This window comes from Monodon monoceros, unplaced genomic scaffold (assembly GCF_005190385.1).
Source record: "Monodon monoceros isolate NGI ecotype Baffin Bay Population unplaced genomic scaffold, NGI_Narwhal_1 Super_Scaffold_21, whole genome shotgun sequence".
Taxonomy (NCBI): domain Eukaryota; kingdom Metazoa; phylum Chordata; class Mammalia; order Artiodactyla; family Monodontidae; genus Monodon; species Monodon monoceros.
Genome location: NW_021703778.1, coordinates 123981577 through 124085926, shown reverse-complemented (window position 1 = coordinate 124085926; position 104350 = coordinate 123981577). Strand labels below are relative to the sequence as shown.

Below are 104350 nucleotides of genomic sequence, written 5' to 3'. Positions count from 1 at the left end.
TCGTGTGATGAGCTTACTTTCAGCCCTGACATAAGAAACTACAACATATACATATATATATATACAATTAAGAATTTTCTAAAATGTATGCCAGCAAACTACGGCCCTGCAGGCCAAATCTTTCTGCTGCCTGCTTTTGTAGCACCCACAAGCTAAGAACAGTTCAACATTTTTGAATGGTTGAAAAAAATTCAAAGAAGAATGATATTACTCATGAAAATGATAGAAATCCAAATTTCAGCATCTGTACGTAAAGTTTTATTGCCACACAACCACCTCATTCGTTTAAGTGTTGTCTATGGCAGCTGATGTGAGCCACAGAGTCGAGTAGACAGAGCAGAGTAGCTGCAACAAAGACCAGAAAGCTCCCACTGCCAAAAATATTTACTGTCTGGCCCCTTCCAGAAAAAGCTGGTTAACCCTTGCTCTAAAATGATGTACTGAAGTAAAACTAGGGCCAGGAGGGAAGAAAATAATTATACCAGCGTCTAAAAATGCACTTGTCCAGAGTTACCCTTTGAAGAGAACGTGGCTGCCCACCACTCAGAACAAGTTCATTTATTCATTTATTCGGTGTATATTTATTAAGTGCGTGATTGTTGTAGATAGTTGGTATTGAGGCCCTGTTAAACACAAACGCTGAAGGAATCAAGTATGATTGATTCCTTAGAGCCTTGTAGTAGTAGATACCAAAGAAATACTAAATATGTAGATAATAAATATCTGTTGACTGAATGATTAAACAAAATGAATTTTAAGATGAATAAGACGTTGTTCTACCACAGGGACTTCAAAGTCCAGTTAGAGGGAAAGAGATGTAAAGAAATGCATGCAGTGTGGGATGAAAAGTGGCATAGTAGAAACGTGAACAAAATACAGCAGAAAAGCGGAAAGGAAATACACGATCTATTGGGAAGGGGGTGGCGCCCAAAGGGAGACACAAGTTTTTCATACAAGTTGTATAAATAGTTCCCTATGAGTGTAGAATGTTTGCAGGGAGCAGCCAAGGATAAAGCTGGAATAGTCCATCTTGCAGCCTTGTCAGGCTAAAGAGTCTGAACTTTAACTGTAAGGCCAAAGGGTCTTAAGCAGGGGAGTAAATAATGTAACTTGATTATTAGAACTTTTACTTTGGATTGGCGGTGGGGGCGTGGAGGCGATCAGGACTGAAGGCATAAAGGCAGATGGCCCATGGGACAGCTCTGGTGTAAAGTGGGTGTTCATAAATGGTAGTAGCAGTAGTAATAACCCCTCTTGAGCACTGGCCTTGACCTCCATTTCCAGGGGTGAGGTGGGGTCCGTCTCCAGATGGCACCCTGTGTCCCTAGCAATGACACGTTAGCTCTGGGGGAGCTGAGACCAGCTCTCATTGTTGTTATTAACGTATGGTACCTGGTGGTCCTTTGTCCCAGAAACTCCCTTTCCACCTGCAGTGGAATGCCAAAGCCCTCTCCAAGACTTCTGTGAATTCTTAAGGCTATAATCTCATAGTCACCTCTGGCTTTAAACTCCTACTGCTATTGGAATAATTCCATTTACAGGTTTATGGATCTTCTCCCCATGGAGCATGTTATTTCACATCACCCCAGACATGAAAAACATAGAAGCACATTGTATTTTCTTTCAAAACCCACTCTTTTGTGTGTGTGTGTGTGGTACGCGGGCCTCTCACTGTTGTGGCCTCTCCCGTTGTGGAGCACAGGCTCTGGACGCGCAGGCTCAGCGGCCATGGCTCACGGGCCCAGCCACTCCGCAGCATGTGGGATCCTCCTGGACCGGGGCACGAACCCGTGTCCCCTGTATTGGCAGGCAGACTCTCAACCACTGCGCCACCAGGGAAGCCCCAAAACCCACTCTTAAAGGTCATTTGTATTTCTACTAAATTTCACTGAAGTAAAAGGTAAAAGTAAAAAGATGACAGAGAAGGGGTTTATATCACAGAAAGAAAATAGTTTCAAACAGAACATGATTACCCTCATTCCTAAAACCTCATCAGCCATGCCACCATTTTGGCCTTGTCAGAGACAAACCAGGTCGGACACTAGTTAAAGAGGCAAGGATAGATTTTGTTCAGTAACAAACTATTGTCATGGGGAAGAGGATGCACTGTGAACTGAACTGAACTTTGTGGAAATTGAAGGCAGGAGACTTTTTAAAGCTTTCAGTGTACTGAGGGAAGGCACTGAGGGGCACTGAAGAGGGTTGATCCCTGTGGCTAGGCCATCTGGGCTTGTTAATTGGAGCATATCCAGAGGAGAAACAAACTTCTTCTATCTTTATGACTAGAGGCAGTGATGCAAGTTAAGGCAAGGCACCCACTAAAATTAGGCCTTTATCTTCCCACAGGGCTGGGGAGCAAAAGTAAGAATTATCTCCCTATATGTTTGCATTTCAAAGAGCTCTCAGATGCTTGGAGAAACAGTTTTGTTTGGTAAATTTACACCTCAAAGGCAGAGAAAGGATGTATAATTGCAAGCTTTCTAAAGTAACTGCCGGGCTTCCCTGGTGGCGCGGCGGTTGAGAGTCCGCCTGCCGATGCAGGGGACACGGGTTCGTGCCCAGGTCCGGGAAAATCCCACATGCCGCGGAGCGGCTGGGCCCGTGAGCCATGGCCGCTGAGCCTGCGCGTCCGGAGCCTTTGCTCCGCGACGGGAGAGGCCACAGCAGTGAGAAGCCCGCGTACCACAAAAACAAAATAAAGTAACTGCTATAAGGGGGCGTGGGAGGGAGGGTTCAGGGGCCTATCTGCCTATCACCAGGTTTGGGGCCGGAACAAACAGTAAATTCTCTTGGCAGCCTTGAACTTTTTCAGGCAGGCAGGCACTCTAAGGGGCACTGGAGTCATTCTAGGGGTGTGGCCTTGAGCTGTTAGAAACTATGCTGGTGCTTATTCAAGTCTCTTAGTATGGCAGGGGCGCGGGGTCTGGACGAAATCATTTGTGCCAAGAGTCTGCAGATTTTACAAGTTAAGGTTGAGGCTTAGTTGAGAATAGGGCTCAGAGGAGCTTGACTAGAGTTTGGTCAAGAAGAGAGTCTTGATCACCTTTCCGCTGGCCTTCTCTCCTTAGGCCCTAGCCTCAGGACATTCTGCTGACGCCTCTCTACATTCTCCCCTCCAAGACTGTCCCCCAGGAGTAGCATTCCTTTTAACATATGCAAAAATAAGCTCAAAATGCATTAAAGACTTAAACATAAGACCTGAAGCCCTAAAACTCCTAGAAGAAAACAGGGGGAAAGCTCATTGACATTGGTCTTGGCAGTGATTTTTTTTGGAGATGACACCAAAAGCATAGGCCACAGAAGCAAAAATAAGCACATGGGACTACCTCAAACTAAAAAGCTTCTGCACAGCAAAGGAAACAATCAACAAAATGAAAAGGCAACCTACAGAATGGTAGAAAATACTTCCCAATAATATATCCAGTGAAGGTTAATATCTTAAATATATAAAGAATTCATAAAACTCAGTAGAGAAACAAAAAGATTAAAAAATGAGCAAAGGACCTGAACATTTTCCCTAAAAAGACATACAAGTGGCCAACAGGTACATGATGTATATACCAACACGTACATCACTAATCATCAGGGAAATGCAAATCAAAACCACAATGAGATATTGTGTCACACCTAGTAGGATGGCTGTTGTCAAAAAGTCAAATATAATAAGTGCTGGCAAGGATGTGGAGAAAAGGGAACCCTGTACACTGTTGGTGGGAATGTAAACTGGTGCAGCCACTATGGAAAACAATATAGATGTTCTTTAAAAAATTAAAAATCGAACTACCATATAATCTAGCAATCCCACTTCTGGGTATATATCCAGAGGAAAAAAATCACTCTCTCCAAGAGATATCTGTACTCCCATGTTCATTGCAGCATTATTCACAATAGTTAATACATGGAAACAAACTGTCAGTGGATGGATGGATAAACAAAATGTGGTATACATATACAATGGAATATTATTCAGCCTTAAAAAAGAAGGAATTCCTGACACTTGTGTCAACATGAATGAACCTGGAGGACATTATGCTAATTGAAATAAGCCAGATACAGAAAAGCACATGTTGCATGATCTCACTTATTTAATTTATTTATTTATTGGACATGCTGCATGGCATGTAGGATCTTAGTTCCCCGACCAGGGATTGAACCCACACCCTCTGCAGTGGAAGTGTGGAGGCTTAACTGCTGGACCACCAGGGAAGTCCCTGCATGATCTGACTTAAATGTGGGGTCTAAAAATGTCCAATTCATAGAAACAGAGAGTAGAATGGTGGTTATCAGTGGCTGAGGGTTGGGAGAAATGTGGAGATGTTGGTCAAGGATACAAACTTTCAGTAATAGAATGAATAAATACTAGAGATGCAATGTATTACAAGTGACTATAGCTAATAATAATGTATTGTATACTTGAAATTTTCTAAGAGAATAGATCTGAAGTGTTTTCACCACACACACACAAAATGGTAACTATGTGAGGTGATGAATATGCTAATTAGCTTGATTGTGGTAATCATTTCACAATGTAAACATATATCAAAACATCACATGTGCACCTTAAATACCTACAATTTTTATTTGACTATCGTTCTTCATAATGTTGAAAAAAAGAGAAACCAGACGAGGGACTTCCCTGGTGGCACAGTGGTTAAGACTCCACACTCCCAATGCAGGGTGCCCGGGTTTGATCCCTGGTCAGGGAACTAGATCCCATATGCATGCCACAACTAAGAGTTCACATGCTACAACTAAGGAGTCCCCCTGCCACAACTAAGGAGCCCTCCCGCCAAAACTAAGACCCAGCACAACCAAATAAATAAATATTAAAAGAAACCAGACACAAAAGAATACCTGCTATATAATTTCATTTATATGAAATTCAAGATATACAAAATTAATTTATGGTGATAGAAAGCAGAAGAGTAGTTGTTTGGGGTAGGGAGAGAGGATTTATGTAATTGAGTACAAGGAAATATTCTGGGTGATGGAAATTTTCTATATCATGATTAGGGTGGTAATTACATAGGTTTATATATTTATTGAAACTCATATGTATTCTTTATGTATGTGCAATGTAAATTATGCCTCAATAAAAAAATACATATATTTAAAGTTACCACTGTATCATTTGCTTGTTACTAGTAACACTGGCACTGTATTTTTGAAATGACCTACTTGTCCTCCTGGACCTTAAAGTATGTTTGGGGCTATAGACCAGCAAACAGACAACTACCATGCTCTGCAGTAAGTGTAATGATAGCAAAAGTCCAGGGCACCTTGGGGCTTCATAAGAGGGCCCCTAACTCAGATCTGGGAGAGTCAGGGAAGGTTCCCAAGAGAAAGTAAAGTCTAAGCTAAGAAGTGAAGGATGAATGGAAGTTGTTTAGGCAAATGGAGGGGAAGAGGAAGGAGAGTGTTCCTGGCAGATGGAACAAGAGAGGAAGAAAGAGATGGCTTGTTCACTTTATCCTAATATGAGATTTGGAAACGTTTTAAGTAGGGAGGTGACATAATAAGAATTATGTTTTAGAAAGCTTATTCCGATGGCAAGGTTGGAGACAAAGAGACCCGTTGGCAGGTCAGTCCCTGCTGCTAGAGAGGCTGATAACCTAGTAAGGCCCCTAGCCATAGAGATAGAAATGGTCAGGTCATGGGCCTCCCTGGTGGCGCAGTGGTTGAGAGTCCGCCTGCCGATGCAGGGGACACGGGTTCGTGCCCCGGTCCGGGAAGATCCCACATGCCGCGGAGCGGCTGGGCGCGTGAGCCATGGCCGCTGAGCCTGCGCGTCCGGAGCCTGTGCTAAATAAAAAAAAGAAAAAAAGAAATGGTCAGGTCTGAGAGATACTTAAAAGGTAGAACCAAAGGGACTTGGCTGATTGGTTTATGGAGAATGAAGGAGAGAGAGGTGTCAGGGATGCTGCCTAGTTTACTAGCATAGTCACTGGGTGGAAGGGGTAGAGTCCTTCACCAGGGTAGTGAACTTGGGAGGAGGAGCAGATTTTGGAGGGATGATGGTAAGTTCATTTGGGCACATATTGAGTTGAATTTGAAGCTTGAAAAAATATGGATTTTGGAGTCATCAGCATTTAGTTTTCATTGAAGTATTAGGACTTTATGGCCAGGTGAAGGAGTCATAGGGAAAAGAAATTGAAAATTTATGGGAGAAAAAGGAATCATTGTCAGATTGTGAGAGGAAGCTGGGAAATTGGGATAGATTCTTTTATCTTCAATTTCTTAACATGAAAAATATCAAACATAAAGAAAAGTTGAAAAAGTAGTTCAAGGAATACCTGTGTACTCTCCACTTAAGTTTCATAATTGTTACTATTTCCATAATAGCTTTATATTTGTTTATATGTATGTGTCTACATTTTTCGTTTTGCTGAATTATTTGAAAGTTACACTTCAGCATTCATTTCCTAAAAATAGGGGCATTCATATATATAACCACAATATCATTATCACACTTAAATAATAATTAAGTTGTTACTTAATATAATTTAATATCCAATCCATATTCAAGATTCCCAAATTTCATTGGGAATAAATAAAAAACATGGGGCTGGGCTTCCCTGGTGGCGCTGTGGTTGAGAGTCCGCCTGCCGATGCAGGGAACACGGGTTCGTGCCCCGGTCCAGGAGGATCCCACATGCCGCGGAGCGGCTGGGCCAGTGAGCCATGGCCGCTGAGCCTGCGCGTCGACGGGAGAGGCCACAGCAGTGAGAGGCCCGCGTACTGCAAAAAAAAACCAAAAAACAAACAAACAAAAAAAAACCATGGGGCTTCCCTGGTGGCGCAGTGATTGAGAGTCTGCCTGCCTATGCAGGGACACGGGTTCGTGCCCCGGTCCGGGAAGATCCCACGTGCCCCGGAGCGGCTGGGCCCATGAGCCATGGCCGCTAAGCCTGCGCGTCCGGAGCCTGTGCTCCGCAACGGGAGAGGCCACAACAGTGAAAGGCCCGCGTACCGCAAAAGAACCCCAACATTTATCACCTCACACAGTTTTTGTAGGTTGGGAATTTAGGAACAGCCTGGCTGGGTGATTCAGTCTCATCTCTCTGAGGTTGCAGTCAAGATACTGGAGAGAGTTGTAGTCATGTGAAGACTTCACTAGGGCTGGAAGATCTGCTTCTGAAATTGTTCACAGTTGCTGGCATGCGGATGGCAAGTTGGTGCTGGATGTTGCAGGAGGCCTTGATTTCTTACCACATGGACCTTTCCAAGAGCTGCTTGAGGGCAGCTGGTTTCCTCCAAGAGAATCTTGGGTGATTTTGCTGTTTAAAATGGACTCCAAGCAGAGTGATGAAGTGCTTTTTAGTGTTCCAAGGCATAAGAAGGCTGTCATTTGCCTTAGGAAGAAAACACATGTGTTAGATAAGCTTCCTTCAGGCATGAATTATAGCGCTGCTGACTCTGAGTTCAATGTTAATGAATCAACAATGTATATTAAAGATGTCTTTAAACAGAAACACACATAAAGCAAGGTTATGTATTGATAAGTTGTTGAAAATGCTGTGACCAGAGGCTCAGAGGAGCCTTACCCCTTACCCTAGGAGCAATGATTATTTGCTAATTCAGTGTTGGTGGTGACTGTCTAGAACGTAATCACCTTGAATAATGAGAATCAACTGTTTATTTATCCATATTTATTTCCTCTCCTTTCTTACATAAAAGTTCAAATTTTCATTGCAGGTTTTTGTCATTGGAATATATTTTGGGAGCAGGTGACAATCACTGTCTCTGCCCCCCCACCCCCCCGCAGGAACATGTGCCGGCTGCCATACCTGCACACCCCCTATCAAGGGGATAATGGCCAGCACACACTTAGGAAAGAGGTGGAAAGCATCCAAACTAAAAGCAGCCCTAGGGCCAAAAATATTAAACCAATACAAGCTATACAAGGATGCTCCTGCATATAAATAGCCTTCCAAGACTACAGAAGATAATTGTTTCTCCTAAATTCACAGAGTAAGAGAAATATAAGTAAAATGAAGAAGCAGAGGAACCACTCCCAGTTAAAAGATCCAGAGAATTCCTCTAAAGGGACAAACAATGAAACAGTCCTCTTCAGTCTAATAGACACCGAATTCAAAAAGGAAGTAAAGAAAATACTGAAGGAATTAAGAAAGCTTATCAACAGAAATGCAGATTACTGTAAAAGGGAACTAGAAACTATAAGGAGGAGGCAAGAAAAATTAGGAAATTCATTTGCTGAGATAAAACCTGAACTAAAGACAATGAATAGCAGAATGAATAATGCAGAAGAACGAATAAGTGATCTGGAAGACAGAATAATGGAAATCACCCAATCAGAACAGCAGACAGAAAGCCAAATGAAAAAAAAAATTGAAAGCAATATAAGACACCTATGGGATAATATAAAGTGTGCCAATCTACACATAATAGGGATCCCCGGAGAAGAAAGAGAAAAGGGGATTGAAAATGTAATTGGAATGTATTTCACTGAAAATATACAGAGAGCTGTGTTCAAAAATCACTTTTGGGGGCTTCCCTGGTGGTGCAGTGGTTAAGAATCCACCTGCCAATGCAGGGGACACGGGTTCAAGCCCTGGTCCGGGAAGATCCCACATGCCGTGGAGCAACTAAGCCCGTGCGCCACAACTACTGAGCCTGCACTCTAGAGCCCGCGAGTCACAGCTACTGAAGCCCGCGTGCCTAGAGCCTGTGCTCCGCAAAAAGAGAAGCCACCGCAATGAGAAGCCCGCGCACCGCAACAAAGAGTAGCCCCCGCTCGTCGCAACTAGAGAAAACCAGCGCACAGCAACAAAGACCCAATGCTGCCAAAAATGAATAAATAAAATAAATTAAGAAAAAAAGAAGGGGACAGATTCCCCCCCTTTAATAAAAAAAAAAATCACTTTTCTCTGTGATGTTACGTTACCAATTCAATATACAGGTATATTGGTTTTGGTCTGCTTTCAGTTTTGTTTACTTTTTTCTTTGCTGTTTTTGAATATGAAAAACATATACATTGATTGACAAAAGTCTCACTACAAAGAAAGGTCTCACTTCCATCTTTATCCCTTCCAGCCGTAAAGGTTAATCATTTTTTGGTGTGTCCAGTGTTACCTTTAAGAGGTTTTTTAAAATACAAATTCAAGTAAATAAATATGTATATATATTCTTATGTTCCCTCCTTTACCATATTTTGCTTTTTGTTGTTGTTGTTATCCGGATACCCTGGAGGTCACCGTGTATCAGTTCTTAGAAACCATCCTCACGTTTTATGAGACGGAGCGTTCACTTATAAGCACTCCACGGTTTTATTTAACTCACTGAAGCAACCGTTTTGAAGCTGGCACATTAACAGCTCACTTGCTGCAATCAGACCGAGTTCAAATCCTGGCTCCCTCACTTACTTACAGAACGTTTCATCTTGAGTGAGCCATCTACCATCTTTGCATCTTACTCTCCTAATCTGTAAAATGAGGATGTTGAAAAAACAGCACACAACTCATTAGGCTTTAGGAGCAATACGTCAATTAATACGTTAAAACGCTTATGATAGTACATGGTGCATAGGAAGCCCGCAACTTAAATAAAAAGCGGGGTGGGGGAGAATGATGGTGATGTGTAGCAGCTTCGAGTGAATGTCGGGGAAAACCCTGTGGGGACACAAGGCATAAGGGCCCCGGGGTCCGGGAGGAGCCCGACCGGAGTCACGGAAGGTGGAGGGTAGCGATGGGAGTACTAAGTGGCTCAACGAAGCATTTGAGATAGGGAAGCACATTCCCAACCCGACACCAAGGAAAGACGCCCTCGCTCTTCAGTCTCCGAGCAACAGAGCAGTGCAGGGTCGTCTTCTTCTGCAGCCTAGTGGGTGCGGAACTCCAACTCCCCAAGTGTGCGACACCGAAGTCTCCGCGCACTGAGGGAGGAGGAGCAGTGGCAGAGAGAACCGGCGCGTCTGGGGCGGGACCAGGACAGGGACGGGGCGGGGCCGCAGCCGTGGCGCCAAAAAGCGAACATGGCGCCGGAGCGGCTGCGGAGTAGGGCGCTCTCTGCCTTCAAGCTGCGCGGCTTGCTGCTCCGGGGGTGAGTCGGCTGGGCACCGAGCGGGACAGGAGGGGAGGGCCGGGCCGCCGGCCCTTGAAAGAGTTCTAAGAAGCAAGGGGGACCTGGCGATGCCTTCTTAAGTTCCTCGACATTCGCGTGGAGTCGAAAAGTTTCTCCCGGAAGGGATGAGGGTCTCCTCCTGAACGTACCAGACAGCCGCAGAGGCGGCTGTCGGTGTCGCAGCAGCGGTGTATTAGCACTGTGTTTGGGCGCCCCTCAGCCAGCTTAGTCTCTGCCTCCGCTAATTGGGAATCCTAACAGCGCTGCTCACGTGGTTACGTAGACAGCGAACGAGAGGCCTGGGAAAGCCCATTGCATGTCGGTAGCTGTCAGATTATGTTGTACAACCTGTGGGCCTTGCTAGCCTTCCCAATTTTGGATCACGTATTATTCCCGAGAGAGAATTCCTGGAGAGTTAAGAAGTGGGTAATTTAAAGCATGTTCTTAAGTCTTCTGGGTTTTTTTGGTTTGTTTGTTTGTTTAGATTTCCTTTAGAAATTCTGTGCTTCTCTGGCCATATCCGTGTTTTCTGCGACTTGTAGAATGATCCTTTCCAAGATTTTTCTCATTAAATCTGCTTTTTTTATATATAAAGAATACAGTATTTACATATGTAAATACCTGCTGGACGGGATACACTTCTCTGTACCATGTTTTGATTGCTCTTGTGTGTGTAGAGGTTTTTTTGTTTGTTTTTGTAATAAGCTTCATGGGACTTTTACCTTACTTTTGGGTTAGTGGTGAACAAGTGCAAGAGTGGATAAGCTCTAGGAGACAGTAATAAATTTTGTTCAGTTGATTCCCCACATTTTGAAAATACGACCAATTGATCAGTTAATTTTTCTTTATTTTTACTTAGAATTTGACCTAATATTGAGCTGTCATTCATTAATTCAGTCAGAAATACACTGAAATCTGTTAGCTGCAAAGTACTGCTGGGGCAAGGGAGTAGGAGAGGGTAAGACAATGCGGAGGTTGGGGGACAGATAATGTATTAATATTTATTGCTGCATAACGAATTACCCCCAAACTTAGAAGTTTAAAACAGCAGGCACTTATATTCTCACATTTTCTGTGGGTCAGGAATTCAGGTAGGCTTAGCTGGGTCCTTAGCTTCAGGGTGTCTCGCAAGGCTGCAGTCCGGATGGGGTCATCTCAGAGTCGGTTGGGCAGGATTTGCTTCCAAGTTCATTCAGTGATTGGCAGGATTCAGTTCATCCAAGATTGTTGGACTGAGGGCTTCAGTCCTTGCTGGCTGTTGGGCCTGCCCAGCATGGCAGCTTACTTCATCAAAGCTAGCAAGAGAGTCTGCTAGTAAATGGAAGTCACAGTCTTTTGTAACCTAAGCAAGAAGGTGACATCTTGCCGCTTCAAAATTTTTATTTTTAAAACTACAATATAGTAAAATATTCCATCGCTTTTGCTATATTCTATTGTTAGAAGCAAGTCACTAGGTCCAATGCACACTCAAGGGGAGGCGATTGCACAAGGATGTGAATACCAGGAGGTGTGGATTATTAGGGGTCATCTTAGAAGTCTGTCTACCATGGATATTAAATAATTCACAATTATTTAATTTCAATTATGAAAAGGATCTGAGGAAGGAAGTGCTATGATAGCGTATAACCAGGTGTATAAACAGTTCTAGAGGCAAAGAAGGCTTCCTTAAAGAATGGTTAAAAAAAAAAAGAATGGTTTGAGTTGAATGTTAAAGGATGAGCAGGACTTGACTAGGGGAAGAGTGTGGGGGAAATGACCATATAAAGACCCTGAGACAGGAGAGCACCAGGAAAGCCAGAGACACTGGGTGAGACTAGTGAGATTTGGCGGGAGCCAGATCCTGTATGACTTTGGTCTATGTTAAGAGCTCTCCCAAGATTCACCTAATATGTGTGTGATTTTAGGGACTCAATCAGCAAGTATTTGTGGACCACCTTCAGTGTGCTTAGCACTCTGCCAAAGGATGACACAGTTCCCCTTCTCAAGGAGCATCATCTATAATAAATTGGAGGGATGTGACACCCACACATGAAACAATAAGCAACCCAAGATATAGAAGAGTTAGTGCGATGACTATAGCAATAATATTGATGCAAAGTGTAAAGCTGTGGTCTAAAAATAAAGAATGGCATGGAATTAGCAAATTGTTTAAGTAGACAGTGTTCATTCTGAGTATTATTGGTATTTAAATCAGGAATTCGTGTGATTTTTTAAAAATTTTTCAGCTTTATTGATTTTTGAGGGGTGAGAGGGATTCATGTGATTTTAGTGAGTGTTATTACTTCTATGACTATATTCGAATGTCAAAGTTTTTTCTAGCCTAATTTTTTTCTTATTTTACAGTTGAAAACTGATGAAGTTACTGGAACTTAAGCAAATGCATTATCAAATTAATAAACATGTATTTAAGTGTCTGTTATGTTCACAACATTGAAGCAGACTGAGTTTATTAATGTCAGGTAGTAAATAGTACAAGGCTAATGTGATACAGCAGATCTAAGGTATCTATAAGTGAGATTTTTAAAAACAATTTCAGAAGGAAAGGGAGATTGCAGCAGGTAGAGCTGGTCTAGGAAGGCTTCCTAGAAGAAGGATGTGATTTGGGGCTTTAAGAACAATTATGTTGGCAGGGGATAGGAGGAAGAATTTGTTCAGAAAGCACAGGAAAGGAGAGTACTGCTTGCAGGGAGGAGTGAGTGGATCTTAATTTCAATGCTAGATTGATGAGTGTTTGCTAGATTTTGGCATAAAACTTTTAGCCTTAATTACCAATCTCTCTTATCAGTGAAGCTATTAAGTACCTCACAGAAGCTCTTCAGTCTATCAATGAAGTAGAGCTTGAAGATGCACTGGAAAAGATCATTGATGCAGTTGAAAAGCAACCCTGTAAGTAACATTTTCTGACAGCTCTTAAATTGTTCATATAGTTCTACATCCTCAGTTAGATTTATAGATTTAATTTGACGTTGAGGATTCAGTATTGAATGTCCCGGTGGTATGAGACATACCCTTGGTAGCAGTTCTTGCCAAGGAGTAACCTCTAGTTCTGTTGGAACCTTGGGGCATTCCCAGAGACTCTTACAGTTCTTCCCCTTTATGAATTCCCCTCTGATTCCTTTATGGTCACTTTTTTCTCTCTGCCTATTACTTTGTCTTACTTAAGTTAGGTACTCTTAAATATTTGAGGGGAAAAAAAAAAAGTAAGCAAGAATAACTTTCCCTTCCTGCTTCAGCCTTTCTTAAGGGATCTTTTTGTTAAATACTTAGCCTTTTACCATAAGCATGGGCCTACAAAAGAGAAGTGCTCTTCTAGAAAAAAATGTCCAGTTTCTAGAGCACTGAAGGAGAGAAGTGGGTGTGGCTTGCTCTGATACGTTGTTTCTAAAGGCAGACTTTTAAATATACCTTTGCTTTAAAAATTTCCTTACAGTCAGAAATTTAGAAAATGATTACATTTAGAAAATCAGTATACATTAATTTAAGATGGTACGTGGTATTTTGCCTGAGAACATACCACAGTGGTTAAGGGCACCCAGTCTGGAATCAGGCTCGGGTTTGTACTGCTCTCTACTCCTTCCAGTTATGTTGGTGATCTGGTTATTTGACCTCTTGGAGCTGCACTTTCCCCATCTGTAAGACATGGCTCATGAACAGCAGTCTTATAGGACATCTATCTAATAATGCTTGTGAACCACTGAGCATGGTGCCACACGTTTACTAAGGGCTTAATGAGTGGTGGCTGTTATTGTTATTACTGTTACTATCATACCTACTGAAACATAGCAGTTGTGATGCAAAGTTATACTAATGTAACCATATTAAACCTAGGAGCTTACAGAAGCATTTGTATACCTGAATGTATATTATTTAACAATATTTAGAAAAGTAAGGCATTTGACTGTGTATTAAGGTATTGTAAGTGTATTTGAGTGTGGAAGATTAAGGTATTTGAAATACGGCTTTTGTTCTAACACTTTTTTCCTCCTAAAATCTATGTAATGAGCATCTTGGGGTTAGTGTTTGCAGATTATTTTCAGGAAAAAAGCTGTGTGTGGAAAGAACTAATTTTTATGCCTGTTTTTAAAATTTAACTTTGAACTTCTCTTTCCAGTGTCATCAAACATGATCGAACGGTCCGTAGTGGAAGCAGCAGTCCAGGAATGCAGTCAGTCAGTAGATGAAACTGTGTATGTGGAAAAATTCACCTTTTCCCCATGTTGGAAGTGTTGCTGAGTGGTTATTTTAAATTATTTTCTTGGGGAAATACTCAGTGGTCACCTTTCTACAGTGGTTATTTCTTAGTTGTTTTTTTTTTTTAAGTGATAGCTTACATTATAAACCTCAATATTAAATGACTCATCTTTACTATTTTTATCCTAGAATTTGAGATTTCGGTGTTGCTTGTACCATGACAAACTTTTGCCACTTACCCAACTGATTTGATTTAATATTCTATATGCTGCAGGTGGATTGAACTGATTATTCAGAGGTATAATTTACTTTTTTTCTTAGGAAAGTGCTGAGTCCTGAAAGTTCAGTGACTTAACTTAGGTCACATGGTGAATGGCAAAGGAGGGTAGAACCTCAGCTTTAGGACTTTTTACCCTGTCTCATGCTGTTAGAGCTTAGGAATTTATGTTGCAGTAATTTTCCTGGGTTTTATCTCCCTGAGATAAACCTCTTTCCTTTCCTCCTTTGAATATGATACTTCTTTCCAAATTCACAGGGTTTAACTGAAAGGAAAACATCTGGGAAAATGGATAGAGATAGTCTTAACTTTGACAGTTTTTTCCTATTTGGGGCAATGGAGATAATTGAAAGGAGTCATTACTCATTTTGGCTAGTAGTTTTAATCTTTTTCCAGTCAGAACTTATTAGAGCTGCTAAAAAATAGACAAATTGAGGTATTTAAATTTTATCCTTGCCAACTCATTGTTTAAGATACTGGAGTACTTGCTCCTAAAGCCATCAATAGAAATTCAAAATGATTATATCAAAATGTAAGGATTATATAATCCTAAAATAGGCATTAAAGTTACCTGTTGTTTCTGTCAAGCTATTCATATGCTACAGTCAGCCAATATAGAGGTTGAGTAGGGACTGAATGGTAATTGATCTTTGCAACTCCAGTTGTCAGAAAGGCATTATATCATAGCACAAGGGAGAGGCTCTCATTTTTATAGATGAATAAGTAGCATGGTAAGTTAAATAACTTTCCAAGATTGACCCATTAGAAAACCATGGAGCTGTGTCTAGAAGCAGGCTTACTTCAAGTTCACTGGTTCTCTGCTACTCTGTACTAGGTGCTACCAACAGACTAGCATGACATTTTTTTGTCTGTTTTCATTTTGGGAAATAGATATAATTTTAGGGAAGATTCTTTAGGTTGTAATATTTATGCAGTAGTGCTATGAATTTTTTTTAACCTCATTCAAACATGATTATGATATTAAAAGTATCTGAAGGTAAATTATTTTACGAATTATCCTTCTCTAACACTATAGGTGTCAAGGATATGGGCAGAATTTGGGGGGTTCTTCTTCTGTTTTACATCTTTTCCTGGGTCACTTTTGCATGATATTTTGGATTAAAAAATTGTTTAATACCTTTTAATAATTAATATTAAAAGGTATTAAACCTTTTAATGAATAATACCTTTTAATAATATTGTAGCTTATAAAAATAGTACATATTAGGAGAGATTTCTTTAAGATGTGACTATTTTATATGTAAATGTTCTTTTTCAACAGATAACATTCTTAATTAGAAGTTGATTAAATTTTTTGTTAGCTTGAGAGTAGTGGCAGTGCTTTCTCATCTCTGAGAGGAAAATGCACAGGCTAAAAACTTTACCCCCATATTATTTTTGACACTACAAGAAATTGTGTACATGATCTGTGAAAAGTATGTATAGATGATATAAGGTTATAATGCAAGTTTTCATGTTCACTTGGAATACTTATGTTTTAGTAAATCAGGTCTGTTTTTGTGGGTTGTTTTTCAGAGAACATATTTTCAATATCATAGGAGCATTTGATATCCCACGCCTTGTGTACAATTCAGAAAGAAAAAAATTTCTTCCGTAAGTGTGCCACCTATTGATGTTAAGCTAATTTCAAATGCACATTTTTTTTGGAAGGTATATAGTCTCCTGTTTCATTTTGATCTACCTTTGTGTATTATCATAGTCATAAATAGGCATTCCTTTTTTCCTAGTTTATTAATGACCAACCACCCTGCACCAAATTTATTTGGAACAGCAAGAGATAAAGCAGAGCTGTTTCGTGAACGATACACAATTTTGCACCAGGTAAGTCGGAGGGGGAAAAAGAGACTGTTTCAGCTTAGGTAAGACTCAGGGATAATTAAAGGATAGACTTTTGTACTTTGACAATCATGATGATGATAAAAATAGTAGCTAACATTTTTTAAATGCTTTTGATAGGCCAGGCATTGTTTATCACTTTACAGACATTACCTCATTCGATCATCATAACATCAATGTATGTATAAATGCCGTTATTCCCATTTTACAGATGGGGAAAACTGAGACCTGGAGAAGTTTAGTCACTAGCCCAGAGGTTACATCTAGTAAGTAGGGACAGGATTTGTATCCAGTCAGTCTGACTCTGGAGCCCAACCTTTGCCTCCTGTACTATACTACTTTCAAGCAACTTCTAGTCTATGAAGTTAAAGGCATCTGCATAAATAAAATAAGAAGTAGAATTTTATACATGCTATGGAAGAAATGTAATACAAAGAGAATGCTTTCTATAGAAAAATCAGAGACGGCTTCAAGGAAATGTTGGCATTTGACATGGGCCTTGATTGCTCTGATCTTGTGGAAATGGGGAGAAGGTGGTGAACAGTGTGAACAAAGACAGAGCAAGAGGAAAAAGTGGACTCCATGCAGGAAATGATGAGCAATCAGCCTTCTTTGTGTGGAGAGGAAGGCTTGTGAAGAGGAGTAGCATAGGATAAGTTTGGAAAGTCAAGTGGCAACTAAGTCATGGGATTGCCTTGGATGCCACTCTTCGGAGTTGGACTCTGTTCTCTTGGTACAAGGAGCCTTAAAATACCAGAGCAACTCACTTACAGCAGTTCCCTGAGGACTTTCTCTCTCAGCTGATTTTGGGATGAATTAGAGTATGAGAGAAGACTTACAGGAGTCTGTGGTATTAGTCCTAGAATAAATGATAGCCTGAATGAAGGAAGGTAAGGGGAGCAGAAAGAGGGGACAGTCCTGGCAGTGGAAGCCATAGCTCATGGTGACTGATTGGACATGAAAGAGAAGGGAGAGAGTGAAGACTGAAAGATGATTAGGGTTTTGAGCGTGAGAGAGTGGACGGGTAGAATAATGGTAATTAGGTAATATATAAACAAATAGGAAAAAGAGAATGGGGAAGATGATGGCAGGTTCTGTTTCAAACATTTGAATTAAGGTTGCCAGTAGGATATCAGGTGAGATGTACATCTGGAGCTAAAGAAAGAGATCTGGGTAGAGAGAGATTTAGGAGGCATCTGCCTAGAGTAATAGATGGGACTGCAGGGATGAGCCCCTGAGAGATGATGGAAAAGGGAATGATAGAGTTTGGGGGCTAGGCCAGGGTGGTGTTATATAGCAGAAGCACAGGGAGGTTTCAATGAGGAGAGGGTGGTCAGCAGGAGTAAGCACTGAACAAAGGTTGAGGAGAATGAGCACTGAGGTTGTCTTTTCTCTTCTGCCTCCATCGGCTACATAATGTTGCCAGGTTAATCTTCCAGATTAACGCTGATCACGCTATGATTTTGCTCACAAGTCTTTCAAGGAAGTTTACCACCTACTGGATTAAATACAGATCTTCTGGGACTTCCCTGGTGGGCCAGTGGCTAAGACTCCACGCTCCCAATGCAGGGGGTCTGGGTTTGATCCCTGGTCAGGGAACTAGATCCCACATGCTGCAACTAAGAGTTCGCATGCCACAACTAAAAGATCACACATGCCACAACTAAAGATCCTGCATGCCACAACTAAGACCCAGAGCAGCCAAATAAATAAATATTTTTTAAAAATACAAATCTTCCTGTCACACTTTTTTGGCCTAATCTGTACTTTTCCCTCTGAAAAGTAGAGGAGCCAAAACTGAAACATGGAAATATTGTGTCTGTTTCTTCCACTTCTTCTGTGACTTTGCTTATACTATTCACTCTCTTGATGCTCTTCCCTCTTATCTCTGCTCTTGAAACCCTCCTAATTCTGGAAGGGCCTTCTCAGATTCCTCCTCTTTTCTGAAGCCCTTCCTGATCTGCAGTTGGATGCAGTCTCTTCCTGCTTTCTAAATTTTTTTAATTAATTAATTAAATTATTTATTTATTTATTTTGGTTGCATCGGGTCTTAGTTGCGGCACACGGGATCTTCATTGCGGCATGTGGACTTCTTAGTTGCGGCATGCATGTGGGATCTAGTTCCCCAACCAGTGATCGAACCCGGGCCCCCCCTGCATTGGGAGCGTGGAGATTTACCCACTGGACCACCAGGGAAGTCCTCTTCCTGCTTTCAACCCACTGACCACTCAGTGGGTCTCCTGCCACACTTACTAGGGTTGGCCCTGCCTTGCATTTGGGGTGTGTGTCCCTGTTGTCAGACTGCACACTCCTTGTTTATTTCCTCTGCCACCTTTGGCGTAGTGCTTTTCACAGAGAAGATGCTCAGTAAATACCACTTTCTTTTTAAAAATTATGTGTTAAAGCCTATGATATTATTTGGGGGTATCACTAAACCCTCCCGAGCCTCATTAAAAGGGTTGAATTTTAGTCCATGCATATTTTTATTGCAATTATCTTCCTGAAAGCAAATCTGATTTTATCATCCTACTTCAAAATTGTTGTTTTCTATTGTCTATAAGACAGACTTCTTGGTTTGGCATACAAAGTCTGTATTGTTGGGACTCTTTTATTAGAGTTTACAAAAACTCAAACTGGCTAAAACAGAAAAAGGAACTTCTTGGCTTGTGGAGAAGTCTGGAGGTCCAGCTGTGTCAAGCATGGCTGGATCAAGGTGCTCGCACAATGTCATGAGGCATCTACCTCTTTCCATTTCCCAGCAATTTTAAAAAATTGATCTTACTTTCAAACAAGTTCTCCCATGAGGTGACTGAGATGGCCACTCACTAGTAGCCTTGGAAACTCTTAGAGAGTTCTTCTTTTCCAATAGTTCTAGCAGCTGTCTCCTATTGGCCAGGCTTCAGGCACTTGCTCAACCCTGAAACAATCATTGGCCAAGGGGGTGGAGTACTTTGATTTGCTAGGCCTTGGTGGTCTGTCTGGAGGGGGAAGGGCACCAACCCTACCTAAACTATGTGGACCACAGTGGGGGAGGGACATTTTCCCAAATAGAGGCTCCAACCCATCTCTTGCATTGTCACACGTGCTGCCTTGTGCACTACATGATCCACCTGTACTAAGCTTCACATCACTTCCTGAATACTCCTTTACTCTTTTTTTTTTTTAAATTATTTATTTATGGCTATGTTGGGTCTTGGTTTCTGTGCAAGGGCTTTCCCTAGTTGTGGCAAGCGGGGGCCACTCATCGCGGTGCGCGGGCCTCTCCCTATCGTGGCCTCTCTTGTTGCAGAGCACAGGCTCCAGACGCGCAGGCTCAGTAATTGTGGCTCACGGTCCCAGTTGCTCCGTGGCATGTGGGATCTTCCCAGACCAGGGTTCGAACCCGTGTCCCCTGCATTGGCAGGCAGATTCTCAACCACTGCGCCACCAGGGAAGCCCCTCCTTTACTCTTAATAACTCTTTCTTGCGACACATCCTTTCCTCTGCCTGAAATGTCTTGTCTCAGCCTCCTTTTGTTTCTTACTAGCAAAGTCTTTTTTATCATTTAGGATCTCGGTTTAAATGGCCCCTTCTGCTCAGGGTCCTTTGTTGTATTGTGACCTGTTGACACTTCTTTCTCACTGACCCCTGTGCTCTGAGGTTGACACCTTGGTTTGTTGTCTTCATATCCTCAGCCCAGAGTGCACTACTGCCAGGTACATGATAGACCTTTTTTAAAAAAAAGTCTTAAAATGATTTTTTAAACAAATTACATTTCTAGATATTTGAATATTAAACTATGTAGATTTTCAAATTTGTTGAGAATAAATAATAGTAACGTTAGTTTAAGGACAGTGCTTTGTCAGGGCACTATTTTAATGAATCTTAGTTTTAAATGTTTGCCTCAGTAATTCATGTGAATCTTTCTTTTTTCTAGAGGACCCACAGACATGAATTATTTACTCCTCCAGTGATAGGTTCTCACCCTGATGAAAGCGGAAGCAAATTCCAGGTTAGAACGTTATCCTAGTTATTTAGGGGGTGTATGTATACAAGTTTAATATTTATTGCTTAATTCTAATTTATTGAATTTTAAATGAAAATTAACCACTGATAACAGTTTAACTAGCTAACTGACCTGTGCATGCCCACTGTTGGTAAAGTCCATGTCCTGTGTGCTGGGTCTCTGGCCACCATGACAGAACCCTCCTCGTCCTGGTCCATTTGCTGGATGATACATTGGCTTTCTGACCAACCCTCAACACTACCCTTCCTGCCCTCACTCATACTCTGAAATCCTGCTCCTTGCCCAGCCCAGCCCTCTAGTGACCCCCATACACTTGTTCAGCTCAGACATGTTATATCAGTTGGAGTGAAAATTTTACTGAAGGCATTAAGGAAACCACATTTATAGAATGCATGAGAGAGCACAGACAGGCCACAGGGTTGTCTGGGGAGAGGAAGAATGTTTTCTGCTGTGTGTGCTCTTTCCACTGTAATACTTCAGAAAGTGGTTACCAAACAGCACCATCACTTTTGTTCCAGCAACACACCTGGTCACCGTCAGTCCATCTGTGGCTTTTTTCCCCCTCCAGCACACAGAGCCCTGCTGGGGGATAGTCCTTAGCCCCTTCTGGCTAGGACCCACCGTTTCTGTGGTGTTCCAAATAGCTTCTGAAGAGGCCGCGCCTCTGCTAAGGTTCATTCAGTCCTCCACCATGTTAGATCAGAATTCATGGTGATGAGCTGTCTGATAGATGCTAAAATGATAATACTAGATAATGCTTGAATTAATGTTTGATGGCAGCACCATAAGGAGAAAACATTCATAGAGTTTGATAGTTTCTGCTTTTAACTTTTGTTGGAGAAAAAAATTGTATTAAGTTTTGGAAATTGACATTATTTATATTTCTCTACAAATGACTGTCGATGTGTTTTCTTGAATATATTAGGTTTCCTATGGCAACTCAGATACCCACAACCCAGAGCATTATTTCACCTCTCCTCTTTGCCAAAGTAACTTTAGGGCTTAGCTAAATAATTTATTGTTCTTGTTATCTTGCCAAGCTGTTTAATTCTGTATCCCTGCTGGTATATTATCTATTTAAACCACCATCTATAGTCCCTATATGGCATTCTTCCTTTGCAAACTGTAAATATGGTATCCTCATGAATACTTTGTTACAGCTTTTATTCCTGTGTTGCTTTAATTGATTGATTGCAAATTGCAATATTTTTCCCAGTCTGTAAGTTGTCTTTTTATTCTCTTAAGTCTTTTTGAAGTACATAAATTCTTAATTTTGTTAAAGTCCAACTTATCAATTTTTCTTTTATGGCTCATATTTTTGGTATTGTTTCTAAGAAATCTTTACCTAAGCCAGTTTTTAGAATACATGTCTTACATATCTTTTCTTCAGATTTATCCCTAAGTGTTTCATTTTTTAAAACTGTTTAAAATGAACATTGTATTCCTGTGTTGCTTGAGGTTCATGTTTTTAAAGAGGAACTTCAATATCATATGTTAACAGTGATTATTATGGGATGATGTGATCATGTCCTTTAAGTTGTTTGGTAAATTGTTGTATATATACTATAGATATCTCTACCCATTAAAAAGAATGAAGTGTATCTATATATAGTTAAATGGAACAATGTTTAAGATATATTAAACTTAAAAAGTTAAGTTGAAGAATAATACAAATAATATGATTTCATCTTTGCAATAAAACAAACTGTATGGCTATGTGTTTATAAATTATATATGTGTGTATTAACATATACTTAGGATTATATGTATAGAAAAGGGTCAGAAAGGATTTTTTAAAAATAATGCCCCGATTATTACTACCTTTAACTTTCTGATAAAAAATAAGGATCAGATTGAGAATGTAAATAATGACAGCCTTTCAAAATACTAAATAAAAATAGAATATAACTTTTTAAATAGCCCATTAATTTTCAGGTACTGAAGAGGTACTGACCAAATAAAATAAATAAAATTTATATTCTTTTTTTACATTTTAAAGATAAATATACTTATTATTATTCAAAATAATACGGTATGAAACTTCAGTCATTGGTTAGGGCCTGTGTTGATATGGTGTTTCTTTAGACACAATTCTTCTAAGCCATCATCAGTTAATATTTTAGCTTTTTGTAGGATAAAATTATATTTTCTAAATTTTATTTGATTTTCTACTGTAAAATAGTTGTAAAATACTAAAATGTGCACTCAAAATTTACTTACTTGTAAAAAGATTAGTTCCTTAAAAGAACATATTTTCAGTCCTTAAGAATTTATTTTGTTTTACTTTAGCTTAAGACAGTAGAAACCCTATTGGGCAGTACAACCAAGATTGGAGATGTGATTATTCTTGGAATGATAACCCAGTTAAAAGAGGTAAGTTGAACTTGATAAGCATCCAACTTTTATTTTCAGCCTTCAGATTAATGAAATGTCAGTTACATACAGGATTTTTACAGAGGGCATGGGAGCGTATTCTTCATTGAAAGTGGCTACCTCAGTCACCAAGTAACCTTTCCTTTTGCATTTGGCTTCCTGAGTAGACATCAGGAAGGAGTGTCTTATACAGGCCACCAGTTTGCATAGCCTGAAATTAGTCCCCCAGTGACCTCTGGTTGAACAGAGAGTACTGGGTTTCTAAACAAACAAAGCTGCAGACCATATCCTGCTCCCTGGGAGTTGTTGTTGGCTCTCTCAGGCCCCTCTTATGGCAGCCAGAGAGTATCCCTCCTGTCATCCCTTGGTTGGCAGTGGTCATTGTCTAGGTACCTATGAGGACTCCGAGTCTCAATTAATTGATTAGTTTGTGGTCACCAGACTAGTAAATGGAAAAGCCTAGACTAGGAGTTACTGATTTTTTAAAAATCCACTGTACTGTCTACTATATTCTGTTGTGAAAGTTGTCAGTATTTTAATTCTTTTGTCATAGTATTCATCTTTACATAAATGTGGACATACTTCTTTTAATTTTTTTTAGGGAAAATTTTTTCTGGAAGATCCTACAGGAACAGTACAACTGGATCTTAGTAAAGCTATATCCTTCACTTTTATTTTTTTAAATCTGTGTTACGTGAGTTGGGGAAATTGATCCATATATTATTCTCACATTTACCTATTTGGGTTCTTAGTGTAACTTCCATACGGTGGTGTAGGAATCTGGAGACATAATCCTAACCAGAGACAAAAAGCCTGTAATTCCCCCTTATTTGGAGAATCGAGACAAATCACTGAGGATGTTTATAACATGCTAAGAATGGTCTATACTGTCAGTATTAGATCTTAGAAGCAGATATGGGAATATTTAAACCTAAAGTTTTTTAAGCTATGATCTATTCAGAGTTTTAAATGTGAAGTGTTTGAATTTATTATTTGGAAGTCCTGTTGAGCCCAAAATGTATGTTGACTTTATCACCACCTCAAGCATAGAAGTAGAATTATTTTCCTCAATTATTGTGTACCAGTTCCATAGCGGTTTATACACAGAGTCATGCTTTGTCTTAGCAGAGGGTAAGTCAGTATACTTTTTTCCCTCTCCCCCTCATCATTCTACCGTAAAACCCTTTCTACATTGGTTAAAATATGTTAACATGATGTAACTTGGGACAACACTGATTATGAGAGCATACTTTTGACAACATTAAATAACTCTCAGACTCATGGGAGAGGGGTTTGTTTCTGGAGTGATGAAAATATTCTGAAATTAGTGGTGATGGTTGTACAACCTGTGAATATACTAAAAACCACTGAAGTATACACTCTTAAAGGGTTGTATGATATATGAATTATATCTCAATGAAGTTGAAAAAACAGATTGTACATAGAGTCATAAAATGAGACATTTTAAAATCTGTGTACCTTATCTGTCTGTACTCTAACATGTATTGTGAAATAAAAAAAGGGAAAAGTTTTATTTCTAAATCTGTTAGTATTTCATGAATTTTTTGTTTTATAGAACTGAGACTGTCTGGAATTCCCTGACGGTCCAGTGGTTAGGACTTCGCTCTTTCACTGCCATGGCCCCGGGTTCAGTCCTTGGTCAGGGAACTAAGATCCAGCAAGCCGCATGGTGTGGCCAAAAAAAAAAAGAGACAGTCTCTGAACCTGACGCTGTTTTGTAGCACAGTGGGACTGATAAATTCTGTTGTTAGTCGACAGGGGATGAGATGATGGCCTAGTGTTACTGCTTTGTGTTCCATAGTTTTGTCCTTTCAAACAAGAAGGAGAATTGGACAAATGAAAGTGATTTGTTACTTATCTTTTTTCAGGTTGGTTTGAAGATCAGGTGTTTCATGTCAATGCCTTTGGATTTCCACCCACTGAACCCTCTAGTACTACTAGGTATAAAAATGTTTGACTTTAACTCTATAGGAATTTTATAATACTGGCAGTAATGAATGTAAGATAGTATATCATATCTCAGTTATTACAAGTCCTCAGGCTTTGTGTCAGAAGGCGATGAGCAATGGAAAATGAGAGTTAAAGACTGGGCTTTATATGAAACTGAAAACTTCGGGTTGACTCCAGATTGGTTGCAATAGCATCTCTGTACTTTGGCTTTAATGGAAAGACTTCCAGTCTATCGGTCTTATTTATCTATAGGATTGATGAGAAGTTCAACTGAGATAAGATATAGGAAAACACTTAGAAGAATATAATTCCCATGTTAATAGAAAGTTTTTATTTTTGTATCTTACTGAGTGAAAGTTACAAGAGGCAGATTATATAGTTCTTTAATATATGCAAAATCATTATAATATTAGAGTGGTTCCAAAAGGGCCTTCTCTGAGAGGAGTGAGTTCCCTGTCACTCAAGGTATTTGAGCAGAGGCTGAATAATGGTGTAGAAGTTGAAGCTGGTGCCCTGTGGGTTGAATGTAGTCTATAGAAATTTCTTTTTTCCCCTTTGAGGTGTTAAAACACATTTTGAATTAGTTTGCAATATTTAAAAATTAGGAGATTTCTCATAATGGTCTAGATTTCTGAGTTCTCTTGAACAATCAGATCTAGCCATACTTTGTACCTGAATTCTCACCTGGAACATCTGTACTGCAGTGATTGCCCACTTTGGGCAGGGTATGTGTGTGCTCCCTCACTCACACCTAGTCAGCCTCAGCTGGCCACTGCTTTGATATTTAGTATTACCTTCCTGGAGCCTGTAAGCATCTGGGGGAATTATCTTGAGATTCCATGATGATGGTGATGATTTCAAGAAGAAGTATGAGGATTAAGATTTTAGGCCCAGTATGCCTGTATAAATCAGGTGCCAAGGCCACATTTGCTGGCTGGGAGCCACTGGCAGGCAGCTTTTGCTGTGCATCTTCTCTTCCTGTTGAAGTACATAATCTGGGGGAAAGTGCTGCTCACGCCACAGAGAATACAAGCCCTCGTCAAGCCAGCTCACTTTTGTTTTGTTTTGTTTTGTTTTGTTGTGGTACGCGGGCCTCTCACTGTGTGGCCTCTCCCGTTGCGGAGCACAGGCTCCGGATGCGCAGGCTCAGCGGCCATGGCTCACGGGCCCAGCCTCTCCGCGGCATGTGGGATCTTCCTGGACCGGGGCACGAACCCATGTCCCCTGCATCGGCAGGCGGACTCTCAACCACTGCGCCACCAGGGAAGCCCCAAATAATACATTTTCATGGTCCAATTTACATTGATGGGACAATTACCTCATTAGATAGACAGAAGCTAAATTTGTAGAATATCAGAAAAATATCTCCAACAGAATATAGGATAGAAGGTAATAATTGTGTTATAATTACCTAGGGCATACTATGGGAATATTAATTTTTTTGGAGGGCCTTCTAATACATCTGTGAAGACTTCTGCAAAACTAAAACAACTAGAGGATGAGAATAAAGATGCCATGTTTGTGTTTATATCTGATGTTTGGTTGGACCAAGTAGAAGTATTGGAAAAACTTCACACCATGTTTTCTGGTAGGTGTCATTTTTTCTATTCTTTTTTGAACTCTAATGATAATTCATGTCTTAAAACTAAATTCTTAAAAAAAAATGTATCTTTTCAAGTAGTCTAGTTTTTAAAAGACGTTGATTCAGTGGTGAAATATTTTAAATGAATTCATCTTAAAGACTTACATTTTTACATTTGAAAAATAACTGTGTGTGTGTGTGTCTGTCTGTGTATTCATGATAAATGAGAATTTGTCCTAAGAATAGTACAAGAGTGGAGGACAGCTTAGGCTTTGGAATTTGACAGAACTGGGTTTAAGCTGCAGCCTAATACCTTGGGCAGGTTACTTAATCTCTCTCTCAGTTTACAGGGATGTTGTGAGGATTAATCAAGCCATTGCAGGGCCTGGCACAAAATAAGTGCTCAATAAATGGGCACTATTATTACTATTTTTTATAATAATGTTATGAAGTTATTATTTTTAAAATAGTATGGTTTTATTATTTAAAAACTCATGGTTAAAAGATTTTAATATGATTTCTGCACTCCATATGTTCATTTCTTCTTTCATTTTTAGGTTATTCACCAGCACCTCCAACCTGCTTTATTCTGTGTGGCAATTTTTCATCTGTACCCTATGGAAAAAATCAGGTTCAAGCTTTGAAAGGTATTGAGGATCTGTTTAATAAGTGTTTCTACATTTGTATAAACTAAATAGATAAGAAATAATCTATAATATTTTAATTTCATTCAAAATATGTAGCGTTCTAGCTAATAAAATAAAATTTGATTTATGTATATCATATGCAAATTAAATTCAATATCCCTTTAAAATTTTAGATTCCCTAAAGACTTTGGCAGATATAATATGTGAATACCCAAATATTCACCAAAGGTAATGATTTCTATATTTTTTATTTAAAGTGTTATTTAAGAAACACAAAAAATGAATCCTAAGTTAAGAAATGGATGGAAGAAAAAGTTGAGAAAATTAGTACAGTTAAGAGATAAAATTAACCTTCTATCATGATAATGTATGTTACACTCTAGTAGAGATTTATAATGAAAAGTATTAAAAGGATGAGTGATAATTTCCACCATATTCCAAATTTCTTGGTGACATTACTCTAAGGGTCTAGAGCTACACTCTTCAATATGATAGTCACTGGCCACGTGCATCTCTTTAAATTTAAACTATTTAAGGGAATTCCCTGGCAGTCCAGTGGTTAGGACTCAGTGCTTTCACTGCAGGCGAGTGGGGGTGGGGTGTAGTGACCGGGTTCCATCCCTGGTCGGGGAACTAAAACAATCCCATAAGCTGCAGGGTGTGGCCAAAAATAAAAAAATAAAATAAATAAAAATAAAATTCAGTCACTCTGGCCACAGTTCAAGCACTCAATAATTGGACAGTACAGGTCTAGAACATTTCTATCATTGCAAAAAGATCTATTGGACAGTATTGGTCTGGAGCCTTTTAGTAGTTCATTTATTAAAATGCATGAAATTTAATTTTAAAAAATTTGTAATTTAATTAAAGGCAATAATTTGGTTTTGGACTATGGGATAGTGGTGCAATATTTTTAGAATGAATTATGTTGCATTTTGCTACAGTAGTCGATTTGTGTTTGTACCTGGTCCAGCGGATCCTGGATTTGGTTCCATCTTACCAAGGTAAGTTTTATTCAGATATTTGCAACAGTAAAGAAAATTCTGTAAAATTTAAAAATGTATACTATATCACATAAATTATTTTTATAGGCCACCATTTGCTGAAAGCATCACTAATGAATTCAGACAAAGAGTACCATTTTCAGTTTTTACTACTAATCCTTGCAGGTAAATATTAGTATTTTTGTGTTGCGGTTTTTTCCTTTCATTTAACAATTAACCTATTTCTTGGGAATTCCCTGGTGGTCCAGTGGCTAGGACTCTGCGCTTCCACAGCAGGGGGCGTGGGTGCGATCCCTGGTTGGGGAACTAAGATCTCGCATGCCATGGGTGGCGTGGCCAAAAACATACAAAAACAAAAAGTGGGAAAAAAATTAACCTGTTTCTTAAAATTTGTCTCTGAATTTTGATTGTTATGGGATAAAAATGAAAAAATTTCTTTCTATTTTAGGTTTCTCAAAACTTTAAAAATGTTTTAACTGTATTTAAATAATTCACTAACACTGAATTTAGAAGCTTAAATAATGGATGGAGATTTAAAAATAGATATTCCAATTACACATCCTTTAAGAAAAGTTACAATGGAAAACTGAAAGGATTACACATTTACTGTATGTGCTACTCACTGTGACCATAGGCTCTTACTGAGGGAATGCCCTCAGTCATTGTTTCTCCTCTCTTTTCTACCTACATTCACTCCTTCAGTGACCTTTCCAGTCCAAGGGCTTTAATTACCCTTTGTGTATTGACAACTCCCACATTGATATCTCCAGCTCAAACCTTGTAACAGATTCCACACTTACGTTTCTGGTTGCGTACTCATCATCTCCCCTTGGATGTCTAATAGACAACTTCAGATTGACCTTCTGATCTTCTTCCCTCGTCAGTCCCCAACGCTGTTCCGTAGCTTTCCTCATCGTAGTTCCTGACGCCTTTATCCTTCCAGTCGTTCAGACCAACCTTTGGGATTCTTCCTCACATGCAAGCTCTTAGGAAGTCCTTCAAAAATTTGAAGAAGGACTTCAAAATATATCCAGAATCTGGCCACCTCTCTATACCTCCCCCTCTACAACCCTCTACCATCTTCTTTAGCCTTGATCACTGTAATAGCCTCCTCATTGTTCTCTAGCTTCTACCCCTGCTCCTCTGTAGTCTGTCCTTAACAATGTCAGAGTGATCCTTTAAACCGTAAGGCATGTCACATCCACCCTACTGATTCAGAAAGATGGGCCCCTCATGTTATTCCGTAACAGCCCATATCCTTTGCAATGGTAGTCATGGCCTGCATGATCTGACCCCCAGTTTCCTCTGTGATTTCCTCTCCAACTTTCTTCTCCTCCTCATTTATTCCAGCCACTCCAGCTCCTTTTGTTCTTCAAATGTGCCAGGCATGTTTCATCTTAGGGCCTCTGCTCTGCCTGTTCCCTCTGCCTGCAGTGTTCTTCCTCTGCATGTCTGCTTGACTCTCTCGCCTCCTTTAAGTCTGTGCTCAGATCAAACTTCATTATGAGCCCTACCTGTTCCAATACTCCTATTTACTACTCCAGCCTTCTAGACTTTCCCTTCCCCTAAATGATTCCTGTTAGCCTTTTTCTTTTTGCCATACACTTAATCATCTTCCAACATACTGTGTAATTATTGTATCTGTTGTTTATTCTCATTCCTAGAATAGTGCCAGACACATATTAAGAGCTCAATAAATTACTGTCAAATGAATGGTTGAATAGATTCTGGTTGCACTTTTTCTGTGGTGAACAATGGGAAGTGGGAATGGCTTTGTACTATAAAACATCTTGCCTTTAAAGTTACCTCATATTTTGTTCTGAGGAAGTCACATTCAACTACTGTTTTTATTTCAGAATTCAGTATTGTACACAAGAAATTATTGTCTTTCGTGAAGACTTAGTGAATAAAATGTGCAGAAACTGTGTCCGTTTTCCCAGTAGCAATTTGGATATTCCTAATCATGTAAGTTGTGTCTTCTTTATTAAGGTATCTTAATTACACGTGGATTTATATAAATTTATATAAATTTTGGATTTATATAAATTTATATAAATTTTGTTAAGCCACTTAATCACTTGCCCTTTTGTTGTTTTTATTTATAGTTCAAAATAATTTCAGCACACTTTTGTCAGTAAGGTAATTTTTGTTCCTAAATCAGTGTTTCTCAATTTTCTTACTGACGTATCCCCTAATGGGCAGAAGAAAGCCCCGAAGTAGCAGGAAATTTCTTTGGAGGTTCCTGTTTTGCCTTTAGAACTCATAAATCTTACATTGTACTTCAATATATATATATGTTTAAATAAAATGTTTATGTTTATCATGTTTATTAAGTATTTCCTATGATTTGCGCACATCAGGAGGATGTGTAGTGTTTATCTTGTAGCTTCAAGATTCCCAGTTGTCAATCACTGGTTACATGTACCCTCATTTGGAAGTATGGAAGTAGATCATACAGAGCATTTTTAGTATGTATTTTATAACATTTAAAGTGTATGTAGGCTAAGTATATATTCTTGGCATTACTCAAGCTGTGGAATTATTTTTAGATGAACAGAATTAGTAAATTAGTTTATTATACAGCTAAAAATACAATTGCTCCAAAATGACTATTTGGGGGAGTAGCTTTTATGGTGTTGAATGAAAACTCATAAATTTCTCCTAAAATACAGGGTAGTTGATTTCATTTTATATCAGTTTTCCCAAGGTTTTGTAATTCAGTTTTCCCAACTGTTTCTCAAATTTTCTAAGTCACTTTGGTAATTACTATTTAATTTGAAATTCTTTGTTGCTCTTTTAGCTTTTGCAAATGCACTGAAGTTTGTTTTGTGTCATTCTTTTGTAGTTTGTAAAGACTATCTTATCCCAAGGACACCTGACTCCTCTCCCTCTTTATGTCTGCCCGGTGTATTGGGCGTATGACTATGCTCTGAGAGTGTACCCTGTGCCTGACCTACTTGTCATCGCAGACAAATACGATCCTTTTACTTTGACCAATACCGAATGCCTCTGCATAAACCCTGTAAGAACGTAGTTAACATTATGTAGTCATAATTTGTCAAGATTAGACTGTTACTTCTTTAAATTTAAAATATATGTTTAATCAATTACTGTTGGAGTTAAAATATACTATAAATGAAACACTGAATTAATTTGGTATAAACAGAAAGTTCTTAAACTTTCAAAAGAGTATGTGACTATAAAGTAACGTGACTTTTTTCTTAAAAAAGAAAAAAAATGCACCAAAGCTTATAAATCCAGATGAGTATTTTCCCCTTCAAAGTAACTTGCCTTGAGATTCCTTGGGATTCCTTTCTGGAAATCACTTTCAGAGCATGTATTCCGTTCCCTTTAAACATGTTAATGGTACTTGTCCTTTGAGGAGGATTTTTTGTTGCTGTTGTTATTGTTGTTCTTGGAAATTGTCCAAGTCCCAAAAATCTAAGACTGATAAATGTGGAAATTCCTACTGGGACACAGTTTAATATTTCATTTTTATGCAGAACCTTGAAATTGCTTCAGAATCTTCAAGTTGCTTCTGAATTTCTATAAAAGTATGATTGACTTTTTGAACTTGGGGACTAAATGCTGCATAATGTTGCTTTTTATGTCAAATATCTTCACTAGTGATTTTTTTTTTTGCGATACGCGGGCCTCTCACTGTTGTGGCCTCTCCCGTTGCGGAGCAAAGGCTCCGGACGTGCAGGCTCAGCGGCCACGGCTCATGGGCCCAGCCGCTCCGTGGTATGTGGGATCTTCCCGGACCGGGGCACGAACCTGTGTCCCCTGCATCGGCAGACGTACTCTCAACCACTGCGCCACCAGGGAAGCCCTTCACTAGTGATTTTTAATCTGTATATTTCCTTGATTCTTGTGAATTTTCAACTTTAGTACTTTTTTAGTTCATCTAGGTCATTTCTAGAAACATCATCCCTTACTGCTTTTCTCACACACACATTTATTTTGTCTGGTTTCTGCAACCACAGAACTATTGACATTTTGGACCAGATAATTCTTTGTTTTGGGGCACCATCCTGTGCATTGCAGGGTGTTTAGCAGCATCCCTGACCTCCATCCACTAGATGCCTGTAGCAGCCCCCAGTTGTAACTATCAGAAATGTCCTCAGATACTTGCCAAATGTCTCCTAGGAGACAAAAATTGTCCCTGGTTGGGAACTACTGCTCTAAGGATGAGCACAGTCAGCTGATTTGGTTTCATTGTTTGAAATTTGTGGCCCTAATTTTTGTAGAATCTTTATTCACATTTCAATATTCTTGTCACAATGAGGCTATTTCCTTATTTAAATTGAACTCTGGGCATTCTTGTAGTTAACTCTCTATTTGAAACCACTTTATTTCTGAATTTTTCCACTTTTTCATACTGTAAATGAGTAAACAACCAGTTCCTACACCATCATTATATCTTTGTAACCTTATTTATACCCTTTGGGCAAGCCCAAAACTTGGTTTTGACATTGCTTCATCCTTTCTTGATACTTATTCCCATTAATGAATGCCTGCAATGGGCCAGACATTGAGCTAGTTCCAGGGACACAAAGACTGAAAAGACAGAGTGTGCTCAGTAACTTTAGAGTTTAGTAATGGACAGACAATTGTATGTGTGGCTACTGCTCAGTTGTTTTGGGGGCACAATGGCAGGGCATCAAACCCAGATTTTTACTGGGGAGAGGGGCAGGAAAGACTTCTCGAACATTATGTTCGAGTGTCTTATATGCTTATTTAGCATCAGCCAGTACTGTTTATTTCTTATACTAAGTAGAACCCCTCCTAAGCATTTCTAGTCACATTTGTTAGCATAACTGTTCTAGTCAACTTGACTTTTTGCTTCAAGTGGAGATATTTTATAGTAATATTTTATATTAATTTATATTTTATAGTAATATTTTAAAGAGCATACAAAAATTTGTCTCATTACTTTATAGTCACATCTTGTAACTTTATTTTTAAGTTAGGAGCAAGGAGTTTGATTTTAAAAATAGGGATTCTTTGTTAAAAGTTGAGTATTCACTTATGGGCATTTTTCTCTCCAAAGGGCTCTTTTCCAAGAAGTGGATTTTCATTCAAAGTTTTTTATCCTTCCAGTAAGATAGTAGAAGATAGGTAAGTGTGCCCTCAGAAACAGCAAGAAACAGCTGTCTCTTGGTGTAATATTGCTAAAATTCAGATGTTCTGTAGGTGTGCTGAAGTTTTTAAAAGTCTACAGTAGCTCATTGGAAATGTTCTAGGCTGAACTTACTGTGTTCATGTGGGGAGACACAGAATTGTATGTACTTGATGGCACATTTGTATGAAATAGACCAAGAACTGTTTTCTGAGGGAAATCTCAGACTGGCTGTAGAGGTGGGCTAGCTCTTTTACAGGCAGCCTCCTGATGATGTTATTATTCCAAGAGGTAAGCCTTGCCGTCCACATGGTTGGTTCTCAAAACCTAGGTAATCTACCTTAAATTGGCAGCAAAGAATGTTAGGGGAGCTGGGTTGAGTGTGGTGATGGTGAGGGGTTGGAGTTGGGGGGAGGTCTTGGGGGAAAAAGAATAATCACCTGGTAGGTAGTGATTTTCAGAGGGTCTCCTGTAGACCACGTGCATCAGAATCCTCTGGGGTCCTTGTTAAAAATGTTAAGGGCTTCCCTGGTGGCACAGTGGTTGGGAGTCGGCCTGCCGATGCAGGGGACGCGGGTTCATGCCCCGGTCCGGGAAGATCCCACATGCCGTGGAGCGGCTGGGCCTGTGAGCCATGGCCGCTGAGCCTGCGCGTCCGGAGCCTGTGCTCCGCAACGGGAGAGGCCACAACAGTGAGAGGCCCGAGTACCACAAAAAAAAAAAAAAAAAAAAAAATGTTAAGTTCCAGGATCCCACCCCAAACTTATTAAATGTCTCTCTCCAGTTGTAGGGCCCAGAAATCTGCATTTTTAACAGTTTCCCTTAGATTCAGGCATCCTAACGTGTGATTTCTTGGTTAATTATATTTTGTTTCCCACCTCCAGTTAAGAACAGTAACCAAATACCTCCAGATTCTCAGAGAATATAATCTTGAACACCCAACCCAATTGTCTTTTTTTTACTTTTTGTAATTAACATCTTTATTTAAATAAAAACACAAGTACATGATAAAATTTTCAAATAATGCTTAAAAGTATAAAATTGAAAAGGAAAAAGTAGCTCCATTTCCTAACCCTGAAACCATGATTAACAGCTTCTTATATATATTTCTTGAAAAAAAATTTCTGCATTATTTTTGCTGCTCAGTATTCATGGAGGATTAAAGTCCGTTCACTTTGGGATATTCTAAATTTTATTCTTGGATTCACGCATTTGACGTGTATTTGAATCTTACTGTATTCCAGGCACTGCTTAGTTTTTGGAATATAACCAGACAGATACTCTTATAAAAGTCACTGAGGGGCTTCCCTGGTGGCACAGTGGTTGAGGGTCCGCCTGCCGATGCAGGGGACGCGGGTTCGTGCCCCGGTCCGGGAAGATCCCACATGCCACGGAGCGGCTGGGCCCGTGAGCCATGGCCGCTGAGCCTGCGCGTCCGGAGCCTGTGCTCTGCAACGGGAGAGGCCACAACAGTGAGAGGCCCACGTACCGCAAAAAAAAAAAAAAGTCACTGATATTCTAGCCTCTGTTCCATAAGCTGAACATGTGTTTGACTTCACCTAGCCCACAATGAATCTTTAAACAAATTTGCTTTTGACTTGGAATGCCTTTAGGTAAAGGCAACGCTCTTACCAGTCTCAACCACTCGCTGTTGTTGACAGTGATTTTGTGACCCCAGGATTAGGTCACCTCTGGAGCATATTTTGTCCACCTTTTTAAAATTTTTTTCTTGGCCACGTCATTCAGCTTGTAGAATCTTAGTTCCCCAACCAGGGATTGAACCCGGGCCCTCGGCAGTGAAAGCGCAGAGTCCTAACCACTGGACCACCAGGGAATTCCCTATTTTGTCCGTCTTTAGATTGACTTTTACTGAACTGAGATTTGGTATAAATTCACAGACATCTAAAACATTCTGCTATGAAAACCAATAGTGGGCACTTTCAACAGATCTCAGGACAAGAGAAATCTATGTCTGTCCCAAGCAACTGTTTATTTTCATCTTGGGGAGACTGTAAATCTACTAATAGACTCCCTTTGTGTTAGCTGCCAGGAAGCACAGCCAAACGTGCAGCCCACCTCTACAGCAGCAGAGGAATTACTAGCATAAATGTTGGCTGTGGCTCTGGCTTCCTCTTCTTTTCTGATCTGTATTTTTCTCTTACCTGAATTTCCTGATTTCCTTACTTTTATCTTTTTATTATATTTATCTTGACAAACCAGTTAATATTCTTTTTTTAATGAGCTGGGAGATAAGCAAATAAACCACAATAGGAAATTAACCGATTTATTATGACAGCACAAGACACTTGTTACATTTCTTGTAATGTTCCCTGATTGCCATGCAGAATTGTTAACCTAGGTACAGTGCTTCTAAGCACTGTATACAGACTTCTATGACAGTTCTAACGCACTGTTTTAGTCACTTATGTGCCTGTCCCTCTTAAAAGTTTCTAGAACAGTCCTTGACTTGCAGTTGACGTTCACTGTTGAGTTGAAATAGTTGGTCCCTTTATCATCTGTGGAGTCAGATGCTGAAAACCCTTGACATAATTTCCAAACTATAATTTAGTAGCGATAATTTGAGGAATTTTTTCATTGCTGGATCAAACAAGTTGATGTCTTTTTTTTGTTTTTTTCTTTTTTGAGAGAGAAAAAATTTTCATGATATAGTGAAATAATTTGGTTTTACTGCTACTTAGTTTCTCCTAAAAAGAATTTTTTTCTTAGAATATTTGTGAAATCATATTGTAGAGTTAACCACAGAAATGTAGCCAAAGTAGATAAGGTTTAACGCTGTTTCAACATGTGCTCTCAAATACAGTTGTTTTATTTAAAAACACAATGTTGGTGATGTAGGGGAGAAACACCCATTCTCACAGAGTTGGTCAGAATAAAAAATGGTAAAAACTTTTTCTTAAGACCTCAACTGCATATATCAGCAATTCCATTTCTAGGAATTTATCCTACAGGTATACTTGGGTTTATGCATAAAATTGGGTACAGCTGTTTTTATTGTAGTTTTTATAAAATTGCAAAACAAATAATTTAAATGTGTATCTATTTAAAAGTTATTCAGAACTTTTCTAATTTATATTAAATTTCAAAGCCATAGAGGAAGGGATTAGTTAAAAATTATAAATATGTGTTTATTACTAATTGAAAAAAGGGGTAGAATAGTGTTCATTGTATTCTACCACTTGTGTGTTTTTAAAGCATTTACCCACACACACATGCTTGTATATGATTAGACAATCTTTATAAGGATATACTGTTGCTTCTGGAGAGCAGAAATAGAGTGTGAGACAGACTTATTTTTCACTGTGTCCCCTTTTGAATTTGGAACAATATGCATGTATTGACCTATTTTTAAAATTAACTAAAACTAAATATTAAGAAATGTACAATAACTTAGGTTTCCCAAATGTTTAATTTTATGAATATTTTCTTTTTTCAGCAAACTCCAAGGGTTTTGAGATTCTTAAAGACCATCTGAAGAAACAGAATTCATCAATTTTCTGCTTAATTTTATGTAATTTTGATATTGTTACAATAAAATTATGGTAAACTTTAGGATGTTCTGCTTAAATTTCTATTTTATGAAATTTTGATATTAAAGTAAACACGATGGGGACTTCCCTGGTGGTCCAGTGGTGAAGACTCCGTGCTGCCAATGCAGGGGGCCCGGGTTCAATCCCTGGTCAGGGAACTAGATCCCGCACGCGGCAACTAAATGCACACCGCTGTGGAGATCCTGCACGCGGTAACGTAGATCCCACATGCTGCAACTAATACCCGGCACAGCCAAATAAATAAGTAAATATTTTTTAAATAAATAAAATAAACATGATAGTATACTTTATAGAGTTTTATAGGAAAAATATTCTCTGCATAATCTTTTAGGAAAAATATGAAAATGTGTAAAAATATATGATCCAAGTATACATTTGTGTTTAAAAATTTAAGTTTCATTATTTCTGTACGAGTTACACGCTAATGTTCATAAGTCTTAATAGTATATTCAAGAATTGCAAATTGTTTAAATTTCAAGTCACAGAATCTGTTCTAATGATAGTGAAAATCTTTGTTTCAGGATATTACTATGATATTCATTACATAATTACCTTTTGGCACTGAAAATTTAAAAACACACTGTCCCCATAGTTTTTACATTTAAAAGGAATAATATTCACTTTGAAGCAGACTTTTGCTATTTTGGGTATAACAACTCTACACCATGCCCTTATCTATTAGTTTATGGGGGGGGGACTATGGTGATGGCCCAGAAATGAATCTGAATGACAGGAAGTTGTTAAACGTACAAAGAGTATTTCAAATGTATGAATAATCTTAATATTACAGAAAGCCTGGAATAGAAGATATTTCTTTCAAAGCTTTTTGGGGAAGAGATACTGATAAAAAAATTAAAATGGCACCGAAAGAAAATTCCTCAAGAAATTTAATCTGAATGTTGTGATAAGTGAATTCTGGTTAAGGATGAAGCGGCAATTTGAGATGTGGTTTAAGGATGTAAAATTTCAGAGTATTAGAAGAGGTCTGATGTTAGAAGAGCAAGATTGAGCTTTAATTTCAAGAATAGCCTGGAAATTTTGACTAAAGGTGAAATCAAGGCATTAACTTCGAAAGCTACTAGATTACTTGGGAAAATTTACAATTTGGGCCTTGAAAGTGAAATAGAAACTGCAAGGTTGTTGGTCCAGTTACAAGAACCACAGAGCTAAATATGAAAGCTTTCTTTAGGAACACATTTAACGCCTAAAATGATAGGGTATGTTTACGGGTTAGCAAAGTGATGTAAGATGAAGCAGAGCAGTTAACTATGTACGAGCCGGTAAGTTGCCAGAATCAGGCAATAATTATTAGAATAAGACAGGAACTAGAATCAGGTGGAGGTGGACATTGTCTGGAAATGAAAAGGAAGCAGAGGTCTGAAAAATGGGCTAGCAGAGGAACAGCACTGCAAGGCTATCCAGGGCTAATACTCTGGGGAACAGAGAGGTGGTGTGCTCCCCGACCTGGTGTTTAATCAGCTGAAGCACGGCTGACCGCACCGCAGAAATCTGGGTATGAGGCACCGTCATGTGACATTATGCCTTAGGGGCCAGGTAGATCACACAAGACGGGAGTAGGTTGAGATTTCTCTGCTATGAGAAAAGCCAACACTTGGTCTCAGTGTGGGGAAACCACAGGAAGTGTCAGTGCATGTGATGAGGTAGGAGAGAAACTTGGATGGTGTCTCGACATTGAGGTAATGCCAACATTGTGTTAAATGTTGCTGAGTTTCAACAAAATGAGAACAGAAAAATGATCACTGGATTTAACAACTACCAATTAATAACTACCCCAATCAATAAATATTCTTCTATAATATCTATTTGAATGGCTGCATAGAATCCCATTGCATGGCTGTACCAAAATCTGCTCAACCAGTCCCACTGTTGAATTCTTAGCTTTTTCCCAAACTTTTAGAATCATGTTTCTTGAGCATGCTCTCAAAGTTGGAATTGCTGGATCAAAAAAGGTATGCATGTTCTAAAGGCTTTTTATACAGCTACCAAACTACTCTCTAGAAAGGTTTTATTAATATAATTCTACCACTCCAAGGAAATTGTTTTTAAAAAAAGCCTTTTCCATTTTGATAGGTGATATGTAGTATCTTATATTTGCATTTTTATTATTAACGAAGTCATGTTTCCTGATCATTGGCTATTTATGAATAGCCTGCCCATAATATCTCTTGCACCAAATGAGAGTTGTAAACAGGGCAAATTGGTGAAATATCTAGGAGACTGAAATGCTGGTTTAGCGAAGTGAATAAAGCATATAAAGTTGTTAGAATCACAGCTTGTGAATGTATTAGCTTTGTAACTTTCGTCAGGTAAGTTCTCAGGCCCTATCTTCTCATCTGTGAAATGGGGATTAGGTCTACCTTGAAGTGTTGTGAACAATGGATAACGTACATGATGCTGTTAATTATGACAATTATTCAGATGGTTATTTTGCAGAGGTAACTGCACCATGGCACAGGAATCTAAAAAATGCATAATGTTGGTTTGAAGAAACTAAGGCTATTTCTGATATTTCCGTCACCCCTATTCCTGCCCCTCCTCCCGGCTGTTGGTGGTGTCACTATGGCAACGAGCACACGCTGCCCGAGGCTCAATTCTCTGGCGGTTACAGACCTCCGCCGCCTCACTCTCCGCAGACCAGCGACTCTACGACGCGTTCCTCCCACTCGGTCTCAGATTCATCTCCCTTGGCTCCTGGGCAAGGAGCCGAGGGGCAGCATGGCCAAGGCGGCAGCCTCTTCGCCGCTGGAAGACTTGGACCTGAGCGGAGAGGAGGTCCAACAGCTCACCTCCGCCTTCCAGGACCCGGAGTTCCGGCGAATGTTCTCCGAGTACGCCGAGGAGCTTACGGACCCCGAGAACCGGCGGCGCTACGAGGAGGAAATCACGGCCCTGGAGCGTGAGCGCGGAGTGGAGGTGCGGTTCGTGCACCCGGAACCGGGCCACGTGTTGCGCACCAGCCTGGATGGGACCCGGCGCTGCTTCGTGAACGTGTGCAGCAACGCGCTGGTGTGCGCGCCCAGCAGCCGGCCCGGCTCCAGGGCCGCGGCATCCGGCAGCCAGTGGTCTCTGCCCTACAGCCTGGCGCCGGGCCGCGAGTACGCTGGAGGCCGCGGAAGCCGCTACACCGTCTACGACGTCGTCTTCCACCCAGACGCTCTTGCGCTAGCCCGACGCCATGAGCGCTTCCGCCAGATGCTGGACGCCACGGCCCTGGAGGCCGTGGAGAAGCAGTTCGGCGTGAAGTTGGACCGCAGGAATGCCAAGATCCTGAAGGTCAAGTACAAGGGGACCCCGGAGGCCGCCGTGCTACGCACGCCCCTGCCCGGGGGCTCCCCGGCCCGGCCCGAGGGGGAGCCGGAGAGCCCTCTCCCCGATTTCCCCTACCCGTATCGGTACCCGGAGGCCTCCGGGAGCGCTGCGATCCCCAGGCCCCAGGCGCCCTCCCATCCGGAGGCCGTCCTGCAGCCCGCCCCCACTGAGCCTAGCTACAGCGTGGTGCAGCGCCACCACGTGGACCTCCAGGATTACCGCTGCTCTCGGGACTCGGCCCCCAGTACTGTGCCCCAGGAGCTCGTGGTCACCATCGAGCTGCCGCTGCTGCGCTCGGCCGAGCAGGCGGCGCTGGAGGTGACGGGAAAGCTGCTGTGCCTCGACTCGAGGAAACCCGACTACCGGCTGCGGCTCTCGCTCCCGTACCCGGTGGATGACAGCTGCGGCAAGGCGCAATTCAACAAGGCCCGGCGGCAGCTGGTGGTCACGCTACCTGTGGCGCTGACCGCCACGCACCCGGAGCCCGCCGCGACCCCGGAAGAGGCCGCCGACCGGCCCGGAACTGACTGCGCGCCATGCGCTTCCGCTCACCAGGGGCAGGCGGGCCCGGCGGGGGTTGGTGGGGCGGACGGAGGGTCGGATCCCAACCGAAGTTGGACTGCAGACGCCGGGATCACCATCCCGGACGCCACCGGGGGGGAGCACGTCTCAGCACCCGAAGAGCGGGATTTCAGCGGGCAAGAGAGATCAACAGGCATCCGGGAGGAGCCGCCTACCGGAGCTGGGAACTCACCTGGGGACGGTGGCGGAGGCGCTCCTAGTACTTCATCCGGGGACCTTGACAGGGGGTCTTCTGCAGGAAAAGTGAGTGCGCGCCGAACTCTCGGCGTGGAGGCGCTGGAGGCCCGGGAAGGCACCCGCAGGGAGCCAGCTGATCGAGCCATGAGTGGTCCCGGGACCGACCGCGGGGAACCTCTGTGCCCGCCTTTGCAGTGTAATCAGGATGAAGAATCCCTGACTCTGCTCATTCAAGTGCCTTGGATCCAGCCTCAAAGTCTTCAAGGGGAAGTGACCCCCCTCTGGTACAAATTGTCCTTCTCCACCCAAGACTTAGTTTATTATTCCTTCTTTTTGCAATTTACTCCAGAGAATAAGTTGAATACCAAAGAACCAGTGGTTAGCATTTCTTCAAACAATGCAGTGATAGGACTGGCCAAATCTCCAGAGTGCCATGGACAGTGGAGAGAGTGGTATTATGGTTTAAACAACGATTCTTTGGAGGTAACAGTTCTTTCTAGAGTCCTAATATTTGAAATTTTCTGTTCCACTTGCTATCACAGGCACACTCTCAGTTTATCCTAAACAAAGGATTTTCCATTATAACTTCTCTCCTGATGACTTGAAATTGATGCACTTGATGAAAGATGTTAAGTACACTTAAACGCATATTGAAAAAAAACAAAAAACAACTTAACGCATCCTCTCTGGTGGATGGGTTTCAAATCTTCACAGTTGCCCTTGAGAAGGGCTGTAACTTTAGTCATATTCTCAAAGGGGTTATGACACAAATAGGTTTAAGAGGCATTCTATTATGGCCATATTTTAAGTTGGTAAATAGCTTTTTCCAACCTTAGAAAGTAAATCGTTTACTTCCGGAGAGCAAAAGTAACTCAGCCTGTGCCACACAGTTCTTTTGTAGGAAAACGAACTCGCAGGTGTGAATCTAAATCCCTTGCCCTCTCGGCCATATGGTGCTGCTTAATTTCAGTCGCTGATATTGGTGGGGTTGTCTTCTGGTGGGCGTTATATTACATTGAAATTACCTCTTTTTGCATCTGTTTTAATCTGTTCCCTGCTAGTACTTGGCACAATGGCTGGCATTTAACAAAGTGTAATATAAGCCTTTGTTGGTACCAACATCACAGCAGCTACATCTCTTTTGGGCAAAAACTGGGGCTGTGCATTATCAGGTTTACCTAGGATATCATTTTGTAGTTGCTACTATACCTTTCAGATTACTGAGGATCTTGAGATTCAATATTCCAGTACTATTGGCAAATACTGGGAAAAAAAAAGTTTGATGTTCTATAGAACTTTTTAAACTCATAAGTGAACAATTAATTGGTATTTTTGATTGAGGTTTGTATCAATGTTACATGTAAATTTTTTTTAGCTCTTTTAAGATATTCAAGGGTTAAATTCACAACACTAGTTGCACAGATTATATATTAAAAATTAAGTTTGGGGCCTTGGGCTTTAACCTGCCAGGAAGTTTTATTTCTTCCTGTATTTTTCTAGAAATTTGCTAATAAGTTAAATTTTTATTTTATGAGGTGTATCTTCTGTGAGAAGTGGTTAATTTGAAAACCTCCAAAAATGGTAAAGTAAATAGCCAGGGCTAGGTAGAATACTTTGTGAGAATATAAAATATGAAATCGGCTATCTGTTTATGTCATCAGAAGGGGAAATTTAGGAAAGGGCAGTCGTTTTCCTGGAATTGTTTTAATAAATGTGAAAATAACTCACAGTGTGGGAAAAAAAACTATATGGACAAGCATTTGAGAGAATACTAAAGAATGTATTTTCTTACCTAGCCAAGAACTAAAAGGCAAACTGGTCACACAAAATTTAAATAGATCCTGTCTGTGTATCTTTTGCTGACTCATTAGGAAGTGTTCTAAAATTAAATTACATTTTCTAGCTTGGACCGCATTTATAACTCTAGAGGTGATGTTATTCTTACAAAATAGAGGGGAAAAAAGGGAAGATAATTTGTAAGTAAGATTACTTGGAGGGAAAACATACCTCAGATTTAATAGAGACCTAGAAAAGGAACTAAGACTTGTCTTCTAGGGTCTTTTCCTATATATGCATGTACTCTTGCTGTTCTTATTGCTCTGTACAATACTCAGTTTTCTTTTGCCAAAACAGCATAGGGATAACATTAAAATAAACATTTTAAAAGTGCAATTCTGAACTGTGTGAGAACTTTTATGAGCTGTTTTTAGATACAACTCTGTCAAGTATGACCAATAAGGTAGAATTTTTTTTTCTCTTTTTATTTTAGGAAAGGTTATTTGTCAGTGAAGAAAACGTTAATGAATTTCTTGAAGAGGTCCTGAGCCCTCCATTCAAACAGACAATGCCCCTAACCCCACCATTAATTGAAGTTCTTCAGGTTACTGATAGTAAGATTGAAATACATGCAAAGGTAAGGATTTTGGTGGGCTCTATAGAGTCGTGATTTGGGACAAGGTTGAAGCCTAACAAATAACTTAATTCTTGATTTCTTTATATCATAACTTTAAACTAAGTGGACATGATGGCTGGGAAGAGTGATGTTAAGAGGAATGAAGACTTTTTTGTATGTATTTTACTATTAAACATCTGCAGTTCCTTTTCACTTATGTTGTCTCCTTTAATCCCCAAATAACTGTTCAGTGAGGAATGGAGAGAAACTAACCATTGGGAATTATGAGTATTAGTCCAGGGACAAACAGCTTTTTTTTTGACTCTCAAACCATGGGAACTATGTCATCCAGTTTGTTCATTCTTTCTAGTTGAACTTAAGTTTGGTTATTTTTATAGTCTTCAGTATTGGACACAAATGAGTAACTAGGACAATTGACTTGTAATGTGAATTCAGGGGAAAGAGGCTCTAAAGAATCACAGAAATACAAGAAAATTCAAGAATGCCCTTATAAGAATGACTGCTAATGGGTTTTATAGGCCATGTTAAAAGGTTTGTAGGCCAGGATTATTTATCCTGAAAGAGATGAAGGGTCAATGAAAGTATTTAATCAGAGAATCAATGCCAGGTTTGTATGATTAAAATATGACTGGCAGCATTTGGAGAATGACTTTGAGGGGGAAGCCAGAGGGCCTATCTGTAAGTTTACTGGGTTATTCCATCACAACTTAAAAAAGTTTCCAGCGGGTACAATTTACTTTTCTATTTGTTTCAAAGAATTATTAATTTGCTGTTTCTCCTGACATAGTTGCAAGAATGTAGTAACTCTGAGCAGCTTCATGAGAAGGAAGAAAGAGTCAATGAAGGAAGTCATCTAACTGAAAAAGAAAGTCTACAGCATGCTACTACCTCAGCTGATTCCAATTCATCTGTAGCAGTCAAAGTACTAGAAACAGACAGTTGTGGTTCAGTTGCATGCTTGCAACAAGGGGCCCTTGATGTTTCTCAAAAGCTGTTTGCAAAGTCTCAGCAACCTGAGTCAAAAATGGAACCTGAATTTATAAAAGACAAAAGTGCTGTTCACTCAAATGATGAAAAAGATAATTTAAAAGAACCAGTAATAACTAAAGAGAAAGAATTAGATGGAGATCACCTATCTTCATTACTGAACAAAACTGAAGTTCACAATACACCTGGTTTTGACAACATAAAGGAAACCAATATGCAGGATGGTCGTGTGCAGATTATTAAAGATCATGTGACTCATTGCTCATTCAGTTTTCAGAATTCTTTGCTTTATGACTTGGATTAATTCTGTATCATCTTAGAATTTAACTAAAAATAGACTCTCTGTTTACTATCTTAAAACCAAAGGTATTCAAGAAAGTGTAAAATTTGCAATTTTTATTCTCATAGGGAAACTGAAGCTATTTATTTTTTTGCATGTAGAGTTTATACAAAGCTTCCTTAATTATGGAAATAAGTTTTGTGATTCCTCTGATGTATATTTTTTCTAATAGTTAAACATTTAGTTTTAATACAACCTATTTATATTTACTTCTGTGTTGTTTTTGGCTTTTGTTTGCCATTACTTTAATAAAATTTCAAAATAAATACTCATTAAAAGTTGTGTCTGTCACAAAGAGTATTTCTAAAGAATGCAATTAACTAGAAGCACACTAGAGTGCATGTGTTGGTGGGAGGAGAATCTCAAAACTATGCATTTATAAGTCTCACTAAATAGGATGTACTTATGCTTGTCATAGAGATTCTGAAAGAACTTTACTAACCAATATTAAATGATCCAAACAATACAAATACACTGAAGTTTAGTATTTTTGCTTCAACTGTGTATTTTACTCTTCTCATATATGTCACCATGTATATATATATATGTGTGTATACATATATATATAAATAACAGATTGTTAATGACCTTGAAAATTCAAAATTTTAAAAGAATGTTTTGGAAATTATTCAAACATTCCTTGGTTTTATAGAATTAATTTACAAATTTTAGAACAGGACAAATTGTCTAAGAATTTGCTCCAATAGGAAAATTGTCTTCATTATATTATTACATGAAAACAACAAGAGCTAGTGTTTTCTAATCAATTTCTTTTATAACACCTAAAAGAGGGCAGCAGGTAATTTATCAACAGTGGCTAAGTTATGAATTTTGTGGAATAGTATTTTTATTTGAGGCCAGGAGAAAATCCCAACAGATTTTTTTTTCCTCACAAAAAATTTTAGGGCAACATGAAAGACAATATAGAAAGGAAAATATTTGTTGATCTAATCGCTGACCCCAAGGCCTTGAGCTGATCTATTTCTGTTCCAAAAACAGCTACTAATTCAAACCTCTGGCCTTACCTTAGTCCCGGAAACTAATTTCTTTAGTCCTTTGAACTAGGGAGGTCAGGTCAGAGCACCAAAAACTGGTACGAAGCCTAGCAGTTCATTCTGATTTACATTTATAACCCCAGTAAAACCTGGAACCAGAGGGCTGAGGGCAGTATAAAGGTAGCTCATAAAGCAAGAGAACTATTTGCTCCATTGTAGATGACCATATACATTTTTCAACCATAATAGGAATCTTAATTTGATGGAATAATAGTTTTGAGACTGTCCATTAGGTACACAGTTTTCTTAGATTGAAATGACTATTGCAGTACCTACACAGAAAGTAGTCTATATTTATGATTGAATACAATTATATACTGTTAAGGAAAACTTTCATGTTAAATATGGAGTAAATTTTAAGCCTGCTTTCTATTATTTACTGTCTGTCCTTTTAAAAAGTATGATTTCTGTTAAAATAAAGCTGGCACTAGAACATGTTTCACTTTGTCAGGACTGAACTTTGTATCATTTCTGGCTGTACTTCACTTACACAGCAGCTTTTTATTGCTCATTATCTATGCCTGGCTAATTTGAAAGCCAGTTTCTTCCAAAGGGATGCACTGTCAAGAGCTGGGTTTTCTTTATTTCAAACTCAGTTACACAATGTACAGATAATACGTAATGCTAACTTTAAACCTTGTAGAATGTCTTTACTGGATTTTGGTGTAAAAATTTATTCTGCAAAATGATCAGGAATCTTTTTATGCAAAAATGAGTATTTTATTTTGGCAGCACTAAAAGAAAAAAAAAAAACAAAACCACTGTATTTCTACATTGAGGTGAAAACAGTGTTTAAACTTTCTTATCAATCAAATACATTCCAAAAGAAAGTGTGTTCTATGAAGGTTCCAAAGCACAGGCAAATCTTAACACAATAATACAGGAATCTTTAATACTGAAAATGACTCTGTTCTGACAGTGTGTTTAACATAACTTTCGAGTTATAAAACCAGTGAAGCAATCCCTTCCTAGTAACTGTGTCAAGAGTGAAGCTGGGCTTGTTCCATTAATACTCTTAACAATTTCATTGTAATACTTTTTACTAATATGACAATTTTAAATAAATTCTGCTGTACTTAAAAGAAGTCTTGAATGTGGAAAAGTGTACAAAGTTCCGGATAAAAAGATTAATAGATGCAATTTAAATAAAATTTCTCCTTTCTTATCAATTAACAATAATGATTACCTTTAGCAGATACACATTGAGCTTTAAAACCCAATTCTCAAAATGAAAACTTGTTTTACATCTTAATCAGACATAAAAGGAAAAGATTACTATATTGGGACACCTTTTACGAGAATTCTGTTGTTGTTGTACTAAAGCAGAAACCAGTTCCTAAACCCTTTTATTCAATTGTATATTCTGTTTGGACAAATATCAAAAATAGAAGACTGTCACTACTTTTGCTTTTGTAATTGTGATTTTTTACTGCAGTCTTCTATAACTTTTACAGAGTTCATGGTCCCTAATATCTCCCCACCCTCCATTTTTCCTAGGTGGGGAAAGGGCTGCCATAAACTTCTCACTGATAGTTAGAGTTTCTGGAAACAGGTACTGTTTGTTATTATTTAAGAGTGACTCAATTTGGGCACTCTGGGTGGATGGTCTACAGGTTTTTTGGTGGTGCATACCACAGTCTCCAGCATGAAAAATCCTAGGAACTTGAGGAACCAGCACTTTCCAGAATTTTGGAAGGCAAGATACAGTCAAATACTGAAGGGTCCAGTCCCAGTTATAATCATCGTAAGTACAGAAAGTATCTGTGCACTCAATCAGCTTCTGATAGGCATCCCGGGTGAAGGCCAGACCCATATTGTGCTCTGTGGATTTCCACGTTTTCACATCTACCTTGTCAGCAATGCCATAGAAACTGCGAATGGCAGTATAGGTCCCCAGGGAGAGAACATCACACTCAGGACACTCTTGCTGCTTTAACTGCCACATCTTTTTGAAGACATGATAAAAGTCAGGGGCTAAGTAGTGATCCTCTTCTAGGAAAAGTATGAGGCCAGCATAGTCTCGGAGGACTTTGATCCTCTCCCATACAAAATGCAGCTTCCACCACCAGTGGTGTTTGGTTTGGGAGAATCTGGCCTCTCTATAATGGCCGAAGGAGTCGGGATATTCAGCATTAATGCATCCCATCTGCAAAGCTGCATTCTTCTCCACGTCTCTGGGGCAATCTCTGGGGTCAGTGCCGGGAAACTCGTTGGGGTACAACTGAATACTAAAAGGAAAGAACACCTGCAGAACCGGACAGAAATCCACTCCAGCAATCAGCTGATTGATCTCGGTCGACCAAAAGTCATGGCTAAAGATAACGAAGACGTTGTCGATTCCCTGGGCTTTTCGAAGTGAGTCCAGCAGCAGTTTGAGGTATTCAGGCCGGTTGTGCACCTGGACCACCAGCACCAGCTCTCGGGGGGCCCAGGAGCCGGCCTTACCTACATTCCTCACCGTCTGGTCAAAGTTCAGCTGGTACACTAAGGACCGGTACCGCAGCGTCAGGTTGTCCACCTCGGGGTGCGGGGCCGCCGCGACTAGCGGAGCCGCCGACTCGTTGGAGCCCCGGCGGATGCCCACGGACACGGCGGGATGGTCCCCGGCCCGGGCGCCTGCACCCCGCGCGGGCTCGGCGTCCAGCAGCGGCGGGGCGAGGGCCTCGTTCTTCCTTTGTCGCCCATTGCTGCTCCAGAGGACGAAGCCGCAAGCGGCCACCACGAGCGTCAAGATCAGCACCTTCCGCTTGTAGATGCGGAACCTCATGGTCTCCGGCGCCAGGAGCGCAGGCAGGCAGACGGGCACGGAAAGGAGCTAGAGGCTCCGGCGCGGAAGGGGCGGGCGGGCGGCGGCCGTGGCCTGCAGCAGTCGGATCTGGCCCCCGCGGCTGTCCTCGCTAACTCATCCCGGGCCCCGGGGGTTCTGGGGCCCGAAGGCTCTCAGCTCCCCCGCGCCGCCCGGGCTCCACACATCGTCGCCTGGCAGCTGCAGCTCGGGCACCGGCCCCGCCGCTAGGAGCCGCGGCACGGCGTCGCCTCGGTCCTCTCCATCCAGCACGGGTCCGGGAAGAAGCCTGTCGCGGCCCCACCGCACCCCGGCTCCGTTACCTGCGCTTCCAGCGGCCCTGCGTCTTCTGTGCTCTCATCTTTACGGGGCCCCGGACGTCCCAGACCGAGGGACGTACCCTCGCCCCACTCCGGCGGCGACTGTCCTGACAACCAGCGACCGGCCCGCCGAGCGCCGCGGTCCCCGGGCCCACACCCCTCCGCCCCGCCCCTCGGGCCGTCGGTTGGCGCTTCCCGGTCGAGTCTGGAGACGCACGGCCGTCGCCGCCCGCTGCCTATTGGGCCGCAGCGCGGTCGCTCAGGCTCAGTTCCTACATCCGGGGCGTTCCTTCCTTTCCAGTGAGGCGTGAGCAGAACGAAGCCGGAGCGTGGACGCGGGTTTTCCAGGTAAGCGGGGTGCGGGGCGGTGGCGATTCCAGCTGGAGTCCCCAGTGCTCAGGATCCAGGGCTGGGCCGTGTGGGCCCTGGTAGGAGAGGGAGGGCGAGGCCCGCCGCCTTGGTTGGTGGATTTCAAAAACGGGCTTCTTCCTTCCGGAAGGGGACTCTCGCATGGCGGCTGCTGGGCCGGGAGGCACTCATTAGGGACACGTCAGCCTTCAGGGCTGCTGAGGAAAGGATGATGATGCTTCGGAGGGAAAAGTGAAACCAGGCTGATGCGGTCCTCGGAGAAGGGACGGGGCGGGCCGTGGAGGTGGCTCTACACCGCGCCCCGAGTCGGGCATGCCCGGGAGCTAGAACATGGAGGGAGAGAGTGCGCGGAGAGGCGAAAATAAACTCTAGCCTCGGCCTTCTTTCTCTGCCGAAGAAAATCAGGTATCACACCACTACGCTTTAGTTGTTGGGCAGCCACGGTAAATTAAGCCCCAGAGGAACCCACTTTGTGGGGGAAACTGTACTGGGCGTCCCTGTGTTTCTGCTCTTGCTGTTTTTCAGTGAGTTTCATTCTATAAATGCTCCAATAATTTAAGGATTCCCAAAAGCTGTGCACGTATATGTGCGTTTACTCATACGGAAAAAGAATACTTGGTGCAATTATACGTTACTGACTTGTGTAATGTTATCTTCCTATAAATATTTATAAAACACTTGAATTTTCAAAATGTTTAACGTTTACTGCCGTATTTTAAATATTTTACAACAGTTTTCATCGTGAAGACACCTCTACTGCAAAGATGGTCAATGTACCTAAAACCCGAAGGACTTTCTGTAAGAAGTGTGGAAAGCATCAGCCTCACAAAGTGACCCAGTATAAGAAGGGCAAAGATTCCCTGTATGCCCAGGGAAAGAGGCGCTATGATCGGAAGCAGAGTGGCTATGGTGGGCAAACAAAGCCAATTTTCCGGAAGAAGGCTAAAACCACAAAGAAGATCGTACTGAGGCTTGAATGTGTTGAGCCCAACTGCAGGTCCAAGAGGATGCTGGCCATTAAGAGATGCAAGCATTTTGAACTCGGAGGAGATAAGAAGAGAAAGGGCCAAGTGATCCAGTTCTAAGCTTTGGGAATCTTTTGTTCTTCTATTTTTGAGAGCAAAATGTTGAAGTTATAGAAAAATTGCCTGTATGAGAATAAATACAGTGATATTCTTACTCAAATCTTTTGTATGTATTTTTTAAAATATAAGTAAAATCACATGTCTAATTTGGTTGTAAATTAAAGAAATAATGGTAAATTATTTGTAAGTGAACTAAGGTTCATCCTCTTATCAAATTCATTATTTAAATTTAGTTCCACAAGAATTGGCATCTTGTATTTATATAAAAAGAAGGTGGGCTTCCCTGGTGGCGCAGTGGTTAAGAATCCACCTGCTGATGCAGGGGACACAGGTTCAAGCCCTGGTCCGGGAAGATCCCACATGCTGCAGAGCAACTAACTAAGCCCATGCGCCACAACTACTGAAGCCCACACGCCTAGAGCCCGAGCTCCGCAAAAAGAGAAGCCATCCAATGAGAAGCCCGTACACTGCAATGAAGAGTAGCTCCCGCTCACCGCGACTAGAGAAAGCCGTGCCCAGTAACAAAGACCCAATGCAGCCAAAAATAAAGACCCTGCTTTTTGTATATGAATTTTAGGCTAAGATGCTTACAATGGGGATGGCTTGTAGATGAGCAAGAATGCAAAGGGCTAGGGTGTAGGAATAACATGGTGGGCACTTATTCCCAACACAGACTTTTTTTTTTTTTTTTTGCGGTAAGCGGGCCTCTCCCGTTGTGGAGCACAGGCTCCGGACGCGAAGGCTCAGCGGCCATGGCTCACGGGCCCAGCCGCTCCGCGGCATGTGGGATCTTTCCGGACCAGGGCACGAACCCGTGTTCCCTGCATCGGCATGCGGACTCAACCACTGTGCCACCAGGGAAGCCCCCCAACACAGACTTTTATATCTACATTTATTGATGAAGAAATAATTGTCTTTCTACAGGAACATGTAAAAATCAGATATGCACTAAATTTTAACTATGCCACAAAACTTCACTTTTTAAAGAACCATGTTTTAATATAGTTTTATAATATTTTCAGGCAATGTCTCACCAATTTATGAGTTCAGAAAATCCTAAGATACTTAATTACAGAATTCTTAGTTTTAAAGAGCAAAAATGAATTAACTTTTAGAAGGCAGTATAAAGCCTGGGCTGGAAATCCCCGATCTAGGTTCACAGAGAGGATTTTTCTCCAGATACTTACACTCTTTCCCCTCCTTTGTTCCCAGAGGCTAGTTCTGACACTGTTGCAGTGATCTAGGAGAGAGGCTGATTTGAGACAGTGGGAATGAGGAGAATGAAACAGTTCTGCTTCCATTTTCCAAGATTCTTTTAAGTTGGTTCCTTTTATATATCCTCTGCTCTAGTTCAAATCCTAATCATCCTTTAGCTGGTATATTGTGGCTGATATATTGCTATCAGTTTTTTAATTAAAAAACTTAAACATATTAAGTGACTAAAACAAAAAGAACCACCCTCATATAATACAGAACTTAGTAAACGTAGCAATTTTCTGCTACTCCCACCCAACCCCAAAACCTCATTCCAGCCCTAAAAATTAAAAAACTTAGAAATCACAACAAAGATTATGGAATTAATATTAGAAAACTTGTAAAAGCTTAAGTCTGTCCAAAGCAACTCCTACTTTATGTATGGTGAATATAAAATTCCATATATATTTAGAATAATATACCTGAAAAACACAAAAGTGCTTAAAAACTTATATGTAGTTTCATATCAAACAAGTTCTCACTACAGTTTAGACTATATTAGTGCAAAGTATATTTTCTGCATACAGAAACTCAGTTTTTTTTTTTTAATATTTATTTATTTGGCTGCACTGGGTCTTAGTTATGGCATATGGGATCTAGTTCCCTGACCCGGGATTGAACCTGGGCCCCCTGCACTGGGAGCAGAGTGCTAGCCACTGGACCACCAGGGAAGTCCTAGAAATTCAATTTCTTTAACTGAAACACAAGATGAAAACTGATAAGAAAATTCTATGACCAGAGTCGTTGGGATCAATATCTGTTTTAACATTAAAAAATAGCCCCACAACCCATTCTGGAAACACTAGGCTGAAATAACACAAGTGCAATAAGCTGATAAAAGTTAACACCACAATAAAATTAGGTTTTAATGAAATTAAGATATTACAGCCAAATGATCGAAAATGTTACACTAACACATTTTTCCCCTCAAGCAAGTATACAAAACCCACGAACAGCTTCCCTTGCTCCAATTTGACATGTAAACAATAAGTGAGTCCCAAATTGGCCTGTAACTAAATGAAATTTCTTTTTGTGGTATCACTTATTACATTAACATATCACAGGAATTTACATAACAGGTTAGAGAACAGAAGTAAGAGACAACAGGTGCTTCAGTACCACCCATATTATCTACTAAGACCACAGTGTGAGCAACAGAGTGTAGGTTCATGGTAGTAGTTCCTTGAATAAAACAACTTAGACAGAATCTTCCACAAACACACGTTTTTGCAGTATCCAAATCTTGGCAAAGATGGAAAGGAATGATATGAGAGCCATATGGAATCCTATTGGAAAAAAATAGTTTTTAATGTGTTACTAGATTCAAAACTTCATGTATTAGGACATGAATTACTGGACACTGAAATTATAACAATGGAAAAATAAAATTACTCTATTAATTAACTCAGTATATTGTTTTATTTTCCTAACTGGTACAAATGGGGAAAATATACTAAGTAACAGCATATGACATATTTTGTAAACCTAAGAGGATCTATACCACTCCATAAAGTATCTTTTAGCACCGCCACTTAATTAGCATAACCCACTGAATACAATGAAAGAGCCATCTGTCCTTTATATAATTATACTGTATGACCAGTGTAACATAATTTAAACTTATGGCTCTGTCATACAATTCTTATAAATGATAATGAGAGAATTACTCAGTTCTATCTGTGAAGAAACATTTATTTAAATAAATCCATATAGGGGCTTCCCTGGTGGCACAGTAGTTAAGAATCCGCCTGCCAATGCTGGGGACACGGGTTCGAGCCCTGGTCTGGGAAGATCCCACATGCCGCCGAGCAACTAAGGCCTGTGTGCCACAACTACCGAGCCTGTGCTCTAGAGCCCGCGAGCCACAACTACTGAAGCCCACGTGCCTAGAGCCCATGCTCCGCAACGAGAAGCCACCCCAATGAGAAGCCCGCACACTGCAACGAAGACCCAACGCAGCCAAAAATAAATTAATTTAAAAATCAATCAATCAATCCATATACTCTCATAGGCATCAAATGTTCAAAAGGGAATTTTAAACTGTGTGAAACAAATTTAAAACACATGTTGTTTGGGACATTAGTTTTACTTTAGTAGCCAAGTAAGCAATTTAACCTTGCTTAAATTCATTCACCCTCTTGCTTAAAATTTCAATGGCGCCCAATACAATTAAAATCCAAGTAAGTCAAAAAAAAAAAAATCAAATCAAGTCAAACTCAAAACCCTCATCTACAAGACACTAAGAGACAGTTTCTTGAGGTTGCCTGCCCACCTCCCAGCCCGCTACTCCACCCTAAACACAACCATACCGCCATCACTTTGCGTCTCCCCCACACTGTTCTCTTTGTTGTTTCTCTAGTACCTAGGCTGGCACATAATAGGTGTTCAAATTTTTTCAACAAATAAATAAAACCTACTATTATAATTTAAACTGGAGTTTAAAACCCTATTAGAAAAGTCTGAAAAGATAAACATCAAATCAAAAATAGTGGCCTACTCTTCCTAAGGGATTTGGTATTGGCCTTGTTTGCAATTTTTAATTTTTTCACATGTAAGAATTTATTATTTGTGTAAGTAACAATTTTTTTCACAAGTTACTTACTTGTGTAAGTAACAATGTTTACATTCCAGGCTATTGGTTATAGTCTAAGGAAACAGGAAACAGTTAAAAACTGTACTTTCTATCCAACATAATTTAAGTTACAACATATTTTTCTAATAGACTATAACTTTATGTTTATAACCAGTAGTTAGGACAATTTTTAAAAAAATAAATTTAGTTATTTTTGGCTGCATTGGGTCTTTGTTGCTGCACGAGGGCTTTCTCTAGTTGAGATGAGTGGGGGCTACTCTTTGTTGCAATGCGCGGGCTTCTCATTGCGGTGGCTTCTCTTGGTGTGTGGGCTCTAGGTGTGCGGGCTTCAGTAGCTGTGGCTCGCGGGCTCTAGAGTGCAGGCTCAGTAGTTGTGGCGCACGGCTTTAGCTGCTCCGCGGCACGTGGGATCTTCCCAGACCAGGGATTGAACCCGTGTCCCCTGCATTGGCAGGCGGATTCTTAACCACTGTGCCTCCAGGGAAGTCCCAGTTAGGACAATTTATCAATAGTTAGATAACAGATGCTGTTCTCATGGCTTTGGATCTATATTCTTTTTAAAACAAGGGAGCTCAAAACATGCAAAATTATACTTTAGTAAAGATTAGAGTCACCTTAGCCAATCTGTTATGATCTTTTCAAATCATCAGTAACCATTTATAGTATTTCTCATTTGGACATAATTTTCAAATTTGAATAAGTACAATATATTATTTTTTTTTCATATGTAAGTCTCAGAGAAAACACAGAACAAGAAACTCGGGAGAAGTACATTTCCAAAAGACACCACATGTTTCTCACAAATCAGTGGTCTTAACCTGAATCATCAGTATCACTTCTGGAGATTTAAAAAAATATATGACATACAATAGGGGTCCATCTCTGGAGATTCTGAACTAGTTGGTCTGAGGTAGAATCTAGGACCTAGATTACCAGAAAATCTAGATATATATTTCTCATCTATATTATTTAGGAACTCCTCCAAAACTAATGATAACAACATTGGTTTTTAATTGCCAGAGAAGCAAATTACTTGTATTTATACATCCAATAAGTATTTATTGGGACCTATTATGAACAAGACACTGTTCTAGGTACTTACATGTATTGTCATTTAATAGGTAATTCTCAACTCCTAGTTAAGAGTCAATGCCTTAAACCAGTGTTTCTCAAAGTGTGGTCCCCTGAGCAGCAGCATCAACATTCCCTTGGAACTTGTTATAGATGCAGTTTCATCCCCACTCCAAATTTACTGAGTAAGAATCTCCGAGGGTGGGGACCAGCAATCTGCTTTAGTAAGTACTGTGTTACAATAAGCATGATTGTGATGCACTCTCAACTTCTGAGGATCACTGCCTTAAAACAACGAGCCCTTAGTTACTTTTAGAGCCTTTGTATTCAAAGTGTAGTTCATGGACTAGCAGCCTAGCCTGGAATGTAGGCAATCCAAAAATGGGCAGAAGACCTAAATAGACATTTCTCCAAAGAAGATATACAGAATGCCAACAAACACATGAAAGAATGCTCAACATCATTAATCATTAGAGAAATGCAAATCAAAACTACAATGCGATATCATCTCACACCAGTCAGAATGGCCATCATCAAAAAATCTAGAAACAATAAATGCTGGAGAAGGTGTGGAGAAAAGGGAACTCTCTTGCACTGTTGGTGGGAATGTAAACTGATACAGCCACTATTGAGAACAGTATGGAGGTTCCTTAAAAAACTACAAATAGAACTACCATACGACCCAGCAATCCCACTACTGGGCATATACCCTGAGAAAACCATAATTCAGAAAGAGTCATGTACCACAATGTTCACTGCAGCTCTATTTACAATAGCCAGGAAATGGAAGCAACCTAAGTGTCCACCGACAGATGAACGGATGAAGAAGATGTGGCACATATACAATGGAATATTATTCAGCCATAAAAAGAAACGAAATTGAGTTATTTGTAGTGAGGTGGATAGACCTAGAGTCTGTCATACAGAGTGAAGTCAGTCAGAAGGAGAAAAACAAATACCGCATGCTAACACGTATATATGGAATCTAAGAAAAAAAATGTCATGAAGAACCTAGGGGCAAGACGGGAATAAAGACACAGACCTACTAGAGCATGGACTTGAGGATATGGGGAGGGGAAAGGGTAAGCTGGGACGAAGTGAGAGAGTGGCATGGACATATATACACTACCAAACGTAAAACAGATAGCTAGTGGGAAGCAGCCGCATAGCACAGGGAGATCAGCTTGGTGCTTTGTGACCACCTAGAGGGGTGGGATAGGGAGGGTGGGAGGGAAGAGATATGGGAAGAGGGAAGATAGGGAAGAGGGAAGAGATATGGCAAGAGGGAAGAGATATGGGAACATATGTATAACTGATTCACTTTGTTATAAAGCAGAAACTAACACACCATTGTAAAGCAATTATACTCCAATAAAGATGTTAAAAATAAAAATAAATTAAAAAAAAAAGCAGATCTCTACTACAGACCTCTAAAACAGAATCTGCTAAACAAGACTCCCAGGTGATGTGAATGCACTTAAAGTTTGAGAAGCAAGCTGCGGTTCTTAATCCTAGCTGGCCATGCATTAGAATACCTGGGGGGTTAGAAAAATACTGGGTCCTACTCCCATTCTTTTTTTTTTTTTCAAATTTATTTATATTTTATTTATTTATTTTTGGCTGAGTTGGGTCTTCGTTGCTGCACATGGGCTTTCTCTAGTTGTGGTGAGCGGGTGCTACTCTTCATGGCGGTGCGCGGGCTTCTCTTGTTACAGAGTACAGGCTCTAGGGCGCCCGGACTTCAGTAGTTGCAGCACGCGGGCTCAGTAGTTGTGGCTCCCGGGCTCTAGAGTGCAGGCTCAGTAGTTGTGGTGCACAGGCTTAGCTGCTCCACAGCATGTGGGACCTTCCCGGAGCAGGGATCTAACCCGTGTTGCCTGCATTGGCAGGTGGATTCTTAACCACTGCGCCACCAGGGAAGTCCCCTCCCAAACATTTTGATTTAATAAGTCTGGGGTGGGGACTAACCATCAGGATTTTTTGAAGCTCCTCAGGTGATTCTAAATGTGAAGTAAAATTTGAGAACCACTGCTTTAGGATAAGAGCTCTTAAGCTAGGGATGGTGAAGAAGAAAGACTCGCTTGGGTTTCAGTGGGGTCTATGAGCATTATAAAGTTGTACGCAAAAGTCTGTGTTTATTCATGTGTGCATTTTTCTAGGCCCATAACTTCTGTCATTTTTCTAAGAGTCTCTCCCCACTAAAAAAAAGTTAAGAATCTATTCTTCGAAATATGGTGTTCCTACCATTTTATAAGCACTCAATAGTAATTTGGTTCACATCTTAGCTTCCACTCCTATATGAAAGCCTGAATAAAATGAATAACTGGAGTTTGGTGTCTCATGACCAACTGCAGTTAGTGTTCAAAGACAAGGGAAGAGAACCAGGAGCTACTGAGTCCTCCTATATGCCAAATGCTTTGCCATTACATTAGATCATTTATCTTCACAACTCTGTAAAGTGGGTATTATTGTTCCTGCTTCACAGATGAGATTCAATCAAAGAGGTTAAATAACTTGCTAAAGCCACACTAAGGGGTGAAGCCAGAAATCACACTTAAGTCTGACTCCAAAGAGCACACTTTACCACTATGTCAGATTGGAGTTCTCAAACTTTTAGACTGTATCAGAGATACCTGGAGGACTTGTTAAAACACAGAGAGCCGGACCCCACCCTCAGAATTTCTGATTCAGCCAGTGTGAGGTGAAGCTCAAGAACTTGCACCTCTAACAAATTCCTAGGTGATGCTGATGCTGCTGGTCAGGGAACCAGACTCTGAGAAACAATGTCATTCATTGATTTATTCACTCACTCACTCACTCACTCACTCATTCTTCATTCATTCATTCCCTAACATATTGCAGGTATGGGGGATAGATAGTACATTTTAGACCCAAGGGAAATAGTGGAGAATAAGGCAAAGTCCAAGCCCTCATGGATCTTACATTCTAGTGAGAATATCTGACAGAAAACGAACAAATGTTAAAAAATATGTATCATTCCAGGTAATAAATCCTATGACAAAAAAATCAAGCAATGTAAGGGGGTGGGGGATAAAACTTTAGATAGAGTAGTCAGGAAAGACCTTTCTGGGGTGCCACTTGCGCAGAGAACTGAAGTGAGAAAGTAAGCTATGAGACTTTCTGGAGGAAAAGCATTCTAAGCAGAGGTAAGGAACAGCAAGACGGCCACCGGAGCAAAGCGTCATTGTGCACAGCGTCATAAGCTATGTTAAAGACTTTGTTACTCTGAGGATGATGAGAATACCAGGATGCTATCAAAGGCTTACCTATTATATAGTACGGTTCGCGCAGAAGATTCCAATAAAGTTAATGGCATTTGCAGCTTTATAACTGGAAGGACTTCTGGTTGTTCAAAAATATTTCCAAAAAGATCCAAGTACTCAAGAGATAAATTTTTAAATTCACTAGGCAAAAACGGAAGCTTATTTCGAGCCGCTGACAAAAAACGCAGGTTTGTCAGTTGTCCCATCTTGAAAGGAAGTCGAATCAATTCATTATCATCAAGTTTTAAATCTGTAAGTTCTTGGAGCTGGCAAAACTGCACAGGGAGTGCCTTAATTTTGTTCTTGCTGAGATCCAAACTCCGAAGTGACTTCTGGAGTGTAGACTGACACAAGGCTACACTAAATGACTCCAAGTGATTATCATTCAGGTTAAGTTCTTGAAGGTGGATGAGGTCTCCAATTGTAGCTGGAAGCTTTTTTATATGGTTGTGACTCAAGTCTAATTTTCTAAGGTTTTTTAAGGAAAGCATACGTATATCAACCCGGGCAAGCCCACAATAAGAAGTCTGAAGATGTTCCAGAGAATAGGGGAAGTTCTTGCTTAGAGGATAGTCCTTTTTGGATGTGATAACCATTTTAGTTTTAAATTTTTCAAATTCTGAAGTCTTCACTGGTGTGAAGGTTAAAAGTGGTGCCTCAACATCACAGCCTCTGTGAGCCAGTCTCACAGCTGAAAGGAAACCCTTTAGACTGCTGGAATTGGCCTGAATACATAAAAATAAGTTGTACAATTATAAATTCCATTTTAGATAATGCATCCATGCTAATCTATCCTAAACAAAGTCTGTAAAGTTATATATGCAAATCATGCAATCATTTATTGAAAATGGCTGTACAAGTTTTTTTAGTATTCTATTTTCACTAAATTTCAATACAGATACAAAAAACTTTAAACGTTTTTGAAAAAATTATATTGAAAGACATACGCTAAATAAAACTGTTCACAGGGGGAACCATAAGAGTATAAAATAAAACAGGAAAGCATGAAAAGATTCCACTTAAGATTTGGGTTTAAGATGAACTGACCCAACGACTATAATCCAAAAAAAAAAACACAAAAAAAGTTACTTAAACTTAGTAACCAAAGTCAAAAAAAAAAGAAAAGATGAACTGACCCAAATCTCCAGTGCCTCTGAGATAGAATAAGGTAGTGCGGTGCACTGCAAAACACCTAGGGGGGGGTTATTCACAAACACTAGGAATTGTGAAAAGCAACGGCCCTGTCAAAAGCAAGGCCAGGGCTTCCCTGGTGGCGCAGTGGTTGCGGTCCGCCTGCCGACGTAGGGGACGCGGGTTCGTGCCCCGGTCCAGGAGGATCCCGCATGCCGTGGAGCGGCTGGGCCCGTGAGCCATGGCCGCTGGGCCTGCGCATCCGGAGCCTGTGCTCCACAACGGGAGAGGCCACAACAGTGAGAGGCCCGCGTACCGCAAAAAAAAAAAAAAAAAAAAAGCAAGGCCAAATAGCACTCAATGCCAAAAGTACTAGAAAACATCAAAAGCAAGAGACTGCTTCCAGCTGGACATAGAAATCACTAATAAAGTGGTATGTGAACTAAGTCATCAATAAAAATAACTAATACTTGCAGGATACTTTAGAAGTTTCGTAAAGTTTATATGTGAAGGACTAGTGAACTTTCAGCAAGTTTGGGAAACTAAGTATATGATCCTATTTGGTTGGAATGTAGGAGCTTTGTAGAGCAGTAAAAGAGGAGAAATATAGTACGGGGATAGATTACAGATGAGCTTGATGCCAAGGTAAGGAGGACAGAATGATCAGGCTGTGGGAAATCACTGAAGAATTTTGAGTTGAGAATTACATGACAAGAGCTATTTTGGCAGCAGTATACACAGTCAAGTGGAGTGAGGAAAGTCTGGTGACCTGGGTGAAGTAGTCCAGCCAGTAGGTCCAGAGTGGTCACCAGTGTCGAGTTCTACAGAGCTCAAAAAGGATAAGAAATAACGGCAATGTGATTTGGCAAATAGGAGGGAGATCACTGATCTCTGAGGCAGTGTTTTGTGAGTAACCAGTGAAAGCAGAGGTCAAAAGAGATAGCAAGAAAGTGGAGCCAATAGATTTAGCCTTGATTTTCCAGAAATTTGTCTATTCTACTTTCTTAATTGGTAAGACCTCTCAGCTTGTTTTTAGGTAGGAGTTAGTGGAAAGATAGGCTGAATATAAGAGAAAATGAAAAACCACAAGAACAGGAGGAGGTAGGACAAAACACCTCCATTCAATACAAATACCTTAAACAGTTATTAAACTTTTAATGTTTACAAAGCACGTGCCTTGGGGTTAAGGATACCGCAAGGTTGAACAAATCACTGCTCCTACCCTCTGGGAAGGGGGAAAAGGAAAAAGTGAGGTAAGGCAAAGAAGGAAACAGTTTTTTATTCTAATGGTTTATGTATTTTAAAAAGTGATTATAGTAAGTAAAATACCCCCTGAAGTGTTTCTAATTGTATTTCATTCTTTCTTTTTAACACAAAATTTAGATTCATCACCTGTGATTCAGCTGGCAAAACGTAGACCTGTGCCACCTGCCTTATAGAGTTCTAAGAACACCCTGAGGCTCCATCTTGGGCACAGAAGCAAACCCAGTTTTCCTCCCCATCCTGGGCAACTTTTCTGAGACTGACTCTGCCGTTTTAGAGGCCATACATGCATGCCAGGGAAACTGCCGTCACTTCTTCAAACATACCAGCAAGTGACTGTCTCTGTTCAGCTATGTGGGTATCAGGATCCTAAAAGAGTCTCTATTCTCTTTACAGTCAACCAACCTAAGCATTAACGTTTTTAATACCATACCTTACTTAGACAGATATCCACGGGAGGCTCCTTTAACCGAACAGTGGCTTTCCCCTCATCCACAAATTTGGTGAAGAACTGCTCAATGTTCTCCTTTAGCTGCTTAAAACCAATGGGAAAAAAGGACAAAACCAGGTACTGTTATTCAATATTTATTACAACTAGAATGTGCCAGTCACTTTGCCAGGTTTGGTTTGGCCTTTAGTTCTTAAGTCTGGGTGTTCTGTGGTTTTAAGATTTAAAGGTTTTTGTTTGGGTGGTTTTTGGGGTATTTACACTCCTTATCTAGCATCTGGTAAGATATAATTGTTCTGGGCCTTCCTTGGTGGTGCAGTGGTTAAGAATCCGCCTGCCAATGCAGGGGACATGGGTTTGAGCCCTGGTCCTGGAAGATCCCACATGCTGTGGAGCAACTAAGCCCGTGCGCCACAACTATTGAGCCTGTGCTCTAGAGCCCGCGAGCCACAGCTACTGAAGCCCATGCACCTAAAGCCTGTGCTCCGCAACAAGAGAAGCCACCACAATGAGAAGCCTGCAAACTGCAACGAAGACCCGATGCAGCCACAAAAAGAGACATGATTGTTCTACCTGTCCAGTAACTCTTTCTTCTTCAAAAACAGAAACCCCTGTGTTTGAGGAGAATGTTTCTTTTCTCCCATTGCCAATAGCAGCTACTTGCCTTCTTAACTTCAGCCCATTAGTCTGGGGTGGGCATGCCTCCCACAAGATATAAACTCAGTGAAAGCAGGAATCTTGTCTCCTTTGTTCACCTTTATTTCCCTGGAGCCAGAAAAGTGACTGACACATAACAGCTGCTCAAAAATTTTTAATGACTAACGTTGCTTCTGCTTCAGACTTCAATGCAACAACTATGTATTGAGAAGCCACTATGTACCAGGTACTATGACAGGGGGCTTGGGACAACAGTGGTAAATAAGACCAGCATGGTAATTACACTAATCAAGTTGGCAATCTCATAAGAGACAGTTATTAAACAAGTAATTACAAGCATAACAAATATTAAAAGAAGGGAAATACAGGCTGCTGTAAGACCTTATTAGCAAAGGGGTATGAAAGTGACCTTAAAGGTAAGAATGAAGGATTAAGAGATGTTAGGCAACTGAAGATACTGGGGGAAGACACAGCGGGTAGCATACCAAGAAGATGTAACAATGTGTTCAAAGCCTTGAAGGTAAGACAGCTTGGTAGCTGTGAGGAGCTGAAAGATGTTCAGTGCACCTGAAAGATCCAGTGAAAAGAGGCAGGTGAGCCTAGAGGGGTAAACAGAGATTAGATGGTGAAAGATTTTGTAAACCATATTAAGAATTTTGGATTTTATCCTAGGAACAGTGATATCCACTGACTGACTTTAAGATAGGAACATGATTAGGTCTACATTTGGAAAAGCTTCCTTTAACTACAGTGTAAGAATGAACTTTGGGACGGGGAGAATGGGGTGGAAAAAGACAACGGTAGAAGTAGGAAGATCCTTTAAGAAACTAGCGAGGCAAGGGACAATGGTGATTTAGATTACAGCTGGGATGGAAGGAGGTATGAAAATATGAAAGCTACCTAGGAAGTAGAATTGAAAGAATTCAATAATATATTGGATGTGGGGAGGGAAAGGCTTTAAGGTGCCTGGATGGGGCAGAATACTACTTAAAGGGTTGCAGAAGACTGTCAGAAAAGCAGGGTTAGGGATGGCAAGGAAAATTAATCTGGGGATATTTTGAGTTTGAAATACTGCTACACATCCAAGTGAAGATTTCCCGTAGGTAGCTGGCTCAAGTTGGAAGTTAACGGAGAGGACTAGCTAAAGAACATATTTGGAAGTCACAGTCAAATGGATGACAGCTGAAGTCAGGACAGAAGAGTAGAGGGTTGTAAGAAAGAGCCCCAAGATACTTCCATACTGAGCACTAATACCTACTCTTCAAGGCCCAGGACAAAACCACCTTAATTCAACCAATAAATGTTTACTTGACACCTACTATGTCCCAAGCCCTGTAGCACCACCTCTTCTACAAAACTTTCTCAAGACCTTTAATCAGAATTGATCTCATTTTTGATATTATGCTCCTCTGCTTCTACCTTTATTACAGCACTTATCATAGCCCACCTTCATAAGTGGTGGTTTCTGTTTCTCCCTTTCTGGTCTTGGATAAACAGTGACTAAATCAGGTTTATTTCCCACAGTATCTAGCACTGCACCCTGCACACAGTAAGTCTTCAACTAGCAGTTTACAATAAAATTTTGGTTAGGTCACCTACTGACTATTAGTGCAGTAAAAGTTTTAAAGGAGAGATCATAACAGACTCCGAAAATAGGCAGTACCTAAGCTGGGCATGAAAAGATAGGTTTTAGGGAAGACAACAGGGAGAAAAGGGAGACCCAATTCTGGTTATGAGTTTGCTTTTGTCACCTGTTTTCTAACCTTTAAAATTTGGGTGATTTCTAAAGTCCTTTTAATTCGAAAAATTATACGAATTGATTCCATGGAAAGGGGGGACTTATTTAGACTTTCAGCTACTCACATCGAACATTTACGTGGCTCTGAATGAAACAGCAATAACTCCTTTTCTCAACTATGAGTATTCACTGAGGAGTAAAACACTGTAAGGGAAATAATCTCAGAAATTGTATAAAGTCAAGAGTCAGATGCAACGGTGGGTGATGAATTGTCCCCTCAATTTTATCATAGTAGGCACAAAGGTATTCCAGTCATTTTCACAAAATAACGTGCTTGGTAATCAACGTAAAAGGATTTTATAAAACTTGCGCTTTAAAAATTCTATTTCAAAAAATTCTACTTCAACTTCCAACTTCTTCTGGAGGGTTTACTACTGCTATAGGTAGATACGAAAAAGTCTTGGACCTAACAAATCAAGACTTAGGAAATCAAACATTTGAGGAGAAATAAAAGAGAGAGAGATGCAGTAACCAATAACTTTAATAAAAATATCAAGATGCAACCCAAGCATTACTGCTTTACTACTGTACTAATCTGGCCTAATGACCTTAGAAACACCCTACAAAGCCTTAAAACAAACAAAACAAACCAACAGACAGACAAAACTAGCGAAAAGCCTGTGGAGAAACAGAATTTACTGAACCAAAGAGTAGTCATTTTACAGTTCCCCCAAACTGGACTGAGGCTTCGTTTATAGTTTAATCCAGCAGGCCGAAATTTCCAAGGCTTTAAAGGGGCGGGGCTGCTATCTGCAACTAAACAGCAAGGCTGTCAATACAAAGTCGCAGAAATGGGCAAGAAAAATAAGACGTGCACTCTCAAAATCGTTCCTCCTCGGGGTCCGTAGGGAGACGCCGGGGTCCGGGTGGTCATGGGGTTCGGGGGCCGGAAGCTCAGGAACCCCTAAGACGGAGTCCAGCCTCGGGAACAGTCGGGCGCTTAGGGCAAGAGCGCCCGGCTGCCACCCCTGACCTGCCTGCTTCACGCACCTCATAGCGGGTCCCGAGCTTGTCCTTCAGAGTGGAAATGAACAGGCAGGCGTGGTGCCGGCCGCCCCGCTCGCCCCCCGCTCGGGGCCGCGGCTGAGTCCTGGGCGCCTGCTGACAGAGGCTCAACACCGCCCGGACGCCCTTGCCCCTGTTCCTCAGCCCCAAGGCCGGCAAGTGCCGACTGACCACCTCCACCTCGCAGTGCAACTTCATCTCGCCGTAGCTCCAGCAACCAGCTGCCACCTCTCGCCTTTGAAACTTCCCCATTCCCGCCGCGCCGCGCCGCGCCGCCGCCGGGGTCCTCGAGCACGCGGCTGTTCGGGGATCTGCCTGCCTGCTCGTGGTGCCGACGTCTCCGGTTTCTTTGTACAGCGGCTCCACGAGTCCTGCGGAGACGGACGGCGTCCCCTCTCCCTTGCAGGGTCAAGTCCGCACTGTGGCTGCGGCCCGCGGAGGGCGGACACCGACCACCTGAGGACCCGGCGCGCGTCTCCCGAAACCGGCGATCGGCGGGGGCGCCACGTCCTTTCCCGGGAGCGCCACGTCCTTTCCCGGGAGCGCGCGCTGACGGCCGCAGGTCTTATAGTTTGGGGCCGAGTCCTAGTTTCCGCTGTTGACCGTTAATGCGCTGCACGCACACGTGGGGTCCTTGAGTTTCCTAAGGAAAGGCATCAGCTCCTCTGTTACCGGGGAAGCCTTTTTGCCTACATACTTTCGGCCCTTTGCGAGTTGCCTAGTGCCAGTTGGGGCGCGACATTTCCCGGCGCTGATGGGCTGGTGTTTTGTTTTGTTTTTGGTGCTCCGGAGGCGACACCTGCTACGTTAGAAGGGAACTTGATATGATAATATTTGACTTGGCCATTCCTGTTGAACAAATTCCCACTTTGCAACCGCTAGTGGGTTGGATGGAGTGGCTGGCTTAACTGCATCTAAGGCTTGGAAAGACCGTCCAGACCCCAGATGCATACCCTTCGGACTCCTTATTCCATTTATTAAAGAAGGGCCAGGCCCTGGGTGGGGCGAGGGAGGCGCTCACACTTAGGGTCGTAGTAGTCTCGCCCACTTAAATTTTGCGTGCTCGCCTCTCGCTGGTCCCAGATTTGTATTAAATATTCCATTTTGTCTAAGATGTACTTTCACAAGTGTGAAATGGCGTCCAAAAATACTTTTCAACCGTGACAATATAATGATTTATTCTTGAATGAGCGTCTCTGTGTACAACAGTTTGAACCTAGAGGGTTATCCGTTGATTATCTTCTGAAAAACAAAGTTGGTTCATGAAAAGTGATAAGGTAATAAAAAATTACTTTTTTTCCTATTTAGTATTCTTGCTTGTAGAGCATGAAAGCACTACTCAGCATTTACCAACAGTTAATCTTATGGCTAGAGAGAAAAAGGATTAAACTAAAACGACACCCTAGAATTTTCAAAGAAATTGGACTTTATAGAAATTACCTATTTTTTGTTCGAGTGGGTAATAACATAGATGAAAAAAATAAAACACCTGCGTAAACAAGTATGTTAAAATATACCTCCGAACCTGTAGAAAAAGTTGGGAGCTGGGAACATTTTAAATGTTGGACAAACTGTTGTAATTTTATTTTATTTATTTATTTTTTGGCCATGCTGCATGGCTTATGGGAGTTCCCCGACCAGGGATCAAACCCCTGCCCCTGGCAGTGAGAGCACCTGAGTCCTAACCACTGGATCTCCAGGGAATTCCCCAAAATTACTTTTCATTTATTTTGTTTCTCCAGGTTTCTGTGCATACCAGGCATTCAACAGATAATTGAATATCTCTGACTTCCTGAATTTGTGCCACGGTAAACTTTACTCAGGTTTGTAGCTCAGCTGGGTTCAAGCTAGTAAAATCAAATGTCATCATGTTCTTAAAGAGAGAGGTCACAATCTATGGACAGTGTAGACTTGTCTGCCCTAGCACGTTGGGACCAGATCTTGGAGCTGGTTTTTTTAATGGTAAATTTCATCTAAACTAAATAAAGCTGGGGCTTCCCTGGTGGTGCAGTGGTTTAGAATCCGCCTGACCATGCAGGGGACACGGGGTTCGAACCCTGGTCAGGGAAGATCCCACATGCCGAGGAGCTGCTGAGCCCGTGTGCCACAAATACTGAACCTGTGCTCTAGAGCTTGCATTCCACAACTACTGAAGCCAGCACACCTAGAGCCCATGCTCTGCAACAAGAGAAGCCACCACAATGAGGAGCCTGCGCACCGCAACGAAGAGTAGCCCCCACTCGCCGCAACTGGAGAAAGCCCGCGCACAGCGACAAAGATCCAATGCAGACATAAATAAATAAATTTAAAAAAACAACTAAATAAAGCTATATAGTTAACAAATATACACCTAAGAATTAGACCTTTATAGTGCTGCTTTTGATAGGGTTAGAGTAGGATAATTAGTTAGTTTAGAAATCTCACCAGGGGATTAAAGACAGAAAGGAAATTTTAACGGAGTTTGGGAGACTGTTGTAAGCTAATGACCACTCAAGAAAAGAATCCAGTTATCTAGCAACGATCTACTCTTAACTTGAAGGAAGACCAGATGCATCCAAGTGCCAGGCACACTCAAGCCACAAACCCTGATAGTTAAAACACAAGACGATAGATATGGAGTCTGAATCTTGTCACATAAAGTCAGGGAGTTAGTGGTCCTTAAAGGGTTGCATTTCTGCATGTAGCCAAGACAGGAATATAGGTGAAAGGGGAAAGAAACTAGGTGAAAGGGGACATTATACCAAAACCTGAGATGAATGATCATATTTTAGTATACATTACCACCGTTTTGCTAATATATATTTGACTTAAATAGTTCCATGACCATCCCAATTAGACCATATAGGGTCAAAGGAGGAACTTACGATGTAAGCCTTTGAAACCTCTAGAGGGCTCCGAGGAGCTCCAGTTCTTTCTGTCTCATGGAAGAAAGAATTCAGAGAGGGGCAAAGTGGTAGATAAGTGATTTATTAGAATAGGATGCTTGTGAGGCTTATAAGCAGGAAGGAGAGAGGGTGCTGCACCCCGAGAACTTAGTGGGCTATGGTTTTATAATCAAAGGAAACGTTGGGCGTGGGGAAGACCACCATCTTCCTCATTCCTGAGTAGACGTCACACTTTCATCATCAGTTCCTCCTCCATGTCGGCTGGGGGACTTTTCTTGTCCCTACATGGTCAAGCCAGGACTGTCATGGCACAATGGAAATAAGCAAAAAGGCAGTAACATATGCTAAAAATGGTTTAATCATTTCAGGTTTCAGTATAACGTCACCTTTTCTTTCTTTCTTTCTTTTTTTTGTGGTACGTGGGCCTCTCAGTGTTGTGGCCTCTCCCGTTGCAGAGCACAGGCTCCGGACGCGCAGGCTCAGCAGCCATGGCTCACGGGCCCAGCCGCTTCGCGGCATGTGGAATCTTCCCGGACCGGGGCACGAACCCGCGTCCCCTGCACCCGCAGGTGGACTCCCAGCCACTGCGCCACCAGGGAAGCCCATATATTTTTGTTTTTAATGTGCCCAGAGGAGCATGTCCTAGGAATCAATAACTTACTGAGCTCACTGGACAGGATGTGGGTCTCATGCCACCATTGTTTTATTGTTTTGGGGCATGTCTCACGCTCCTGTTGCATGGTTTTATTGCTAAGCAAGACTGCTTGGTTTTGTGGTTAAGCAAACCTGCTTTCTTGAGTAATCATTAACTTACAGGGGTCTCCGATACATTTTATCTACTTACAATCCCTTAGTGGGATTAACTATTTAATTACCTACTTTGTTCCTTTACTCTGTCCCTATCACCTTGACATCTACCAAAAAGTGAGGAAGAAGGTGGTCTTCTCCCCTCTCCACGTTTTGTTTGATTATAAAAATATAGCTCTCTTTGTTCTTGGGGCTGCCTTGCCTGCCTGTTTGTATCTCTCACAAGCGTCCTATGTATGCTAATAAACTCACTCTTCACCTGCCACTTTGCCTTTTCTGCAAAGAGACAAAAGAACCTGAGCTTCAGTAAGTCCTATACTAGGTGAGTGGTTTCAATTAAAAGACAGTGGGTTCGAGGTCCCTCCTAAAGTCAGGGATCGTGGGTTCAAGTCCCATCTGAGATGGAGTGTGGTTTCCCTTTTCCCTGTTGACACTCTTTGATCATGTTTTATAGGTTGTGTTTCCACTATGATTTCCTAATTAATACCCAACTGCCCCTTCTTAGTATTGCCATGTCAGTTCAGAGCTGCATTACTTCCCTCCAGAATTATTTCTTTTTTTAAAAAAAGAGAAAAATACTTTATTATTAATCAGAGAATAGTATATTAAAATGAGATAACATATTTACTTATAGATCTGCAAAGATCTATAAGTTAAACAAATATTTAAAACAAAAATTTATACTGTTAAAACAAACATTTATACTCATTGTTGGTAAGGAATAAACATTCTCACATACCTTTAAGGCATCTGCCAATTGTCAGAATTATTTCTAAACCCACCAGGTCTTCTTACTTCAGTACACTTATTCATTCATTTAATATTTATGGTATTCTTGCTGTATGCCAGCACCTGTGCTAGATGTTTAAAAGGCAAAGGTGCTCTCCCTCCTCCACCGCTGCCGCCTCCTTCTTCTGCCACTCCTGGTGCTGCTTGTGTGCCCTTTTGATGCGGGCCTGGCACCTCTTTAGTGAAGCGGCAGCTGAGGAGAATCTGGCGCTCGCCATGGCTGATGAAAAGCCCAAGGAAGGAGTCAAGACTGAGAACAATGATCATATTAATTTGAAGGTGGCGGGGCAGGACGGTTCTGTGGTGCAGTTTAAGATTAAGAGTCAAAAAAAAAAAAAAGATTAAGAGTCATACACCACTTGGTAAACTATTGAAAGCCTATTGTGAACGACAGGGTATGTCAATGAAGCAGATCAGATTCCAATTTGATGGGCAGCCAATCAATGAGACAGACACACCTGCACAGTTGGAAATGGAGGATGAAGGTACAATTGGTGTGTTCCAGCAGCAGACAGGAGGTGTCTACTAAAAAGGGAACCTGCTACTTTACTCCAGAATTCTGTTCCTCCAGACCAAGAAGACATTCTCAATTAGAAAACCACAATTTGGTTCCACCACATCCTGACTACTACAGTATAGTTTTCTCTATTCTTTCATTTTCCCCTTCCCCCTTCCTTTATTGTACATAAAGTAACTGGTGTACGTGCACAAGCATAGTGCATTTTTTTTTTTAAGTAAATGGCCAATGGTATGTTTTGTTTTTGTTTTCTTTCTGCGGTACGCGGGCTTCTCACTGTTGTGGCCTCTCCCGTTGCGGAGCACAGGCTCCGGACGCGCAGGCTCAGCGGCCATGGCTCACGGGCCCAGCCGCTCCACGGCATGTGGGATCTTCCCGGACTGGGGCACGAACCCGTGTCCCCTGCATCGGCAGGCGGACTCTCAACCATTGCGCCACCAGGGAAGCCCGCGAAGCCCGCCAATGGTATGTTTTGACCGACATCTAATGGAGATGGGTTGGGGAAAAATACTGGTTCTATGAAAATACCCCCTTTTCTCCATTAGTGGCATGCTCATTCAGTTCTTGCCTTTATATTTCAGTAAGTTATTTTGCTCTCACTGTTTAACAAAAAAAGAACAACATAAAAATCCTTGCATACCTTGTTCGATGGGAGAATTTTAATGCTTTTCATTTATCATTGTAAAACCAAGGACAATTTTATAACTTTTTTGTATGTAGCTGTTACAAGTAGGGCAATGTCTTTAAATTACTCTAAAAGAAATGAATCCTGGACAGTTTTCCCTTCAAGTCAAGAGTCTTGTGGTTTAAATAAACTTCTTGTTCAAAAAAAAAAAAGGCAAAGATGAGTTTACATTGTTTAGAAGAGACAAATAAACCAATAATTATACTATAATGGGAGAAATGTTAGATGAGAACATTAGATAAGTATAAAGCAGCCAGATGATGAAAACAATTTTTTTTGCTAAACTGAGGCTTTTTAACATTATCCTGAAAATTCTGGAACACGATTGAAAATGTTCAAGCAGGGGATAAAGTTTAGACCTGTTTAAGAAAGGCTACTGTGGTCAGTGAAGGGATTAATTTGCAGTTAAAGCAAGCCTAGAGGCAGCAATACCAGTTACGAGGCTAATACAATAATCCACCATTCACACTGTTGCCAAATTAAATTTTCAAAGGTGTCTCTCATCACAGAATCCTAAAATGTTGAGCTGAAACATAATTTACAGGTATTCTAATTCAGTTCTCTCATTTTATACGAGGGGAATGGAAGCTGAAAAGAGTAAAGGGATTTGCCTGTGACCTCATAGATAGTCATTGTTCGAACAAATAGTACTGGAACTTAAGTCTCATATGTTGTGCTTAATTCTTCCCAAAAATCTTCATGGATTTCCACTCCACAATTTAATTAAATACAGTTACACAAAGCCTTGTCTCTTTTCCCCTCAGAATCCAGGTCCTACTACCTAGATGGACAAATCTCCCCAGAGGAGTCTCTATGGTTTTCAGTTCCCTCTTAGTTCCTGATCTTTGGGATTCCCTGGAGCTCAACTCTGCATTTTATTTATTTATTTTTAGTTAAAAGGAAGCTTTTATTAACAGGAAGGTTTTTCTTAATTCATATAAGATCCATCTTTAATATTAAATAGGATAATATACTCCATAGTCCGAGTCTAATTCTAACCCATGAACACTTTATTCCAGTTTAGTCCTCTCAGATGCTTGCTATGTTATTTATATTTTAACAGGTAAAAGCCATTAACTACTAGCTACTTAACTAAAAGTAACTACATTGGAAAATGAAAATTTATAGAATTTTGTCATTAGATCAGAGTAAAAAAATCAAACAGGATAAAATTTTGTTTAGAAATCTTTATCATTAGGGTATTCTTACACTTTTCAGAACAAGTATAATTTTCAGAAATTATACAAGGCAACTTATTAAATATCAATATTTAGCAATGTTTTGTTTAGTTGAAATATTATTTTAACTGTAAAAACCATCTCCGGTTACAAAAAAAATCAAAACTCTTATTGGCTTTAACTTGCTTTTACAAACGTCCTAAGAAGTCTCAAGCTAAACAATATTTTAAGTCGAAAAACAATAATTTTCAAATAGTTTGTTATACTATTTTTGTGGTTTATGTACATATATTAACTGGTTTCTTTTATAGGAAACCTGACTAGAAGTTTATCACTTTAAGTACTGTGAAATAAAGGCAAGAGCTCATCACCTTTTAACAAAAATACTCTATATGCAACAATTCCCAGTATCAAAGATATTCTTATTTATTTAGTGGTGGATAATTAATTGCCTGCTACAAAATACAAAACAAAATACATTTACTGGATTAGTTTTCAGATTGCAGCTGCCCTCTGGCATCCAAAGCAAGGATTTCCATAAATAAAAGCTGCAAAGCAATTCACCTACTGGTTAGTTTAGGCCAATGATTTTTTTCACCCTATTATTCTTTTTTCCTCTCCACGGCCCCCATCCCCTGCAGGGACACGGTATTATTAAAAACATTAAGTCCCTGGAATTTATGCATCAGAGCAAGACATCATTTGAGTAATTTCAAATTATGTACAGCTCTTCATGTAAAAAAAGATGTTTTGTGGTCGTAATTAACTTCAAAAAGTAATTAGATTCAAATAACCTGGCATATCATGCTTTAGCAATTACAGAACCATGATTTTGACACATGGCAATTTATAAGTTAGGCAAATGTGAAATGCTAAAAGATGTGAACAGCTGTTCTTCTGTTTAAGTTTAGAGTGCTGCAAAATTCTGGCAATGACTTTTTCAGTTAACATGACCAGCCCACGATACAGCATACTAAGTCATAAAGTACAAATCCAAGGAAGGTAATACCTTTACTAAGTTACAAAACTTTGGCAAACCAATACAGTACTCTTTAACACAATAAAGTATATTTTTGTTGGCGTCATTTATTACTTTTGTGATAGTTTTTACTCCAAAAATGTTAAGTACCAAATTAAAACATTGTGATTTTTAATGGTGGTTTATAGCAGAGCAAATTATTTTATACAATCAATGTCTTTTTAAAACTATACAGTTTCTCCTTTAAAAGTGAGTTCCCTCATGCAAGTTCTACAAGTTTATTGCAGCAGGGTGGTCGTGGGTATGTAAGAGGTGGCTCTGCTTGGTTCTGGGGTTGGTCCAAAACTAGGTAGAGTTCCAATGCGTGAAAAGCTTTAAAATTCTACCTTAAGGAGGTTTAATCAGCCAATATCAATTTTCAAGTACTTTTCAAAAATTGTTAAATTTTCACATAAATACTGGAATCCTCAAAATCAGGCAGTCATTTCAGACAACACTAATTTCAGCCAATCCCTTTTATTTAGAAACACTGCACCTCTTGGTTTTGATCAAGTCAAATAGTCTTTCTTCAGCTTATCAAAAAACAAAATTCTACCGAAAATATAGTTGTATTTTTATTTATTTATTTATTTATTTTTAAAAATTAATTTATTTATTTTTGGTTGCATTGGGTCTTCGTTGCTGCGCGTGGGCTTTCTCTAGTTGTATCGACCAGCTTCTCATTGCGGTGGCTTCTCTTGTTGCAGAGCACCAGGCTCTAGGTGCACAGGCTTCAGTAGTTGTGGCGTGTGGGCTCAGTAGCTGTGGCTCGCGGGCCCTAGGGCGTAGGATCAAGTAGTATGTGGCGCCCAGACTTAGTTGCTCTGCGGCATGTGGGATCTTCCCGGACTAGAGCTCGAACCCGTGTCTCCTGCATTAGCAGGCGGATTCTCAACCACTGCGCCACCAGGGAAGACCTGTATTTTTTAAAAATAACAAATAAATATACTGTCAGCTTGTAGAGACCTGGGGAACTGGGTGTTGTTTATCAACTTTCATTATCATTTCTTCACAAATGCTGCTGCCGCTGTTGGTGTCCTTATGCTCCCTCTTGCCGAAGCCGTCAATCCCTCAATTTCAGCATTTAATTTATGTATTACCCACTCCATTTGCTTCTCGGCCTTTATTAGCATTTGACGGTATTGTACTTGCCATCAGTCCTTCGAGGTTAACTGCTGAGACTGACTTCTTTCATGGTAATTATGGCTTCTTGAGTCAAAACAGTTTTTTTCTGGGTCTTGAGGCAGTGGTTTGTATATGTCTCTCATCTACTTAAACCATATTTGTAGATGAAATATTAGTAGATTTAATTTCCATTGTTTTCTCTACGGGATCCACTACAGAATGTTCTTGCACATATGTTTTGGTTCTTGCTGTACCAATAAGAGATTTCACAATGGAAGGCCGTCCCCACTCTGTGCTGAGAAGTCTATGGCTGTGCAGTTTTCCAGAGGGATCTATGTGTCTGTCCAATGCATCGACTCCAAACACACTCGTATTCATAGGGTTTGGGTATTTCTGCATTGCAGCTGTTGTAACAGTTTCCCATGGGTGGTCAGAGACGTGCTCCGAAGTCCAGATCTTCATGGTGCCCGCGGCCCGCGCGGTGTCTGGGCGTCGCTAGGGCACAATGAAGCAAAGAAGCCACTCTTGCCCCCGCCCCGCCCCTCAGCCGCCAACTCTGCATTTTAAAACATACCATATTTCTTCTAACAAGTTTGGGTGTTCACAGCAAGAGGAACCTTAGGTTATCTTGTCCAAAATAATTGCTATATGATTACTTATTTAATGCCTGTCTTTACTGCTAGACTACAAGCTTCCCGGACAGGTTGTGAGTCACTACTGTTACATGCAATATCTAGCATAGTGTTCACATATAGTAGGTACTCAATGCATATTTGTAGAAAGAATGAATGAGTAAATGACTATCTAAATTTTCATTCAACAAATGTTTATGAGAGCCTACATTGTGCCAGAATAGAGTAAGCTTACCGATGATTATGCATTTGGTTAATATTTCTTGAGTTAGAGTGAGTAGCTAGCCGTTTGGGAGGGAGGGAAACTGGATTTCTCCCTTACTCCTGGGGGATGGTGATATAAATTTTAGGTGGATTCAAGATTTAAAATGAAAACCAAAAATGTAACAGTACAACAAGAAAACACAGTAGAACGTGTTTAGAATTTTGACTCAAAACCTAAAAGTAGTGACCTAACAATTTGATAAATTTTCATACATAAACTTTAAAACTTTTTGCATGGAAGAATACCTGGAACATAAACATAGAAATAAATAAGAATCTGGTGTTGTAGTGACTAGAATAACTTTGCAACCAACATGAAAAGTCAAAGGGCTAATTTTCTTCCATGTAAATATTTACAAATATACAAACTACAGCCCAGGAGCACATTACGAAAGCGGGTTGTAGACTGGAAGGAGAAGTTCTCAGATAAAGATACATGGCTGGCTTATAAACATAGCAAAACATGTTCTGCAGCATCGAAATTCAAATTGAAACAACACTTGCCATTTTTTGGCTATCAGAAGGACAAATATAAAAAAAGTTTGCTAATTCACACTGTTGGGGGAGTGTGGAAAAACAGATATTTTCTATGGGTATTTGGTTGAATTGTTATGATTTCTATAGATGGCAAATTGGTAATCTCTATCAAAAATTTAAAAGTTCATATTCTGTTGCCTCACAGTCCCATTTCCAGAATTTTATTTTACAGACATACTTTATAATATAGATATACTATATAGATATAGATATAATTTAAGTATGCAAAGGAATGTTCAAAGATGTTCCAATTTCACTTCATTCCCTATTTTTGCTATATATTTCTCCATAGCTTTTATACTCTTCTAAGATGCTTTATGATCTATTTGTATGATCTATCTGTACAAACAGATATGATCTCTCTGTACAAACAGAATCATACCATTGGGTATGGTATGCTTCTGTTTGTATAAGTGAAAAGAAATGTAGTAAATATATATAAATACAAACATATGTATATGGGCACATTTATACATATGTATGTATACATGCATAGATATGCACATATACTTCTGTGAGTGGATGAGTAGATAGGTAGATAGATAGCTACACTTACTTCTTTAAAGATCCTGATAACATGTGGGTTTGGACAGGGAGACTGGAGAAATAGGGGTCTGGGTTGGATAAAAACTTACTTTTAAAAACACACTTTACGGGCTTCCCTGGTGGCGCTAGTGGTTGAGAGTCCACTTGCCGATGCAGGGGACGCGGGTTCATTCCCTGGTGCGCGAAGATCCTATATGCTGCGGAGCGGCTGAGCCTGTGTGTCCAGAACCCGTTTTGCACAACGGGAGAGGCCACACAACAGTGAGAGGTCTGCGTACTGCCAAAAAAAAAAAATTCTGTAAGTATAACAACAATTGTTAATCAACTGTACTCCAATATGAAATAAAAAGTTAAAAAATATACTTTATGTATCTGTGTTTTGCTTTAGAGTATACAATTAATTAAAATATCAACATCTGTTGAAATGAATATATATGTATAAGCTCTGAAATTGAAGATAGCTCAAGGGAGATGTATGTCTTTAAATGACAAATTATGGATGTAGAATCACAAATAATTGTGAGAATAACTTAAGGAAGAAAATAGGAGATATCTGAATAATGGTGTCTTAACATGCAGTCATTCCAATGTGCTTAAATTCAAAAATAATATCTATACTTTGTCCCATTAGAATGTGTCAGTCTTATAAATATTACTTTTATTTTTTTCCAAAAGAAAATATTAATAGGGGTTATCTGGGCTAGGAGATTATGGCACATTTCTTCTCTTTTGTATTTTATTGTATTTAAGAACGAAAGAAAGACAAAAGAAGGAAAAGAAAGAAAGAAAGAGAACTCAGTATGTATTATATTAGGGGGAAATATGTTTTAAAAGAAGAATTTAAAAGCCAAATACAATCTGTAAGAAGAGTATAGGATTAAGCCAAAAGCTCTTTACAAACATTGGGTTAAAATGGACTTTTAAAACTGTATGCTCAGCTTTTTTTTTTTTTTTTGGGGTTTTGCGGTCCTCTCACTGCTGTGGCCTCTCCCGTTGCGGAGCACAGGCTCTAGACGCACAGGCTCAGCGGCCATGGCTCACGGGCCCAGCCGCTCCGTGGCATGTGGGATCTTCCCAGACCGGAGCACAAACACGTGTCCCCTGCATCGGCAGGCGGACTCTCAACCACTGCGCCACCAGGGAAGCCCAAAACTGTACGCTCAGCTTTTTTATTGGAAAAGAAATTGATAATACCATCGGTGGAGATAGATGGTGCTACATTATCTTAAGACTGAGCAGGAAGTACAGCTTCTCAGCTGCAGTTTTGTAATATCTCCATCAAGAAGAATAACTTTCAAGACCAGAATAAACATTAAGAACTACTTGAATATCAAGATAGTTTAAGAGATTGTTACTGTTCAAGTGTAACTAATTGCTTCTTGTTTGTCTTTTCTTCCCCCCACTTTTAAATGAGTTCACTTCTTTTGGCCCAGAGGATTATATATCAGAGTATTGAAAATATTTATGGAATTGATCTCAAGAACCATTGTAATCTTCTAAAAATTACGGAGACCAATTGGGAAAGGTCTGAGAAGGCTATAGGTGGGAAATGTTTGATTAGCTTTGGAGAGGCACATGGATTTTGGAAACTACACATCTATGACTGATATAAATTCCAGGCAAACTGTAGAAGCTTGACATTGGACCCTTCACAATCAGGCTTTAAGTTAAAATACCCTTTCAGTCATCTATCGCTAGGTCTTTTGTGCATCCTCCTCTCTAGTTACACAAGATTGTTCATCCTCTCCAAGCTTTTTCCAACTCCATTCTTGGGCTCAAACTCTTCCTCTCACTATGCATTCCCTTCCATCAAGTGCCGCCTGTAAAAACCCCACTCTTCACTTAAGGTCTACTTCAAAGGCCCCTCAAATGAACCTCAGGCTGGAATGAATCTCTTTCTTCTTTGCTCCTTTTGTGTTCTATGAGCACATGTATCATCTAATGCAATTGTCCTACTAACTTAGTTGTATACATATCATTGAGTTGTAAAAGTTGAAACTGAAAACAAAAAAGTTTAAACTGGAAAGAAGGGCTCTGAGATAATCCTATTTTCCTCACTCTATTTGTTTTGAGGGCAGGATCAAGTCATATCTGGTTTTTAAATCTCTGGCTTGACTCCTTCCTTTATCATCTTGTTTTCGACCAAAAACAATCAAAAACAAAAAACAACAAAGAAGAGTTCCTGTGTAAAGTTTCCTGCATTATTGCATCCTGTGGTACATTTTATAGATCTAGTTAAAGCTTTGATATCAGAGCCATGTACAATTTTAGGTTTATCTAAAGACATTATAAATAACCATGTGGATTTTAGGGACATTTTTCAGATTATTAGATGGCATTTGGTTTTCACTAGTTATTTTATTACCAGATCATCTGGTCAAAGCAACATATATTGGGCATTTACTTGCTTCTTACTTTAAACTTAACTAACTACATTTAAATATTAAATTAAACACACTAAGTCGTGTCATTCTTCTGGAATGGTGTAGGTGTATTTCTAGGAGCAGTGTGTTAATTTAAAAAAGTTTGAAAACGTATTTTGTCTCACAAAACGGGAACTCCTACCGTTGACTCCTAGTTATTACAGTTGATTTTAAGTTATTTTATAAGTTTACCCCAGTAGGTGTCAGTACTGAGTTAAGGCAAAAATCCTTTTTCCAAGTGTAAAATTTTAATTAAAACAATGTAAAAGGTTCAGACGATGATGAAGAGACGGTATGATAGTGACATCATTTATTTCTAGAGGGTTCAAAACTCATTTCTGGGGGTTCAAAAGAGACGGGGTCTCGCTATGTTGCCCAGGCTGGAGTGCAGTGGCTATTCACAGGCGCGATCCCACTACTGATCAGCACGGGAGTTTTGACCTGCTCCGTTTCCGACCTGGGCCGGTTCACCCCTCCTTAGGCAACCTGGTGGTCCCCCGCTCCCGGGAGGTCACCATATTGATGCCGAACTTAGTGCGGACACCCGATCGGCATAGCGCACTACAGCCCAGAACTCCTGGGCTCAAGCGATCCTCCTGCCTCAGCCTCCCGAGTAGCTGGGACTACAGGCGCGCGCCACCACGCCCGGCGGTTGGAGCTAGCGCAAGAGAAAACTAGAGGCTGAGGTGTGGTGACGTCATCAGCTGTGCCCGCCTAGATTATTTCCAAGCTTCCTCTTCACACCAGCGAAAACAGCGTAGCCACACTGCGCACGCGTCCTTTGTCAGCACTGCCTTCTGGGTAAGCTGTGTCTGAAAGTTTTGAAGAGCGCCTGCGTGCGTTCCGTCTTTCCTTTTACCTTGTTGCAGCCAAGGAAGCAACATGGGGCACCAGCAGCTTTACTGGAGCCATCCGAGAAAATTCGGCCAGGGTTCTCGTTCTTGGTGAGAAACAATGTCGCTTCAGGGAAGGGTTGCTCTGGGGCGCGACGCTGCTTGAAATGTACTGTGGAGGAGCCCGCGGGCGGCGCGGCATGGGGAGACGGAATCGTAGCTGTGTCTGCCGCCATTACAGGCCTGTGATGGGTCCGTGGAGACAGGCAGGCATTGTGGGTGGTGGCCTCCCGGGTGCCGAATACTTTGCTTTCTGCGACTTGGGGTAACGCCATCTCTTTCCTTGCAGCCGCGTCTGCTCAAACCGGCACGGTCTGATCCGGAAATACGGCCTCAATATGTGCCGCCAGTGTTTCCGCCAGTACGCGAAGGACATCGGCTTCATTAAGGTACGGCCGCCGACGCCGTGCTCTCCTGTGTCCGTGAGGGGCCGACGAGCGGGTAGTTCGTGGTGTGGGCATTTGACCAACGCCGCTTTCCTCTTGTAGCTAGCAGGGCCCTTCCTTGGTAGCGTATGACACTGTTGAGAGAGTTTTGGTAGTCACGTTAATAGAATGGAGGTGGGGGTGAAGGCCTTAAAAGTAGACTTTCTCATTCTTTTTTACCCACTTGTGACAGTTTTAGGTGCTATGTATAATGTTGCATAAAATTACTTTTCAGGAACAATTAAATTCTAAATGTCTAATCGTATTTAGCTAATTTTAGCAGAATACATACGTTGTCCGCTGTCCTGAAATGTTGGATAGGGCCGTGCAGTGGAATGAGCTTGAGGTTTGGGGCCAGGTAGACCTTTTTAGGATTCAGAGATCTGAATCCTAGTCGTGTGACTTTGGTCAAGTCACTCAAAGCTAAGTATTTGCCTGTGAAAAATAAATGTCAGGGTTGTTGTAGAAATTAATGTATATATGAAGCTTTCTTGGCTCCTAAAAATGGCTTAAATGCTAGAAGTGAAAACTAATTCCTTATTGGCCCTTTGAGATACAAAATAACAGTCACTACTTTTTTATTCATAATTAGAGCTCAAAAATATCGAGTAGAACGTATTTTTTAAAATTAGGTGTCCTTATGTTTTAGTGTTACAGTGGATATAAGTTGTTTAATGTGAGATTTCTGTGACAGGAACAAAGTATCTTAAACTTTTGGCTTTGACCAAATACTTAAGAGTATGTTTAGTATTACTTTGTGGAAGTTCAGATAACTTAGTTGGAGGTAGTAGATCAGAGAATGGCCCCAAGCCCGGTAATTTTGTGTCCCATTTTTCAGAGGTTAAGATTAAATGAGTTAATTTATGAACGGCTCCTTTAGAATAGTGGTAGAATTTGCTGCCTACTTAATGACCATCCTGAGCTTTTGGTAAAGATCATTTTATGTAGTAGTGTTTTTCTAGCGGGAAATGTCTTTGATGGTAGAATTGGGTATACCAGTATTAAAATTCACTGTCTAAAATATAATTGTTGAGATTTTTGGAGCAGTTTGTAGTAGGTGTTCAGTAAATATTTAAGTTCTTTAGATCGCCATAACTAGTTGGGGTGGTCAGATTTCCAGTTTAAACCTCATTCTATAATGAGCCATTTTTTTTCCTGAGAATGAAATGGATATTTAAAGCATTATGCATTAATTCATTTCCTATCTGCCTTTTTTTTTTTTGCAGTTGGACTAAGTGTGAACTTCTTGAATGGGTCATCACGCATATCTACCTTCCTCAGAAACAATACTAAGTCTTTGTATATAAAATAAAAAGTTTAAAACTTCAGTTATGAATGTTTTTCATGTGAATGTAATAGCCGATTGTTCATAGAAATCTTTTAAAAATTATCTTCAATGGATTCATCTTCACAATATGTGTCTCATTTTCCTTCAGTTATATAAAAGTATTCTTGCTGGACTCTGGTAAATCCCAGTTTTATTTTTATACTTAACATCTTTTGTTCCATGAAGTGCCCACTATATATAGGAGCATCCAGCATATAACCTGAGACAAATTGTCTTTTGAGTAGTTGACTGGCTACAGTGAGCTGGGCAGTGAAAGTAAAACTACAGAAAATTGATTTTGAGAAAGAAGGCTAGCACTAAAACCTGCTCTGAGCATTTACTTGGTGGCAGTCGTAGCTTTTGGTATAATTAGCAAAACTTGTAAATTTCTCAATTATTTGTATGTGGAAGGGGTGGGGTGGGGAGTGATTAAAAGTAAAATGGGTCTTGTGAGCAAAAGTAGATCTTTAGTGGGGCAGGGGTAGAGACAGGGAAACGAGTCTATTGGAATATTTTAGGCAAATGATCTTGGCTTGGGCTAGGATAAGAGTAGTTGAGGTAGTCACAGTGACTTCTTGAAGAGGAAAAAGACTGGATTTGCTGATGGATTAGTTGTGGGAGAGCAAAGGATGACTCCAAGGGTTTCGGCCTAAGCAACTGGAAGGGTAGAGTTACTATTGAGCTAGGACTGAGAAGTTGTTTTAGGGAAGAAAAAGTTCAGCTTATAGCATATTAAATTCAAAATGCTTATTAGACATTCACGTGGAGCTGTGAAGTAGGCATTTATCTGGAGTTGACAGGAGCTTGGGACTGGAGATGCAACTGCTTGTCCTTAGTATGAATAATAGATGCTATTTGTGGATCTCATCCTTGTGACTGGATGAGATCTAAGCCCTAAAGTCTAAGGATTGAATAATACATGGAGAAGACTGTTCTGGGTTATTCCAGGGACAGGTGGGAAGATGAGGATTCAACAAAGTAGACAGAAGGAGAACCAAAAAGTGGCATACTAGAAGCCAAGCAGGATGTGATCAACTGTAACTGCCTCTTAAAATTGGTTGGTACAATGCCATCCAACAGGAGAGAAAGTGTGCCAATGGAAGCTGGAGTGGAAAAAAAAGCATCTTAACTGACTGGTTAAATTAGCTGTGAAATTTTCAAAAACTGCAACACATTGCTAGTTTAAGAACCTTAAAGGGAGTTCATGAAAGCTAGGGACACTGAAGCTTAGGTCTCAAGAGCTTCATGGTAAATTCACCTCTACTGACCCTGAATCCCAGGAGTACATGATAATTCTATGGTGGACCTCCCATGAAGTTTCTGTTTTTTTTGTTTTTTTAACATAGTGTTGCTGGGGAAGTGTCTTTAGGGAACAGCTAGGTTTTAAACAGGAAGAGGAGGTGGATAGAATTTTCGTAGAGGAGATTGAGGATGTGGGAGTTTTCTGATGTAGTTAGAGTGCGTGGGTGAGAAGCAGTGCCAGCTGAGCAGTTGTAAAAGTATTTAGGTGAAAAAGAGAGGCTTATTCATAATGGTTTAGGAAAATGAGGTCTGGTATGTGTTTGAGAGTTTTGGGGGAGAAGTGGACACCGCTCTAATGGGATAGTCCTGGGTAAATGCACCTGTAAGAATTACGCATTGGTTGAGGGAATGTGTGGAAGGGAACATTCCCTAGCCAGTCCCTGCTGTGTGTGCGCGCGCGCGTGCGTGTGTGTGTGTGCGCGCGTGCGTGTGTGTGTGTGCGCGCGCGCGCGTGTGTGTGTGTGTGTGTGTGTGTGTGTGGTGGTAGTGGGTAAGAAGGCTGGTGTGCACAGCTGGTCTTCCCTATTAGTGGTTGAATAACTTAACTGCTAAAGATTCTATTTTAAAATGTATGTGCCAGACGTTCTTAATACCCACAACACACTGTAAGGTTGGAAGACTGTACCTCTTGTCCCCAAAGATAATTAATTACATGATGGCAAGCACTACTATTTTCATATTTACCACAGCGTGTAGCATGATACCTTGTATATTAATAGTAGGTCCTGAATTGTTGAAGAGTTGAATTAAATTCCCTAGTAAAACTCTATAATGTTTTGTTTTTTATAAATTTATTTTATTTTTGGCTGCGTTGGGTCTTCATTGCTGCGCATGGGCTTTCTCTGGCTGCGGTGCGCGGGGGCTGCTCTTCGTTGCAGTGCATGGGCTTCTCTTCGCGGTGGCTTCTCGTTGCAGAGCACGGGCTCTAGGCGTGTGGGCTTCAGTAGTTGTGGCTCACGGGCTCTAGAGCACAGGTTCAGTAGTGGCGCATGGGCTTAGTTGATCGGCATGTAGGATCTTCCAGGACCAGGGCTTGGACCCCTGCATTGGCAGGTGGATTCTTAACCACTGCACCACCAGGGAAGCCCAAGCTCAATAATGTTGATGGCAAAATATGATAGATTTTATAAGAGAGGTTTAAACAACCTTTGAAGCATAGAGTATATAGTCTTAGGTTGACTTACTGAATTAGGGCTGAATGGGACCTGTTAAAAGACCTGTTGAGATTTTATTTAACTCGATGAAACCGGTAAGATTTTTCTACCAGTTCAAGGGAGAATTCAAAGCATCACACTCAATAGGTGAATCAAGGATATTGAAATGAATTTATAAATAAATGTAAAACTGGCATTTTCAACAGGGGAGGGAAGTCAAGTTATCCACCAGACAGAATTTGCGTGTCCATGGACAAGTATCATTTATGTATAACTTGAAGAGTTGTAAAATAGCTCAAACAAAAGGCTCAGGTTTCCTCATCCCAAGATTCTACTAGACAGAGCTTTAAGTTTCATGAAAAGTAGCCAGTAACCTTTTGGTCCATTTTGAAGTCTTCCACAATTTTTCTCTACAGACTTTTTGTCTTACCTATAATTGGTAAAATTTTTGGGTGAATGCTGTATGTCAGGCACTTTCTTAGTGCTATTACCGAGTCCAAGCTCGCTCTGCTTGCTGCACGACAGGCCAGTAAATCGGGAGACAAGTGCTGAGGCAAGGAATATAACTTTCTTCGGAAAGCCGGCAGACTGAGAAGATGGCAGACTAATGTCTCCAAAAAACCGTCTTATAGTTTTTTTGGATTTGGATGCCAGTTTCTTTTTATAGAACAGAGAGGGGAGGAGATGAGGAAGTAAAGTAAAAAGGCCATAAGATTTGCAAATGTCCCCTGGAATGGCCAACCCCGGGGAGAGGATGTGTTCATTTCTTCTTTCTTGCAGCCATCACAGGTGGACAGGGTCAGGATGTTTCCCTGAACAAAGGCACTTTGGCTTTAACATTCAGGCAGAGGGCAGTGTTCCCCAAGGCAGGCCACTGTGTATAGACAGTATCCTTTTAGTGAACAAAAGCAAAGGAAAGCGAAGGTTAAAGTGAAAGAAATAGATCCAACATGTCAGATTTGGCTCTTCCCTGTTATATTGTTTTACTTGAATTAGCTCCTTTAATACGACAACTCTGTGAGGTATAATCCCCATTTACAGATGAGGCAGCTGAGACACAAAGAATAACTTTTCAAAGAAAGCACAGTAAGTGAGATTCAAGCCACCAGTTAGGACGTCTTGAGAACTCCTGCTCCTACCATTAAATTCTAAATGTACAACAATTAGAGAAAGCTTTGGTAAATATTTGTAGTCTACAAAATAGCCCAGAGAAATAATTTTCAATAAAAATGGGAAATTGTATATATGGTACAATTTCGCTATGTTAAAGTGCACAGAAAAAACGAGGAAACATGCCAGTATGTCATCAGTGATTGCCTTTGGGTAATAGAATTACAGGTGATTTGCTTTGAAGCAGTCAGATTAAGATTTGTTTAGGGGTGGGCTATCCAGTGATGCAGTGTATAGTGCCCCAGGTACCAACTTTGCTAATTAGGTTTCTGCTCTTCCCCATACAGCTCATTCTATTTTTAGATTGCTCTGATAGCAAGTTCTTCTTGCTATTTCCTTCCACTGATTTCTATCCATTGATATTAATTCTATGTGGTCCTATACAAAACAAGTCTAATCTCTTTACTGCAAGAAAAAAGGTTAATTATTTAGGCATGAGGACTCTCATGTTCTTCTGGAATCTTCTTATTTCAGGCTAACCATTACTGATTATTTCAACTATTCCTTATAGGACCTGATTTAAGAGCCGTCTCTGGTGTTCTCTGAATTCCACTCCATCTAGATCCTGACAGTGCCTGGCATAGCATGTTTCATAAGGCAGGCACATGGTAAAAATATAATGAATGAATGAATAGATTTGGTAGTGTCTTTAATTTGTTTGGGCATCAGTGCTTCTTCACTTTTTATGAGCCCTCTTTTACCATTTCAGAAAGACCAGAGACCCTGGCCTTCAACAGCTATCTACATGGCTAATGCCCCTGACAATTTTAAATCAACCTGCTCTGTCTGAGACATAGTTCTTGTTGAAAACTATCTTTAATGATTGGTGCCTTAGAGAATTGGGCTTTGGGGTAGGCAGAGCAAAAGGTAGGAGGTAGTCACACCTACTAGTGGTGTGACTAAGAAGGGTAAAACAAGGTGTTTGAATTTCCTCAATATCCACAAAAATTGAAAAAGGGAAAAAAAGGAAGATAAGGCTGAGCTGCTAGATGTTTCTCAAGGGTTAATCTAGAAAATTAAAGGCTCAGTTTTTTGATATTGCTGAGTATATATGTATGTAGCAATCAAAGCTATATAGGGGCCAAAGACTAGACTAGATTAGACTATTGGCTGTGCTAGTTCCAGGTGTCCTCTGTCTACAAGAACTTTAAAGGAATTGAGATTGGAAGTGAAAAGTTTAATCTAGATGGGCTAATTATCATATAATTTAAATTTAAAGTCATTTGGTTAATGAGAAAATAATTCAAACAAGTTAAATTCAGCCTATTATGTATGTCATGGTGACCACCCCCTTGAGCTGATTCCAGACTTGACCTTCTGAGTCCTATAAACAAATGCTGGATTCCCTGACAGATGAACTGAAGACCTATAGAACCACAATGCCCCCATTTCCCTTCACCCCCCTAAGCCCCCACATTGTTCCTATTAGTCCCCTTATCCCCTAAACACCTTTTTATTTGTTTACGAAGAGATCCCTACCTGCCTGAATTGTTTCAGAACCACTGGTCTTGGGGCAAGGACTAAAACATCTCTGGCTCTGGAAATGGCTGCCGTGGTCCTCAACTGAACCCCCATCCTAAGAGTTCAAAGGATGCATTTCAAGAAGCTATGCTCTTGGTGAAAATGACCAACATTCCCTTCACCTTGGGATGTCTGCCATTGGTCACTTTCCTGGACTCATTTTGTAAGCAGGTAGGGTAGGGGGATCCCCAGAGAAAGAGAACCAATCATGGCTTTCTTGACATAAGAGAAGCCATTTTTGGCTTAAACCATTTTGTGATCGAAGCCTGGCCACAGTGCTTGTCCTTGAACAGGTTTCAGTAATAATGATCTCAGGAGAACAAAAGGACAAACTTAGCAGGCAAGAGGAGTAACAATAGCAAAGATAACAAATTAGTTGTAAAGTCTTCCAGTTCTGTTTCAATGGTAAAGACTAGCCTGAAGCACTGTCTTGAACTATTTTGCAGAATTTAAATACCCCCTTAGGTGCTCAGCCAGGAGATTCAACTGGAATCTAAGGGATGATGATGTTGACCTTTTTTGAGCTTTTCTGAGTGACTCCTCACCAGTGCTTTGATGTCCTTGGTCAGCTCACTTTGTTGCTCAGACTGCCACTCAGCTGTATTACTGTAAAACCTTTACTAATTCAGTTAACCCTAGAACATAATAACAGTGTTAACAAAAGGAAAGGGAGGAGTGAGTTTCTATTGACAGGGACTGTGACTAGAGTTGCTAAGGTCCTAACGAAAGGGAGGAGAGTGAAGAGGTACCTGGAGAGTGGGGGAGAGAAGCTAGTGTTAAGAGAAAAATCATGCCTTCTTTCTGCTTATATATGACAGTGGTTCCAAGGCCAGTAATGCAGGATATCAGTGGTCCCTTTGAACACATTTTAGGACAGGTACATGTTCAGAAGCTGCTTTGTAACTTCTTGCTGTGTATAATCCAGGTTTCAGAATAGGATCATTGTAGGTATGTTTATAGTTTTAGATGTTGCAGCAATGAAAGGAAAAAACAGCTTTGCTTAATAAAGTTGTAAAGGGTGTTAAGTACCAGTAGCCTCATGCACATTATACAACCCAATAATAATTATGCTGATTGTGTAAACAGCTCCCCTGTGTAGACTAGCTGAGCCTCCACTGCCAAACATCAAGAATTAATAGCAGGAGCTAGAAAAATCAATAAGCCTTTATCCAGGGAACCAAAGATATGTAGGTTACTAAAACTGTTAACAGTTGCCCATAAAGAATAATATCCCAATATGTTAATGCTAAAGGAGGTTTTGTTTTATTTCCTAAATAATAAAAAGATTACATAATAAAGGACTAGTTGACAGAGTGATATCATTCATGGCAGCACAGGCAAATCAATAAAAGCATAAAATAAGAAGAAATGGAACCTGTTTCTTGGCAATCTAATTAGTTGAATTTCATAGACTGAGCCTGGTTTACTTTGCGTTCTCTTTTCACAAACCACAAATCCCATTTTTGATAACATGTGCATCTGTTTTTCCTTTGATGCTAATTAACTTCTATTACCATTCACAAAGATTAACTGGGGACATCTAGCACAGATGATGTATTCAGTCAATCATGAAAGGAAAGGGTTTGTGAAAACGAATTCTTATTTGGAACTTTTTGGGTAGGTAATCTCCTTAAACACAATTTCCTTTAAAGTTTTCTCCTTGGACAGGAATCTTTATTATCTGATTCCTGAGTATCCTAGCTTCTTTATTACCAAGGGAGCAAATCATTTGGGTCCTTCATTATAGATTTTCTAAATAACCTTATCCCTTTTTAATGACTTAAATTTGTTCCTGAAAACCCTCTCACTAGGTTAAAAGCTGTTAAATGAAAAAATTTTTTCATTAGTTTTATTAGAAAATATTTATGGTATGTTCCATTGCCCCACAAGATACTCAAGTAATTTTCACAAATACAAAAATATACCAATTAAGCAGTGGAAAAAAAGCTTATAAAAGTAATAAACAATAATTTGAGAGTATTCTGTTACCACCTGGTGTGCTGAAATTTAATTCTGGCACTAACTACTGGAGTTAGCACAGACCCCACCAGTTAAAAGTCATAGTCTACAACTAGGCTGCCCTCATTTCAGATGCTAGCCACACTTGGGGAGTCCCCAGGCCACCTGCAGGATACTGTTTACTTCCTACCTTTTTTAGTGCAATGCTATGTGGGAAAATGAGACAATGTCTGTAAAACTTCTTGATAGAAATTGGCCCTTAAGTGCGTAGCCTCTGCCTTGTTATAATTGAACAGGATGCTAGGTTTTGAGGCCTAATTGTACCATTTGGATGCCTGAGCCAAGAGAAGAATCCCTGGGCCTACCTGGAACTACTAGGTCATATAATTCTTCCACCTTTGGGCAAAACTGAAGCTGAGCCCTCCTAGGAGGTGAGGAAGAGAGAGAGGCAGAGATGGAGAGAGGTGGAGAGATAGAGGAGTTTGGAGGTACAGTTTGTGAGGCTCATTTCTTGAGAGCCTGTAAAGTAGGATAGATCAGCATCTTATCTAGCTTTGGCAACCTCCTGTCAAGAATATTCTCAAGGGGCTTCCCTGGTGGCGCAGTGGTTGAGAGTCCACCTGCTGATGCAGGGGACACTGGTTCGTGCCCCGGTCCGGGAAGATCCCACATGCTGTGGAGCGGCTGAGCCTGCGCCTCCGGAGCCTGTGCTCCGCAGTGGGAGAGGCCACAACAGTGAGAGGCCCACGTACCGCAAAAAAAACAAAAAACAAACTCAAAATCTCTCCTTGCTTGGTCTTGGAAGTTCAACTTCCCTTTCTTTGATTTATATTTATGAGGAGAACAGCTGGTTTACACTGTTGTCTAATCACCCAAAATAATCCTTACTGTCCTAGTGAAAGATTCCCACTCTTACATTTAAACACACTAATGGGGCAGTTGTTTTCATAATAAAATGTCAGTGAAATGTGGGTCATTCTAGAAGACAATAACTTCATCTAGAAAATAAACATAATGATTATATTTACTTTAAAGAAGTATTGCAAGTATCCAATGATTTAACGTGTAAAAGTGCACAGATAGTTGACTGTGCATGGTTTTGGATGGTACAGGGCCTTAAAGACTGGGGACTTGATACAAGTCCTAGGCATCTGAGGACTCAAGAGGAGGCTGGACACACTAGGAGCACACATCTCACTTCTGTTGGTCCATCGAAGAGTCACCCAGAGTTGGAATGGCCATGGCTCCAGGGGCCTGAAGAGTGTTTTGGCTCTGTGAGCACTGCTGCTCTAGGGAGCACAATATCAAAGCACTATGGAATGAGTGCCTTGTGCATCTGAACAGGTCATGCTTTTTCTGGAGACCAGCATCCTATTTTCATTGTTCTGTGTGTTTGAGAAGAATGTATGTTCTGTTGCTGTTGAATGGAATGTTCTGGATATATCCGTTAGGTCCATTTGGTCTACAGTATGGTTCAAGTCTAATGTTTCCTTGTTGATTTTCTGTCTGGATTATCTATCCATTGTTGAAAGTGGGGTATTGAAGTCCCTTACTATTATTGTATTGTCTATTTCTCCTTTCAGATTTGTTAGTATTTGCTTAATATATTTAGATGCTCCAGTGTTGGGTGTGTATATATTTAATATTGTTATAATTGATGAATTGACTCCTTTATCATTGTATAATGACCTTTGTATTTCTCTTTTTTAAATTAAAAGATTATTTTATTTATATATAAGGTCAGAGAGTCTGAACCTACAGACAAGAAAATGTCTTACGTTACTGTGGGGTGGGGAGCTTCTTTAGTGAAAATAACCCCTGTCACCACTGATGCTCAGAACTGGATGCCAAAAATTCCACTGCTGCCTCCCCCAAAGAACCTAGTGATGGTGGGGTGGAGGATGCAGTGAGGATGAGTGCCAGGGTTAGAGAGTCCTGGCTTCAAATCTATAACTCTGTAGTCCAGTGAAGAGAAGATATGCTCATGCATTCATTCATTTCACAAATATTTATGAACTGTCTCATTTGTGCCAGTAACTGTGCTAAGTACTAGGGATATACTGATGAAAAAAATGAATGTACACAGTTCTTGCTGTCATGATGCTTAGAGTCTACTGGATAAGGCAGAGCTAAAGCAAGTAAGTCCATGGGGAGAATGACAGAGGCAGAGTTCCTCTGAGGAAGCTAGTGTTGAAAAGAGAGCAGAGGAGGAGGCTGAGCTGTTTCAGAAAGCAGCCATAGCCTATCCCTATGTGGGGCTTCCTTGGACTTCAGCATCTCAGAGAAGCACAGGTGCCAGGCTCTCTCAGGCCCCAGGTCCTGGTTCCTTTCCACTGCAGACGGTGGAGCACTTCTCTAAGAAGTAGTTCTTCACTCTGCAGCTGCCATACATACTCTAAGGTCTCACAGAGCCTGGAGCTGGTATTGAGGATGCACTTGATTTTCAGGGAACTGTAGTGTCCCAGAAGGGAGGCTCTATGCAGGAGGCAGGCAGTGGGGTTTCAGAAGGGGTTCTGGTTTCATTCCACTGGCTGCTGGCAGGTGCTTACAAAGACAAGAAGAGCTGCATAGAGAGTGCTGGTTCATCTTCACGGCCTGGAGGGAGAGCTCCTGTGGGAACCTGAGGACTGACAGAGCTCTCTCTCCACAATCCAAACCTCTGTCTCTTGTTACTGTTTTTGGCTTAAAGTCAATTTTGTGTGATATAAGTATAGCTACCCCTGTTCTATTTTAGTTTCTACTTGCATGGAATATCTTTTTCCATTTCTTCATTTTGAGCCTTTGTGTGTCCTTAAAGCTGAAGTGAGTCACCTGTAGGCAACATATAGTTGCATCTTGTTTTATGCTCCATCCAGTCACTCAGTGCCTTTTGATAAGAGAATTTAACTCATTTACATTATTTATTGATAAGAACTTACTAATGCCATCTTAATTGTTTTCTGCTTGTTTTGTATCTCCCTTGTTTCTTTCATCCTCTCTTACTGTGTTCCTTTGTGAATTGATGATTTTCCATAGTGGTAGGCTTTGATTCCCTTCTCTTTATATATATATATTTTTGGGCTGCATTGGGTCTTTGTTGCTGTGTGCAGGCTTTCTCTATTTGCGGTGAGTGGGGGCTACTCTTCGTTGCGGTGCACTGGCTTCTTATTGCGGTGGCTTCTCTTGTTGTGGAGCATGGGATCTAGGTGCACAGGCTTCAGTAGTTGCAGTGTGCAGGCTCAGTAGTTGCAGCATGTGTACCCTAGAGTGCACGGGCTTCAGTAGTTGCAGTGTGTGGGCTCAGTAGTTGTGACTTGTGGGCTCTAGAACATAGGCTCATTACTGTGGCACATGGGCTCAGTAGTTGTGACTCGCAGGCTCTAGAGCGCAGGCTCAGTAGTTGTGGTGCATGGGGTTAGTTGCTCTGCGGCGTGTAGGATCTTCCCAGACCAGGGATCGAACCTGTGTCCTCTGCATTGGCAGGCGGATTCTTAACCACTGTGCCACCAAGGAAGTCCCTCCCTTCTCTTTATCTTTCATGAATCTATTATAGGTTTTTGCTTTGTGGTTACTGCGAGGCTTACACAAAATATCTTATAGATGTAACAGTCTTATCTTAAGCTGATAACTACAGTCCCATATAAAACCTCTACCCTTTTACTCTCCCCACTTTTATGTTTTTAGTTTCACAATTTATTTTTATTGTGTATTCATTAGCAACTTATTGTAGCTATAGTTATTTTTGATATTCTTGTCATTTAGCCTGTATACTAGAGTTAAGTGGCTAACACACCACCATATTGTAGTATGGTGTAATATACATGCATATACAGACTCACCAAAGCTGGTGAGGCTCTACCCATTTTTCTCAGCTCCTGCCTTATGTGGGACTTCTGTGCCACCTGATTCTAACTCTGAGGATACCTGCATCCTGGTCTCTAGGTTTCCACGGAGGTGGGTGTGGAAGCAAGAATAGAACTCAAAAGGGACCAGAATATGCTTCTTTGGCATAAGGATTATTTTGAGCTGATTATCTTGAGAAACAGCAGACACAGGAGAAGCTCTGAAAAGAGAGCATAAGTTTCCCTTTTGTAAGGAAAATTTACACTGACAGAGGAAATTTCTATTTGTAAAGGTGTCTCCCTTTCTCATACTAGGAAGGAGGAGGAAGACTCTTAACAACTCTTAATCAATGGCCAAGGCATTGACTTAAATCTGCATAACACACCTTACTTAAAAACCCTTGGTTTTTTTGAGACTTGCATGGTGGTCCAGTGGTTAAGAATCTGCCTTCCAATGCAGGGGACACAGGTTCAATCCCTGGCCGGGGAGCTAAGATCCCACATACAGCGGGGCAACTAAGCCCATGCGCCGCAACTACTGAAACCGCATACTCTGGAGCCCGCGCGCCACAACTAGAGAGAAGGCTGTGCGCCTCAACGAAGAGCCTGCGCACTGCAGCAAAGATCCTGCATGCCGCAACTAAGACCCGATGCAGCCAAATAAATAAATAAAAAGAAAAGCACTTGGTATTTGGGGTTTTTTTCCATTATGGTTTATTACAGGATATTGAATATAGTTCCCTGTGCTACACAGTAGGACTTTGCTGTTTATCCATTCTATATATAATTGCATCTGCTAAACCCAAACTCCCAATCCTTTCCCCCCTCTCCCCCACCGCCCCTTGGCCACCACAAGCCTGTTCTCTATGTCTGTGAATCTGTTTCTGTTTTGTAGATAAGTTCATTTGTGTCATATTTTACTTTTTATTATTTTTATAAATTTATTTTATTTATTTATTTTTGGCTGCTTTGGTTCTTTGTTGCTGTGCGCGGCTTTCTCTAGTTGTGGCGAGCTGGGGCTGCTCTTCGTTGCAGTGTGCGGGCTTCCCATTGCGGTGCCTTCTATTGTTGCGGAGCAGGGGCTCTAGGCACACGGGCTTCAGTAGATGTGGCACGTGGGCTCGGTAGTTATGGCGCATGGGCTTAGTTGCTCTGCGGCATGTGGGATCTTCCCGGGCCGGGGTTTGAACCTGTGTCCCCTGCATTGACAGGCGGATTCTTAACCACTGTGCCACCAGGGAAGCTCTTTACTTTTAAATTTTTTTATGTTTTCAGGAATTTAATCTACTTTATATTTTAAAAAATTTTATTGAAGTATAGCTGCTTTACAATGTTGTGTTAATTTCTTCTGTACAGCAAAGTGATTCAGCCATATATATATATTCTTTTTCATATTCTTTTCCATATGGTTCATCACAGGATATTGAATATAGTTCCCTGTGCCATACAATAGGACCTTGTTGTCTATCCGTCGGATACATACTAGTTTGTATCTGCTAATCCCAAACTCCCAATCCTTCCCTCCCCCCCTCCCCCCTCCCCTTGGCAACCACAAGTCTGTTCTTTATGTCTGTGAGTCTGCTTCTGTTTTGTAGATAGGTTCATTTGTGTCTTATTTTAGATCCCACATATAATGATATCACATGGTATTTGTCTTTCTCTTTCTGACTTCGCTTAGGATGATAATCTCTAGGTCCATCCATGTTGCTGCAAACTGCATTATTTTATTCTTTTTTATGGCTGAGTAGTATTCGTGTGTGTGTGTGTGTGTGTGTGTGTGTGTGTGTGTATGATATGGATACCATAAGTATGGTATATATATGTATGTGTGTGTGTATATATATGGTATATATATATGTGTGTATATATATATATATATATATATATATATACATATGTACCATATCTTCTTTATCCATTCATCAGTCAATGGACATTTAGGTTGTTTCCATGTCTTGGCTATTGTAAATAGTGCTGCTATGAACATAGGGGTGCATGTATCTTTTTGAATTATAGTTTTGGGTATATGCCCAAGAGTGGGATTGGTGGATCATATAGCAACTCTGTTTTTAGTTTTTTGAGGAACCTCCATAGTGTTTTCATAGTGGCTGCACCAATTTACATTCCCACCAACAGTATAGGAGGGCTCCCTTTTCTCCACACCCTCCCCAACATTTATTATTTGTAGACATTTTAATGATGGCCATTCTGACTGGTGTGAGGTGGTACCTCATTGTAGTTTTGATTTGCATTTCTCTGGTAATTAGCGATGTTGAGCATCTTTTCATGTACCTATTGGCCATCTGTATGTCTTTTTTGTGGAGAAATGTCTATTTAGGTCTTCTGCCCATTTTTCGATTGGGTTGTATGGGCTGTTTGTATATTTTGGAAATTAAGCCCTTGTCAGTCGTATCATTTGCAAATATTTTCTCCCAGTCCATAGGTTGTCTTTTCATTTTGCTTATGGTTTCCTTTGCTGTGCAAAACTTACAAGTTTGATTAGGGATTTGTTTATTTTTGCTTTTATTTCTGTTGCCTTGGGAGACTGACCTAAGAATACATTGGTACAATTTATGTCAGAGAATGTTTTGCCTATGTTCTCTTCTAGGAATTTTGTGGTGTCATGTCTTATATTTAAATCTTTAACCCATTTTGAGTTTATATTTGTGCATGCTGTTTTGTAGATAAGTTCATTGGTGTCATATTTTACTTTATTTTTATAAATTTATTTATTTAATTAATTTATTTTTGGCTGCTTTGGTTCTTTGTTGCTGTGCGCGGCTTTCTCTAGTTGTGGCGAGCAGGGGCTGCTCTTTGATGCAGTGTGCGGGCTTCCCATTGCGGTGGCTTCTATTGTTGTGGAGCAGGGGCTCTAGGCACACAGGCTTCAGTAGATGTGGCACGTGGGCTCAGTAGTTGTGGCTCGCGGGCTCTAGAGTGCAGGCTTGGTGGTTATGGCACACAGGCTTTAGTTGCTCTGCGGCATGTGGGATCTTCCTGGGCCATTAACTAACTTCATTAATTTGCATGTGGCTCTCCAACTTTCCCAGCACCACTTGCTGAAAAGACTGTCTTTTTCCCATTGTATATTCTTGCCTCCTTTGTTGAAAATTAATTGACCATAGGTGTGTGGGTTTATTTCTGGGCTCTCTATTCTGTTCCATTGAGCTGTGTGTCTGTTTTTGTGCCAGTACCATGCTGTTTTGATTATTGTAGCTTTGTAGTATTGTCTGAAGTCTGGGAGGGTTATGCCTCCTGCTTTGTTCTTTTTCCTCAGGATTTGGCAATTTTGGGTCTTTTATTGTTCCATATAAATTTTAGGACTATTTGTTCTAGTTCTGTGAAAAATGTCATGGGTAATTTGATAGGGATCACATTAAACCTGTAGATTGTTTTTGGTAGAGTGGCCATTTTAACAATATTAATTCTTCCAATCAAAGAGTATGAGAAAACCCTGACTTAATACACATTTCCTGATTACCATCCTATAATTTACCCCCCAACTTTCCTCCAAGTCAAAAAATACATTTTCAGAATTCCCTGGCAATCCAATGGTTAAGACTCCACACTCTCATTGCCAAGGGCCTGGGTTCGATCCCTGGTTGGGGAACTAAAATCCCACAGGCCATGCGGTGTGGCCAAAAAAACAAACAAACAAAAACAAAAACAGCTGAAGATAATACATAAGCCCCCAAATTTTGGCCATTTCCTTGAGCCACATTTTTCTTCATGAACTCCTGGGTGTATGTATATAATTAACCTGTTTTTTTCCTCTTCTTAATACATCTTTTATCAGTTTGATTGCAGGTCCCTGCCATTGAACCTAGGAGAGTAGAAGAGTTCTTTTTCCTTTCTTCTATAAACTCCAACAGCTCTTTCTCTATTTATCCTTCTTACAGCTGAATGGGACTACTTTCTCCCTTTGTATAAGCTGTCTCTGCCCACCTCCCCACCCCCATTTCAAGGCATCCCTCTATCTCCCCAAGGGTTTCTCAAAACATTATCTGTATTTTGATGTTTTTCCCTTTATAGTTCCTTCAGAGATGATCTGGTAGCCAGTAGCTCTGAGCCAGTAGTCCTTGTGAATTCAGTCTCTTGGTGGGAAATGGAGCTGGAATTCTGGTATTCTTAATTTTTTCTTTCTATGGTGACATTAAGGTTTCAGTGCTCTTGGGAATAGCAACAATAAGAAGTGATGCTTAGACCTTGGAGTAGACCTTATGAATAAGGGGCAGTGTGGGTCTCAAATGTAATGACAGCTTTTTTTTTTTGTATCTTGGATCACAATGTCTTCAGGTTCAATTCTTACCCTATTTATTATTGTAAGATATTATATGTTTTATATAAAATAAATGTAGATGATAATAATAATATGATCATTTGTTGAGGGTTTAGTATCCATTTGTCTCTGCCAAAAACTTTTAACTCCTCACAAAATCTCTGAGAGGGAATAGCTTATTTTTCCACTTTACACATAAGGAAATTTGAGGCTCAGACAGTTAGATCAATTGCTTAGAGGTAGAGTTGGGATTTGAATTTAGGCTGTCTGACCTCAAAGTTTAAGGTCTTAATTATACTGCCCTGCAGACAAAGAACAAAGGGATGTTAAGTAAACTCCTATATATCCTAGCTCCTCCCTTGCCTCTTTGGAACTGTTCCTCAGAGGTAAGCCTCTGGGCTGCCTTCCTGGGCTATAGTCCTTTGTAATGTCCTTGAATAAAAAATAATTCTCAAATTTTTGTTATGCTTTTTTTATTTTATTTTTTTAGTTGATACATGTCTCTCTCAAATATGACATTCCAGTCAAAGCCTTGGTATTTATAGCTAATGTTTCCAATTGTATGCTCTTATAAGGAGAATAGATTCTGATTGAACTTATGCGAATAACTATATTCCCATGAAAATAAGAATTTTGGAGGGATCAGGTAGGGAGAAAAAAGATAATTGTTTCATATTTGTTCACAAGGGTATGCTTTACCAAATTGCTCTAAGTTATAGTTAGCTCAAGAGAGAAGAAAAAATTTTCCTTAAATCTGGAAACATCAGCAATGTTTCAAACAAAAAGTCATAAAAATTATAATCATCCTCATCAGTTTATTCAGTCCCATATAATTAATTCTTGTTGATCTTGAACTTTTGTTAGCAGTTTTATGAAGCCATCAGATTTTCCATTAAAGTTCTGTAATATTTTACCCAGTTGGGTGGTATGCCCTAAAGGTTATCGGAAGCCTATATTTGTCAAAAAGTTCTATGAATCTTCTGGAAGATGAAACATTTTTGCAAAAGCATCAGAGTAAAACAGTAACTGTTTATAAATGATGAAGTCTTAAAATGGCATGGTTAAAGATCTGATTAGAATGCAGTTGATAACGAAATTTGGTTGTTTCTGCAACATACAGCATTTTAAGATAATAACTAGAATTATGACATATTATACCAGGACATATCTAAATTTTAGGAATTTCATATAATTTCTAGAACATTTTATTAATAACATTTACCCATACAGTATAATCTGAGAAAGTTTATCATCATTCATTTGACAATGCTTTCCATGTAATTTAACATACCAAATATCATAGGTCACTGTGAAACAATACTTATTCTCTTAACCAAAGTGTTACTAAGATTTCCAAGGCAAATGCAGAAAGATAAAACAGATTTAAAAGGGAAAGAAACTTTACAATCTGTTATCAAAAGCAGATAAATATTTCAAGAAAACTCTGTCCTCTTAACTAAATTCTAATTTTGCACCAGCTTACTTTTTTTTTTTTTTTTTGCAGCACGCGGGCCTCTCACTGTTGTGGCTCTCCCGTTGCAGAGCACAGGTTCTGGACGCGCAGGCTCAGCGGCCATGGCTCACAGGCCCAGCCGCTCCGCGGCATGTGGGATCTTCCCGGACCGGGGCACGAACCCGTGTGCCCTGCATCGGCAGGCGGACTCCCAACCACTGTGCCACCAGGGAAGCCCCAGCTTACTTTTAATATTAGGATTCATCCAACCAATTAAACTCATTCTAATCCTAGCCAGTCCTGACCACACACAAAATTCTTCTCAGTGTTGCTTTTCCACAAACCTTCTATAACTTCCCTTTTTACATTCAGATTTTGTCCTATGCATGTTCTCTCTCTCTCTCTCTCCCTTCACCCCCAACCTCTTTTTAGGACAAAATTACTTTCTTTTGCCTTAACAAAATGCATTTCCATTTCTTGTACCTTAAAAAAATCTCCTTGCATACAAAGATGTTTTCCTTATTAATTTTAGTAGTTTTAGTTACATATGTTAATTAGAATTCTTAAGCTTTAAAAACCTTAATTTCTAGTGAAAACTAAGAAGCCAGTTGTGAACTTTTTGTTATACCAGTATTTTTTTTGGTTGTCAAACTTATGGGTACATAACTTCTAGAAACATACATTTCCTCATAGCATAATTTTTTTTTAATGTGGTACAAGACATGTATTTAATAAACCTAAATATCTTTAGCTTTTCTCTAATAAAAAGTCAGAAGTAGGTAACTTGTTTAGCAATTAATGTTTCAGTATTTTATCTTATTTGTAAATGATCTAAACATTCAATAAATTTTCATCATTTAACTTAGCAAAAGTCTAAGGTTTCAAGTTACCAAAAAGAGAGAAACTATTTTAAGTAGACATACCATAAAACATAGTTACTCTTAACGAGTTCACCTAAAAACTCTTATCCCATTGACATTTATTTACTTATGAAAGTTTCATCATACAAAGTTATTTTTCTTGCTGAAAAATTTTGTAACAGAGATAACATGAACTTACTTGATTTCCAGTAAACTTAGGTATAATAAAAGTATTACACTTAATGTTGATGACTCTAAAGACATCTCTGTATTAATTAAGCCAACAAACTTAAACTAGTTTAATACCTTTTCTCAGATCAAGTGAATCTGAAATTCATTTGGGTCAGTTTCTATTATATTACTGAGAATTTATATAAGTGCTTAATTTTCTTTAAGCCAATTAGATACAGCTCTTTTACAAATTAATTTTAGCAATACCACACATCCACAACACACACATATGTTGGACACAATATATAGACACAATACATAGACACATACAAACACACAGACACAGAGACACCATAGCTCCCATTCTAACACTTCGCCGATAACACCAAACCTAGCAGTTACAAAAGAGGTTGGATTCAAATTGGGTTTCTGGCAGATAGAACAAAACAAGGTCACCTGTTCAGGTAGCTAACACCCTTTTTATTACTATTTGTGGGGAAGACACTTGAGATGTATCCTTGACAAGCCAAGTTCCAAATGACTTTTTCCCCTTTTGTGTTTTTCCTTTCGATAAGTTATCTTTCTGAAATTTGCATTTTAAAGGGATTGTGTAGGTAAGAGTTCCTGGAGAAGACTAGGTAGAACATTCAAAGGCATGGGGAAAGAAATTCAAGTTCCTCCCAGGACTTTTGTTCCTGTAAGGGCAGATTTTTTTTTTCAGTACTTACAAGCATCTTAAGATAAATAGGGAAGGTTGGGAGTGGTAGAAAGGATTGGTGAGCTTTGAATTGGTTTAGGAGCCATACCTCTGGTCCAGTAAAGACTAGATTAGTAAAACAAGGACAGCTGTTTTTAATTCCTTAGGGTTGCCACCTAAATGGTATAAACAGGCTGATCTGTCCAACTACATGTTCTTTAATTTGCTTCTTTATATCAGGGAGATTTCCAAGTTAAATGGAAATAAAAAGATTTCTATGTTCTAGAACTTTAATCTATCATGTCTTTCAAAAGCCTGCACAAGGTGTTCAACAAAGGCCCTCTTTGTTTTTTTTTTTTTTAGTGGCCAAAAACACTAATAAATTGGCTTTGGTCTTCATCCTTTCAGACTTTTTTCAAGTAAAAAATAAACATTACATACACATAGGTTAGTTTTTCCAACTTTAGCATATATAAATAAAAATGTCAATTTAAAGATAAAATACTTAGTTCTAAAAGAAAGAGCGAAATCATACCAGCCTGAAAATACTCTGGCCAATTCTTAGTCACACAAAACTACCTTCTAAGGAAACCTGACCAGTGAGACCAGTTAAGTTTGTGCTTTTAGCTATAAAGAATTAAATGTAAAATGCACTCAGTCTTTCATCTTCTAATGAAAGATAACTTACTCTCGGAAACAGCATAAGCATTGTTATAGTAAGTCTAGTTCCTAAATGAAAATTTGGCAAAGGGCCTCTTTCTGAGTGCATAAATTAACCCCAGACCAATCCATCTTAGGGGCAAAAACCTTCCATTATTGCTTCTATTAGTCCCCGAATATCAGGCCCCAGTTTCAACCTCACATTCTGTGGGTTCAGGTGACCCTACTGGCTCCTTTTAGCATGTTTAATTAACAATGCCTGAAGGGTGGATTTATATGCCCAGTCTTACAATACCAGGCAATACCAGCTAGACACAATGTCTATTCCCGCAATACAATCAGGCAAAAGAGATGCAACCACCTTACATGAAGCCCATTCAAACACACCAATTTTCTTATAAACTTTCACCTCAGTTGCATGAACTCTTATACCTCTAACCATAGCCTCCATTAGGACCCCATCAACAAGTCTCAGTCTTACAAGGGGTCCCAGAAACTTTTCCTCTTAATCCCCAAGCCATTCTATCCATATCTGTATAAAAGGCTGTGGATCCCCAGTGAGGGTCAAGCCAAGGGATCAGGCCCTTTTGTCAATCTTTGTGTGTGTGTTAGTGAATTTTATTTTTTATTTCATCTTTTAAAATTTATTTATTTATATTTATTTATTTATTGGCTGCGTTGCGTCTTCTTTGCTGTGCGCGGCCTTTCTCTAGTTGCGGCGAGCAGGGGCTCCTCTTTGTTGTGGTATGCGGGCTTCTCATTGCAGTGGCTTCTCTTGTTGGGGAGCATGGGCTCTAGGAGCCTAGGCTTCAGTAGTTGCAGCACGTGGGCTTAGTAGTTGTGGCTCACAGGCTTTAGAGCATAGGCTGAGTAGTTGTGGCGCACGGGCTTAGTTGCTCCGCGGCATGTAGGATCTTACTGGACCAGGGCGCGAACCTGTGTCTCCTGCATTGGCGGGCGGATTCTTAACCACTGCGCCACCAGGGAAGTCCCTTTTGTCAATCTTTAACCTGATTAATTGGTCTGTTGTCCCAAGCAATTGCTGGTCAAGTTTCTTAGAGTAATTTTTGTCTTCAGCTTTTAAAATTTCTCCAAACTAGGGTAAATAGGGTCGAATTGTTTGGGGCCCTTTAATGTTGGGGGACAAAATGGCATACCTTTGGCTCATCTAATCTTAGGTAGCGCTGTATTAAAACCTTTGTTTTAATCCCATCAATGCCCATTTTATTTATTCCATTTCTTAATAACCATCTAAAGATTGCTATCCTGCTTGAGTCCTGCTCTCCTGAATGAGTCCTGTGACTCTTCCCTTTCTGATTCCCCTTTATTCCACCACTTTTAATATTTGCTTTACTGATCTTATTTCTTAATACCCTTTTAAAAAATTTCCACCTGGGCTTCCCTGGTGGCGCAGTGGTTGAGAGTCCGCCTGCCGATGCAGGGGACACGGGTTCGTGCCCCAGTCCGCGAAGATCCCACATGCTGCGGAGCAGCTGGGCCCGTGAGCCATGGCCGCTGAGCCTGTGCGTCCGGAGCCTGTGCTCCGCAACGGGAGAGGCCACAACAGTGAGAGGCCCGCATACCACACAAAAAAAAAAATTTCCACCTTGTTGGGAAGAGTCGCTTGATTTTCCCCTCAGCTGCTTCCTGTTCTCTTGTTAATTAACCTAATATTTTTATTAGCATCTGTGAGACCCATGAGGGGAGGCTGAGACTGCAAATTCAATAAGCCTTCACAAACTTTTTTTTTTAAACCAAGGGATTTCTTAGGGCTAGCTGTTATATTTCTTTGTATTTACCTTTTAACTTGGTCTTTCCCTAAGTACCAGTAAAACAGCTGTTTATGATGAGAGTTCTCTAAAAATTTTACCAATTTAGAAGTTTTTCCAATTTATAGGATCCATCATCTGACAATTGGCTACCAGATTGACTACTAGTAGGATCTTAATAGGGACTCAAACCAGTAAGATGCAAGAGGCACCCCCACAGGAGAGTGCAAAGGGTGTAGCCCTCACAAGATCCAGATAGTTCACTCCCAAAAGTTATCTAAGAAAGTGAAACTGAGGAGGATCCTGCGGGGCCCTCCCAGATCCAAAAACCTCTCCATGTCCCATGTTTTTTGTTTGTAGAAAAAGGCTTTAGTCTTCTAGACCTTCCCTGAGTTCTAAAGAGCAGGCATAACTAGTTACTAATTAGGAAAGTGAGGGAATGCAGAAAGAAAGGAAGAGAAGTTAAGCAAGAAAAGTAATGATTATAGTTCAGCAATATAACAGAATCCTAGTTCCCCCTCAAGGCTATATGTAACAATCTGACATATATCTTGGAGTTGTTCTGCAGGAACTAAGACCCCACCTAGATGGAGGATGGTGACAACATGCTGACCAAAAGCATACAAACAGGGAGTCCCCAGATGATTAAGATTCCTGAAAATCACCCTGTTACCTCACCACTAACCAATCAGAAGAAAGTCATGCACCCTGCAGCACTCCCTACAAATGTTGCCTTTAAAAACCCTTCCCTGAAAGCCATCAGGGAGTTTGGGTCTTTTGAGCATGAGATGCTTGTACTCCTTTCTGGGTCCTGCAATAAATGCTGTACTTTACTTCACCCAACCTGGTGTCAGTTAACTGGCTTTGCTACGTGGTGGGCTAGTGGACCAAAGTTTGGTTTGGTTACAGAAGTAAAAATTTTCGTTGTATCACTAATAGAGCAATGAAGTTTGAGATGACAAAGGATGCTTATGGACTGAATCTCCTTGTAACGAACTTCCCTGAGAGCTGGCATCGCCAGACAAAGAGATGGCTGGAATTCCAGTCCATTGAACTGGCTGCCAAATGCACACTGGTATCTATGTGCACCTTCAGGATGGCAGAGATGAGAGAGTTTTCTCCCTGGTCAATAAGCCAAGCTCTCAAGACAGAATGGGGTAAAAGAAAAACCTAATCAGATCAACGGTTTTCCTCCTTATGACAAATGACACAAAAGACAAAGATGAAGAAAAGCGGTGACCATCTCTGGGACGAAAAGAACAACAAACCAAGAGTACTCTTCCAAATTTTAAACCAAGAGTTGCTGAGTCCAAGGAGCTAGCCCTACAAATATTTTCTCCTGCTAATCTAATTTTAGAAGAGTGAAAAACTCTTACCACTCTCATTTCCAACAGACCCTAAGGCAAAGATTTGTGAGACTGACAGACATGGTGATAATTTTCACCTTCTGCTGGCTTTTGTCAGGTGTCTCTGGATCTGCGACAGCTTTGGGGCAAGTAGTGTCCAGCCAGTAAAGTTGTATCACACCAGAGTCGCCAACTTCCTGGGGAGGAAGAAATTTTCCTCTGCCCTTACAGGATCTTCTGACTGGTGTAAGAATTGAAATTGACATGGGACAGATTAACAGGAGAAATCAAACAAAAGTTTAATAACATGTATACCTGGGAGAGACCCAGGAAAACTGAGTAACTCATCAAAATGGCTGAAGCCCTCACCTTAAACACCTTCCTCAGCTAAAGACAAAGGAGGATGTTGAGGGTGGGGACAGTCAGTTACGAGAGGTTCCCTGGAAAAGCACAGTAAACAAGGGTAAGTTATGATGCAGATTGAAGTTACTGCGTTCTCCATTGATAAGAATTTCTAGAGATTTGGCCATCCTCCTTGTATGGTCAGGCTGCTCAAGGTGGCTGTTGTCTTGCTCTCTGTACAGCTCCTGTTCAACCAGTCCCTGCTTCATTCACATGACTATCCAATCATCTTAATTACAGAGCTTAATCAATAACTGCCTCCGTGGTTGCCTCCTGCCCTGGTAACTGATGAACCAACCTGACGTCAATATCCCCTATAAACGGTAGCCTCCTTCGCCCCTCAGTAGCGAAGATTGCTGGGTATGTCCTGTCTTCTGTCTGCAGTAGTGTCGCTCCTGGACCTTTCGCTTCAGACTTGTAAGATTCCCTATCTACTAAACCATTGATGTCTCTGCTGCTGCCTTTGGGCTCTTTCTTTGGTCTTGTGGCTGGGCAACTACAAGGCTTGCAGGCCTGTGGGGTGCAGCCCAGCACTCCTCCTCCACTAGGTATATGGAGAGGGAGATAGCCTTACAACTGGAGATTCCCCTTGCAAATGTAAATGTTTCTTACAAAAGATTAACTCCTACTTGGTTTTCAGAGTTTTTCCCACGTCTTCTGTCTTTTACAAAATAACCAGCTTAAAATATTCCAAAGAGACACATTTTGGGGCGGCAAATTCTGTTCCCCTATAGTAGCTTATGGGTAGCAAGTTTATAGAAAATGCTGTTATAGAACATACACAGACTATTAGAAAACACATTCTCTTTTCAACTAAATTTATAAGATTTAGTCAACAGATGGGTGCTTGGTGTTTTATATGTTGGCCTTTCATGTTAACTTCACTCACTTTAAGTCTTAAAATCTGCATTCTAGATGCTTGAAAAGAAGGAATGCTGTTCCAGTGATTTTTTTTCAAGCAGAAATCTCAAGTGTCTCAGTTCTCTCTCACCACATTGTAGATTGATCTTTCTGACAAAGACTTCTTCCTGTTGAGGAGACATCATGCTTCCTGTTACTGCCGTGTGTGTGTGTGTGTGTGTGTGTGTGTGTGTGTGTGTGTGTGTGTG

At 40.5% G+C, this 104350-nt stretch overlaps 6 protein-coding genes and 2 pseudogenes across 7 annotated transcripts; 5 read left to right on the top strand and 3 right to left on the bottom strand.

The window, feature by feature from the left end:
• The first annotated feature begins 14197 nt into the window (after positions 1 to 14197).
• On the top strand, positions 14198 to 36680 carry POLE2 (DNA polymerase epsilon 2, accessory subunit). Its single transcript, XM_029239130.1, has 17 exons — positions 14198 to 14267; positions 16085 to 16162; positions 16297 to 16390; positions 20322 to 20396; positions 22701 to 22784; positions 23386 to 23442; positions 23867 to 23915; positions 24674 to 24746; positions 26171 to 26343; positions 26895 to 26984; positions 27158 to 27212; positions 27929 to 27988; positions 28076 to 28153; positions 29845 to 29953; positions 30834 to 31010; positions 33042 to 33109; positions 36565 to 36680. Exons 1-17 carry the CDS (start codon positions 14203 to 14205, stop codon positions 36581 to 36583), a joined length of 1404 nt encoding a protein of 467 aa, XP_029094963.1. The 5' UTR covers positions 14198 to 14202; the 3' UTR covers positions 36584 to 36680.
• A 369-nt stretch (positions 36681 to 37049) lies between these two features.
• Positions 37050 to 44969, top strand: DNAAF2 (dynein axonemal assembly factor 2). Its single transcript, XM_029239129.1, has 3 exons — positions 37050 to 41251; positions 43038 to 43181; positions 43969 to 44969. Exons 1-3 carry the CDS (start codon positions 39167 to 39169, stop codon positions 44470 to 44472), a joined length of 2733 nt encoding a protein of 910 aa, XP_029094962.1. The 5' UTR covers positions 37050 to 39166; the 3' UTR covers positions 44473 to 44969.
• A 1150-nt stretch (positions 44970 to 46119) lies between these two features.
• Positions 46120 to 48895, bottom strand: MGAT2 (mannosyl (alpha-1,6-)-glycoprotein beta-1,2-N-acetylglucosaminyltransferase). Its single transcript, XM_029236228.1, has one exon. It carries the CDS (start codon positions 48328 to 48330, stop codon positions 46990 to 46992), a length of 1341 nt encoding a protein of 446 aa, XP_029092061.1. The 5' UTR covers positions 48331 to 48895; the 3' UTR covers positions 46120 to 46989.
• A 58-nt stretch (positions 48896 to 48953) lies between these two features.
• RPL36AL (ribosomal protein L36a like) lies at positions 48954 to 50222 on the top strand. Its single transcript, XM_029236229.1, has 2 exons — positions 48954 to 49016; positions 49771 to 50222. The coding sequence occupies exon 2, from the start codon at positions 49802 to 49804 to the stop codon at positions 50120 to 50122; it is 321 nt and encodes a 106-aa protein (XP_029092062.1). The 5' UTR covers positions 48954 to 49016; positions 49771 to 49801; the 3' UTR covers positions 50123 to 50222.
• A 2005-nt stretch (positions 50223 to 52227) lies between these two features.
• On the bottom strand, positions 52228 to 64892 carry LRR1 (leucine rich repeat protein 1). Of its 2 annotated transcripts, XM_029236403.1 has the most exons (4): positions 64612 to 64892; positions 61152 to 61250; positions 58328 to 59049; positions 52228 to 52662 (listed from the first exon to the last, which is right to left on the bottom strand). In XM_029236403.1, exons 1-4 carry the CDS (start codon positions 64876 to 64878, stop codon positions 52422 to 52424), a joined length of 1329 nt encoding a protein of 442 aa, XP_029092236.1. In that variant the 5' UTR covers positions 64879 to 64892; the 3' UTR covers positions 52228 to 52421. The 2 variants fall into 2 exon arrangements, with proteins under 2 accessions (XP_029092236.1, XP_029092237.1); XM_029236404.1 differs by lacking the exon at positions 58328 to 59049 and having other exon boundaries at positions 52504 to 52662.
• A 4339-nt stretch (positions 64893 to 69231) lies between these two features.
• LOC114904773 lies at positions 69232 to 69727 on the top strand (annotated as a pseudogene).
• A 3779-nt stretch (positions 69728 to 73506) lies between these two features.
• On the bottom strand, positions 73507 to 74092 carry LOC114905244 (annotated as a pseudogene).
• Positions 74093 to 78811: 4719 nt separating this feature from the next.
• RPS29 (ribosomal protein S29) lies at positions 78812 to 80678 on the top strand. Its single transcript, XM_029239819.1, has 3 exons — positions 78812 to 78976; positions 79215 to 79314; positions 80577 to 80678. The coding sequence occupies exons 1-3, from the start codon at positions 78915 to 78917 to the stop codon at positions 80583 to 80585; spliced, it is 171 nt and encodes a 56-aa protein (XP_029095652.1). The 5' UTR covers positions 78812 to 78914; the 3' UTR covers positions 80586 to 80678.
• The last annotated feature ends 23672 nt before the right edge of the window (positions 80679 to 104350 follow it).

Bases quoted from the DNA above. Each gene is read 5' to 3' on its own strand.
- POLE2 (XM_029239130.1), top strand. From the start codon at position 14,203: ATGATCGAACGGTCCGTAGTGGAAGCAGCAGTCCAGGAATGCAGTCAG. The intron at 27,213-27,928 runs GTAATGATTTCT...ATTTTGCTACAG, and splicing joins TACCCAAATATTCACCAAAG to TAGTCGATTTGTGTTTGTAC. The intron at 29,954-30,833 runs GTAAGTTGTGTC...ATTCTTTTGTAG, and splicing joins ATTTGGATATTCCTAATCAT to TTTGTAAAGACTATCTTATC.
- DNAAF2 (XM_029239129.1), top strand. From the start codon at position 39,167: ATGCATAATGTTGGTTTGAAGAAACTAAGGCTATTTCTGATATTTCCG. The intron at 41,252-43,037 runs GTAACAGTTCTT...TTTTTATTTTAG, and splicing joins TAAACAACGATTCTTTGGAG to GAAAGGTTATTTGTCAGTGA. The intron at 43,182-43,968 runs GTAAGGATTTTG...CTCCTGACATAG, and splicing joins AGATTGAAATACATGCAAAG to TTGCAAGAATGTAGTAACTC.
- MGAT2 (XM_029236228.1), bottom strand. From the start codon at position 48,330: ATGAGGTTCCGCATCTACAAGCGGAAGGTGCTGATCTTGACGCTCGTG.
- RPL36AL (XM_029236229.1), top strand. From the start codon at position 49,802: ATGGTCAATGTACCTAAAACCCGAAGGACTTTCTGTAAGAAGTGTGGA.
- LRR1 (XM_029236403.1), bottom strand. From the start codon at position 64,878: ATGGGGAAGTTTCAAAGGCGAGAGGTGGCAGCTGGTTGCTGGAGCTAC. The intron at 59,050-61,151 runs GTATGGTATTAA...TTATGTATTCAG, and splicing joins TGGATATCTGTCTAAGTAAG to GCCAATTCCAGCAGTCTAAA. The intron at 52,663-58,327 runs GTAAGCCTTTGA...TTTTTCCAATAG, and splicing joins CGAACCGTACTATATAATAG to GATTCCATATGGCTCTCATA.
- RPS29 (XM_029239819.1), top strand. From the start codon at position 78,915: ATGGGGCACCAGCAGCTTTACTGGAGCCATCCGAGAAAATTCGGCCAG. The intron at 78,977-79,214 runs GTGAGAAACAAT...CTTTCCTTGCAG, and splicing joins GGCCAGGGTTCTCGTTCTTG to CCGCGTCTGCTCAAACCGGC.